The sequence below is a fragment of the Rhinoderma darwinii genome, chromosome 2 (assembly GCF_050947455.1).
Source record: "Rhinoderma darwinii isolate aRhiDar2 chromosome 2, aRhiDar2.hap1, whole genome shotgun sequence".
Lineage (NCBI taxonomy): Eukaryota > Metazoa > Chordata > Amphibia > Anura > Rhinodermatidae > Rhinoderma > Rhinoderma darwinii.
Genome location: NC_134688.1, coordinates 66371824 through 66516002, shown reverse-complemented (window position 1 = coordinate 66516002; position 144179 = coordinate 66371824). Strand labels below are relative to the sequence as shown.

The 144179-nt window shown below is 41.5% G+C and overlaps 2 protein-coding genes across 2 annotated transcripts; one reads left to right on the top strand and one right to left on the bottom strand.

Annotated features, from left to right (window-relative positions):
• Positions 1-55874: 55874 nt before the first annotated feature.
• LOC142741710 (putative tRNA methyltransferase 9B) lies at positions 55875-63556 on the top strand. Its single transcript, XM_075851052.1, has 3 exons — positions 55875-56010; positions 62076-62249; positions 62550-63556. Exons 1-3 carry the CDS (start codon positions 55875-55877, stop codon positions 63515-63517), a joined length of 1278 nt encoding a protein of 425 aa, XP_075707167.1. The 3' UTR covers positions 63518-63556.
• A 1323-nt stretch (positions 63557-64879) lies between these two features.
• On the bottom strand, positions 64880-126041 carry RFC3 (replication factor C subunit 3). The gene is made up of 9 exons (XM_075851712.1): positions 125829-126041; positions 119567-119704; positions 116803-116870; positions 111546-111643; positions 110184-110365; positions 109256-109392; positions 73464-73562; positions 66716-66785; positions 64880-65623 (listed from the first exon to the last, which is right to left on the bottom strand). Exons 1-9 carry the CDS (start codon positions 125913-125915, stop codon positions 65432-65434), a joined length of 1071 nt encoding a protein of 356 aa, XP_075707827.1. The 5' UTR covers positions 125916-126041; the 3' UTR covers positions 64880-65431.
• Positions 126042-144179: the final 18138 nt, after the last annotated feature.

The following is a 144179-nucleotide window of genomic DNA, read 5'->3' as shown; positions in this document are numbered from 1 at the left end:
GTAGTCGAGTATTGAAGAATAAGGACCATATCACCCGCATACAAGCCAACAACACTAGTCCTACCCCCAAGAAATTCCTGTAACCAGGGGGACAGGATCGTAAACCTTATGGCCAATGCTTCAATAGCTATAGCAAAGAGGACTAGGGAAAGAGGACAGCCCTGTCTAGTACCACGGGATAACAAGAAATTAGGTACACTATAAGAGACACCATTAAAGACCACATTGGCTAGAGGGGACTCGTAAATGAGTCATGTCCAAGATTGGAACTTAAGACCAAAACCAAAACATTGGGGGCAGGCCGTCTGGAAAGGCCATTCCACAGAGTCAAAGACTTTCATTATATCAAGGAAAGCCAGGGCGCAGGGCAAGTTCCTAGACCTGCAGTTGTATGACCATTTGAACTTATAGTAGTCGATTTCCCAGGGAATAAACCCTGTCTGGTGTTGATTAATAATAGACAGAATCGCCTTGTTTACCCTAGTCACTAGGACTTTAGTCAAGATTTTGTAATTAACGTTGACCAATGAGATTTGGCGATAGGAACTACACTCAGGGAGATATTTAGATCAAATATCTCCCGTTATTAAATAAATTAGCTAAATTTCAATCGGGAGGTCATTAGGACCAGGGGATTTATTCAGCGACATGTCTCTAATTGCAGCCTGAATCTCCTCCAGAGTAATAGGCACATACAACATATCCAACTGTTCTGTGGAGAGTGTTGGAAAGGTAAGGTCTTGAAGATATCCCAGTCAGTGCCGCACCTGCCATGAGGCGAGGTGAGCCGACAGCCTCAGGCGGCGCCACCTAGCCGAAAATGGGGGGCGGCATCTTGAGCCAGGGACGGACTGGACCGGGTGGAGGGGGAATGCCTTATTTTACTTACCAGACATGCCGCATGATGGGCACATGTGTAAGAACACTCCTCCTTCTCCTCCTCGACGCTGTACGCAGCATGCACCGCCAGAGAGGAGCAGGTCTGTAGGAGGAGCGGACAAGACGTACGAGGTGAGCGGTGGCCTGTATTAAAAACTGAGCGCCACTTACAGCGCTCACGCTCCTGCCTTCACTAAATAAAAAGGTGTCGGTCGGCCGAAGCTGGGGGACCGGGACCCGGCAGTATACGGAAAGTGTGACTGGGTATTTTACTGATGGCCAAAGGCTCTATGGGGTGTATTAATCCACCCATAGATCCCTCACGTCACTATAACGGAAGGATAAGGGGATGCGGTCTGAGCGTCTGACTTACTGCAGAGGGCTCTTTAGGGGTGGTATTTAGCCCCCCATTTAGAGCAGTCAGTCGGATTCTCAGACTTCCCTAACCTTGCAGTATAGTAACTAGTGAGGGCTCTATGGTGGGGATTATTCCCCCCTATAGAGCCCTCTGCTCACAGTAAAACGCCCAGACCCCCCCCCTTGCAGTATACTGCCGGCCCCCCAGTGTCGGCCAACCCATTTTAAATTAGTAGGGGCAGGAAGCTGAGGGCAGTATAATCCTTCCCCATAAACCTGCCCCCACTAATTTAAAAGTGATCGGCCGATGATGAAGGGCGGGGTATTCTACAAGGGGCGGTCAGAGCATCTTACTGATAGCCGATGGCTCTATAGGGGGGAAAAATCTTCCCCATAGAGCCGTCACTAGCTACCATACTGCAAGGTTAGTGGGGTCTGAGCGTCTGACTGACTGCTGAGGTCTCTAAGGGGAATCCACACCCTTAGAGGTCAGTTAGATGCTCAGACCCCTACCTTGCAGTATAGTAATTAGTGAGTGCTCTATGGGGGATTATTCAGCCCCATAGAGCCCTCGGCTGTCAGTAAGATGCTCAGACAACCAACCCCCCATCACATAAATTAGTGGGGGCAGGAAGCTGAGCGCAGTATAGCTTCCCCAACAGCAGTCAGTCAGTACCTCATTGCAGTATAACCCCCCCCCCCATAGCACCATATTCAGTGTGATTGGTGCAACTTTCTAATTACTCTTTATTAAAAATAATTTGTACTTTTTGAGATACAGCTGCTTTGTATCCTGTAAACAGAGCAGCTGTATATAGCGCAGAATCCTGTATCCGTCAGGTAAGCGGGACTGACGGATTCAGTGTCGGCGGTTCCTGCAGAATCGAGCTGTTACGGATCACATCTAAGTTCATAACTTAGATGTGATTGATAATAGGTGACCTAATGGATTCAGGTCTCAGCGCTAGATACAGCTGCTCTGTATATAGGATACAAAGCAGCTGTATCTCAAAAAGTAAAAATTATTTTCAATAAAAAGTAATTAAAACTTGCACCATATATAAAAATAAGTTTAAACTGTAACTAAACTTTTATCATGTCATTACTGACATGTCAGACATTTTCATCGGTGGGGGACCGAGCACGGAGACCCCCACCAATCGCTAAAACGAAGCAGCAGAAGTGCTCGGGTGAGCGCTGTGCCGCTTCATTTATGATCGACTTGCGGCCGAGTGAGAGGTGTACGGTCTCATAGACTTTCTATTTAGACCGTACACTGCTCCAAGGAAAGCCAAACAGAATCGAAGCAGCACACCGCTCACCCAAGCACTACTGCTGCTTCGTTTTAGCGACTAGAGGGGGTCTCAGTGCTCGGACCCCACTGATCAAAACTTCTGACATATCAAAAGTTTTTTAAAAATGATGTTACACTTTAGAGAGAACCTTTCACCTGCTCATACATGTGCAGCTGAGTGCAGCATGTAATTGGCAGGTCTACACAAACTCTGGGGCACTTTAAAAAATTTCCTAGCCTCCTTCGTTATTTAGATATTGTTGCCGTAATATTTGGCGTCCCATATGTGAATAACCCCCCTGAACTGTCAATGGGGCGGTAATTGGCAAGGAGGCGTGTAATATCGCTGTGACACTGCCCAATCAGCTACGGACAGTGTCAACAGCAAGAGCTGGAGAGAGGAGAGACAAGTACAAGACTGTATGATCTCTGGCGAGAGATCAGTCTTGTCGTCCTTGTCTGCCGAGAGCTAAAGAGTGAGAGTTTGCGTGCACAGCTCCGATGCCATGGAACAGAAGAATTCACATTCTGCTCCTCTTCTGTTCCGTAGTGGTGGCGGCGGGGCGGCGGAGCTGCACACTCGCAAGCACACACTCTACTCTCTTCAGCTCTTGCTGTGACACTGTCCGTAGCTGATTGGAAAGTGTCACAGAGATGTTACACGCCCCCTTGCCAATTACCGCCCGCTACCTAACCGTCGTTTCAGATGGTCGGGTACTGGATCGTGCTCAAATCTTCCAGGTATCCCTGGCGGCAGTGGGAACCGACGTTATAAAAGGGGTTAGTGATAGACTATTTACTGGCTAATGCTAAGCCCCAGCCTTAGTAATTGAACGCTGTCAATCAGACAGCAGCCATTATTAAGCCCATAATAAAGTATTTAAAAAAACAGACATAAGAATTATTTTTTTTAATTGAAATCAAAACTCCCCCATGCAAACCTCTTTCACCATTTTTAAATTTATTTTTTTATTTTAAAAAGTACATCATCGAAGTAGTCCAATGAATCTACGACGTAGTCCAAACGGTCCAGCGGAACCTACCAAAAAAAGTTAGCAGTATAAAAATTTTAAAAAACTTAAATTTGCCACAATAAAAACTAGAGGTCAAGGAAAAATAATTCCCCTTCATGTAACTCTACTACCTATCAACTGAAAAGTCATCAGCCAGAGGGAAAAATTTTTGAAGAGTACAAGAAAGTCTAATTGCCAGGTGAGGCTTTTTTTCTACTGGCGGATTTTTCCGTTGACAGGTAGCAGAGTTCTTCCGCAGTGGTGTTAGGGGGCAAACTCACCAATTGCCCAGTGCCCCCAGAAGGGGCCGCTACTCTTGGGGTAGTGCTGTGTGCTTGCCCCCAGACTAAAATTTGCCATTAGCTCCCTGCTCCGCCGTTTGCTCTTGTAGGCCACAGCCTGGTTTAGGCCTGAGGCCTACAAGAGATCAGGAGCACGCTGATGACGTCAACTGCCCAGCACGATGACGTCACTGCTTCATGCCGTCCACACTGGGCCACTGAACTAAAAATCATCAAATCAATTAGGTAATAAAAAGGGGGCATAGAAGATGTGTTAAACCATTTTAAGTGTTAAAGGGAATGGGTCGCTAGAAATTATATAAAAAAAATTTCAGTCAAACAATTAGTATTTTAAGTGATTACACATTAATTTTATTTTTTCACAAGTCAGGAAATATTATAAATTAGATTCTAATTTATAACATTTCCATGTGCTGGCCACTAGAGGGAGCAGTTCCCAAAATTGCAGCATGGTCACTGTGGTAAAGCAACCTCATTGATTTATGCTGCAAATTTGGTGTGGACACACTCTCCTCTAGTGTCCCCACACAATTCCCCCTCCCTTCTTCTGGTTTGTGCCAGGAGAAGGAGGGGTTTGAATGTCTTCATTAGATACAGGGCTCAGCAGACAGTATCACACGAACATACACGAACATAATATACACATCATACACGAACATAAATTACCTGCTCCTGCCGCCGCCTCCGCTGGTCTACGCTCCTCTTCCTTGCGCCTTCGCTTCGTTGAACATATGGCCGGAAGCCGCGGCTGGAAGTCGTCATCTTACTGTCCGGCAGCGGCTTCCGGTCAACATGAAAATGGAGCCGGATTTCGCTCTACGAATGAGCTTAGTTTTGGTCTGTGTTGGAGCGGCGCATGCGCTGTTCCCACACAGACGGCGCATGCTCCTGAGGATGGAACGGCTCCCGTTCGCATTCTCTATTGGGTTGTATGTGCCGTAAGGCATCTCTGTATGTGTCATTAATCGACACATACAGAGATGAAAAAAAAATGGCAGCCCCCATAGAGAAGTAAAAGTATGAACACAGTAAAAAGTAGAAAAGGACAACACAAATAAATGTAAAATTTGGTTTACATTATATTAAAAGAAATATAATAATAATAATAAAAAAAATCATGAAAGCTTCCCTTTAATGCTGCGTTTTTGATCTATCATACTAAAGCAATACAGTAAGAAGAATTCTTTAAATCTTTTCTATACTTCAAACAGGACTTTAACAAATAAACAACAAATGTTTTCATATTTTAAAAAAATTTATATATTGCGTGTTTGTTGTGTAAAGATAATAATGAGAAAACTCGGATAGATTGGGGGGGGGGGCGTCTTTTTATAGTTCGCCTCAGGCAGCAGAGGGGCTAGGTTCACCCCTGATCCCAGTACATTAGCAAAATAACTATCACTAGATGATTCACATAGAGTAGCATAGCATTCCTGAAAGCGGGAAGTAATAGCCTGTGCCACAAGTAATTCGACAACTTAAACGTTTTTTTTATTTTAAGAACTGAATTAGAGGTTTGTTCTTGTCTAATTAAATGAGCTAATAACTGGCTGGACTGGTTACCCATTTCAAAATATTTTTGGCGAGTAAAGAGTAACTTCCTTTTAGACTCAAGGTGAACCTGTTGCTTATATAGACAAGAGAAACCTAGACAGTTGCCTCTGTTCATATTTGCATTCAGCTTCCGATACATGGGACCTAATAACAACTCATTCTAGGCAATAGATTTCTTATTATACAAGATAGATAATGGCAGGCAGCCCCTAAGGTAACATTTAAAAAAAAATCAGACTAAGGCCTCATGCACACGACCGTAGCCATGTGCACGGGTGTGATCTTCGGGTCGACAGGCCGCGGAGTGTAATCCGCGAGCCGCCCGCAAATCGCGGGTCATGCACATGGCCGCGTCCATTATTTTCTATAAGTCTGGACCGCAGACTTATGTCCATTCTTTCTGCGGTCCAGGCTCCTGGGCCATGCACAGACCGTGGAAACCACGGTCGTGTGCATGGGCCCATAGAAATGAATGGGGCCACAATTGTCCCGTGGATTTTCGGGGAAATTGCAGCCGCAAAGCACATTCGTGTGCATGGGGCCTTAGGCTATGAGAAATGCTAGCGTCATTAATCTGGAAGAAGACCTCAATTTGATCCGGGATGCGATCAGTTGAGCCTAATAGTGTCAGCCAAAAGTATGCGGTTTCCTAAGAAGGCTAAGCTAAGCACAATAGGATTATGATCTGAAATACCACGAGTTATCAAATTCACATATATAAATACATTAGGGGAACCAAAGACATTTCAATTCTAGAAAACGCAGAAAAGTGACAAGTATATTCAAGGTTAGCCGAATGGCGAAGTCGCCAAAGATCGACCCAACCCCCTCCACCAATTAGATGTTTTGCAAATAAAATACATAAATAACATATAAATACAATATTGATACATTTTAATTATTGGCATCACGGCTGGATCAAGGATGGTGGAGCACCCTAGGCATAGAATTTAATGGGGTCTGCCCTCCGGTCCTATTGGTGTCATTCAGTAGCAGCCACTGAACATTAAACTCCAATTCCAGCTGCCTGAAATCCTCCACCCCTAGATGAACATTGCCGTCCATGGCTTCTTTATTACATGTCAGCAGCTGACATACTAGCAACTTTTTAATTGGATAAGAAGTCTACCATGTCTGTATGCTGGGAGTATGTCTCTGGGATATGCTAGAAGGGACTGGGCGGTAGAGGCCACTAGATAGTGTAACACCCTGGGCTATTGCCCCTTCTTCCGACCCTATAATCTGGCTCTGTTTTTAGTTATTTTAACCTATAATGTTTGATATCTAATGGATAGGTTTATGACTGTCAGAGGGAAAAGGGGGAGGGGGAAATTCATCCTCTTAGTTCCTATGTTTTTGCATCTTGTGCTGGTAAATTGGGGCACATAATCTGCACCAATGTCACCACTTTGTCACTACAGCGTAAAACTGTGCAACAGGACCTTAGTCCAGATCTATCCATCACACTACAGCAGTCCCACCCACAAACAGATATTTGTCTTCCACTGGATATTTCATAAATGCATGAGAGGTGCAGGTCCCTCACCTATTGGGAGAATAGGGGCCCTATTACCCCCACTCACTCGACTCAGTTCTTTCCGTAACTCCCTTAGACTTTATTGGAGGGGCCTGTGGGCAAGCGTGTTTCCCTCAACATTAACTTCTATAGGGAAAGCGGGCACCCAAATTGGCAAATGGGTTACAATTCTACTGGTAAGTCTGGGTCCCAGACATGTAACCCGCACCTTTCATACATTTATGGCATATCCTTTGGAAAAGTCAAAAATATTTAAGGTAGGAATATCCCTGTGGACAAGAATGTCATAAATTAAATAGAAAAATCGACAACTGATTTCTGCCTTGGTGTATGGCCTGGTTTAGGAACTGTCTTTCGGCATAAATGATTTTCCAAGGACTGCAACCAACAGCCACCAAAAAAATCCAACATGGCAGGTAAACTATTCCACAGATATCCATCTTCGGTTGATGTCTGTCACGCTTCTTCTTGTCCTGAAAAGGCGCCAACAGTCAGCAGATAATTGTCTGAATTGGCCTTTTCAGCTATCCAAGATGTCTTGTTTACAGCAAGCTGAAGCACTGGGATATCATTGTAAAAAACAAACAATAAAAAGATTTAAAACATCATAAGAAAAAAATTCTGGAATAATAATCTCAATCCTATCCTGGGTGGAATCTGCATAATATATACTGGTCAAAAGCTGAATAACAAATGACAACATACTGCCACATCAATGTGAAGTATTGTACACTAACTATAAACAGAGCTGTTAAATAATGTCTCATCAGTTATAGAGGGTGGAAGATGGAGTTTAGATTTTATATTTTAAGTGATGTAAGTCTGTAAATCCTAAATGGATATGTAGTATTAGACATGTGGAAAATACTGACTGATGAAACACACAGTTGCCTAAGTATTAGGAATTAACGGTGACTCAAGTGCAGGCCTGTTTTATGACTGGAATTGTGACCGTTCTCGTAACATTAAAAACTCATGTACAACACAGCAATACCGTGTACACCGACCCCATACAGTGGCACGCACTAAATAGGGATCCAAAGGGATTTCCAGTGGCAGCGTGAGGCACTGTATTTTAGAAGACAATAAATCATAAAATGGCGCATAACCCAACACAGGAAAAAAATTGCCATCTGATATATTTTTACAAACCTATCAGATGTATGAAACAGTTGCAGAAATCTCTGCAGCAATTCTACAATGTGTAAACATCCTAAAAGCGGCACTAAGTAGCCCTCCCTAGATATAATCCACAGCACAAGTATGTAAGGTGCCCTTCTCCTCAACTAACATACAGAGTAAGCTTCTCAGGGTATGTTCACACTGCTTATTTTCGGCCGTTATTTGGGCCGTAAACGGCCGAAAAATCGGTAGCAGAACGCCTCCAAATATCTGCCCATTGATTTCAATGGGGAAAACGGCGTTCTGTTCAGACGGGGCGTTCTGTTATGCGGCCGGTTTGAAAAAACGGTGGGTAAAAAGACGCCCCATAATAAGAAGTGAATGTCACTTCTTGAGACGTTTTCGGACACGTTTTTCATTGACTCTTTAGAAAAACAGCTCCAAAAACGGCTGTGAAAAACACAGCAAAAAACGTGAGTTTGATTAAACAACATCTGAAAATCAGGAGCGATTTCCCTTAAAAACAGCTCCGTATTTTCAGAAGTTTTTTAGTAAACATGTGAACATAGCCTAAGGCTACTCGAACAGAAGAATGTATACACGATATCCAACTTGGCTATTTTAATGTTTTTTTTGTTTTTTTTAAACACAAGTACACTACATGGCCAAAAGTTTGTGGACATCCCTCATAATTATTAAAGGGGTTTTCCCATGAGAGACATTTATGACATATCCACAGGATATGTCATAAATGTCAGATAGATGCGGGACCCACCTCTGGAACCCGCACCTATCTCTAGAACAGGACCCCCTAAACCCTGTTCAGCCGCTCTGTGTTGCGGCTGAATGAGGTGAATTCTGACCATGAAAAAGGTTCTATGATCGTGAGTTATGTAAACAGCGTAGCTCACTGAGCTACGCTGTTTCCGTAAGTCCCATAGAACTGAATGGAAGTTACGGAAACAGTGTGGCTCGCATGCTACGCTGCTTCCATAACTGCCATTTACTACTATGGGATTTATGGAACCAGAGTAGCTCAGCGAGCTACGCTGTTTTCGTAACTCACGACCATGTAACCAGGAAGTTTCCGGGAGTCAGCAAGATAAGACAAAGCTAAAACTGAGTTTAGGGGGCCCAGTTCTAGAGATAGGTGCAGGTTCCAGAGGATATGTCATAAATTCCTTTCATGGGAAATCCCCTTTATGTTCAGGTGTTTTAGCCACCACCATTGGTGCATAAAATAAAGCACACAGGCGTGCAATCTCTATAAATAACAATTGGTAGTAGTATTGATCATACTGAAGACCCGAGGGATTTTAATCATGGCACTATCATATGATGCCACATCTGACACATGATTTCCATGGTTGAGCAGCTGCACACAAACCTAAGCATGTGCATGGCCAAGCATCAGTTGGAATGGTGTAAAGTACGCTGCCACTCGACTCTGAAGCAGTGGAAACGTGTTTTCTGTAATGATGAATCATGTTTCACCATCTGGAAGTCTATGCAGCACTAAAGTGTTTAATGAAAGTGCCATGGACTGCAGGGGTATTTTTTCTGGTCTAGAGAGAGGCAGTAGTAGCAGGAGCAAGTAGTTTTGGAGGGAGGGTTTAAGAAAACGTTAAATGACTTGTGTTCCGAAAAGCAGGTCTCTGGTGTTCCAAGAAGCAGGTCTCTTTAACCTCCTACAGCAGTTAAGAAGTTGGCCCGTTTCTGTGAGAAGTCTGTGGATTTATCCGTTTTCTTCTTTCGTAATAGCTGATGACCTTGAAAGGCTCTGGAGAAGGAGGCTCTCTAAGGGGATTCATGGCTGAGAGGTATGTTGGAGAAGTGTACCAATAAGGCCAATAATTTAGCTCCAGAGCTTTCTCCATCACCTGTGTAAAGGTTAGGCCTAATAGATCCAAACGCCCGCCTTCTCATCTGAGCCTTAGCCTCTGATGGAGGTTCTGGCAGAACGATTTCCCTGTCTTTTTTGTCTGATTCAAGTCATTGTGGGAGACAAAGAAGGAATAGAGGGAAAAGGAGTGGTCGTCAGCGTGACGGAAATGCCATCACAAAATTTAGAGCGGTATGGTAGCTCCAGGAGTCAGAGTGCCTCCTCTTCAGCATCATCCAGCTTTCCTTCTAGCGAGTTCCAGCACCAAGTCGGATGGTCACTGCAGGTTGGGCTGTCAAGCTTGGCACCATTGTCATTCATCAAGAGGGCCAACATGGAGAACCTCCCCAGGGCTGCAGCCCCATGAGGAACAAGTGCATGCAATAACGGTCCAACAATCCTCAACAGTGGCACCCTCGGACAACATGGGGACACGAAAAAGGGATGAGCCATCTTGCTTGAATGCGTGGTTGGCTGACGTTGTAGGTAATGGTGGTCGTATCTTATGATCATAATTCAGCTATAATGAGCATTTATGAGCACTCAGGACGATCAGAAAGACGGGCTGAAGAGCGAGCCGTCAATGCCCTAAACTGACGGATTTGAACTGGGGAACTGGGCAGAGCAGTCTGCAATATATGTCAATACCTGCGGGCTGCACAAGCAAAACATAACATTTTTATTAAAAAATTATATTCTTTTGTGAAAATAATGTTTCCCCTTTAAAAATCAGTTAAACGAAAAAAACATTCAAAGGTGTCTTTAGCCTTTTAGGCCAACATCTTAAGCAGTTAAAAGATAACCTTAGAAGTGAAGATAATACTGATGAACCCACAGCACTTTACAGGCTGGAGCAATAATATTTCTATCTTTGTTGATAAGCTCATTGTTTCAAACCAAAGGACATCTTTTCCATTGGCTTGCTAGGAGATTTTGGGGCCGTGTAATAGGACCTTTATTCAATTAATGTTCCAATTTAGCATCTTCTCACGTCACATTGTTTGGAGTCTAGGAGCTGGGATTCTTACCAATGTTTTGAATTGGTCATGCTTGTGAATTCATTAGAGAGATTCACTGCCAATTCTCCAATTATCACAGTCTGAGTTAAAACTCGCTTGTTTCTGTAACTTGTATTAGTTGTTCAGCAGGAAAACGGCCAATCATATGTCTTTTTTCTTTTAAAGGCTCTCAGGTACATCCAGTGTAGGGGTTAATAATAGGGCCTATAGGTCAGTTTTTAGAGCGGGGAGTAATTTTCATGGGCTTCCAGAAGCGGTGTAGGGGAGGACACAGGGGAGTTACTGAGGGGCAACCATCCTTAGATTCCTGACGCAGCTCTCCTTCCCTTTTGGTGGTGGGTTGTTGTGTATGTTACGTGCGTGTTTTTAATTGTCATAGTGGGCAGGGTTGCATTAAATAAAATAAAAAAAGCAGGAGCCAAGAAGCGCCACTTCATCACAAAAAGACGTCCTACACAAACAAACACTCACAAAATGTGTGCATATACTTTCAAATATATATATATATATATATATATATATATATATATACACATATACATACACACATACACAGGGCCCACCAAAAGTTCCAGAACACCCTCATAACTTTTGAACGGCTAGAGGTAGAGGGTTGAAATTTGGTGGGATTTAGTGGGGTAATAAAATCTACCAGTTAACGGCAAAAAAAAAAACACCCTCATCCCCGTGGGGGCAATGGGGTGGGCGGGAGCAGCAAAATCTTAAATGGCACGGGGTCGAGTGGGCTCATTTGAAAGCTCTTTTCAATACGATTTGTTTTCGCTGGGATATTGTTAGGGATCTGCCAGGTACTACGTCTAGGTATACTCCTGGGATTAATCAATCCACACCTGAGGCCAGACCTGTTCGACTGACACCATGTCCCACCAACCAGGTTGGCAGGCTCAGGAGTGGGAGAGCCTATCGCAGCCTGGTCAGTCGGAGTTAGCTCCGCCCCCTGTCCTTTATTACCTGCCGTGTTCTCCTCCTCTGTGCTTGTAATTCTTCTGGATTCCTGGCCCCACTGCTGCTTGCTCCAGCCTGCTTCTGCCTTGCTGCAGTTCCGCTTAACCTGCTTTGCTTTGCCTCTGGCTTGCTTCCTCCTCCGTGCTCTCTTGGGTATCCCCCACTTCATCCTGGTCCGGACTACTCATTCACCGCTCCGTTTCCTCGCGGCGTTCCGTGGGCTACCGCCCCTTCCCTTGCGTGTTCCCTGTTTGTTCTCCCGTGCACTTAGACAGCGTAGGGACCGCCGCCCAGTTGTACCCCGTCGCCTAGGGCGGGTCGTTGCAAGTAGGCAGGGACAGGGCGGTGGGTAGATTAGGGCTCACTTTCCCTTCATCTCCTTCCTGCCATTACATAATTACAAGCCCATACCTAGTCTACCATTTCTCCTACGCTGACGCTATCATGGACCCCCTTGAGACCGTGACCCAGCAGATGCAGGGCCTCTCCCTACAGGTCCAGGCCCTGGCCCAGAGGGTCAACCAGGGTGACGCTGCCTTAGTAGTTCCCCTCACCTCACCTCTAGAACCCGACCTCAAGTTACCTGACCGGTTCTCAGGGGACCGTAAGACGTTTCTCTCCTTCCGGGAGAGTTGCAGACTGTATTTCCGCCTAAAACCCCACTCCTCAGGTTCCGAGAACCAGCGGGTGGGTATCATCATATCCCGACTCCAGGAAGGGCCCCAAGAGTGGGCCTTCTCCTTGGCTCCTGACGCCCCTGAACTTTCCTCTGTTGATCGTTTTTTCTCTGCCCTCGGACTCATTTACGACGAGACTGACAGGACTGCTTTAGCCGAGAGTCAGCTGGTGACCTTACGTCAGGGTAGGAGACCGGTTGAGGAATACTGTTCTGATTTTAGAAAGTTTTGCGTAGCTTCTCGGTGGAACGATCCGGCCCTAAGGTGCCAGTTTAGGTTAGGATTATCTGACGCCCTGAAGGATCTGCTGGTTAGCTACCCCTCTTCTGACTCCCTTGACCAGGTTATGGCCCTAGCAGTACGACTTGACCGACGTCTCAGGGAACGTCAGCTATTACAGGAGATTTATTGCCAACTTCTCGGTCGTCGCTAAGCCTCTTACGGACCTTACTCGCAAGGGTGCTGATGTCCTCCATTGGCCCCCTGAGGCCGTCCAGGCCTTTGAGACCCTCAAGAAGTGCTTTATCTCGGCCCCCGTGCTGATTCAGCCCAACCAAGAGGAGCCATTTATTGTGGAGGTTGACGCATCCGAGGTGGGAGTGGGGGCCGTGTTGTCCCAGGGTACCAGCTCCCTCACCCATCTCCGCCCCTGTGCTTACTTCTCTAGGAAGTTTTCGCCCACGGAGAGTAACTATGATATTGGCAACCGCGAACTTCTAGCCATTAAATGGGCTTTTGAAGAGTGGCGGCACTTCCTGGAGGGGGCCAGACACCAGGTAACGGTCCTTACGGATCACAAGAATCTGGTTTTCCTAGCATCGGCCCGGAGGCTTAATCCTAGACAAGCTCGGTGGGCACTATTCCTTACCAGATTTAATTTCTTGGTTACCTATAGGGCTGGGTCCAAGAATATTAAGGCTGATGCCCTGTCACGTAGTTTCATGGCCAATCCTCCTTCCGAGAAGGATCCTGCTTGTATTTTACCCCCTGGTATAATCGTTTCTGCCACAGATTCTGATTTAGCTTCTGATATCGCGGCTGATCAGGGTTCAGCTCCCGGGAACGTCCCTGGGGACAAACTGTTTGTTCCCCTGCAATACCGGCTAAGGGTACTCAGGGAAAACCATGACTCCGCTCTATCTGGTCATCCTGGCATCTTGGGCACCAAACACCTCATTACCAGAAACTATTGGTGGCCTGGGTTGCCTAAAGACGTTAGGGCTTACGTCGCCGCTTGTGAGGTTTGCGCTAGGTCCAAAACCCCTAGGTCCCGACCTGCGGGCCTATTACGTTCCTTGCCCATTCCCCAGAGACCTTGGACACATATCTCCATGGATTTTATCACCGATTTGCCTCCATCTCAGGGCAAGTCGGTGGTGTGGGTGGTAGTAGACCGCTTCAGCAAGATGTGCCACTTTGTGCCCCTTAAGAAGCTACCTAACGCCAAGACGTTAGCTTCTTTGTTTGTGAAACACATCCTGCGTCTCCATGGGGCCCCAGTCAATATCGTTTCTGACAGAGGGGTACAATTTGTTTCCTTATTTTGGAGAGCTTTTTGTAAAAAGTTGGAGATTGATCTGTCCTTCTCCTCCGCCTTCCATCCCGAAACTAATGGCCAAACGGAAAGGACTAACCAATCCCTGGAACAATATTTAAGGTGTTTCATCTCTGACTGTCAATTTGATTGGGTCTCATTCCTTCCCCTTGCTGAATTTTCCCTGAATAACCGGGTCAGTAACTCGTATGGGGTCTCCCCGTTTTTCTGTAATTTCGGGTTTAACCCAAGGTTCTCCTCCGTTTCCCCTGGTTGTTCCAATAATCCTGAGGTAGAGGATGTTCATCGGGAACTGTGCACTGTCTGGGCCCAGGTTCAGAAGAACCTAGAGGCGTCCCAGAGCGCACAAAAGATTCAGGCGGATAGTAGACGTTCTGCTAACCCCCGGTTTGTCGTCGGGGATTTGGTCTGGTTGTCGTCCAGGAACTTGCGCCTTAAGGTCCCGTCCAGGAAGTTTGCTCCCCGATTTATTGGACCTTATAAGATCATTGAAGTCCTCAACCCTGTATCCTTCCGTCTGGAGCTGCCCCCATCCTTTCGCATACATGACCTCTTCCATGCCTCCCTCCTTAAACGCTGCTCCCCGTCCTGGTCCCCCTCGAGGAAACCTCCTGTTCCCGTTCTCACCCCTGAGGGGGTGGAATTCGAGGTGGCCAAGATTATGGACAGTAGGATGGTCCAGGGCTCCCTCCAGTACCTGGTCCATTGGAGAGGATACGGGCCGGAGGAGAGGACTTGGGTACCTGCCCGTGATGTTCACGCTGGGGTATTGATCAGGAGGTTCCACCTTCTCTTCCCTACTAAACCGGGTCCTCTTAGTAAGGGTCCGGTGGCCCCTCATAAAAGGGGGAGTACTGTTAGGGATCTGCCAGGTACTACGTCTAGGTATACTCCTGGGATTAATCAATCCACACCTGAGGCCAGACCTGTTCGACTGACACCATCTCCCACCAACCAGGGTGGCAGGCTCAGGAGTGGGAGAGCCTATCGCGGCCTGGTCAGTCGGAGTTAGCTCCGCCCCCTGTCCTTTATTAACTGCCGTGTTCTCCTCCTCTGTGCTTGTAATTCTTCTGGATTCCTGGCCCCACTGCTGCTTGCTCCAGCCTGCTTCTGCCGTGCTTCTGCCTTGCTGCAGTTCCGCTTAACCTGCTTTGCTTTTCCTCTGGCTTGCTTCCTCCTCCGTGCTCTCTTGGGTATCCCCCACTTCATCCTGGTCCGGACTACTCATTCACCGCTCCGTTTCCTCGCGGCGTTCCGTGGGCTACCGCCCCTTCCCTTGCGTGTTCCCTGTTTGTTCTCCCGTGCACTTATACAGCGTAGGGACCGCCGCCCAGTTGTACCCCGTCGCCTAGGGCGGGTCGTTGCAAGTAGGCAGGGACAGGGCGGTGGGTAGATTAGGGCTCACTTTCCCTTCACCTCCTTCCTGCCATTAAAGATATTTAACTTTAAAGTTATCTCCATTATCGGCTAACGCGTGGGTAAAAGCCTAAATATGTGTGGGCGCGTGTGCGTGTGAGCTTGGGAATGTCACATCAAGGTGACTTTAAATTACATATTATTACAATCGGCCTCGGCGATACAAAATAGACCTTGTCTACGATTGTGACATGATTTCATGTGTACACATTTCGGTAGTCGCTTGTGAATTTCAGAGAGCGCTAATTCGGAGAGTCATATTCATTTTGGTACATTTCTATTGTCATATCACAAAATGCATTTGACCGAAACAGAAAGGATCACTTTATTGATGATGAGAGGGTATGGCGAGGAAAAAATAAGATCCTATCGAGAAGTAGCGGCTTTATTCAATGCCACTTATCCTATCCGTGATCCAATTTCATTGTCAACTGTTAAAAGAACTGTTCATGGGGGCGCTCGCAAGCTGCTAACCAAGATGGCCGCATGCTGAGGTAGCTCCGCGACTCCTGGGCACAACAGCTATCAGATGCTAACTTTTGAGGCGAACTATCTTGCCATCGCACCTTTCTTTTTCCCCCAGACGACCCCCTGCTCAGTTTGTTCATGGTCCGGAAGAATTTAGTGGGGCAAAAGGACTTAAAACCACCAGGGTCCTCCGTCCCTGCCCCCACGCCTGAGAACGCAACTTCTCCCGCCATGTCGGCAGTCTCCGAGGATGAGATACAGGCCTCGCCCGAGCTCATTGCAGATTCGCAAGAGGTCGGGTCCCAGCAACCTGAACCACAGTTCACTACCAGAGATGCCTCCCTGCTTCTAAAATGTAAACAGCTTCTACAGCAGGAACTGCAACTTACAGCTTCCAAGCTGTCCAGGGATCTTACTCGGGAGATACGGGAGCTGGGAGCCCGGACAAATGTCCTGGAAACTAAGATGGATAACACCATAGAAGTCTTAAATGTGCACGATGCTGAATTCGATTCCCTGAGGGCAGATTTGGATTCCACTATGCTCCGATTAGAGGATTTTGAAAACCGTGCGCGGCGGGGAAACCTTCGAATTAGGGGTTTGCCTGAAACCTACGAAGACCTTAATTCCTCTGTTACTGCTCTATTTCAGGAGTTGGCGCCAGGCATCCCTATAGATAGATTGGAGATGGATCGTGTCCATAGATCGCTTGGTCCTAAACGTCAGGATGGTAAACCACGGGATATAGTGGTGAAACTTACCTACTATGCTACCAAAGAAACCCTGTCTCAAAAAGCCAGAGCTGCATCATCCCTGCTGTTCCAGGGTCACGAATACCAAATCTTTGCCGACCTTTCTCCAATCACCATTCAAAAGCGGCGGAAACATGAAACCCCTGCTGGCTGTTTTGCAACATCGTCAGATTAGCTACCGCTGGGGATACCCTTTCAAGCTCCAATTTTCTGTGGATAATAAGTTCTACTCCGCCAACTCAGCCGACGACCTCAAGCAACTTTTGGTCACCCTACAACTTTTACCTGCGGAGGCTGACAGACCGAGTCAACTATCTCAAGTGCGCCGTGACAGGCCTCTCCTTCGCCCCATCTGGGAGAAAGTACCTCCACGCAGACCACCTGGGAGATCTGGTGCCATACCTGATGTTCGTGATGACCCCGCCTGATGGATGAGTACTTTCTGCTTGGAATCCTCCTGTGCAGTGGTCTACCCGACCACTTTTTGTTTCCAAAAAACTTGGAATGTTACCTTGCCTCATTTGCAATGGTCTACCTATGATGGGAATTGACCTCTGCAACGGGCAGTTAACCTCATTAGGCAAATTGTCTTGTTGTGTTTGATTTTTCTGCCGTTCAATGCATACAAAGTATTTCTGGCATTGCCTGCACTCATTTCCCTCCCTCCCACTTACACATTTATGGATTCTCCGTCTAGCCTGCTATGCATGTTTTGCCTTACCACTTGGCGGCACTGCATATATGGCCCGCTGGGCACACATTTAAACTGCCACCTATTCTTTATTGGCGCCGAGTATTGCAACATATTTGTCTCGGGCCGTGGTCCGGCCTGCCGGGCGCCCCCTGCCTCACAGTTGGGGGTGGTGGGTGTCGGGCACTCTGTCTCCCGGCTCGAGATGTTACTCCATACACTGTGCTTCAATATGCCGCTTCATAGCAATATTTTTGTTCTTGTGAAATAAGCAATATGGCATACCAAACCTGCCACCGTTCCAATTTGTGTATTATTGGTTAACTCTGCTTTACACTTGCTGTCAATATACTTACGCTTCATTTCCCTTGCTTTACCTCTGCTACACTATTGGGTTCACCCCAACAAATTGTCGTTACCACACCTTTGTGCCCAGGTGCTGGCGACCCCCTGACTCTATAAGTAGTATTACCTGTACTACTGTCCACTTGTCTATGCCGTGTTTCGGGCATTTTCTACTTCTTGATTTCCATGTGCATAATTTTTTCAGTATCACTTTTTATTTAGTCTGTCTCTCCATCCCCTTTCTTACCTTCCCTTCTCTCCTTCTCCCCCCGTCGGTCAGAGCTCTTTGTCGGATCATTAGACCTCTCTTATGGCTCCTCCTGCCTTGAAAATAATCTCTCATAATGTCCAGGGATTCAACTCCCCACATAAACGCTCAAAGGCTTTTCATTTCTACAAAGCTAGCAATGCCGATATTGTTTGCCTTCAGGAAACTAGATTCTCTGTCACTTCTAAACCACAACATCTAAGCGCACACTTCCCCGTTTTCTATTGCGCACACGCTCACGAAAAACGGCGAGGAGTAGTTATTGCCTTCAGAAAGAATCTCCCTTTTATTTGCAACACGGAAATTATTGATCCCACTGGTCGCTATGTGCTTTTAGTGGGCACATTATTTGATGTAGAAGTGACCTTAGTAGGTTACTATGGCCCTAATGATTTTCAAACAGGGTTTTTTTCCCACCTATTTAAGCTGGTTGATGCTAATCGACGGGGTCTCTTGGTGGTTATGGGTGACTCGAATCTGGTAATCGATCCTTCAGTGGATAAATCCCCGGCCCCCAATCCACCCACATCCCACGCATCCTCCTCTGAGTTCAGGGACATGTTACACCTCCACGACCTTCACGATCTCTGGCGTGAACTCCACCCCACCATAAAAGATTTTACTTTCTACTCCTGCCCCCATTGCTCTTTTAGCCGTATTGACCACATATTCACATCTCAAAGATCTCTACCACTTTGCTCCTCAGCTAAGATATTAAGCACACCATGGTCCGACCACAATCCTGTGGAGGTTTCTTTTTCTTCCCTAGTCCCACGGGGGCTCTCCTTTAACTGGCGTCTGAATGACTCCCTTTTGTCCTCTAAAGATACTTTCGCGCAAGTGGAAGTGGCGGTAAAGGACTACTTTGACCTGAATGTGGGTTCCACGTCCTCCCCGATTATATTGTGGGAAGCTCATAAAGCCACATTGCGGGGGGCCCTCATTCGACTAGTCTCCATTAAAAAGAAAAATAGAGAACGGAAAATCGCAGATTTATATCGCATGTTAGAACAAAAGGAACATATTTGGAAATAGAATTCCTCGATTGCTAATAAAACCTCGGTAGATGCCACTAGGTTGGAACTGGACCTTCTGTTGACGGAGCAGGTAGAACGCAAACCCAGATGGTCTAAACAGCGATATTACTCGCAAAGTAATAAACCGGGTAAACTCCTGGCCCGTCAATTGAGGGTCCCTGTGTCGCCAAGAGAGCCTATTCGATTACGAACTGCCACAGGTAATGTAACAGCAGACCCCAATAAAATTACTTCCCTATTTCAAAATTTCCTCTCCAACTTATATTCCTCCCCCCCACTATTTGATTCCTTGAGGGCAGAGGGCTTGTTTGCAGACCTGACTTTCCCAGATATCACTCCTTCCAACCTTGAAGCCTTGGAGGCTGAGATATCCGAAGCAGAGGTTCAGGCGGCCATCAAGGAGTTGAAACCCTCCAAATCACCTGGTCCTGACAGTTTTTCCCCTTTTATATTATAAAAAACTCTCCCCACTACTGGTCCCGTATTTAACCCAACTCTTCAATGTCCTCAGAGCGGGTATAACCCCTCTCCCATCAACCCTTCAAGCCAGTATCGCTATGATCCCCAAACCGCAAAAGGACTCTCTCCAAATTACCAACTACAGACCAATATCCCTCTTGAATACAGATATTAAAATCCTGGCCAAGATCCTGGCGACTAGGATTAACTGCTTCCTTGACGTAATTATCCATGGGGACCAGGCTGGCTTTGTCCCAGGCAGACAGACAAGTGATTGTACCAAGAGAGTTATATCTCTGATTCATGCAGCTCGCAGGAGAAATGTGGCCTCAATGCTTCTCTCACTCGATATTCAAAAAGCCTTCGACACAATATCCTGGTCATACATGGATTTTGCCTTGGGGAAGTGGGGCTTCCAGCGTCACTTTATGTCCTGGGTGCATGCCCTCTATTCCAACCCCACAGCCAAAGTTTGCTATGCTGGATATCAGTCTGCTCCTTTTCCAATTGAACGGGGCACTAGACAAGGATGTCCGTTATCTCCCATTCTATTCATTCTGGCTCTTGAGCCCTTGGCTATGATGATACACCAAAATCAGAACATCAAGGGGTTGGACTTGGCGGGCATGCAACATAAAATGTCCCTTTTTGCTGATGACATGCTACTAATGCTCTCCCAACCCACTGTGTCCCTTCCCAACCTAATGAAAACTTTATCCGATTTTGCCTCAATTTCCGGGCTCGCTATTAACCCCACAAAATCAGTCGCATTAAACATTAATCTCTCCCAGCAAGTCCTGCACTCCATACGTAGCCACTTTCCCTTCCAATGGGCCAGACACTCATTAGATTACCTGGGTATTCACCTGACCCCCTCCTATGATCAGCTATATTCTGCCAACTATCCCTCCCTGATTCGCTCCCTTACCGCTTCTCTGACATCATGGCAACACACCTATCTCTCTTGGGTTGGGCGGATTTCTGCGGTTAAAATGACCATTCTTCCCAGGCTTCTTTACTTGTTTCAAACCCTGCCAATAAAAGTCCCACCGCACATATTACGTCTCCTTCAGAACCGTATATCCTCGTTTGTCTGGCGTGGCGCGCGTCCTAGAATATCCAGGTCTACTCTCTGCTCGCTGAAAACAGATGGGGGACTGGGTGTTCCTAATATCTCTAAATACTATCAAGCAGCTATAATAGCATCCTTACCTAAATTACACGTTTCTGTGAATATGCCTCTATGGGTGTACCTGGATATTCCGGAGGTGTCGCCCACCCCTGTACAATCTCTGCCCTGGCTGCCCCCCTCCTTACGCCCTACCAATCTCTCCCCCTCTCTTACACACATTTTAACGGTCTGGGACTCCATCAAATATTCTAGCAGATTGATTTCTCCACATCTTCCCCTCCTCTCTATATGGCACAACCCTCTGTTCTCTCCGGGCGCAGACAACTATTATGCCTTTAAATGGTGGTGGTCGAATGACATACTTAGAGTTCACCAACTCCTCACGCCCACTCACTCTCGGATTCTCTCGTTCTGTGAACTCCAGACCTCTAAGCAGATCCCCAGTGGCGAGATATTCAGATATCTGCAGCTTAAGAACTGGATTACTTCTCTCCTTAATAACAAAGATACGTCCGACTCTTGCTCACAGTTCGAGAGAATCTGCAACACCTGCCCAACCTCTAGAGGGATTATATCCCTCATACAAATGGCTCCTCAACAGCCCATCCCCCACTCCTCATACATATGTGGACCGATGGCACCGGGACTTGGGGATGACGCTGGAATTGGCTGAGTGGCGCAGTATTTGGAGTACAGTTTCACATTGCTCTATTAATACGAATATCCTAGAATCTGCATACAGTCATGATGCGGTGGTACTTGGTCCCTAGCCGAATTGCACACGCATTCCCCACTTATTCCGCCTCCTGCTTTAGGGGATGCCCCGCGCCCGGTGACATGCTCCACATATGGTGGTCCTGTCCTAAACTCGTTAGATTCTGGAGCAGAGTCTTTGGTCTCGCCCAGAGTCTGTTTGGTATAATTTTACATAAAGACCCCAAGTTAGCTCTCCTACACCTCAAACCCCCTGAACTAACGCATGCACAATTTCAATTGTTCTCTTACATCGTTTGGCCGCTAAAATGACTATTGCCCACTCCTGGAAAAAGCAATCTGTAATTTTTGCAGGTGTCAAAACCAGAATGGACCAAATATTTGTGAATGAAAAACTCACAAGTATTTTACTAGATAGGATTGCCAGATTCGAGTTGCTTTGGCTGCCCTGGATCAATTACATCTACTCTCACTTACCTGCTGCTATGATCACCGCCTTTTGATAATTTGCTAATAACTTTCTTTTTTCTAGATCTCTGACCGACCCCTCCACCTCCTTTACCTTTACCCGTCTTTCTGTGCCCCTTTCTCCATTCCCTCTTTCCACTTCCTAATTTTGTTTTTGTTCCCCCTTCTTTTACGTGCTTTTATCATTACTGCCTTGACTGTTTGACATATTGTCTAGTTCATTACTGTATCAGTTGTTGTATATTATATATTATACACCTCTTTTTTTTTTGTGTTCATGCAATATATTTCCTTACTTTGTTGTAAAAACTCAATAAAATTTGTTGAAAAGAAAAGAACTGTTCATGATTTCGAAATAGCCGATTCAATTAAAGACGCACCAAGATCCGAAAGACCCAAACATGCGAGTAATGATGAAAAAGCTTTAGATGTTCTGCTGACTGTACATGATAATCCTCATACATCTGTCTCGAGTGGAGCACAACTAGCGACTACCGAAATGTGTACACATGAAATCATGTTACAATCATAGACAAGGTCCATTTTGTATCGTCGAGGCCGATTGTAATAATACGTAATTTAAAGTCACCTTGATGTGACATTCCCAAGCTCACACACACACGCGCTGTAAAGGGAAGTGTCCATATATGTGTGTATATATATATATGTATATATATATATATGTATATATATATATATATATGTATATATGTGTGTATATATATAGTATGTATGTATACAGTGTGTGTGTATGTGTATATATACATACACATATATATATAATATATATGTGTATGTATAGTACATATAATGTATCATGAGCCAGGGCTGTAACAACAGCCCTAGTCATGAATACGGTTGGAAGCAAAGCAGGACAATTAGCATGTCCCTGCTTTGTTAGGAAACCATGGAGACAAGGGATAGTTATCCCCTGTCTCCATTTCAAGTCTCCCGCGCGCACGGACTGTCTCGTGCGGGCTCTCATGAGTCGGCTGGTGATACATTATTACCATGCCGACCCATGCTAGCCTGGGGCAAGCGCCACACTCCCCGCTGCGAGCGTACCGACAGGGTTAAATAGCCCTGCTTCGGTACGCTCAGAAGCCGAGCTCAGGAGCCGAAGCTGAAGAAGATCAGCTGTGAGCTGCCTTCACAAACCACCGACGGCTCACCTCTCTCTCTCTCCTCCAAAGACCTGGGTTCCTGCTGCTGCCTCTGCTGCTCCACAAAGTCACGCTAAGTATCAAGTGTAGCAGCAGCTACACTTAACCCTGTCTCTCCCTGTCTCCTCCTGCTGTAACCCTTGCTTCCCTGAGTTAACTCCTTGATCTCCCTGAGTACTGTCCCTGAGTTAACCCTTGCTTCCCTGAGTTAACCCCTTGCTCTTCCTGAGTCCCTACTGTCCCAGAGTTAACCCTTGCTTCCCTGAGTTAACCCCTTGATACTGTCCCTGAGTTAACCCCTTGCGCTCCCTGAGTCCCTACTGTCCCAGAGTTAACCCTTGCTTCCCTGAGTTAACCCCTTGATCTCCCTGATTACTGTCCCTGAGTTAACCCTTGCTGTCCCAGAGTCCCTGAGTTAACCCTTGCTGTCCCAGAGTCCCTGAGTTAACCCTTGCTGTCCCAGAGTCCCTGAGTTAACCCTTGCTGTCCCAGAGTCCCTGAGTTAACCCTTGCTGTCCCAGAGTCCCTGAGTTAACCCTTGCTGTCCCAGAGTCCCTGAGTTAACTCTTGCTGTCCCAGAGTCCCTGAGTTAACCCTTGCTGTCTGTTTTACACAGTAACCCATTCCCCTTGTTCCTCCTTATCCCGTATTAACCCTTAGTGTATAGGGAAAGTTATATTGTGTTGTAACGTAACTGTATTCTGTGTATGTTTATGTAAGTGGGTGGCGGTATAATATCTTGATACCGTGTTTATACTGTACGGTGATTAGTTACTGTATTATACATATGAGAGTGATTACTGTATGTTAATAAATATTACCTTTATTTACTATACGGTCTTATTCCCTTGAGTAGCCGCTAAAGCAATTAGATCGACGTTAGTATAAGGAAAAGGTAGGGGAACTAGGCATAACCCTAGTGACCCTAATTATAAAGGCGGTAGTAATAGTGGGTGCCACTAACCAGTGAATCCCGCTATTACCCCACCCCCTTTAACATTGGCGAGCCAGCCAGGGGGCTATATGTGTGTATATATATATATATATATATATATATATATATATATATATATATATATGTATATATATATATATATATATATATATAATCCCCTTTAACATTGGCGAGCCAGCCCGAACTGTTGTCAATTTATTTCTGTATTTTTGTACAATAAAATTGTGTTAAAACGTGAACTGCAGATAGGCGGTGAGGCGTGGACAGGTAACGTACGTACACGGTGTAGTGTTGTGTTATGCTGTGCGCCTAAACCTTTTTGAAGTTCAGACGAGTAACACAATTTTATTTAAGGCTTGGTACAGGATACAATTGATCAGCGAACCTATTGTTTTTTGTTTTATTTTCTGAGGTATTAACGTCTTTTATTTTGCTTTGCGGCATGCTGCTCTACGGCGACGAATCGTCGGGCGAGCGAGCAACTTATACATAGGTGTTTGCAGAAGTTTTAACGTCGGTGTTCTTCCGGTGAAGTCCAGCTGATCGGGAAAAGGCGTTCCGGAAGAAAAGGACCTTTTTCAAAACAGCGGGTGACAAGGAGGACAACGCAGACGGAGATGACTTCTGGAACAGTGAGTATGGACTTCTCCACACTTAAACACCTCGCCAAAAACAGTAAATTTAAACCAGTAACACCCACGACATACAAGTCAGCAGGAATGCTGTAGTCCACTCTGCTGGACGAGGCTTATGCACATGATAAGTTGTGTATTAGCAAGAGGAGTGTTCTTAACAAAACCTCCAAACGTCTCCACATGCTCGCTAAATTAATCTGTGTGTATGAGGAGACGTGGAAACCTGATCACTCAGAAATGAAGAGTGATTCCCCAAATCTTCACTGCCATTGTTGTGTCAACAATGTGAAGCAGGTTTGTGATTTGCAGACACAACTGGCAGAGAATGCCCAATGTAGAGATCAGCAAATTTGCATGCTGGAATCGCAGGTGATAGATTTGAGAAATCGTGGTGATGATATTGATGCACGGCTGACTGGGTCTTATGCTGTGATCAATGCGTTTAAGGATAAGGCGGCATATACGGATGCGATCATTGCCAAGTTGAATGATGAGCTTGCTACTAGGTCACAATTGGTTGCCAGTATGCAAAACATCATAAAAGATTTCTCAAAAATGTTACCGGCCTTGTCTTTTTCAAGGCCTGATTCCGCTGTAAGTTTGCCCTCTACAGGGCAAAAAGGGGGGAGTAGTAAGAGTGATGGGTCAGATGCCCCAAATCGTGATCCCATCCGGAATCCTGAAGGTAACATTGTTACAAAAGTGTTACGCAGATGTAAGCGTACGATATTTAGAAGTGCGTCCCTAGCCATGCAGAACTTTAAGAGATCATGCACTGCTGACTGCCCTAAGTCCAGCAGAGCATGTACTGTTAAATGTTTTGCATGTGCCGGATCAGGCCACATTGCGAAGTACTGCGAGTCTTTGAGTACTAAGAAATGTGGTCCTGTTAAATGCTTTAAATGTGGTCAGATGGGACATATTGCGAGGAACTGCCACGGCATAAGCAACCATGGAAAGTCCAGTGAAATGGCAATAGAAAATGGCCACGTCACAACAAAACGTGGGTTTAGACAAAATGGCTGTACAAGAGTCTCCTTACAGCCTTATGTGCTCCGCCACGTGCTCAAGGGTCTAAATGACCAACCACAACTAGGGAGGAGTTTAGGAAGTTGGCCATAAATTGCATGTTCAGTCTGGTGTTACGTCTGTAATGGTTGTTTATGGTCAGTTGTGTTTGTCCCCAGTTGTCCGTTTGTTTTCATTTGTGTTTTTTATTTTGTGTTTCTTTCACATATTCTGTTGTGGTATATCCCTGGTTATGAGTAATATGTATTTATACTATATAGGTGTTGCCTGTATTTTTAATGCATAATTAGAATACCACTCCAGGAAAACAACTGGAGAATCAACCATTGGATAGTGGTGCATTTGCGCCCAATATTTTAATTGCTCTCTATTAGGAAAACTTTGAAGTTGTTATTATACTGTGAACTCAGGTTGGGCGGTGCGAACAGGTAACATAAGTTCACGGTGTAGTGTTTTATGTTATTCTGTGCACCTAGACCTGGGGGGGGGGGTTCAGACAGGTAACACAACTTCATCTGAGGCCTAATGCGAGTGCAATTAAATACAGCGAATAACAGTATGGCTGATTCTTTTGTGTTTAACTGGAGTTAGGAAACTTTGGACAAGGGGAGGTAACCCTGGCATTACACCCATATCTTGATTTTAAGATAATGGGTTTGGTAAGACAGGGATATAGTTCTACAAACCTGAGAATTGTGAGGAACCACAAAAACAGTGCTTCATCCACAGCTCCCCTCGGATATCCTGACCTACACCAGTGTTGGGATGACGAGGGGTCCTGTGATATGAAGGCTAATCCAATGCCCTCCTCAAGACATGGGTCAAGGATATTGGTGCTGGTATCTAATGCAGAATGCCACGTGACTAACTGCACCGAAAGAGGCATACTCCTCCCAGGAGCATACTGTACCCTTAATCCCGTACTAGGCGTTGATGTGGCGGATCAGAAGGGAAGAACTCCAGTGACACCTGAAAAAAGGCTCGACATCCGTCCAGACACCCCTGTGAGACTCCAGACGATTCCTCTTGGGTTTGGCATCGAACTCTCCTGCTAGACTTCAATGAGGAAGAGGATATCTTGGAGAAACTGAAAGATTCCCAACACCAAGCCACTATTCAGTTGGAACATGACACTAAAAAGATCACAGGAATTGTGAACAACCTTGACGCGGACGTGGAAGTGTCTTGGTGGGAGAGCTTGTTCGGATATAGTCCTAAGCCACTTCCTTCTTCAAACTTGCTCATCCACCCAGTGATAATCCTTCTCACTCTTGTGGCGATTATGTACGATGGACTGTTCTGCGTGTACCGACGAATGAAAGGACTGGTTGACCAAATACAACGAGGTCAAGCAGAAAGCCACGAATACATTCGTAGATGGGGTCTAAGGACATAGTGATACAGTCCTGCGACCCAGAATTGTTTATTATTGTATGTGTATATATATTTGTAAAGTGTAAATCTTAATCAATGGGTCGTACAAAATTTTCAAGGTGTACATATAGACATTCTAGGTGTTGATATGTGTCCGCAACATAGGCATACTCAGTGAGGACGTGCCCATCCCACAGCGAGTGAGTATGTACAAGGAGGCGGGCATATATTTACAGCCTGTAGTCACCTCATTTGCATGTGTACCTTGCACGTGTTTATGGAGGAGTAGTGTGAGATGCTGTTTGAGCATGAATCTCTATATGTACATATACCGATGGTTGGTGGGGGAATATTTTTGTATGTTTGGTTATTTTTCACTTTGTTTGTATGATTGGGTAGTGTGTAGGTACACTTAGGGACAGGTAAGGTATTCACACACCCTTGTAGGTATTTGCCACCTCAACCTGAGAACTGGTATGGTCAATATGATGATGGATTGAATGTCAGAGGGGAAATGGAAGGCGATGCTCCACCCCACAGTAGATTCCTGGGTACCAAGACCTCACCTCCTCCTCGGGGATGATAACCTGCCATGATGAAGACCTGGATATCGGCCCACAAAGATTGTTTCGTCTTCAATCAAGATGCTGGAAAAAGTTGGAAAAGTAATGGATCACGTACAAAAGGTTGTTGAAAGGCGGACTAAGCCATTCCAAGGCTGACCATATGAGGGCACAAGTAGCCTTACACGGGTCGGCATGCTAAAATTGGATCGGCCACTGGAAAGACCTGCTGACGCCACTTAAGAGGAAGAAACTCCAAGCAAGAAAGAACAAGAAATCTGCGGTTCATGGACTTTGAGATTTTCAAATGAGCTTTGTTCGTTTGATGAGCTTTGAGGCTTCGTTCTATGGACTGTGAGTTTATTTTCAACTTCGTCTGATGAGCTTCGAGGCTTCGTTCTATGGACTATGAAGGTTTCATTTCAACTTCGTCTGATGAGCTTCGAGGCAACTTCGTCTGATGAGCTTCGAGGCTTCGTTCTATGGACTATGAAGGTTTCTTTGTTCTATGGACTATGAAGGTTTCTTCGTTCTATGGACTATGAAGGTTTCTTCGTTCTATGGACTATGAAGGTTTCATTTCAACTTCGTCTGATGAGCTTCGAGGCTTCGTTCTATGGACTATGAGTTTTATCTCAACTTCGTTCTATGGACTAGGAGATTTAATTTCATCTTCATTCTGTGAACTTTAAAGGTTTCGTTTCTTTGGACACTAGACTCCAGAGTCAGAGGACTGGCGGGAAGGTGTCCTTGAGGAGATAGCTGATGTCGCATATCTAGGTCTAATAGTATACTTCCTTCCATCTCAGACCACTACCAGTAACCGGGGAGGTTGAGGGGGTAAATAGAACCCCACAAACACTTCCCCAAATTGCATTGTCGAGTCCCCGACAACAGGGGGATTGTAAAGGGAAGTGTCCATATATGTGTGTATATATATATATATGTATATATATATATATGTATATATGTGTGTATATATATAGTATGTATGTATACATACACATATATATATAATATATATGTGTATGTATAGTACATATAATGTATCATGAGCCAGGGCTGTAACAACACAAACAGAAAAAATGGGACATAAAGATCATCAAAACCACAAAAAAGGCCATACTCACTAGGTAGGTGGGTGGGTGAAAACCCGTTCCCATCAGGACGCAGACGGGTCAAAGAATGCTGCAGAAGGAGTGTGCATTAAATAGTGATAGCCCCTCCCACTAGTCTTGAGGGGAGTGGCGGACTAAGTGCTCAAAGGTGTGCGATAAATGAGTGTCAGTGTAGTGCTAGGGTGTGAATGGATGGTAAAAAATAAATATGTATGTATGAAAGTGTCAGAACTGTGTAATAATGTAATAAAAATAAATAAATAAATAAATAAATAAATAAATGTGATGAATAGGGGTCAGTGCTGTGAATAGTACATGGGGTGTCAGTACTATGTGTAATAGTGATGATCTTTATGTCCCATTTTTTCTGTTTGTGTTTTTAAATTAGGAACGAAAAGTTCTGGTTAGGGACTCGCAAGGCACTGGGGACCCTTGACGTTGGGTTGCGAGCTTTGCGTATTTTGGCCAAAATAACAACTAATACCCCATGTTTCATGGATATTTCTTACTACGTATACTATACTTTTTTTCAGGACGCAGCCGGGTCTTATATGCTGGGAGGGCATGATGTGCTGGCGTTTGGTTTGGAATGCAGAGCAGCCCGCTTTAGCTAACACTAGCGGCGTTACAAATAGGCTGTTATTCGGCAAGATACGCCATGCCTGACGACCAGCACATTATCCCTCCACGTATTACACATAGTACTGACACCCCATGTACTATTCACAGCACTGACCCCTATTCATCACATTTATTTATTTATTTATTTATTTATTTATTTTTATTACATTATTACACAGTTCTGACACTTTCATACATACATATTTATTTTTTACCATCCATTCACACCCTAGCACTACACTGACACTCATTTATCGCACACCTTTGAGCACTTAGTCCGCCACTCCCCTCAAGACTAGTGGGAGGGGCTATCACTATTTAATGCACACTCCTTCTGCAGCATTCTTTGACCCGTCTGCGTCCTGATGGGAACGGGTTTTCACCCACCCACCTACCTAGTGAGTATGGCCTTTTTTGTGGTTTTGAGGGCTGTAACAACAGCCCTAGTCATGAATACGGTTGGAAGCAAAGCAGGACAATTAGCATGTCCCTGCTTTGTTAGGAAACCATGGAGACAAGGGATAGTTATCCCCTGTCTCCATTTCAAGTCTCCCGCGCGCACGGACTGTCTCGTGCGGGCTCTCATGAGTTGGCTGGTGATACATTATTACCATGCCGACCCATGCTAGCCTGGGGCAAGCGCCACACTCCCCGCTGCGAGCGTACCGACAGGGTTAAATAGCCCTGCTTCGGTACGCTCAGAAGCCGAGCTCAGAAGCCGAAGCTGAAGAAGATCAGCTGTGAGCTGCCTTCACAAACCACCGACGGCTCACCTCTCTCTCTCTCCTCCAAAGACCTGGGTTCCTGCTGCTGCCTCTGCTGCTCCACAAAGTCACGCTAAGTATCAAGTGTAGCAGCAGCTACACTTAACCCTGTCTCTCCCTGTCTCCTCCTGCTGTAACCCTTGCTTCCCTGAGTTAACCCCTTGATCTCCCTGAGTACTGTCCCTGAGTTAACCCTTGCTTCCCTGAGTTAACCCCTTGCTCTTCCTGAGTCCCTACTGTCCCAGAGTTAACCCTTGCTTCCCTGAGTTAACCCCTTGATACTGTCCCTGAGTTAACCCCTTGCGCTCCCTGAGTCCCTACTGTCCCAGAGTTAACCCTTGCTTCCCTGAGTTAACCCCTTGATCTCCCTGATTACTGTCCCTGAGTTAACCCTTGCTGTCCCAGAGTCCCTGAGTTAACCCTTGCTGTCCCAGAGTCCCTGAGTTAACCCTTGCTGTCCCAGAGTCCCTGAGTTAACCCTTGCTGTCCCAGAGTCCCTGAGTTAACCCTTGCTGTCCCAGAGTCCCTGAGTTAACCCTTGCTGTCCCAGAGTCCCTGAGTTAACCCTTGCTGTCCCAGAGTCCCTGAGTTAACCCTTGCTGTCTGTTTTACACAGTAACCCATTCCCCTTGTTCCTCCTTATCCCGTATTAACCCTTAGTGTATAGGGAAAGTTATATTAGGAGGGAGTTGGATAGAGAGAGCGTGTGAGAATCACAAGTAACTTATGTTTATTGTGTTGTAACGTAACTGTATTCTGTGTATGTTTATGTAAGTGGGTGGCGGTATAATATCTTGATACCGTGTTTATACTGTACGGTGATTAGTTACTGTATTATACATATGAGAGTGATTACTGTATGTTAATAAATATTACCTTTATTTACTATACGGTCTTATTCCCTTGAGTAGCCGCTAAAGCAATTAGATCGACGTTAGTATAAGGAAAAGGTAGGGGAACTAGGCATAACCCTAGTGACCCTAATTATAAAGGCGGTAGTAATAGTGGGTGCCACTAACCAGTGAATCCCGCTATTACCCCACCCCCTTTAACACGCGCTCACACACATTTAGGATTTTACCTGCGCGGTACATTTTAGGCAATGCTAACACCGGTGGTAGCCGATAATGAAGATGATAACTTTAACGTTAAATATCCTATCTCAAAATCGTTTGCAGCAACATTTTTGTATTGAAAAGAGCTTTCAAATGAGCTCCCACTTGACCTCCCGTGCCATTTAAGATTTTGCTGCCCCCAAGGGGGTGGAGGTGGGTTTTTTTTGGCGTTAACTGGTAGATTTTAAGATCCCATTAAATCCCACCAAATTTCAACCCTCTACCTCGAGCCGTTCAAAAGTTATGAGGGTGTTCTGGAACTTTTGGTGGGCACTGTCTATGGAGCATGTAGTAAAAAAGGGGAAATACCATTAAAATGGGTGGTGAGTAACAAACGGTATGTTGTTTTAATGGTATTTCCCTATGATCCTATGCCTTTTCCCATGCCTCTTCCCTGTCACCTACTACATATAATCAGATGCATATAACACAGGCTCACTTTCACTGCTGGCTCTGTATGACTTTGCATGTATTAAATGCCGCTCCCCTTTCGGATCTACACATTTATATAAATAAATAAATAAATATATATATATATATATATATATATATATATATTTTTTTTTTTCTATTTCCCTGTATTTTTATTCATTATAATTTTTTATTTATTAAACTACTGCTGTAATTTACCATGTACTTTTTATCTAAGCTTTGATTAATCTTAGATTGATATGTGCGCTATATGTATTGTCCTTTTTTTTTTTTAAATGTAAACTGCTTTTTTTCTTGTGTGCATTTGATTGGCTGTTGTGACTGCCATTCATGACCTCATTACAAGTATTTTTGGTGCCTCATGTATATGGTCTGATAAAGACGCCAGTTCGGTGTCGAAACGCGTCACCTTATTAAACCTGATAAAACGGAATTACGCATTACCTACTGGAGGACGTCATTAATTTGTGATGAAGTAGCGCTTTTTGGCTTCCGTTTTTTTCTGGATTTAATGCAAAACTACGCGATGGAACCCTGTTGTCCCACCGGTTAAGAAGCAGATGCAACTATATCAATTAATGCTTTTACTCAGTGTTTTGCCTGGACATCGCACAAACTGCCCAGGTGAGGTTCACTCCTACACCTGTAGTGTGTCTCTTCCAAACTGTATTGGGATTTCTGCACCACAAGGCGCTTTTCTCTTTAATAGTGGGCAGAGTATCCTTGTTGATGGTTAAGCTGTTTACATACCCACTGTTGTCTGTGGCCTGGTATGGGTGGTAGCAAGCAAGTTCAAAATTAAAGCTTCATGTTCATTCAACCAAGGATGCTCTTTCTACAAAATAAATGCTGTGGCTGATCTTAGCATCAGGGACGCTATTGGGATGCAATTATCGCTATCTCATTCAGATGAATGGAACTATCCTTTTAGTCGAAGAAATGTTCTGCAAAAAAATCTGCCATGTGTGATGCACCCTAAGTGCAGTCAATGAGTGGTTTATAACCGCAAAATCGTGGCAAAATACAGCGGTTTTTTGATAATCATGGTACTAAACTAAAATATAGCTACACCTTCTGAATACAGCCTACGGGTGTATTCAGACATTGCAGTTGAGGTGCGGTTCAAACCTTAACAAAAAAACAGCATCCAAAAACTGCATGTGCTGCTATCGCTATTTGATGCGTTTTTCGATGCAGTTGCAGTAAAAAGCATAAGAAAAACTCCCAAAGGCTGGGTTCCCACGGGTCAGATACGCAGTGTAAAAATCACGCAGCGTATTCGACCTGGAACCCGCAGCATCTTCCGTCCCAAAAAAATTTCACTTTTTCTGACGGAATTTCTACTGCGTAAAAAAAAGCGCTCATACTTACCCCCTCCCTCCTTTGACGTCCACTCCGGCCTCCTACGATTACATTGAAGGCCATGCGACGCTGCAGCCTGTGATTGGCGTCAGCAGTCACATGGGATGAAACGTCATCCCAGGAGGCCGAACTGCAGGAAGGAGGAGGGCGTTCTGGGTAAGTATGATTTTTTTTCTCTGGAGTTGCGATTTTTGCAGTGTAATCTCTACGATTACACCGCAAAAGTCGCAACTTTATCTTTCTGTTATGGGTATTGCATTGAATTCAATGGGGAAAACCTGCAATAGAAAATCAATAAAAATGCAGCACAAATTAACACGCTGCGGAATTACATTTCGCACTGGAGATCATTTTTATTAACGTTTACGCTGTGTTTTTTCCACAGCGTGGGCATGAGATTTAATCTCATCCACTTTGCTGCTACTGTAAATGCTGCGGAATTTCAGCACACAATTTCGTTGCGGAAATTCCGCAACGTTTACGCTACGTGGGAACCCAGCCTAAAGGCACAAGTAATTTAGTGGTGGGGTCTAGGTCCGTCAGCAGGCCTGGTAATTGCAACTATTCAGAATACCAATGGAGGTTTCACGCTCCAGCTGTCCCCAACTCATGTGACCTTCTGAGATACTATTGTGGGGATACCCCTTATAATATCAGATCTGTTGTTTGATCAATGTTAAATCTTTATGTCTATGCCCAGAGGCGTAGCTAAACTTTCCTTCAACTGGGGCAAAAGATTCAGTTTGCTGCCAAAGCCCTTTATTTAAATACCCTGGCCAGTGGCTTCTTGACACCCAGGGCACATGCCCCAGCTACGCCTGTCGTTCCTTTATCTATGCTAATATAATGTACAATGACACATTGACCTTTATGTAAACAACCCTTTTGTCTAACATTTCATAATATTCTCCAGTGATAAAAATGCAGATAACATGTTTTAGCTTGTTTATGGAGGAAATACGTTAAGAGGACAAACCGCAAGCACAAGTCCTCGCAGTCCTTTGTCTTACAGTTTGGAGGAGGTGCTGATCAGGTTGCTGAATAATCACAAAGGTCTCTAGTATTTTGTTACGTCCCACATTCACTGCACACCTGCGGACGTCCTCCTCCCCCACAGGCAGGTGAAGAGAAACTTTCATTCTGTAAGAGATTTGTTCCTCTTTGTTCTGCGGTTTTGTCTTTAGCCAGTGCCTGAAACAAGGAAGATGAGTTAATATCTGGAGAAGACTGAGCCATTACAAGAACGATCTCTTCCTGCAGGTAACAAGCATTGAAGCTCCTGTTATTTAATATACATTTGAATTTTGTTGGTTTTTTTCCCCCCGCAGCTACTGTACCTATTTGTGACGTTTCCTGAGACTTGCTGTACAGAGCATTCAATGTTTTTTGGTGTTGTTGCTTTAAGAATGGCATTCAGATGAGAAGCTGCATTAATGTTCCCTGCCTCATCTGCATTCTCAATCACCAATGTTTCATTTCTACTCCTCGATTGCATGGGCGTCTCCGTACAACGGTAAAGTTTTATCAATAATATACTGGTACTATGTAAAAACAGTCATTGGTATGAACTATGTCTGCAATATATCCATTAACCCCTTAGTGACCAGCCCATTTTAGGCCCTAATGACCAAGCTATTTTATTCGTTTTTCTATAGTCGCATTTAAAGAGCTATAACTTTTTTTATTTTTTCGTCTACATAGCTGTATGAGGACTTGTTTTTTGCGGGATTAGTTGTACTTTTTAATAGCACCATTTTTGGGTACATATAATTTTTTTATTAACTTTTTTTGGGGACGATTATAAAAAAAACTGAGATTCCGCCATTGTTCTATGCGTTTTTAAATTGACGCTGTTCACTGTGCGACGTAAATAACACATTACCTTTACTCTATGGGTCGGTACGATTACGGCGATACCACATATGTAGAGTTTGTTTTTTTTATGTTTTACGACTTTTGCACAATAAAAACTCTTTTGAACTAAAATTATTTGTTTTTGCACCGTTGCTTTCCAAGAGCGTAGTTTTGATTGGTACTGTTTTGGGGTGCATGGCACTTATTGATTCATTTTTATTATGACTTTTTTGGGGGGCAATGGAAAAAAATTGCAATTTCGCCATTGTTTTTTGGTTTTTTTTTTTACGGTGTTCACCTTGCGGTTTAAATTACATATTAACTTTATTAATGGAGTCATTATGGTCGCGGCGATACCATATATGTGTACTTTTATTTATTTTTTTACACTTTTACTAAATAAAACCACTTTTTATGGAAAAAACATTTTTATTTATTTTTTTACTGTAATTTTTATTATTAATCTTTATTTCACATTTATTATTTATTTCACTAGTCCCACTAGGGGACTTTACTGTGCGATCTTCAGATCGCTGCTATAATGCTCTGGTATACTTCGTATACCAGAGCATTATTGCCTGTCAGTGTAAGGGTATGTGCACACACACTAATTACGTCCGTAATTGACGGACGTATTTCGGCCGCAAGTACCGGACCGAACACAGTGCAAAGAGCCGGGCTCCTAGCATCATACTTATGTACGATGCTAGGAGTCCCTGCCTCGCTGCAGGACAACTGTCCCATACTGAAAACATGATTACAGTAGGGGATAGTTGTCCTGCAGCGAGGCAGGGACTCCTAGCGTCCTAACAGGCATATGTCCAGGGAAGACCTGAGGGCTTTTATCAAGCCCCCGGCTGCCATGACACCCCATCGGAGACCCGCAATTGCATTTGTGGGCCGCCGATGGGTGACAGAGGGAGCTCACTCCCTCTGTAAACAAAGTTAAATGCCGCGGTCGCTATCGATTGCGGGCGTTGGAGCAGGAGCTCAGCTGTCATAAGACAGCTGAGCCCCGGCTCCAGCCTGCACGGGAGACCCGTGCAGGACTTAGACTAGGCTCACGTGAAAAGGCGTCAGCCTAGCCTAAGGCCCCTTAGTGACCAACGTGAAAAGGTGTATTGGTTGTCACTAAGGGGTTAAAGTGTCTCATGATAAATGTCTCTAAGGCAGAATTCAGATACTTGAAGGTTGGCGTCAGACGCAACGTTATCAGCAAAAATTCAACCGGTGCGATCAGATGTTCGTTTGAAGTCAATAGGGAGTTTTTAGGCCTTATTCACTCAAATGTGTCCTATCTGCGCCCGCAGAAAAACTGCCTGTATTTCATGCATATGACTGTCCGTGTTGCGTCAGTGCGGTGTCCGGGTGTCACCTGTTTTTCCCATCCATGTTTTACTTCTGCCAGCTTTTCCTGGTTTTACTTTTTTATTTTCCCCGAGTTTCTTTAGCAACTGATGAATGAAAAACGGACCACACTGATGTCGTCTTCTGCGCTGTACGCTCTTTTGCGCATCCATAGACTTCAATGGACGAGCTTGATCCGGAAAAGCGTACCAGAATAGGAAATGCGGTGTTTCACGCAACGGACACGTGCTCTGTGAAAAAAACTGATGCGTGTATAGCCCTATTGAATTTCATTAATTAGTGTACTCCGTTATTTAAACGGACAGCACACGGATGTGAAATACATTTGTGTGAATAAGGCTTTAGGGTGAAGTCATCTGTGGTATATTTTCCTCATGTTTCCGCAGCGTAGACTTTTATATTGGGAAAAATATAACGCAGCAGATTTCTCAGTTAATTTTGTTGGAGAATATTTTTTGTATAGCAGTACACTGTAAAGTTTTCCGCAACGTCTTTTTACGCTGTGGAAATGTGATGCAAACACGCCACTTGTGACTGCCCCCGTAAATGCACTACAACCAGTGTGTTTTCTTTTATTGTCGCAGCAAGCCTGGCTTTGTTTTTTTCCTCCCATAGACATACATAAGAGATTTTTGCCTCTACTAAAAACGCATGTGTCAATGTGTGTGACGTATTTTAATAGGTGTCATTTTTTTTTTCAGAAAAAAAATCGTGTGTTGCAAAGCGAAATCCTTGCATTACATGATCTCTTAATCATTTGATTTGCAATATAAAAAACAGCAACTAAAAAAACCACACAATACCTGGAACTTCCAGAGTTGCTTTTCTGGACTTAGATCTAGGTCGGGTTCAGTAGAACCGCAGAAGGCATTGCGGTCATAATACGGATGCTATAATGTGCCCGTGTTACAGTCGTCTGAAAGCCATGGCTGCATGTTGCCAACCCATCTTTAGATCACTATAGGGTTCTATAATAATGTAAGTTCAGGTTCAGTAGAGCCACTAGTGGCTCAGCTAATTCAGACGGGGAAATGTGGCTGTATTACGTCCATGTGAAATTTTGTTGAACTATTGTGTCTTACTGCACCTCTGATTTTATACAGACAGTTTTTTTTTTTTCATGGATTCTGTGTAATTTGCAAGAAAAAAAAGTTTAACCGGTCAAAGACTAGGCTGTTTTACAGCTTATAATGTGGTGACAGAGCCTCTAAGTGCCCTATCTCTTACATAATGTGATCGGCGCTGTAATGTAGTAATGTAATGCAGTGGTTTTTATTTCGAAACACGATCAATTTTGACGGAGTTATGACCTATTTTAGATTTATGCTAATGACTTTCTTAATAGACAACTGGGCGTTTTTTTACTCTATGACCAATTGGGCATTGTAAAGAGAAGTGTACTCAGACATCGTGATATTGCGAGATCATGATGTGCTGTCACTTACTCACACATTAACGTTACTGAAGTGTCTTGAGAGTGAATAGACATCACCTCCAGCCAGGACGTGATGTCTATTCACAATCCCGACACCGGTAACGTTTGTGTGGGACTTAATGACAGCACATCGAGTTCATGCTGTGCTGTTATTAATTCCCACACAAACGTTACCGAAGTGTCAGGATTGTGAATAGACATCGTGTTGGGGGAACGGGAGTGATAAAATGTTTTTCAGTCAAACGTTTGACATCCTCAGACTGGGGGCATTCTCTGGTGTACTGAACGTCAAATATGAGGCCTTCAATAATTTTGTCCTGGAAATCCAGATATGTGTCTCTGCTTCTGTTTTTTTTGTAGAGCACAAATGAATTGTGGATTGCCACTTGTAACAGATAAATGGGCATTTTTTTTGTACCAGGCTATAGGTTTCCGTTTCACTAAATAGGGCTGTAAAACCTGGTTGCTTAAATCCACCCCCCATGTACTTATTATATTCGGGTACGCTCAATGGTTTGTGCTTGTCCGATGATGCCCCCCTTTCCCTCACTGCCACTGTTCCTGCGGTATGAATCGTGCTTAGCAAATATACATCTTTGTATCCCTGTACTTGACTGCCAGCAATTCCTCCGATGATTAAAAGCACAGGAGTCCCCCTTTACCATGCACTTCCCCACTAACTGCTACGGAAAACTAATTCGGTTTTTGTGCATGATTTCACACACCACAGTCCTTGTACCCCTTGTGAAGCAGAGGCTGCATTATCTCCCACACAATTTTTCTGCTGGTGCAAAGATCAGGGGGGCGTCCAGAAACCATTATTGAGAGGTCCAGCCCTTCATAAATTCTGAAGGCGGTGGTATATCCTGACCCGCTTTCACACAATTTATAAAGCTGAACGCCATATCTTGCCTTTTTGGAGGGTAGATATTGGCGAAAGCTAAGCCTTCCATGAAAGTTGAGGAGGGATTCGTCCACACTTATGTTCTGCTCTGGGGTGTAAAAATGCAGAAATAAATTGTTTAGGCAATTCATCAGTGGTCTTAATTTGAACAACCGATCACGATTTGCATCGGTACTTGGGGGGGGGGGCCTTGTGCATTGTCATTGAAGTGGAGGAACCTCTATCATTTCATTACGAGACCTGGGCATTACTGCAGAATACACTGGGGTGGCTTGGGCGGGTCTTATTGACTAGTAATCTTATGGAGGGCTTTTTTACAATACCCATATTTAGGGTGAGCGCCAATTTTTTTTTTAAATTCTGTAAAATTGGTGGGCGTTCAATCTCTGGCATGGGTGGATGACGTTTTCTGCCTTATATACAGAGTAGCATATAAATTGGTTTGGTGGACGCTCATATTTAGGAGGTAGTCAGTAATAAATGGAAGTAATCCATTGGGGCAAAATTTGCATTGTCCAAATTTATGGCAGGAGTGGCAGAAAATCAGTGAATTCTAGGCCCAAAAGATGGAGCAGGTGCCCATACGAGAGCCTGAACTGGAGGGACCAAGCTGTCCTGTGCTACTAGGCCCTGCGCTTCCAGATTCTGCAGTTTCAACTGCGTCAGGGATAACGTCCCCTGAAACTGAAGTGACACCATCATCGTCGCAGCCTAAAACAGGTTCCATTTCTGACGCCATCTATGATACTGTCCCAGAGTCTGCCAACAGCATGGCGTATGCTTCCTCAGCACTAAACAACTTCCTTGATATAATGTAACTAACGCCAACTAACCATCAATTTCTTATTTTTTTCTATATATATGTGTGTGTGTGTATATGTATGTGTGTGTGTGTGTATATATATATATATATATATATATATATATATACACACACACATCTATAGACAAGCGAACAGATATATAATTATGTATGATCGAACAGATTATGTATCTACACTAGCGCTAACAAAAAAATAACCCACTATTGAGATTATATATATATATATATATACACACACACACACACACACACACACACACACACTAGTCCTTCTCAATGAATTACAATATCATCAAAAAGTTAATTTCTTTAAGTAATTCAATGCCCCGGAGGGAGCCAGAAGGGCGAAACCCAGGGTCGGGCGAGAGTGTTTGGCATGCCGCCTAGGAATTTTTATGATTTTACCTAATTTGATGCTTTTATTCCTTGTTACTTCTAGATATAGGATCTTTTTCCTACCAGGAGCTTTTTGAACGTCGAGAGACGATACGGAGCTCTGTGGGACTACATGAATAAGAATTACCATCTATACCATCACTGGATTGCAGATGGTCTACTGCATTTTTCTGAGAGAGAGTGTCCATACCGATTTCATATTTGACTGTAACCAGTGCAGTCTGAGCAGTAAACTTTGCTGTACTTGATTTAGGTTATCTAGGGTATTTTTTGGATCATACCCGATTTTTAATTTTACCTGCTCCGGTCTGAGTTATGTACTGTGGGTATTCAAGCCAGGAGAAACTACTGCATTTGTCAAATATTATATACAGTTATTACACACAGAGTGATCCATTTCCAGCATTTTTTTTCTTTTAATGTTGACAATTATGGTAACCGTTAACCCCTTAAGGACGCAGCCTAGTTTTGGCCTTAAGGCTCAGAGCCCATTTTTCAAATCTGACATATTTCACTTTATGTGGTAATAACGTCGGAATGCTTAAACCTACCCAAGCGATTCTGAGATTGTTTTCTCGTGACACATTGGGCTTCATGTTCGTGGTAAAATTTGGTCGATATATTCAGTGTTTATTGGTGAAAAATTGCAAAATGTAGAGAAAATTTTGAAAAAATTGCATTTTTCTGAATTTAAATGCATCTGCTTGTAAAACAGACGGTTATACCACCCAAAATAGTTACTAGTTCACATTTCCCATATGTCTACTTTAGATTGGCATCGTTTTTTGAACATTTTTTTATTTTTCTTGGACGTTACAAGGCTTAGAACATAAACAGCAATTTCTCATATTTTTAAGAAAATTTCAAAAGCCTTTTTTTTAAGGTACCTCTTGAGTTCTGAAGTGGCTTTGTGGGGCCTATGTATTAGAAACCCTGATAAAACACCCCATTTTAAAAACTAGACCCCTCAAAGTATTCAAAACAGCAGTTAGAAAGTTTTTTAACCCTTCAGGCATTTCACAGGAATTAAAGCAAAGTGGAGGTGAAATTTGCAAATTTCATTTTTCTTGCTGAATTTCAATTTTATTCATTTTTTTTTCTGTAACACAGAAGGTTTTACCAGAGAAACACTACTAAATATGTATTCTCCAGATTCTGCAGTTTTTAGAAATGTCCCACATGTGGCCCTACTGCGCTCGTGGACTAAAACACAAGCCCTAGAAGCAAAGAAGCACCTAGTGCATTTTGAGGCCCCTTTTTTATTAGAATATATTTTAGGCAGCATGCCAGGTTTGAAGAGGTGTTGAGGTGTCAAAACAGTAGGAATCCCCCAATAGTGACCCCATTTTGGAAACTACACCCCTCAAGGAATTAATTTAGGGTTGTTGTTACCATTTTGACCGCACAGTTTTTTCACAGCACGTATTTGAATTGGGCTCTGAAATGAAAAAAATGTCATTTTTTCCAATAAAATGTCATTTGTGATCAAAATTTCTTATTTTCACAAGGAACAAAATACCCCATTTTGTTGCCCAATTTGTCCTTAGTGTGGCAATACCCCATTTGTGGTGATAAACTGCCGTTTGGGCCCATGGGAGGGCTCAGAAGGAAAGGAGCGCTATATGTTTGTTGGAGTCCAGATTTTGTTGGATTGGTTTTCGGGTGCCATGTCGCATTTGCAGAGCCTCAGAGGTATCAAAGCAATGGAAACCCACCAAAAGTGACCCCATTTTGGAAACTACACCCCTCAAGGAATTCATTTATGGTTGTTGTTAGCATTTTGACCACACAGTTTTTTCACAGCATCTATTTCAATTGGGCTGTGACATTAAAAAAATGACATTTTTTCCAATAAGATGTAATTTTTTACCAAAATTTCTTATTTTCACAGGGAACAAAATACTCAATTTTGTTGCCCAATTTCTCCTGAGTGCATCAATACCCCATTTGTGGCAATAAACTGCCGTTTGGGCCCATGGGAGGCCTCAGAAGGGAAGGAGCGCTGTGTGTTCTTTGGAGTACAGATTTTGCTGGTTTGGTTTTCGGGTGCCATGTCGCATTTGCAGAGCCCCAGAGGTATCAAAGCAATGGAAACCCACCAGAAGTGAACCCATTTTGGAAACTACACCCCTCAAGGAATTCATTTATGGGTAATGTGACCATTTAGACTCCATAGTTTCTTCACAGAACTAATTTGAATTGGGCTGGGAATTAAAAAAATATATATTTTTTCCAATAATATGTCATTTTAGCTCAAAAATTCTTATTTTCACAAGAAATAAAATACTCCATTCTGTTGCCCAATTTGTCCTGAGTGCGGCAATACCCCATTTGTGGTGATAAACTGCCGTTTGGGCCCATGGGAGGGCTCAGAAGGAAAGGAGCGCTGTGTGTTCTTTGGAGTCCAGATTTTGCTGGATTGGTTTTCGGGTGCCATGTCGCATTTGCAGAGCCCCAGAGGTATCAAAGCAATAGAAACCAACCACAAATGACCCCATTTTGGAAACTACACCCCTCAAGGACTTCATTTATGGGTGTTGTGACCATTTTGACCCCATAGTTTTTTCACAGAACTTATTTGAATTGGGCTGGGAATGAAAACAAAATTTTTTCAAATAATATGTAGTTTTGGCTGAAAATTTCTTATTTTCACAAGAAACAAAATACCCCATTCTGTTGCGCAATTTGTTCTGAGGGCCGCAATACCCCATTTGTTGTGATAAACTGCCATTTGGGCCCATGGGAGGGCTCAGAAGGAAAGGACCACCATTTGGCCTGCGAAGTCATGTATGCAGAAGCCCCTGAGGTACCAGAACAGTTGAAACCCCCAAGAAGTGACCCCGTTTTAAAAACTACACCCTTAAGGCATTCATCTACATGTGTAGTGAGCATTTTGACCGGAGACCTACACCCCATAAACTGTAATGTGGGTTCTCCCGGGTATGGCAATACCCTACATGTGGCTGTTATCAGCTGCCTGGACACACAGCAGGGATCAGAGGGGAAAGACGAGGGGGGATAAGCTGTGTGGAGTGCATCAGGGTAAGTAAAATTAGGGTAAATTATAAACCAAGGGATGTATGATAAATTTTAAAACACTTTCATACAGAGCTCTGGTTATTCGGGACACGTGTCACATTGATATATTGTGTCCTCCCTTACCCCCTCTTATAGCAGACTTTGCACCTCTTTTGACTTTTTCCCTTCTTGCCAGTTTGGGGAACTTCTCCTGGAAAGTGTTGCCCTGGTACGATGCGTGTGGGCTCGCTTCCAGAAGTACTGGGTGCCCCCCCCTTCTTGGTCCCTAAAGATTAGGTTCTTGATAATCACCTCTTGAAATTCCAGGAAAGTTCCCGTCTGGCCTGCACATCGACGTAGCATGTACGCATTGTACAATGCCATCTGTATGATGTGCCCGGCCAGCTTCTTATACCACACCGCATGGCGCTGTAGGGCTTCAGGGCTTGATCTTACAAGTCCATCCCTCCCATGTACCTATTGTAGTCCAGGATGCAGTCTGGTTTGGGGGTGGCCTTTCCTTCATATATCCTAAACCTGTAGGTATACCCTGATGCACTCTCACAGCTTATACATCTTCACGCCATACCTTGCCCTCTTACCCGGCAGGTACTCGCGGAATTGAACCCTCCCTTTAAAATGTACCAGGGACTCATCAATAGAAATACACTTCTCAGGGGTGTATGCTTGGGAAAACCGGGCACTGGAACGGTCTAATAGGGGTCTCCGTTTATACAAACGGTCAAAACTGGGGTCATCTCGGGGTGGGCACGGCTCATTATCAGTATAATGTAAGAAGCGAAGTATTGCCTCATTTATTTATTTTTTTAGGTTCCAGTTCAGTTCTGAAGTTGCTTTGAGGGGCCCATATATTAGAAACCCCTATCAAACACCCCATTTTAGAAACTAGACCCCTCAAAGTATCCACAACAGCATTTAGAAAGTTTATGAACCCTTTAGGTGTTTCACGGGAATTTAGAGCAAAGTAGAGGTGAAATTTACATTTTTTTTTTTGTCAGAAAATCCTCTTTATACCATTTTTTTTATAACACAAAAGGATTTATCAGAGAAACGCAACTTAATACTTATTGCCCAGATTCTGCAGTTTTGAGAAATATCCCACATGTGGCCCTCGTGCGGTAATGGGCTGAAGCACCGGCCTCAGAAGCAAAGGAGCACCTAGTGGATTTTGAAGCATCTTTTTTATTAGGCACCATGTCCGGTTTGAAGAGGTCTTGTGGTGCCAAAACATTGGGAACCCCCCAAAAGTGACCCCAATTTGGAAACTAGACCCCTTGAGGAATCCATTGTAGTTTTCTTGGGGTGCATGCGGCTTTTTGATCAGTTTTTATTCTATTTTTAGGTGGCGTGGTGACTAAAAAACAGCAATTGTACGATTGTTTTTTTTTTCGTTTTTTTTTTACAGCGTTCACCGTGCGCTATAAATGACATATTCACTTTATTCTGCGGGGCGATACGATTACGGCGATACCAGATGTTTATAGGTTTTTTTTATGTCTTATGGCGTTTGCACAATAAAATAAGTTTTGTAAACAATCATTCACTTTTTGTGTTACCTTATTCTAAGAGCCATAAAGTTTTTATTTTTCAATCAATAAAGCCGTGCGAGGACTTATTTTTTGCGTAACGAACTGTAGTTTCCATCAGTACCATTTTTAGGTACATGCGACTTTTTGATCTCTTTTTATTCCATTTTTTGGGAGGTGAAGTGACCAAACAATTGTGATTGTGGTTCGGTTTATTATTTTTTTTTTTTACGGCGTTCACCGTGCGGGATAAATAATGAAATAATTTTGTAGTTCAGGCCGTTACGGACGCGGCGATACCAATTATGTATAGTTTATTTGTTTGTTTATATATTTTTATTAATAATAAAGGACTGATAAGGGAAAAAGGGGGATTTTTACTTTTAATACTTTTAAATCTTTTATTTTCTTATTTTTACACAACTTTTTTTAACTTTTTTTTTACTTTATTACTTTGTCCCACTAGGGGACATGAGGGCAGGAGGCCCTGATCGCTATTCTAATACACTGCACTACATGCGTAGTGCAGTGTATTAGAACTGTCAGCTACTCACTGACAGCAAGCATAGTGGGTCCTGACGTTGTCAGGACCCACTAGGCTTCCGTCTATGGCATCGCCGGACGCCATTGTTTGGTGTCCGGTTGCCATAGTCACCATCGCCGGCCGCTATCGCGTAGCAGGCCGGCGATGGCAGCTTAACCCCTAAAAAGCCGCGATCTCTATAGAACGCGGCTTTTAAGGGGTTAATCAGCGGGGACACAGCGATCGGTCCCCGCTGTAGGAGCTGTGACAGCTGCTGAACAAGACAGCAGCGTCACAGCTCCTGTATGTGTCGGGAGGACGGCCGAAACGGCCGTTACTCCCGTGACGTACTATTACGTCATGGAGCGCGAACGATACAGCTGCCATGACGTAATAGTACGTCAAGGAGCGGGAAGGGGTTAATGAAAACCCCAAATTTTGTGTCTCAGAAAATTAGAATATTATATGAGCCCAATTTAAAAAAATATTTTTAATACCGAAATGTAGGCCTACTGAAAAGTATGTACAGTATATGCCCTCAATACTTGGTCGGGGCTCAGACTCTGCATGAATTACTGCATCAATGCGGCGTGGCATGGAGATGATCAGCCTGTGGCACTGCTGAGGTGTTATCAATGTGGCGTGGCATGGAGGCGATCAGCCTGTGGCACTGCTGAGGTGTTATGGAAGCCCAGGTTGCTTTGATAGCGGCCTTCAGCTCGTCTGCATTGTTGGGTCTGGTGTCTCATCTTCTTCTTGACAATACCCCATAGATTCTCTGGGGTGTAGGTCAGGCGAGTTTGCTGGCCAATCCAGCACAGTGATACTGTGGTTATTAAACCAGGTATTGGTACTTTTGGCAGTGTGGACAGGTGCCAAGTCCTGCTGAAAAATAAAATCAGCATCTCCATAAAGCTTGTCAGCAGAGGGAAGCATGAAGTCTTCTGAAATTTCCTGGTAGACAGCTGCGTTGACTCTGGACTTGATATAACACAGGGGACAAAAATCCTGTTCTCAGACGAAAGTAAATTCTGCATTTCATTTGGAAATAAAGGTCCCAGTGTCCAGAGGAAGAGTGGAGAGGCGTCAATCCAAGTTGCTTGTGGTCCAGTGTGAAGTTTCCAGTCAGTGATGGTTTGGGGAGTCTTGTCATCCGCTGGTGTTGGTCCACTGTGTTATATCAAGTCCAGAGTCAGAGCCGCCGTCTACCAAGAAACCAGCCATAAATGATACATAATGTGTTTTAACCCCTTCCCTCTTTAGCCACTTTTGACCTTCCTGACAGAGCCTCATTTTTCAAATCTGACATGTGTCACTTTATGTGGTAATAACTCCGGAATGCTTTCACCTATCCAAGCGATTCTGAGATTGTTTTCTCGTGACACATTGGACTTTATGTTACTGGCAAAATTTGCTCGATATGTTCAGTATTTAATTGTGAAAAACACCAAAATTTAGCGAAAAATTGCAAAAATTAGCATTTTTCTCAATTTAAATGTATCTGCTTGTAAGACAGGCAGTTATAATACACAAAATTGTTGCTAATTAACATCCCCCATATGTCTACTTTAGATTGGCATCGTTTTTTGAACATCCTTTTATTTTTCTATGACCTCACAAGGCTTAGAACTTTAGCAGCAATTTCTCACATTTTCAAGAAAATTTCAAAAGGCTATTTTTACAGGGGCCAGTTCAGTTGTGAAGTGGTTTTGAGGGCCTTATATATTAGAAACCCCAAAAAAGTCACCCCATTTTAAAAACTTCACCCCTCAAAGTATTCAAAACAGCATTTAGAAAATGTCTTAACCCTTTAAACATTTCACAGGAATTAAAGCAAAGTAGAGGTGAAATTTACAAATTTCATATTTTTCTGCAGAAATACATTTTTAATACAATTTTTTTTATAACACAGAAGGTTTTACCAGAGAAATGCAACTCAATATTTGTTGCCCAGTTTTTGCAGTTTTAGGAAATATCCCACATGTGGCCGTAGCGTGCTACTGGACTGAAACACCGGCCTCAGAAGCAAAGGAGCACCTAGTGGATTTTGGGGCCTTATTTTTGTTAGAATATATTTTAGGCACCATGTCAGGTTTGAAGGGCTCTTGCGGTGCCAAAACAGTCAAAATCCCCCAAAAGTGACCCCATCTGGGAAACTAGACACCTCAAGGAAATTATCTAGGGGTGTAGTGAGCATTTTCACCGCACAGGTTTTTTACAGAAATTATTGGAAGTAGGCCGTGAAAATTAAAATCAACATTTTTTCAAATAAAATGTAGGTTTAGCTAATTTTTTTCTCATTTCCACAAGGACTAAAGGAGAAAAAGCACCATAAAATTTGTAAAGAAATTTCTCCCGAGTAAAACAGTACCCCACATGTGGTAATAAACGGCTGTTTGGACACACGGCGAGGCTGAGAAGGGAAAGAGCGCCATTTGGCTTTTGGAACTCAAATTTAGCAGGAATGGTTTGCGGAGGCCATGTTACATTTACAAAGCCCCTGAGGGGACAAAACAGTGGAAACCCCCCACAAGTGACCCCATTTTGGAAACAACACCCATTGAGGAAATTATCTAGGGGTATAGTGAGCGATTTGACACCACAGTTTTTTTGCAGAAATTATTGGAAGTAGGCCCTGAAAATAATAATCTACATTTTTTCAAAGAAAATGTAGGTTTAGCTAATTTTTTCTCATTTCCAGAAGGACTAAAGGAGAAAAAGCACCACAAAATTTGTAAAGCAATTTCTCCCGAGTAAAACAATACCCCACATGTGGTAATAAACGGCTGTTTGGACACACGGCAGGGCTTAGAAGGGAAAGAGCACTATTTGACTTTTTGAGATCACATTTAGCAGGAATGATTTGCGGAGGCCAGGTCACATTTGCAAAGCCCCTGAGGGGACAAAACAATGAAAACGCCCAAAAAGGGACTCCATTTAGGAAACTACACCTCTTGAAGAATGCATCTAGGGGTGTAGTGAGCATTTTGACCCCACAGATGTTTCATAGAATTTATTAGAATTAGGCAGTGAAAATAAAAACAGTCCTTTTTCTTCAATAAGACGTAGCTTTAGCGCAAATTTTTTCATTTTCTCAACAAATAAAGGAAAAAAAGAACCCAACATTTGTAAAGCTATTTCTCCCGAGTACGGCAATACCCCATATGTGGTCATAAACTGCTGTTTGGGCAAACGGCAGGGCTCAGAAGGGAAGGACCGCCATTTGGAGTGCAGATGTTGCTGGATTGGTTTCTGGGCACCTGTGGGCCCAAAACAGTGGAAACCCCCCAGAAGTGACCCCATTTTGTAAACTACACCCCTCAATGCATTTACCAAGGGGTGTAGTAAGCATTTTAACCCTGCAGGTGTTTTGTAGAAATTAGTGTGCGCTCAATGTTGCAGAGTGAAAATGGGATTTTTTTCCATAGATATGCCAATATGTGGTGCCCGGCTTGTGCCACCATAACAAGACAGCTCTCTAATTATTATGCGGTGTTTCCCGGTTTTAGAAACACCCTACATGTGGCCCTAATCTTTTGTCTGGACATATGACAGGGCTCAGAAGTGAAGAGTACCATGCGGAGTGGAGGCCTAATTTGGCGATTTACAAAGTATTGGTTCACAACTGCAGAGGCTCAGATGTGAAATAATAAAAAGAAACCCCTGATAAGTGACCCCATTATGGAACTGCACCCCTCAAGGCATTTATTAAGGGGTGTAGTGAGCATTTTCACCCCACAGGTCTTTTCCATAAATGAATGCGCTGCGGATGGTGCAAATTAAAAATTTATATTTTTCCCTAGATATGCCATTCAGTGGCAAATATGTCATGCCCAGCTTATGACGCTGGAGACACACACCACAAAAATTGTTAAAAGGGTTCTCACGGGTATGACGATGCCATATATGTTGAAGGAAACTGCTGTTTGGGCACGCTGTAGGGTTCAGGGCCGAGGGAGCACCATTTGGCTTTTGGAGAGCGGATTTTGCTTGGTACTATATTTGTTTGAGTATTGCTGGTGTTTTATAATGTGGGGGTACATGTAAGCGGGGCGGAGTATATAAGGGGCATAGTCAGGTGGTATAAAAAAATAAAAATAATCCATAGATGTGTGTTACGCTGTGAAGCAATCCTTTCTGCACAGGCCGGTGTCGCACTGATAAATGGTGTCATTTCTTATCCCCCTTTTGGTCCACACTCCGCGCCTTTGTAGTTTGGGGAATTTTGCTGGGAAAGTATTATCCTGGTATAATACGGGCACCGTCGCTTCCATCGGATATGATTGGGCCCTCCCTTCCTGGTTCCCTAATTTTAGGTCCTTGATAAATCGCCTCTTGAAACAGAAGAAATGTTCTCCTCGGGCACAACTGCATATTTTTTTATTTCCTGACTTATTGGAGCCATAACTAATTTTATTTTTCATAGACGTAGCGGTATGAGGGCTGGTTTGTTGCGGGACGAGCTGTAGTTATTATTGGTACCATTTTGGGGTACATGTGACTTTTTGATCACCTTTTATCCTATTTTTTGGGATGCCAGGTAAACCAAAAAACGCAATTCTGGCACAGCTTTTTTTGGTTTTTTTTTATACAGAGTTCACCATGCATTATAAACTACATGTTACCTTTATTCTGCGGGTCAGTACGATTCCGGCGATACCTCATTTATAGAACTTTTTTATGTTTTACAACTTTTTGCACAATAAAATTACTTTTGTAAAAAGAATGTATTTTTTCTGTCGCCAAGTTGTGAGAACCATAACGTTTTAATTTTTTTGTCGACGGAGTTGTATGAGGGCTTGTTTTTTGCGGGACGAGCTATAGTTTTTATAGGTACCATTTTTGGATACGTGCGACTTTTTGATCACTTTTTATTGTAATATTTGTAGGGCAAAGTGACTAAAAAACAGAAACTCTGGTAACGTTTTTTACGGTTTTTTTTTACGCTGTTCACCGCGTGCAATAAATAATATAATATTTTGATACCTCCGGTCGTTACGGTCGTGGCGATACCAAATACATATGGTTTATTATTATTTTTCAATAATAAAGGACTTGATAAGAGTAAAAGGGGGATTGTGTGTTATTTGATTACTTGAAACTTTTATTGTTTTCAAACTTTTATTTTTTGCACTTTTTTTTACACTTTTTTATACTTTTTTTACACTTTTTCTCAAGTCCCACTAGGGGACTTGAAGGTCCAACGGTCAGATTTTTTTTTTTCTAATACATTGCACTACCTATGTAGTGCAATGTATTAGATCTGTCAGTCATTCACTGACAGCAAGCCGTTTAGGCTTCGCCTCCCGGCGGGGCCTAAATCGGCTTCCGTAATGGCAGAGCAGGAGACCATTGTGTCTCCTGTTGCCATAACAGCAGTCGCCAGTCCCGATTGCCTGTCAGGGCTGGCGATCTGCTTGTAACCGCTACGATGCAGCAATCGCTTTCGATTGCTGCATCGAAGGGGTTAATGGCAGGGATCGGAGCTAGCTCCGGTTCCTGCCGTTACAGGTGGATGTCAGCTGTACAGTACAGCTGACTTCCACCGCTGATGACGCCGGATCAGCTCCTGACCCGGCGCCATCTTGCCGGCAGCTACGGAAGCCGATCAGGCTCCGCCGCCGGGCGGATCTTGACCGGCTTCGGTGCTAGGCAGACCGGGAGGCCAGTATTAGGCCTCCGGTTGCCATTGCAGCCACCGGAACCCCGGCAATTTCATTACTGGGGTTCCGATGAGCTGCAAACACCTTAAGTGCAGCGATCGCGTTTGAGCGCTGCACTTAAGGGGTTAATGGCGGGGATCGAAGCTAATTTCGGTCCCCGCCGTTACAGTCGGATGTCAGCTGTAAGATACAGCTGAGATCCGGTGATGATGGGACCGGCTCAGCTTCTGAGCCGGTGCCAAACGTTTGACGTACATGTACGGCAAGATGCGGGAAGTCAGTACTTTCCATGACGTACATGTACGTCAAATGTCGGGAAGGGGTTAAGTGTCGTAATCTATCTCTAGAACGGGGCCCCATAAAGCCCGTTCTATCTTACCCGGCTCCGCTGTCTTCCGGCCACTTCCTGGTTACATGGTCGAGTTGCGGAAACAGCGTAACTTGCTGAGCTACGCAGTTTCCGTAACTCCCATAGAACTGAATTGTACTTACAGAAACGGCGTAGCATTCTACGCTGCTTCCGTAACTGCCATTCACTACTATGGGAGTTACGGAAACAGCGTAGCTCAGCGAGTTATGCTTTTTCCGTAACTCATCCATGTATTGCAGTGTATTGTACCAGCGATCTAATGATCGCTGGTTCAAGTCCCCTAGGGGAACTAATAAAATGTGTGTAAAAAAAAAAGTTAGATACATTTTCAGGGGTGTAAAAAATGTTTAAAAGTAAAAAAAAAACAAAAAACCTTTTCCCATTTTTCCCCACGCACAATGTAAAAACAAATCGCTGTGGTATCGCTGTGTCCGTAAAGGTTCGAAACTATTACAATATAGCATTATTTGACTCACACCGTGAACGACGTAAAAAAAAATAATTTGAAACCCCAGAATCGTTGTCTTTTGACCACCATAGCGCTAAAAATAATGAAATAAAAAGTGATTAAAAAATCATATGTACCAAAAAAATGGTGCTAATAAAAACGACAGCTTGTTCCGCAAAAAATAAGCCCTCCCACCGCTCAAACGATGGAAAAATGTAAGTTATGGCTCTCAGAATGTGGTGAAACTGAACATATTTTTTTTAACCAATAGTTTTTTTTTCTTTGTAAAAGTAAAATATGCAATTTTTTCCTATTTTCTGTAGTCTAAAACCAGGGTGCGTCTTATAGTCCGAAAAATACAGTAAGTGGTTTAGGCCAGATTCCCACAGTGCAGCTTTTTAAACCAAATCAAGGAGGGGATACAAAAAGGTGAAGTATAAATATTTAGTTTCGGCCTCATGCATACGACAGAGCTATTAGCAGGATAGACCCTTGCACTTGGGAGACATAGGCACTGTGTGTGTCACTAGTGCCATATTATGAGGTTTTTCTCCACAGGAATCAATGCTTCCAGGGAAGAATAACTGTAATATGGTTTCAGGATGGCGCATGCCACAATAATTTTTTTTAATCTAAAATCAGAGGCATACGGAGGTACAGTAGGGCCCTATGGGAAATGTATGGTGCCACAATACAGCTAGGCACATAAAGCCCTACGGTGATTCCTTTTTTTTGCTCTGCATCAGATTACTGTAGTGTTTGTTGTAAAGTGGACACTTCCCAAAATGCAAATCACCAGAGCAAGTGTTGTGTAGACATTAAGCCAGCAAGGGATGCCAGGAGACATTAGCTATAAAGCCAGCAGAATTGAGAATTCAACTCTGGACTGTATTAGGGTATGTTCACACGACAGCGTCCGTAACGGCTGAAATTACGGGGATGTTTTCAGGAGAAAACATCCCCGTAATTTCAGCCGTAACGGCATGTGCAGGCGCTTGAACGTCGCGTCCATTACGGACGTAATTGGCGCTGCTTTTCATTAGAGTCAATGAATAACGGCTCCAATTACGCCCCAAGAAGTGACAGGTCACTTCTTTGACGCGGGCGTCTATTTACGAGCCGTCATTTGACAGCGGCGCGTAAATATACGCCTCGTGTGAACAGACAAACGTCAGCCCATTGCTTTCAATGGGCAGATGTTTGCATTGTGAGAAACTAGACATGGACCGCACAATCCACAGTATATACGTTGATCTGAGCCGCTAGGCATAATTTAGAAACATGAACATGAGGTTCTTTGTAAACATTTTGATCAAACTGTATAAGCCCACTTGCCACTTCACGGCGACCTCTTTAAAGTGGGTCCCTACTCTAGCGGTTGCAGCACCGCATGGCGGCTACCGCCACCACAGCACCGCTCCTGCAGAGGGAGCAACCCAGGGGCCCAAAAGCACCCATGCCTTCAGACCGTGCCAAGCCTCCTTGGCTCTGGGCCACGTCCCCCCACAAGTGCAGCACTACAGCAACAGACACCACCATACAGCACCACAACATGTGAACAGATGGAATGCGCTCACCTTGCCATGCGCCCCCAGTGGCCAACTGAGAGCACAAGCAAGAGCAGGAACACTTATGAGGTCATTCTGGAATTAAAATCAGCTGGGTATTTTTTCAAATGCGTGGAGTGCTGGTACCAAGTAAAACAAAGGAAATGAGGAGGATAGACTATACAATATCAGCATTGTGAGAAACTAGACATGGACCGCACAATCCACAGTATATACGTTGATCTGAGCCGCTAGGCATAATTTAGAAACATGAACATGAGGTTCTTTGGGCAGATGTTTGTCAACGCTTTCAAGCCGCATTTTTCAGACGTAATTCGGGACAAAAACGCCCGAATTACGTCCGTAATTAGTGTGTGTGAACAAACCCTTACAGACTGGATTGGTACAAGATAACTAATGCATTTGTACAGTTACTAAACTTTTTTTGTTTTGTAGACCAGTTATTTTTCTAGCGTGTGGTAAATGTGGACAATTTAGTACAAATGAAAATGTTTTGAAATGATGTGGTTACGGTTATTAGAAAAAAAAAAAAAAGCCACTTGCTCAATGTGATATTGTGAATTGAAAGGTGTTGTGTAGGACATAAGGCCTCATGTACATGGCAGTGTCCAGGAGGCTTTGCAGTGTCAGGCAGAGGCTCCTGCAATTCCATATTACGTGTGCTGCTATCCCATGCTCTGCCGGGGAGTTTACATGACAAAATCTCTTAACATGTTTGATCTGATAGAGCAGGTCATGTTTTGTTTTTTCTCTGTCGGAACAGATGATCAAATTTATGGTATTTAGCCAGTAGCACGGGGACCAACTGAGGTACCTAACCGATTTGGCATTAGTGCCCTACGATCTTTCCTGTTGGCTCTAAAAATTAGAAGTCCAGGATCAAGTTTTGGCTATATCTGACATTTTTCAGTTTCCTTATACAAACAGTATGTAGTAGGCATAGGGCGGCTGTGTGATAAGGATGTTCGCTTGTGAGTCCAACTAGAGACAGGGACTGATTTGTGTGATTTCATCTTGTAAATAATGCGGTGGAATATGTAGGACCTACAGTATATAATAAGAATTAAACAGGATTCAGAAATATAGATGAACTACTACTAAATTAAGCTTGAACAAGAGCTAAGCAAATGTAAGTAAATAAGTTCTGTAAGATTATTATTTATGGTAACTTCTTATTCTTTGGTGCATTGAGAGCCATGAATTTATAATTGAAAACATGAAGATTGTTAGGCTGGGTTCACACGACCTATTTTCAGACGTAAACGAGGCGTATTATGCCTCGTTTTACGCCTGAAAATAGGGCTACAATACGTCGGCAAACATCTGCCCATTCATTTGAATGGGTTTGCCGACGTACTGTGCCGACGACCTGTCATTTACGCGTCGTCGTTTGACAGCTGTCAAACGACGACACGTAAATGGACTGCCTCGGCAAAGAAGTGCAGGGCACTTCTTTGCCACGTAATTTGAGCTGTTCTTCATTGAACTCAATGAAGCACAGCTCAAGATTTACGAGCGTCACAGACGGCTCGCAAAATGCGAGGAGCATTTACGTGTGAAACGAGGCAGCTGTTAACAGTCTGTCTTTTCACACGTAAATGCCTCTCGTGTGAACATACCCTTAATATGTAAAAGATGGGGACGTATGGGCATCACTATGTATGAAAAATCTATATGGGGTGCTGCAGTAACATGCAAAAAATATGCATACTAGGAGAGAGGAAAAGTCACACGTGCAAAATTGCGCACACCAAAAATAATAAAGGGATACGAAAAACCGGGAATGAAAAGACCAAACTTTATTATACACTACATACAAAATCATTTAAAAAAAATGACGAAGCTGCACCTAGAGGGATACACGTGGGACTATCTGTCCTTATTCCACAGCTTATTTGGGTCATGTATCCATTTATCTTTAGATCCAATAGCATCCGCATTTTGTGCCTAGGCCAGTACTGCTTGTGACGACGAGTGGTTAGTGCTGTACCCGCCTCTTGCAGATAGGTTCACCAAGCAAATTATATATATATATATATTTTTTTTTTTAATTTCATTTTTCATATTTATATGGCTAGTTTCCCCTTATTGGGGTATAGATATTATCTTGCACTTTATATTCTTGTGTGGTTCAGCATGTGGTTACCTTCCAGGTTTACTAGTTGAACATAATAAATTTTTTCTGTCTGTGGTTTGCTTCCCGTTTACATTTTTACATGTTTGCGGATTCTTTCTGTTTTTTAAATGGTTTTATACTTTGTATGTAGTGTATAATAAAGTTTGGTCTTTCCATTCCCGTTTTATCGTATCCCTTATTTTGGGTGTGCGCTATTTTGTACATGTGCCTTTTCCTCTCTCCTAGATTGTTAAGATCTGTCCTAATATCTGCTGTGTATGTGCCTGGCTTGATTTCAGATAAATAGAATACTATGTGGCTTTAAGGAACGTCAAATGTTCAATGACATAGTAAGACAGGCAATGGAAAAGGAGGCAAGCCGTTTAGAAAGACAACATAATAATAATAATAATAATAATCTTCATTTATATAGCGCCAACATATTACGCAGCACTTTACAATTTAGAGGGAACATGAAACAAACAATATCAGACATTACATAGTGACAAAGTTCATTTACAATTCAAACCTGGGGAGTGAGGACCCTGCTCGCAAGAGCTTACAATCTATGAGGACATAAGGGAGACACAAAGTGTAACAGTGTTTGTTCTGTACAATAGTCCGGCCATTTTTATACACATGCGGTGGTAACATAAAGCTGCATGAGCCGTTCACCAGCCGGTATCCGTGTATGACGGACATGAAGAGAAGGAGTGTGAGGGAATCTTATTCTGATGACTAATCTAAATGGAGGGCCATGGAAAGGAGTCAGATTAGGGAATGTTATAGGCCTGTCTAAATAGATGTGTTTTCAGGGCACGTTTAAAACTGTGTATGAGAAGATCGCACCATACTTCAATGACAAGCGTTACAAAGCCTGGCCAAAAGTCCAAGAGTTCCTGCTAGCTCAGGAGCCAGGAGGTCTCATTGCTGATATAGGTAAGTTCTTTAATTAAAAGATTTGTGCTCGATTTACCGAATTTCTGGGGATTTGAAATCGCTGTCTGGTTTAGAAAACCTATTCATTAAATACTTGATACTGGATTTCCACAGTTTACAGATGATAGCAGGGGATCCCAGCGGTGGGACACCATTTGATCAGCTTATCATTGGGAGAGCCTAACAAAAAATTATATATATATATATATATATATATATTTATTTTGAGTGGACAATCCCTTTAACCCTTTCCTGACATTTGACGCATTCATACGCCAAAGTCGGGTAGGGGAAGTATGGAGCGGGCTCACGGAGTGAACCCGCTCCATATGATGCGGGTGTCGCTGTTTGTTACAGCCGAGACCTCAGAGTAACGAAGTTTAATGCTGCAGTCAATAGCGACCGCAGTATTTAAATCGTTAGAAAGTGGGGGGCGACCCCCGCAAAGCAATCACGGGGGGGGGGGGGGGGGCGGCGGCGGCAATGGTTGCTATGGCTGCCTGGGGCCTAATGAAGGCCCCCAGGTACTGCCATCTTTGTGCACCTATTAAGCCATTAGTATTGCACAGCATATCGTGCAAGCGATCGCTGGTTGAAGTCCCATAGGGGGACTAATAAAAAAGTAAAAAATGTAAAGTTAAAAAAAAAAAAATTTTCCTACTAGAGCATAGTAAAAAAATAAACATAATTGGTATAGCCGCGTCCGTAAAGGTCTGAACTATTACAATATATCATTATTTAACCTGCACGGTGTACGCCGTAAAAAAAACAAACTGTAAACGCCAGAATGTCTCTTTTTTTTGGTCACCTAATCTCCCACAAAAAATGAAATAAAAAGTGATCAAACCGTCACATGTAAACGAAAATGGTATTATTAAAAACGACAGCTTATCCTGCAAAAAAATCCCTCATACCACTTAATCGACGGAAAATTAAAAAAAGTTATGGCTCTCGGAATTTGGCGAGACAAAATAAATTTTTTACACTTAGGTTTTTACTTGTAAAATATAGAAAAAACTATATATATATTTGGTATCACCGTAAACGTATTGACCCACAGAATAAAGTTAACATGTTGTTTTAATTGCACAATGAATTCCGTAAAAGTGGCGCGCAAAAAACCATGGAGGAATCGCTGTATTTTTAATTTTCTACCCCACAAATAATTTTTTCCCCGTTTTAGTACATTATCTGGCAAAATAAATGGTGCTACGAAAAACTACAACTCGTCCCACAAAAATCAAGCCCTCATAGTACTATATCGACGGAAAAATAAAGAAGTTATGGCTTTTGGAAGGTGGGGAGGAAAAACCGAAAATGAAAATCTGAAAAAGGGCTGCGGCGGGAAGGGGTTAATGACTACAAAATATCGGGGGAGGGGAGAATTTAGTCAATCAACCATAATATTAAACACCTGCCTGATATTGTGTAGTTCCCCCCTAGTGCAGCTAGAACAGCTCTGACCCATCAAAGCATGAACTCTGAAGATATCCTGTGGTATCTGACACCAAGACGTTGGCAAAAGATAATTTTAGTCCTATAAATTATGAGGTGGGGTCTCCATGGATTGCACTTGTTTTTCCAGCACATCTCAGATTCGTGATTGGATTGAGATCTGGGAAATTTAGAGGCCGTCAACAGCATGAACTCTTTGTCATGTTCCTCAAACCATTCCTGAACAATTTTTGCAGTGTTGCAGGGCACATTATCGTGTTGAAAAATGCCTTTGCCATTTGGAAATATGGTTGCCATGATGGGATGTACTTGGTATGTAACAATGTTAAGGTAGGTGGTACATTTCAAAGTAACATCCACATGAATGCTAGGACCCATGTCTCCCAGGAGAACATTGCCCAGAGAATCACACTGCCTTTTTCAGCTTCCCTTCTTTCCATAGTTAAATTGGTGCCATCTGATAGCCAGTTATGCGACGCACATGCACCCGGCCGTCCACATGACGTAAAAGAAAAATGTGATTCAACAGACCAGGCCCCCTTCTTCCATTGCTATAGTTTGGATCGGATGCTCAGGTTCTGGGTGTAGGCACTTTGGTGGTGCCACTGTTGTTGCTTCACTGGTTTGTCCTTTTTTTGACCACTTTTGGTAGGTATTAACCACTGCATACTGGTAACACTCTACAAGACCTGCCGTTTTGGATATGCCCTGACCCAGTTATCTAGTCATCACAAAGTCGCTCAGATCCTTACACTTGCCCATTTTTCCTGCTTCCAAAACATCTATTGCAAGGAACAATGTTCACTTGCTGCATAATATATGGTCAGATTTCACAGCAGCCTTGACCTGGAGTCAAATGTGCATCAAAAGCTGCACGTGTATGGTACGAATCTTTGATGCAGACTTCTTTCTGGATTTCTTCCACACAGCGAATCTGCTCTGTGCAAAGTCTTGCAAGCAGCCACTTTGAACACGTGTGCGCCGTCCGCGATCCGGGGAAAGATAGGACATGTCCTATCTTCTGTCGGATCAGAGACTCGGACCATTTTTCACAGACCCGATTCACCCGCTAAAGTGAATGGGTCGTGAAGACTATCAGGTGCCACTCGGATGCTGTCAAAAACGGCCCTAGTGGCACAACGGTCGTGTGCAAGAGACCTTAGGTGTTGTCCATCTGGGTGCTCTAATAGGGGAACTACTGTAGAGGTCCTAGCTGTAGACCTTCCTGGCTAGAATCCGCTTTAGGCCTCATGCACACAAGCACAAGTGAGATCCGTGTAACACAAATCCTGAATGCAGGGTTTCTGAATTTCAATGGGGCAATGAATACTATTGTATACGATATAATGGTAAACTCAAGCAGAGTCGGCATAAAACACCCAAAACACGAAGCGTGCTTCAGTGCTTTCAAAGGAATACTTGATCCATGAAATGTAACCTCACTTAATCATTTGCAGGTTTGTTTTGGAAATAAATTTCTCACTTGAGATGAAAATAGAAAATATTTGCCCAAGGCAAGTCTGGCCCTTTTCACATAACGTTTACCACCTTCCATCAGAGCTATATGACAGGAGAACGCCTGACGTACTTGTATACATCCGAAAAGCCGGGAATGTCACCTGAACCCCCCCCCCCCCCAGGCAGAGCACCGCCCGAATTGCTGTGACCGGAAGCTCTTGATGTCACGGTCCATATATGGACCGTGACATTAGGAACTTTGCGATGCCGGAATCCCTGCCCAGGGCATCGGCAACTCCCTTGCCGGGGTTTCTACCCCTAAAGTCACTGTGGACAGTGATGTCAGAGGCTTTCAACTACAAAGTCCCCAGCCAGAGCATTGCAAGATTCCACCCCTGGAGAAGCCCCTGAGCTCTTCCGATGCTCTGGCCAGGGACTCCATAGTTGAAAGCCAGTGACATCACTTTCCATATATAAAGAGTGACATCAGGGGCTTCCCTAGGTCCGCAATCCCCAGCACATGCTTTTCTCAGGGACACTAGCCCTGGATAATCCCCCTGATGTAAGCAAGGTTACTGAATTCAAATATTGTTTTAGGCTGAACTATGGAAATTATATTATGAACTCCTTTCAGTAACCACAGAATATTTCTGAAACTTTAACATAATGGATGTACCATCATCTGCACAAGGTACTGCTGCTTCCTACTGTAGAGCTGCATGACCTCTGTGTGCTGCCATATGGTGCCCACATACAATGCCCTATTATGGAGGTATTCTTCTGTAGAAGCACTGCTCCACAATATAGTATCCCATGCTGCATAGTATAATTTATTTTCTGTTATATTCATATGTGGACGGTGACGTCAAGTGCTTCTCCAGTCCCTGCCAGAGCGCTTATGATGCTGTTGGTGGGGATTCCGTAGTCAAAAGCCCCTGACATCTATGTCCACATATAAGCAGTGACGTCGGGGGCTTTCCAAGGGCCGGAATCTCAAGGATGAGCGCTACCTGATGCTCTTCTCAGGGACTTTGGCCTTGGGAAATCTCCCTGAGCCAAACAGTGGCAACCATTAACTATAGGCTTCTATGTCAAGAAAAAAACATATACCGCACTGTACAGATGTTTGTTTTTAGCTTTGCGGGATCCCTCAGGATGAAATAGCGTCGTCTGCTATGCTATTCCATCTTAAAAAAAGGTATACCAGCCCGATGGAGATAGACTAGCATTGGTTCTAGAGAGCTTGACAAAGGCTGCATTGAGCAGCTGAAATGTTACACAGGTTTTTGCACTGATGGGAGAATAAATCTACCTTTTTTTAACATGCCCTTGGAGTGCTGCCTCTTTTTTTACTTCTCGTTTGGACATTGTGGGATCTACAAGTCTGTTACCTGGAGTCTGGCACCAATTTGGGCCCTGGAGGTTTGCCTTGTTCTGCCCATACTCTCTACCTTTTGTATTTCAATAATATGGCGTTGTGTAGTGGGCACCATATGGCCGCACATGGAGGACCTACAGTAGGGAGCAGCAACACCTCTGTGCAAGTGACTGGTACGTGCATTAGGTCAAAGTTTCAGAAATATTCTGTGGTTGCTGAAAGGAGTTCACAATCTAATTTTCACAGTTCATCCTAAAACAATATATGAATTCAGGACCTTGCTTACATCCTCACCCACCATCTCTGATGGCTGTTGACCACAGTAATTAGATGTAAAAGTATAGCAGCTTCAATGAATGGTTTCTCTCTATGTTTTAAATTTATCAGAAAAGATCTTCAACAATATTATGCAGAGCCTGGTAAAAGCAATTTAAGCCCAAATCAGGAGACAACAATTGTGACTAACAATTACCTTTAATGGCTCATTTAAATACATGGCCTTTTAATTTTCCTTCTGCTAAAGAAACAGAAGAGAGAAATTAGAGGCATGTAATTATTCTGGTAATACAAGAAAGATTGCATTAGATAAGTGTTTGGGAGTTTGTGTAACTGGTTTGCATAATTACTTTAGAGATAAACAGTTTTTTAAACTATCCCGGTAGATGTCTGTCACCACGGGTAGTCTTCCTTTTTAGGACTTCAACTTGTTTTTCTTAGAAATATAAAAGGGGTTATCCAGTAGGACAAAAGGGTCTGTCTTGTTTCCAGAACGGCTGCCACTCCTGTCCATGGACCAGAATGGTGTACAACGTATCCACACAGTGCCCAACGGACCACATTGTCTTATATTTGATCAGTTGAGGTTTACATCATTTTGTTGCCAACTATATTGTCTCAATGGATCCCCCCACCAAACGCAGATGTGAACAGAGCCCAAGATCAGCTCCTTACAACATAATTGTGCAGAATGTATTACTATGAGTATTGCAGATTCTCAATGCATTCACTTGTACTGCCTAGGAATGAAATTCCACATAACCTTCATTCTGATAACCGGGATGAGTAAAATGACATTGTGATCTCTTAATCTTTTCCATAAGCCATTATCCTACACTCCCCTCTCGCAGAATCGTTTATTTTCTACTTACTTTTTCCATGTATTTTCATTTTAAATAAATAACCTATGGACCTACTTTTTTTTTTTTTTTTTAAAGTTAGGAAACTGTTACAGCGATTCCCAAATACCGTAAAATTCCTTTAATCTGATAATCCAACACTTCCACCACAGAAATGCAATATAATGTGGACACCAAAGACTAAGCCGAGAAAACCAAGTGATAGCAGGAGATTGTGATAACATTTTATTTTGGGCCCTGGTCTCCCTAAAGGTTCTATGGCCATCTGATAAATCTATCTGGTAACTGTCCAGTCCCACTGCGCTGAATTAAAGAAATTTAGATTTTCCATGTTTGCCCTGCAGACCCATTAGCAGGACACAAGTCACATTGTGATACCTCAAAGCATTATACAACATAGCCCACCGCCAAGAAACAAAAGTGTGGCAATGGTCGACTGAGGTGGGCAACATGGCGGCTATAATAAAAATTATGCTGAGCCAAGTCAGATTAATTTTGCAGAGACTTACAGATGTGCACTGGAGCTTGATGTGTTTCTATGGGCAACTGCTCCAATTTTAACCTTTGCACTAGTTTAGAGAAGTTTCTCCTCGCTACTTTTATCTTTAACCATATCATGCATTTCAATACGATTCTAGGTTGTGGGAATGGAAAATATCTGCATATCAACAGTCAAACCTTTAAAGTGGGATGTGATTATTGTTCGCCCTTAGTGGGAGCTGCAAGAAATCGAGGCTATGAAGTAATGGTGTGTGATGGACTGCGGCTCCCGTACCGTGATGGCTGTTTTGATGCCGTCCTATCCATAGCTGGTGAGTTTTCTCTCTTAATAGAGTGCTGGATATCCAGGTCAGATTTTTCAGCCTCAAATAACAGTTGTGTGAACTTATAATTAGGGATTAAAACCATATAGTTGTACTGAATCAGAACAGGTGTTTATCCTCTGGATGTGATCAAAGTTTACGTTCACTGAGAGCAAGCAGGTTTTTTTTAAATGGTGAAGAATTGAACCACAAAGCTCATTAGAAAGTTGCCAAACCTTTCAATGAAGGGCTGCCATTGTACATTAAAAACTGGAAAATCACCCCAACCTATTTGTTGTCTCTCTACAGTGATCCACCACTTTTCAACCAAGGAACGTCGTGTTCTGGCCATTAAAGAGATGACTCGTATATTGAAAGTGGGTGGACAGATGATGATTTATGTATGGGCAATGGAGCAAAAAAGAAGGAAGTTTGAGAAGCAAGATTTACTAATACCTTGGAAAATAGAGCCAAGTCCACAAAACCCCCCTGACCAACTGCAGAACGCTTGGAAACCAGAATACAAGACCATCTCACTACACCAGCACTTCAACAAGGTCCATCCTTCCACAACGCAAAGGACTACAAGTTCTTTATTTCTAGATGACCAGTCTTCACTATATCAGAATAAACTTCATTCATCCAAGTTCTTAGCACGCTCCCTAGATTCAGGATTGAATGATGCTGATGACTTTGCGGACAGTGAGCAAAATCATGAAAGTATATTCTGTAGATTGTATAATCTCTGCCTTGATATTAAGAGAGGCCGAAATACAATCTCCTCCAAGCCTTTGCATTTCTTCAGAAACATTGGAGATTTTGTTCCAAAACATGTTCAAAACCTTGAGAAAAATACCAACAAGATTACGCAGTTGTTGATCTCACCGATCACGAACGGGACTTTTTGGAAGTCTCCCAATGCAGATTTTGGCAAGGAAATAATTAACGATTTCAATGTAATTCCTCTACCAAATCTATGTTCTAAAAACAGGGAGTCAACAGATCCGAAACCCGATTTAACTATGAATTATGCAGATCCGTGTGAAAAGACCAGAAACAGGAGAGACAAAACCCTAAACAGCTGTAACTACGATCATGAGATCGTTTCATCAGATCATCAGCTCCTGCAAGGTGTAAATAATGGCTGTCTACGTTACTATCACATTTTTAAGAGAGGCGAGCTCAGTGATCTAATAGAACAATGCATTCCCGAGCTTCGTGTTGTAGAAACTTTCTTTGATCATTCCAACTGGTGTGTTATTGCTGAAAAGATGTAAGGTAGAGCTGATAATGGTTAAACTACTTCAGTGGTATGAGCTGCGGTTGAGCATCATTTTTTTTTTTTAGTCATTTTATTATGCATATTTTATATTACATGTTATAACCGCTGATTTGTATTTATAGCTTATTTATTGGTTTTATTAAATAACGTTTTAAATAAACATCTCCATCTGACAACGGCTAGTATGATTGTGAAACTGTGAAGCCTATGGACAATGGTCTAATAGATCTATAATCTGTACTCAATGTAAAGGGGGTTTTACACAGGACGATTATCGGGCAGACGAGTGTTCATATAACACTCGTTGCCGATAATTGCCCTGTGCAGACAGACGGACTTGTAGCAAAATAGGACAGTTCCACATTTAACGTCACGTGATTTGATGCGCCTGTTGAAATAGGGGTGGCTGAGACACCTGGGCTCAATTAGGAGGGACGTCCACATAATTTTGGCCATCTAGTGTCGTTGACCAGAGCCTAATGGCTATAGGGAATCTGAGCAAAAGTCCAATACCAGCTGTAGTGTCTGTGTAGCTCCACTTATTTGGATAAACACATTCTACAGAGATATTTCAGGCAAATCAATGGAACATTTCTGAAAAAAATCCATAACAAAATATGCATGTGTTATATGTGGATGTCATTCATTTAATCGCAAAAGCTGAAATCTGCTGTGAATTCTGCTACAAATATGCTGAGTTAACATATCCTAAATCTTACCTTCATACCTTTTCTCCCTTCCAGATCCTAATGCAGTCCAATATTTGAAACCTGACCTTAGGCATCGTTAACATTTGCAAACAAAATTTGCCTCTGTTCACGTCTGAGTTGTTAAATTTCCATCTTTCTGCGATCGTCGGAGCAGAACAAAAATTACGGGTGTGATGAATAAATCACAACAGACACAAATGGCGATAGACAGACCCCATTGACTATAAAAGGGTTCTTGGGGTTTCCATCGTGGATTTCATTTTAAAGCAGAAAATAGCGCTTCATTCTGTTTCTATGAATAACTTTGTAGAATAACCTTTGGGACCTAATGTTTATGGATAGAATCAGCATTCCAAGTACATGTGTAAGTGAAGCCTACTCCGCGTATCATGCTCTGAATTCAAGATTTTGTTTTTTTCCTAATGCTCAGATTGTTTTCTGGCCGCGCCAGAACTGGCTCCTAAAATCGACATAATTTGGACTGTATAACAGCAATGTTAGTTTTGTTGCAGCAGTCCACAATTATATGTATATCCATACGGTCAGGCTCTGTTCACACAGAAGTCAAGGTTTCTGTTTTTACAGGATGTGTAAGATAGAACTTGAGAAACATAATAAGTGGTGGGGAAAGAGACCAAGACACGCCACACAGTGAGCTGTATATTTTGGATATTATATACACAAAAGTATAGTATAACATGTCATATACATGATTCCGCTTATGTTCTTATATCAATAATGACAGAGTAGTTTTCCACAAACAAATTGTGGGCTTTCCATGGGAACTCGGACAAGAAAAATACACCTAATATAGTCCCTTGTCAGTCAGAGGTACCGGCTGAAAAGACACTGCACAAATGTTTGTTGTTTGACAAAACCGTGACAGCGGATCATATTCACGAGCCCACATCTCAAAGATGAAGTCTTCTAAAGAGGACGTCTAATGCATTTCTGCAAAACAAACACAGTGACAGCCAGCTGGTCATCAGCTTGAAGGGACTATAGAGGTGTTTTATTAGAAAATACCATTCACGGAGATTCAGGAAAAAACACCTTGTAATGAGCAAGTATTTTTTTTTAGAGCTCACCAGAGCAGTATCTGCCATAACCCGAACTTCTGGATTATGGAAATGTATGCAAAAAGCTGGAAACTAGGAAACAGTCCAAAAACAAGACCACTATAAAGAGTGGAAATGAAACTAGAACATCATGGCTTCAAGTCCATCCTCCATGAATCTCTTATAAATGGCCATAAATTTTGCAACAAATGCCTCCAAATGATAGATGGCTTTGCTGCCAAGCTGCAGCCGATGCTCATAGTAAGCCGCCATCTGCGCTACATCACCTTTCAGCTGTCCGTCACAGTTATTGAGCAGCTCCGATAATAGAGACTGAAATGAAAATACAACATTTATTTAATCTGCAGATTCTAAGGCTTAAGAGACATTTTTCATTCTTCTCACTCAAGGTATAGCAGGAATGGGCTTACAGAATATAACAATAGCATTCCCTCTTAGTACTAAATTTGAGATTCTTATTGAACTGGTTAAATATGAATTGTGCTTTTGATTATGAAAATGTCCCCACTTCCATAACTTAACCTAGTCCAATGACTGTTTCTAGACTACCAAGGTCAGTATGTAGACATACTGGGTGCCTGGGCCAGAACACATTAAAATACTGGCGTGTAGACTTACCAATGTATTTACGTTCGTTTTCTGGCCTAAACCTGCTGGCCGGTTTCTTTTCAAGAAAACATTTTTGTGGTCACACGACCCCGCCAATATTTTTTATTTTAAGAATTTAAAAAAAAAAAAAAAAAATCAACTAATTTACCTGAATTACTCTGGTTTATATGGTCCTGTGTTCGAATAAGATTACCCTACTTTAGCATTAAAATATTTAGTGAAAAAAAAAAATTCAGACACTGAAATTTAAAAAGATGTACAAAACAAGGGTAAGAGCAATTGTCCATGCACAAAAGAAAAAGGAAAGAAGACCATAGAAAAATCAAAACGCTCTGTGCTGGTGGTTTTCGCTCCCCAGTTGATGTGATTTTTGCCCATCCCGTAAACAGAGTATAATTTTATTTATTATACTGGATTACCTAGAACAGCCTTTCTTTGACTATCCCACTCCTCCTTTTAATAGTCTCTATGGATTCGGTGGGAATTTTGCACCCAGCTTGCTCTGCCGGACCCGGCTCTGCTCGTGGAATGACGATTCTTGCGGTTTTAAACGGTTTAAAAACCCATTTCATAACCGATCTAGTCGCACATTATACGGCTTAATGTATTGACCTGATGTTATTCCTCATTATTCCGTTTATCTTTGTTTATTTCAGTATTTGTTTCGATGGCGTGCTTTGCATGCATTGTGATTGATACCCTGCGTGTTGTCTACCTACATGATTTCTTACTTAATTCTGTCTATTGGAAAACATTTACTAAACAGAGACTTGCCAAAAAAGGAACTCCACATACCTTCATTATAATCTCAGGTGGAATACAGTGAGTTAAGAGTTCATAAAGTCTTCCACGGACCTCAAGCAATCTATGGAAATGAGAATACACAGTGATGGTAAGCTACATAGTCAAAGTGCAGAGTAATAACGAAGATGATCAATATGGATTTGAAGAAGACTTTTCAAAACACAAATTCTGTCAGCCGTGTGCCATTATTTCAAACTTGTAAAGATCAAGGTCCCCTACAAAGCTTCATGGCATGCCGTAATATTGAAGATCACCCGGCTACTGATCTTTATAAAGGGGAGTTCACCTTGTAAACCAGGATTATAGCAATAGTCACAGATCCTCATAGTTCACTAAAACGGTTGTAAAACCAAATATTTAAATTAGGAAAATCACTGAAAGTCTACATAGAAGAAACAAATGTCAAAAAATGAACTTCCCAAATATTTGTTTAGTGACTGATGGACCGTCATTCTACACATTCATGCACAATTCACTTTATTTGTTCTTCAACAGACTTTTCCTGTGACTAAGTGTTGATGATTGGATATACAGAAATCCTGACACGTTATATAAGGAAACACATTTAAGTGAAGAACTGGTATGCCCCTAATATAACAAGATTTTTGGATTTACCATAAAATCTATTTCTTGTTGAATTCATTGGTGGACACGGCACAATGGGTACAGGCCTCTACCACTAGGAAGGAAAGATTTCTGGCTTCGCCCCGGCAGGATATACCCTTCCTAGAGACACTGGCTAATTCAGTTTGTACAGAAGCAGCAGGAAAAAAAACAAAAAACCCATGTACAGTGTCCCGGGAAATAACTTAACCAAACAGTCAGAACAAGAAGTCCCATGCATAAAACAAACAGAAGTAAGAGGTCGGAATCTGTTTCCACGAATGATGGTGGGTATAATCTGCAGGAGAAGGCACAATTTTTAATGTCAAGCCTCCTAGTGGCAACAGCATATAACTACGGTCTGTGTCCAACAATGTAACGAACGAGAAAGCTAAAATTATTAATGAAAGTGATGAAATAATATACATGCAGTGGTGCAAGGAATTCAAAATTCCCTGCTGTTGCCCTGTGAATCAGTCAGCAGACAATGGGGATAGTTTACAGACGTTTGTATAATGCCTATGAAGCAACATGTACAAGCAAACAGACGGTCTGCTGCTCTATTACTAGATGGACTCTGCTTGTAAACAAAGTGACTGATCATCAGAGAACTGACAATATTGTAACTCTCCATTTAGAAAAGTAGGTTCACAATATAATTTGATTAGCTACAATATATTGACTAGTTTTATAACGGATTGAAACCCACAAAACAGTTTAAATGGGTTTTCCAGGGAGACACAATTTTTTGCGGCTGGCATTGCACAAGCACGGAGTTATCTGAAAGGACACACAGAAAATGGGGCGAGCATTGAAGCATAATCAAAGAATGAACAAAGCTGGCATTGAGGAGGCTGTGGACCAATAGGATGCATCAAACCCGGGTCTACAGCAGAAGTCCCGGTTTTGAGAAATCCTATTGGATAACAGCCTCCTGAACGCCAGCACCATTCATTCTCTGCTTATTCTGCAATGCCGGCAACATTTACTTTGTTTTCATGCTATTCCTAAGTACTCTAGCGCTGCCCGCCCTGAAAAGGGCGCGCAGAGCACTGAGGAACAGCATGAAAGCGAAGTAAATGGTGTCAGCATTGAAATATAAGTAGAGAATGAATTGAGGAGGCTGTGGACCAATAAGATACCTCAAACCCAGGTCTACGTCAGAAGTCCCAGGGTTGAGGCATTCTATTGGATTACCGCCTCCTCAATGCCCGCGCCTCCTCAATTTATATTAGGAAGTTAATTTAATTTAGACATAGTATAAATACAAAAACTTATTCCTGGAAAACCCCTTTAACCCATTGGTGTCTAAGCCTGTTTTGTCCTTCAGGACAAAGCAGATTTTTGCAAATCTGACATGTGTCCCTTTATGTGGTAATAACTCCGGAATGCTTTTGCCTAGCCAAGCGATTCGGAGATTTTCTCGTGACATATTGTACTTTATGAGACTGAAAAAATGTGGTCGTTAAATTCAATATTTATTTGTAAAAAACACCAAAATTTTGAGAAAATTTGCAAAAATCTTTTTCTAAATTGTAATGTATCTGCTTGTAAAACAGACAATAATACCACACAAAATATTTACTAGTTAACATCCCCCATATGTCTACTTTAGTTTAGCATCGTTTTTTGAACATTCTTTTATTTTTCTAGGACGTTACAAGGCTTAGAACTTTAGCAGCAATTTCTCACATTTTCAAGAAAATTTCAAAAGGCCATTTTTTCAGGGACCAGTTCAGATCTGAAGTGGCTTTGAGGGCCTTATATATTAGAAAGTCCCCATAATTCACCCCATTTTAAAAACTGCACCCCTCAAAGTATTCAAAACAGCATTCAGAATTTTTTTTTAACCCTTTAGACGTTTCACAGGAAATAAAGCAAATTAGAGGTGAAATTTACAAATTTCTATTTTTTTTTAGGAAATTTATTTGTAATACAATTTTTTCTGTAACACAGAAGGTTTCACGAGAGAAACGCAACTCAATATTTATTACCCAGATTGTGCAGTTTTTAGAAATATCCCACATGTGGCCCTAGTGTGGTAATGGACTGAAACACAGTGGATTTTGGGGCCTCTATTTTAATAGAATATATTTTAGGCACCATGTCAGGTTTGAAGAGGTCTTGTGGTGCCAAAACAGTGAAAACCCCCAAAAGTGACGCACGCCATTTTGGAAACTACACCCCTCAAGGAATTTTTTAAGAGGTATAGTTAACATTTTGAGTGCACAGGTTTTTTTGCTAAATTTATTGGAACTAGTCTGTGAAAATGATTATCTACTTTTTTTCTGAAAAAACATATGATGTATTCGTTTTTACAAGGAATAAAGGAGAAAAAGCACCCCAACATTTGTAAAGCAATTTCTCCCCATTACAGCAATACCCCATATGTGGTAATAAACTGCTGTTTGGACCCACGGCGGGGCTCAGAAGGGAACGAGGGCTATTTGGATTTTGGAGCGCAGATTTTGCTGGCATAGTTTTCGGTGCTATGTCGGGTTTGCAAAGTCATGGAGAGACCCTAACAGTGGAAACTCCCCAAAAGTGACCCCATTTTGGAAACTAGACCCCTTAAGGAATTTTTCTAGGGGTATAGTTAGCATTTTGACCCCACACGGTTTTTGCAGAATTTATGGGAATTATGCCGTGAAATTGAAAATCCAAATTTTTTCTAATAAAATATAGTTTTAGCTCAGATTTTTTTTTATTTTTACAATAGATAAAGGAGAAAAAACACCCCAACATTTGTAAAGCAAACTCTTCTAAGCACAGCAATACCCCATATGTGGTAATAAACTGCTGTTTGGACACATGGCGGAAGTTAGAATGGACGGAGCGCCATTTGACTTTTGGAGCTCAAGTTTTGCTGGAATGGTTTGCGGCCCCATGTCACATTTGCAAAGCCACTGAGGGGCCAAAATAGTGCAAACCCGGCAGAAGTGACCCCATTTGGGAAACTACACACCTCGTGGAATTTATCGAGCGGTATAGTGAGCATTTTGAGCCCACTGTTTTTTTGCTGAATTATTGGAATTATGCAGTGAAAATGAAAATCTACATTCTTTCCACTAAAATGTTGAATTTTTTTTCATTTTCACAAGGAATAGAGAAAAAGCGCCCCAACAATTGTAAAGCAATTTCTCCCGAGTACGGCAATACCCCATATGTGGTCATAAACTGCTGCTTGGATACACCGCAGGGCTCAGAATGGCAGGAGTGCTATTTGGCATGTAGATTTTGGTTGATTGTTTTTTGGGCGCCATGTCACATTTGCAGAGCCCCTGAAGTACCAGTACAGTAGAAACCCCTGAGAAGTGACTCCATTTTGGAAACCATACCCCTCAGGGTAATCATCTAGGGGTGTACTGAGCATTTTGATCCCACAGGTGTTTCATAGATTGGATTAGAATGAGGCAGTGAAAATTAAAAAACATTTTTTTTCCCAAATATATGTAGTTTTGCAGCCAAATTTTTTTCCCACAAGGGGTAATAGGAGAAAAAACACCACATCATTTGTTACCCAATTTCTCCCGAGTATGGCAATACCCCATGTGTGGCCCTAAACTGCTGTTTGGGCACATGGCAGCGCTCAAAATGGAAGGAGCGCCATTTGGCTTTTAGAGCGCAGATTTTGCTGGACGCCATGTCGCATTTGCAGAGCTCCCTGAGGTACCAGAGTAGAGTGTAAAACCCTGAAAAGTGACCCCATTTTGTAAAATACACGCCTCAAGGCATTTATCATTTGCCTGGACATATGACAGGGCTTAGGAGTGAAAGGCGCATGTGAGGCCTATTTTGGTGATTTTCGCAGCATTAGCCCATAATGGCAGAGCTCTGGGGTCAATTAGTAAAACAAACCCCCAAGTAGTGACCCCCATTTTGGAAACTGCACCCCTGAAGGCATTTTATTAAAGGGGTGTAGTGAGCATTTTGACCATACAGGGTTTTTTTCTATTAGAAATGAACGCTCAGTGCAAAGTGAAAATTGCAAATTTCCACAGGTATGTGCCATTTTAGTGCACAATATTTTGTGCCCAGTTCGTGCCACTGAAAACAAATACCACAAACTGTTAAGCGGGTTCTCCCGGGTATGGCGATGCCATATATGTGGACGTAAACTGCTGCTTGGGCAAGCTGCAGGGCTCAGAAGGGAGGGAGCGCCATTTTGCTTTTGGAGCGCAGATTTTGCTTAGCAATAGTTTTGTTTGGGGTTTTGCTGGTATTTCAGTTTATAATGTGGGGGCACATGTAATCTGTGCGGAGAACATCAGGGCATAATAAGAGGGTATAATAATGGGGTAAATAAATAATATTTCATAGATGTGTGGCCGGTGTCGCACTGATAAATGGTGCCACATGTTATCCGCTTTTGGACACTGCACATATTGCGTTGCTATATTCTGAGAGTCAGAACTTCTTTATTTTTTCTCCACCGGAGCTGGGTGAAGGCTTATTTGTTGCGGGACAATCTGTAGTTTTCATTGGTACCATTTTGGGGTACATGCGATTTTTTGATCACTTTGTATTTAATTTTTTTGGCAAGCAAGGTGACCAAAACCATCAATTCTGATGTTTTTTATAAAAAAATTTTTTTACGGTGTTCGCCATGCGCTGTGACAATTTTACTTTATTCTGCGGGTCGGTACGATTACGGAGATTACCAGATGTATATCGTTTTTCTTATGCTTTGCAGCGTCTGCATGATAAAATCACTTTTGTTTCAAAGAATTTATTTTTTGTGTCACCATATTCGGAGAGCCATAACTTTTTTATTTTTCCGTCAAAAAGGCTGCGGGAGGGCTTGTTTTTTGCGGGACGGGCTGCAGTTTTTAATGGTATAATTTTGGGGTACATGCAACTTTTAGATCCCTTTTTTTATTCTGTTTTGCGAGGGGTAGTGACTAACAAACAGCAATTCTGGAATCGGTTTTTATTAAAAAATTTGACGGTGTTCACCGTGCGGGTAAAATAGCGTGATATTTTTATAGTTTGGGTCTTTACGGAGGCAGGGATACCACATATGTGTACTTTTTTTTAAATGTTTTTTGGTTTTTCCTATAATAAAAGACTTATTATAGGAAAAAAGGCTGTTCTAGTGTTTTTACAGAACTTATTTTTTTTTACATTTTTATTAACTTGTTTTAACTTTTTTTTTGTCCCACTAGGGGACTTGAAGGCATGAAGCCCTGATCGCTATTCTAATACACTGCACTACCTACATAGTGCAGTGTATTAGAGCTGTCAGCTATTCACTGACAGCAAGCCTATTAGGCTTCCATACTAGGAAGCGATTGTTAGTCTACAGTTGCCATAGCAACCAACGGAACACCTGCGGGTGCTGATGGTTCTCATTAGTAACCATAGGGTGCGATCTAATCACTTAGATGCAGCGATAGCCTAGATCCGGTTCGGACCATTAGAGCACGATGTCAGCTGTGACAAACAGCTGACACCCGCGCCACTGGCAACCATCATGGTTGCAGTCAGGCTAGAAGACACTTCAATGCAGCGATCACGTTGATGGATGCATCTAAGGAGTTAATCGGCCTGATCGGAGCCTAGCTCCGGTCCTGGCCGTTGCAGCGGGGTATTGGATAGCTGATAACCAGCGGTGATAGCGCTGGCTCAGCTTCTGAGCCAGCGCCATCACATACACCTTCTCAGGGAGCTGTGATCTGTCAGTCTACTGTGACTGACCAATCACAGCAATCGCCGGCCGGGGACCGCTGTGATTGGTCCCCTGCCGTCTTACTGTGCCGATCAACTGTCAAACAGTTGACGGCACAGTTCTGTCACCTTGTCCTTTGACAGGGTGACCGTTTTTAGCAAGGACGCACCGGTACATCCCGGTGCCTTAAAGCACTGCAATAAAGGATGTACCGGTGCGTCCTGGTGCGGTAAGGGGTTAAAAGGGGTTGTACAAGAGTAGAAGAAGAAAAACCCCACGGCTGCTGTCTTCTGAAAAGGCGTCCCACATGTCCAGAGGCTGTGTGTTTATTGCAGCTCAGCCTCTCTTTAATGGAGCTGAGCTGCAATACCAAATAGATGCAGGTGTGACGCTGGTTCTGGAAGAAAACAGCCATGTTTTTATAATCCTATACAAACCCTTTAATGCCTCTATATAAAAGTATCTAACCTTTGTGGAGTTTGTTGGCTGACAATGGCATTTGCAGTCTCCTTCACATAAACCTCCCAATCTGTCTCTGGCAAGTCTTGATCTGAACTGAAGGGATATCTGTAAATCAAGAAAAAAAACAAAAAAAAAAAACATTACAAAAACTATAAAATCGTACAAAAAATAAGACTTAGTCATACCGGTCAAAGATTTCCATGAGTCCACCATGACTGCACACTAGGAGGATGATGCCTTGACCTCTGTAGGGACAGGAACTAAGAGAGAGGTTAAAAGGCTCCACCCTCAGCCTCCCACCATTGTGTACCATATCACTACACCGGAAGGAACTAATAACTTTTATTTGTATGTTAACGTTACATACCACTGAGAAGGTAGGTGGGTAAATATATGCCGTCATGGTGGACACATGGAAACAGAGTTACCGGTAAGACATTCTTATTTTCCACCTCATCCACCATGAAGGCACACTAGGAGAATACCAAAAGAGATGGTTAAGGATGGAATTACCGCTTGGAGTACTTTACAGCCAAGTCTCTACTAGATGAAAGATCTAAGGGAACCCCCCCCCCCCCTTTCTGCCCGTGATGAAGCTGTGAACCTGGTGGAGTGAGCTTTGTTGTTTATTGGTACTGATTTTACCTCAAGAGTATAACAGTTTTTTTCAATTTTTGTTTTAATCCATCCAGTTATGGTAGCTTTTGGGGTTTTCTGGCCTTTATTTTTTCCCCCAAATTGGACTAGGAGGTTGGAATCTTTACACCAATTCTGCAGTAACCTGTAACTATTGTAAGACTGGTCTTCTAACATCAAGACAATGAAGTTCTTTTTCTTTTTGTGTCTTTGGATTCTGGCAAAATGATGGAAGAACAATTTCCTGATTTCTATGAAAGTCTGAGACCACTTTCGGGAGAAAATCAGGATCTAGTTTTAATACAATTCTATCATCGGTTCTCCTCAGATATGGTTCGTTTTTGGATAGTGCTTGTATTTCACAGAGCTTCCTTGTTGTGGTTATGGTTAATAAAAAGGCTATGTGTTTGATGTCTATGGAAGATAAAGAAAATGGATCCAGCGCTGAGTCCTCTGAAGTCTTTTTGTTAAAAGGAAACTATTTCCAAGTTTTATTGTAGAATTATCAAAAAATTAAAAACAATAGCATGATAGGAAAATATTCTCAGATAGAATGAGGATTTATGGCAGTGTAAGCGGTGCCTACGCGTTTCTGACGCTTGCAGCGTCCTTAGTCATGGCTTTTACAAAATCGCTTAGTCAGTCTAGGATTTTATAGCCAGTCTATTTTTAGCAATGGTTAATTGCGGGTCAAAGTAGGGAACTCCCTGGTATACCTTGGAACGCAAATCACTTCCTGACAGGAAGGAATGGAATAAAGCTAAACATGAAAAAACAATAAATTACTTGTCGAGTGTTTTCCATATTATTCCACAATTACAACAAGAATTTATGAAAGATTAGCTGTTTGTAAGGTATGACTATATGTACTGGTTTTTATGAAAAGATATATAGTGTACTTTCCTTGCGGGGTTTTCCTACGAGAGATTTTTTATTTTTTAACTATAAACAAACTGACTGAGAATATGTTAGTATGAGAATAAAGAGTAAAAAGGTTAAAAGATGTTAATCAAAATTGAAGGAGACTTATTTGAAGACTGAAAAATATTGATCAGATTGATTATTAAACAACGTAATTAGAATTAATTAGTATGTGAGAAATCTATGTGATATGATTCGTTATGTCACAAAGAGTAAGTATTAAATAAATTTGGTTGGGCATATTATTGTATGTAGAGAGATTCGTTATGTTTCGTAATTATAACGGCTATCTCGTTGGCCGGAGAAATACAATGCTCCGCTTTGACTCAAACTAGCTAGTGTACTTGAAACGTAAATCTGATGATTTTATTTGGATTATTCTAAAAAGTCAAGGTGTATTTTCACCAAAAAGATTAACATTTTGTATACATAAATGGAGTCTCAAATTAATATTATATGTAGATTATTGAGTGTGTGGTGAAACCACTACGTCATAGGTCCATTTAATATGTTAAATTAATAGGGAGGAGGGCTGTCAGATACCTCAAAACATTATCACGTTTCACGAAAAGAAGCTAAAATGACATGATGTATGTGTGACCGGCATCAGGCCACCCAGAAATATGTCTTAGTCCCCTAAATCAACAGGACCAAAACCATGTCCCTCAAAGAGAAAAACCCAGGGACAGCTCTCTAAGACAACTCTCGCAATATAAGTATGGATTAATTTTGTATTATATTGAGCAAAGAAAGATATACTGTACTGATTATTTATTGAAATTATATCGGCTGTCTCTTTGTCCGAAGAAATACAAGATTCTGCTATGACTAAAACGAATTTATCGAGATATTTTTATCAATAACCCTAAAAGAATTGGGTATTTGATCTAAGTGATGTATGTATTTACGGTCTGAGTAAATATCTTAGGAATGAAAACGTGTATTGTTACCAGTGATATTAAAAATACTACGTACATAAATGGGGTCTCGTATTGATATTCTTTATAGATTATTATATATATCGATGTTAATTTGTCCGTGGTAAAACCACTACGTAATAGGTCCAATTTAATTTTATTGTATTAGTGGGGGGGGAAGATTTGTCAGAATATCCCAGATCATTGTCACTCTATACAGAGAGAAGCTAAAGTGACATCACACGTATGTAACCCGCTACTAGGCCAATCGGAAATATGTCATGTTCCCCTGAATCAACAAGTCCATGTCAGAGTTCCTCCCAGAAAAACCCGGGGATGGCTATCGGGAACCAATCGCGCGATGTAAATATAAATAATTTTTTAATATTTGGGCGAAGGGAAATATACTATACTGGTTATTAATTTTGTATGAAGGGAGTTTGATATTGGAGAATATTTATACTTTGTTGAAAATATAAACTAGAGGTTTAAATATAAAGTTTGAAGTTTATAGTGAAGTTCCCGTTTGTTACTACTTGTTTAATTACTGATTGGTGGATAATTATTTCGTCAGTATGTATTTGTAGCAAAAATTTGCAAAGACTAATATCTTTTATTTTAAAAGAGAAAGTTGTTGATTTACTATAATTTGGGTCAGAAAATAAGTGTTGGTCAATAGTGGAACATCAAATCTCTCCTTAGATTAAGACCATTGGGTGTTCGCGTTTGTAACCTGTATATCCAGAAGGCCTCTCTAGTATGTGTCTTGTATTTAATGTCCCCTCCTCTTCTAGGTGTGTGAATTTTCTCAATACCATAACATATAAAGTAGTTAATTGATCTGTTATGATGTTCCACAAAATGCTTCGCTGCATTCGATATATTTAATATATTTGGGTTGCGGATATAGCCTAAATGTTCGAGTATTCTAGTTTTAAGTTTTCGATTGGTACATCCAATGTATTTGAGATTGCATTGTGTGCATTCTACGATGTAGATGACTGATTCCGAATTGCAATTTATATAATTTTTGATGGTGAAAGTGTTAGAGTTTGTGGAGTTCCTAAATACTTTGGTCGGAAATGCATACTGACAAACTTTGCAAATTTTTTGACCACATTTATAAAACCCTTTTTGTTCAAGCCACGTGGACCTGGGTGAGTTGGAACTGAAAAATGAAGGGGATAAAGAACTGCTGAGGGAGGGGGCTTTGCGTGCCACCACTCTGTAACCCTCTCTTAGAATATCTGCCAGTATCTCATCCTCCATTAACATAGGGAGACGTTTAGTAACTATCTTCTTAATGTCGTTGAATTGGTTACTTTGGCCCAGGACCAGGGTCGGTTTGTTTGGTTCTGGAATGGAATATGCTTGTTTGTGTGATAGAAGAACTTCTCTAGTTTTTTTGGAGGTAATGTTGGTTGCTCTCTCAAGTGACCACTGTGGGTATCCTCTTCTATGCAATCTACTGATGATTTGTTGCTGTTCCAATTTGAATTGGGTGTCAGAACTGCAATTGCGTTTTGCTCTATGAAATTCTCCTACTGGAATGGAAGTGATGGTTGATTTAGCGTGATTACTGTGAGCATGTAAGATTGTATTACCCGCTGTGGGTTTCCTAAAAGTTTTGGATTGTATTGGTGCATGATTGATGCCTGTTAGTTCTAGATCTAGAAAAGTTATGGTATTGCTATTGTGAGAAAATGTAAACCTTAAATTGGAGGAATTGGAATTTAAATACTCAACAAAATCCGGTATGGCAGATACAGTCCCCTTCCAAATGAAGAGGAGATCATCTATGTATCTGCCATACCAGTGGATGCTGTCACCGAATGGATTTGACATGGAAAAAATTGTGGTCTCCTCCCACCACGCCATCACAAGGTTGGCTAGTGAGGGGGAGAATTTGGCACCCATGGAGACTCCCCTTAACTGCAAATAAAAAGTGCCGTCAAAATGAAAATAGTTGTGGGTCATCAAAAAAGATAATACTTGTAAGATGAAAATCTGAAGCTGGTCGCTATAGTCACTATGCATATTCAAGTGATGTTTAACTGATATATAGGCGATGTGATGTGGGATGCTGGTGTATAGTGATGTCACGTCGCATGTTAACCATGTATAATTTTCAGACCATGTTTCATTGTGAAAGGCACGAAGTACGTCCGCTGTGTCCTTGAGGTAACCTGGTGTATGTTGTGATATGGGCTGTAACAGGGAATCAAGCCACTCGGATGTTTTTTCCAAGAGGGAGCCTATGCCTGACACAATAGGTCTCATTGGTGGAGGGAAAACATTTTTGTGAGTTTTGGGGAGTGCGTGCATGATAGGTGTAATTGGATGATTAACATACATATACTCAGATTGTTTTAATGTTAATGAACCAGTTTGGAGTCCTGTATCTAATAGATGTTTAATTTCTTTTTGGAATTTTGATGTAGGATTGTCCTTCAAAACTTCATAGGTACCAAGATCTGCCAATAGTTCTTTAATTTGGGTTTTATAATCGTCCTTATTCATGATGGTGATGCTCCCGCCTTTATCAGACATTTTGATAACAATGTCCTTGTTTTCTTGAAGGGTTTTGATTGCCTTTTTGAGGTTATTGGATATATTCTTAGGTTCTTTTGACTTGTCCTGGGTATCTAGTAGATGTTGTAAGTCCTTTTCTACAATTGCTTGGAAGCGGTCCATATTGTCAGTCCTTGAAGTAGTGGGATAGAATTTAGTGTTTGGCGTCTTGAAATTGTTTGAAATGTAAGTATCCCTGGGTTGTGATTCTGTATTCAAGTTTTCCAAGCAAATGAGGGTCCTGGATTCTTCAAATGAGAGGGTATGATGGATAGGTATATCCTTTATTCCTTCGATATTTTGTACTGTCGTGGATGTCTCTTCTGTTGTGGTGATCACATCCTCTTGCTTAATTACATGTGTCTTAGAGTCTTCCATATAAAAATGCCTTTTGACAGTCAAGTTTCTGACAAATTTATTAATGTCCATTAGGGTTCCAAAGAGGTCAAAGTTTAGGCTGGGAGCAAAATTTAAACCGAGGGATAATACCTCTGCTTGCTCTTTGGTGAGTACTGTGTTGGAGAGGTTAATGATACTCAAATCGGATACAGGTTCTTGCGAGATCGGAGGCGACGGCTCTGTTCTTGATCCGTGTTTATGTTTACGGCCGCCCCTCCTTCCCCGTTTTTTGGTGTATATTTATTTTTTTTAAAAATATGCCTAGGTTTGTATCCTCTAGTGTTTTCGGTGTCAGATCCATCATTGTCGCCCTCAGCTGAGTCAAATTCAGTGGAACTGAAACTCACGCGATGTTGGTAGTTTCCATAATTTTTGCGGCGTTGTCGTTGTTTCAGAATAGGTTTTGTTTTGTTGTATATTTTCGTACGATTCTTCCACTCATATACTTGATTGTTGGCATAATCGTGTAAGTCCCGCTGGAATTTGGTTCTTTTAATTTCAGCTATGGACTTATCCACCTTGTCTATGTTTTGCGTAGTACGTGTTTCCAGTGCGACAAATTCAGGTGAGCTGGGGAATGAATCCAGTTTTGTTTTGGATCTGGAAATTTCCTCTTTTAATTCCACAAGCTTGAACTCTTCCTGTTGTATAATAAGTTCCATCAATTTTAGGGAACAATTTGTGAGGGTCTGATTCCACTCTTTGCAAAAATCATCAGAGTAATTGAATGATGGAGTTTTTTTCAGACGTAGGCCTCTGGGTATCATTTCTTTTGTGCAATAATTTTTAAGGGTTGTTAAGTCCCACCATATTTTCGCCTCTTGTATCATAGATTTCTCTAATGAATGGAACATATCTTTCATTTCAAAATCTGTTTCACCACTGTTAGTTGTATTGCCGAACACTCTGGCAGCCATTTCAGATCGAGTTTGATATGTATCAGAAGCCATGGTATAACAAGAATAATAGTTACTCGTTGGAAAATGATTTATATACAGTTATTTCAAAAGTCTTCACTTCAAAAATAGAGAGTGCAACCGCACTATGGTTTAAAAACAAAGAAAATAGGCCACTGAGCTAGGTATAATCTGGCAGTATATTGAGAATGAAAACAACTTTACTTCTTTAATCTCTTATTGTGTAAGTAAGACTGCCGTCATAAACCCCATGAAGATCAACAACGTTTGACATCACAATGTGTGGGAATATCTGTAAATTCCTATTCGATAGGAGCACGCAAGGAAAAACCGAAGTAGATAGAAAAAATGTTTGGGAGGGTTCCTCCAGCTCACCTTATCACATCAATGGACTTGCGCACGGGTCCTCGTGTCGGCACACGTATGGAGTAGAAGGAAGATAAAGAAAATGGATCCAGCGCTGAGTCCTCTGAAGTCTTTTTGTTAAAAGGAAACTATTTCCAAGTTTTATTGTAGAATTATCAAAAAATTAAAAACAATAGCATGATAGGAAAATATTCTCAGATAGAATGAGGATTTATGGCAGTGTAAGCGGTGCCTACGCGTTTCTGACGCTTGCAGCGTCCTTAGTCATGGCTTTTACAAAATCGCTTAGTCAGTCTAGGATTTTATAGCCAGTCTATTTTTAGCAATGGTTAATTGCGGGTCAAAGTAGGGAACTCCCTGGTATACCTTGGAACGCAAATCACTTCCTGACAGGAAGGAATGGAATAAAGCTAAACATGAAAAAACAATAAATTACTTGTCGAGTGTTTTCCATATTATTCCACAATTACAACAAGAATTTATGAAAGATTAGCTGTTTGTAAGGTATGACTATATGTACTGGTTTTTATGAAAAGATATATAGTGTACTTTCCTTGCGGGGTTTTCCTACGAGAGATTTTTTATTTTTTAACTATAAACAAACTGACTGAGAATATGTTAGTATGAGAATAAAGAGTAAAAAGGTTAAAAGATGTTAATCAAAATTGAAGGAGACTTATTTGAAGACTGAAAAATATTGATCAGATTGATTATTAAACAACGTAATTAGAATTAATTAGTATGTGAGAAATCTATGTGATATGATTCGTCATGTCACAAAGAGTAAGTATTAAATAAATTTGGTTGGGCATATTATTGTATGTAGAGAGATTCGTTATGTTTCGTAATTATAACGGCTATCTCGTTGGCCGGAGAAATACAATGCTCCGCTTTGACTCAAACTAGCTAGTGTACTTGAAACGTAAATCTGATGATTTTATTTGGATTATTCTAAAAAGTCAAGGTGTATTTTCACCAAAAAGATTAACATTTTGTATACATAAATGGAGTCTCAAATTAATATTATATGTAGATTATTGAGTGTGTGGTGAAACCACTACGTCATAGGTCCATTTAATATGTTAAATTAATAGGGAGGAGGGCTGTCAGATACCTCAAAACATTATCACGTTTCACGAAAAGAAGCTAAAATGACATGATGTATGTGTGACCGGCATCAGGCCACCCAGAAATATGTCTTAGTCCCCTAAATCAACAGGACCAAAACCATGTCCCTCAAAGAGAAAAACCCAGGGACAGCTCTCTAAGACAACTCTCGCAATATAAGTATGGATTAATTTTGTATTATATTGAGCAAAGAAAGATATACTGTACTGATTATTTATTGAAATTATATCGGCTGTCTCTTTGTCCGAAGAAATACAAGATTCTGCTATGACTAAAACTAATTTATCGAGATATTTTTATCAATAACCCTAAAAGAATTGGGTATTTGATCTAAGTGATGTATGTATTTACGGTGTGAGTAAATATCTTAGGAATGAAAACGTGTATTGTTACCAGTGATATTAAAAATACTACGTACATAAATGGGGTCTCGTATTGATATTCTTTATAGATTATTATATATATCGATGTTAATTTGTCCGTGGTAAAACCACTACGTAATAGGTCCAATTTAATTTTATTGTATTAGTGGGGGGGGGAAGATTTGTCAGAATATCCCAGATCATTGTCACTCTATACAGAGAGAAGCTAAAGTGACATCACACGTATGTAACCCGCTACTAGGCCAATCGGAAATATGTCATGTTCCCCTGAATCAACAAGTCCATGTCAGAGTTCCTCCCAGAAAAACCCGGGGATGGCTATCGGGAACCAATCGCGCGATGTAAATATAAATAATTTTTTAATATTTGGGCGAAGGGAAATATACTATACTGGTTATTAATTTTGTATGAAGGGAGTTTGATATTGGAGAATATTTATACTTTGTTGAAAATATAAACTAGAGGTTTAAATATAAAGTTTGAAGTTTATAGTGAAGTTCCCGTTTGTTACTACTTGTTTAATTACTGATTGGTGGATAATTATTTCGTCAGTATGTATTTGTAGCAAAAATTTGCAAAGACTAATATCTTTTATTTTAAAAGAGAAAGTTGTTGATTTACTATAATTTGGGTCAGAAAATAAGTGTTGGTCAATAGTGGAACATCAAATCTCTCCTTAGATTAAGACCATTGGGTGTTCGCGTTTGTAACCTGTATATCCAGAAGGCCTCTCTAGTATGTGTCTTGTATTTAATGTCCCCTCCTCTTCTAGGTGTGTGAATTTTCTCAATACCATAACATATAAAGTAGTTAATTGATCTGTTATGATGTTCCACAAAATGCTTCGCTGCATTCGATATATTTAATATATTTGGGTTGCGGATATAGCCTAAATGTTCGAGTATTCTAGTTTTAAGTTTTCGATTGGTACATCCAATGTATTTGAGATTGCATTGTGTGCATTCTACGATGTAGATGACTGATTCCGAATTGCAATTTATATAATTTTTGATGGTGAAAGTGTTAGAGTTTGTGGAGTTCCTAAATACTTTGGTCGGAAATGCATACTGACAAACTTTGCAAATTTTTTGACCACATTTATAAAACCCTTTTTGTTCAAGCCACGTGGACCTGGGTGAGTTGGAACTGAAAAATGAAGGGGATAAAGAACTGCTGAGGGAGGGGGCTTTGCGTGCCACCACTCTGTAACCCTCTCTTAGAATATCTGCCAGTATCTCATCCTCCATTAACATAGGGAGACGTTTAGTAACTATCTTCTTAATGTCGTTGAATTGGTTACTTTGGCCCAGGACCAGGGTCGGTTTGTTTGGTTCTGGAATGGAATATGCTTGTTTGTGTGATAGAAGAACTTCTCTAGTTTTTTTGGAGGTAATGTTGGTTGCTCTCTCAAGTGACCACTGTGGGTATCCTCTTCTATGCAATCTACTGATGATTTGTTGCTGTTCCAATTTGAATTGGGTGTCAGAACTGCAATTGCGTTTTGCTCTATGAAATTCTCCTACTGGAATGGAAGTGATGGTTGATTTAGCGTGATTACTGTGAGCATGTAAGATTGTATTACCCGCTGTGGGTTTCCTAAAAGTTTTGGATTGTATTGGTGCATGATTGATGCCTGTTAGTTCTAGATCTAGAAAAGTTATGGTATTGCTATTGTGAGAAAATGTAAACCTTAAATTGGAGGAATTGGAATTTAAATACTCAACAAAATCCGGTATGGCAGATACAGTCCCCTTCCAAATGAAGAGGAGATCATCTATGTATCTGCCATACCAGTGGATGCTGTCACCGAATGGATTTGACATGGAAAAAATTGTGGTCTCCTCCCACCACGCCATCACAAGGTTGGCTAGTGAGGGGGAGAATTTGGCACCCATGGAGACTCCCCTTAACTGCAAATAAAAAGTGCCGTCAAAATGAAAATAGTTGTGGGTCATCAAAAAAGATAATACTTGTAAGATGAAAATCTGAAGCTGGTCGCTATAGTCACTATGCATATTCAAGTGATGTTTAACTGATATATAGGCGATGTGATGTGGGATGCTGGTGTATAGTGATGTCACGTCGCATGTTAACCATGTATAATTTTCAGACCATGTTTCATTGTGAAAGGCACGAAGTACGTCCGCTGTGTCCTTGAGGTAACCTGGTGTATGTTGTGATATGGGCTGTAACAGGGAATCAAGCCACTCGGATGTTTTTTCCAAGAGGGAGCCTATGCCTGACACAATAGGTCTCATTGGTGGAGGGAAAACATTTTTGTGAGTTTTGGGGAGTGCGTGCATGATAGGTGTAATTGGATGATTAACATACATATACTCAGATTGTTTTAATGTTAATGAACCAGTTTGGAGTCCTGTATCTAATAGATGTTTAATTTCTTTTTGGAATTTTGATGTAGGATTGTCCTTCAAAACTTCATAGGTACCAAGATCTGCCAATAGTTCTTTAATTTGGGTTTTATAATCGTCCTTATTCATGATGGTGATGCTCCCGCCTTTATCAGACATTTTGATAACAATGTCCTTGTTTTCTTGAAGGGTTTTGATTGCCTTTTTGAGGTTATTGGATATATTCTTAGGTTCTTTTGACTTGTCCTGGGTATCTAGTAGATGTTGTAAGTCCTTTTCTACAATTGCTTGGAAGCGGTCCATATTGTCAGTCCTTGAAGTAGTGGGATAGAATTTAGTGTTTGGCGTCTTGAAATTGTTTGAAATGTAAGTATCCCTGGGTTGTGATTCTGTATTCAAGTTTTCCAAGCAAATGAGGGTCCTGGATTCTTCAAATGAGAGGGTATGATGGATAGGTATATCCTTTATTCCTTCGATATTTTGTACTGTCGTGGATGTCTCTTCTGTTGTGGTGATCACATCCTCTTGCTTAATTACATGTGTCTTAGAGTCTTCCATATAAAAATGCCTTTTGACAGTCAAGTTTCTGACAAATTTATTAATGTCCATTAGGGTTCCAAAGAGGTCAAAGTTTAGGCTGGGAGCAAAATTTAAACCGAGGGATAATACCTCTGCTTGCTCTTTGGTGAGTACTGTGTTGGAGAGGTTAATGATACTCAAATCGGATACAGGTTCTTGCGAGATCGGAGGCGACGGCTCTGTTCTTGATCCGTGTTTATGTTTACGGCCGCCCCTCCTTCCCCGTTTTTTGGTGTATATTTATTTTTTTTAAAAATATGCCTAGGTTTGTATCCTCTAGTGTTTTCGGTGTCAGATCCATCATTGTCGCCCTCAGCTGAGTCAAATTCAGTGGAACTGAAACTCACGCGATGTTGGTAGTTTCCATAATTTTTGCGGCGTTGTCGTTGTTTCAGAATAGGTTTTGTTTTGTTGTATATTTTCGTACGATTCTTCCACTCATATACTTGATTGTTGGCATAATCGTGTAAGTCCCGCTGGAATTTGGTTCTTTTAATTTCAGCTATGGACTTATCCACCTTGTCTATGTTTTGCGTAGTACGTGTTTCCAGTGCGACAAATTCAGGTGAGCTGGGGAATGAATCCAGTTTTGTTTTGGATCTGGAAATTTCCTCTTTTAATTCCACAAGCTTGAACTCTTCCTGTTGTATAATAAGTTCCATCAATTTTAGGGAACAATTTGTGAGGGTCTGATTCCACTCTTTGCAAAAATCATCAGAGTAATTGAATGATGGAGTTTTTTTCAGACGTAGGCCTCTGGGTATCATTTCTTTTGTGCAATAATTTTTAAGGGTTGTTAAGTCCCACCATATTTTCGCCTCTTGTATCATAGATTTCTCTAATGAATGGAACATATCTTTCATTTCAAAATCTGTTTCACCACTGTTAGTTGTATTGCCGAACACTCTGGCAGCCATTTCAGATCGAGTTTGATATGTATCAGAAGCCATGGTATAACAAGAATAATAGTTACTCGTTGGAAAATGATTTATATACAGTTATTTCAAAAGTCTTCACTTCAAAAATAGAGAGTGCAACCGCACTATGGTTTAAAAACAAAGAAAATAGGCCACTGAGCTAGGTATAATCTGGCAGTATATTGAGAATGAAAACAACTTTACTTCTTTAATCTCTTATTGTGTAAGTAAGACTGCCGTCATAAACCCCATGAAGATCAACAACGTTTGACATCACAATGTGTGGGAATATCTGTAAATTCCTATTCGATAGGAGCACGCAAGGAAAAACCGAAGTAGATAGAAAAAATGTTTGGGAGGGTTCCTCCAGCTCACCTTATCACATCAATGGACTTGCGCACGGGTCCTCGTGTCGGCACACGTATGGAGTAGAAGGAAGATAAAGAAAATGGATCCAGCGCTGAGTCCTCTGAAGTCTTTTTGTTAAAAGGAAACTATTTCCAAGTTTTATTGTAGAATTATCAAAAAATTAAAAACAATAGCATGATAGGAAAATATTCTCAGATAGAATGAGGATTTATGGCAGTGTAAGCGGTGCCTACGCGTTTCTGACGCTTGCAGCGTCCTTAGTCATGGCTTTTACAAAATCGCTTAGTCAGTCTAGGATTTTATAGCCAGTCTATTTTTAGCAATGGTTAATTGCGGGTCAAAGTAGGGAACTCCCTGGTATACCTTGGAACGCAAATCACTTCCTGACAGGAAGGAATGGAATAAAGCTAAACATGAAAAAACAATAAATTACTTGTCGAGTGTTTTCCATATTATTCCACAATTACAACAAGAATTTATGAAAGATTAGCTGTTTGTAAGGTATGACTATATGTACTGGTTTTTATGAAAAGATATATAGTGTACTTTCCTTGCGGGGTTTTCCTACGAGAGATTTTTTATTTTTTAACTATAAACAAACTGACTGAGAATATGTTAGTATGAGAATAAAGAGTAAAAAGGTTAAAAGATGTTAATCAAAATTGAAGGAGACTTATTTGAAGACTGAAAAATATTGATCAGATTGATTATTAAACAACGTAATTAGAATTAATTAGTATGTGAGAAATCTATGTGATATGATTCGTCATGTCACAAAGAGTAAGTATTAAATAAATTTGGTTGGGCATATTATTGTATGTAGAGAGATTCGTTATGTTTCGTAATTATAACGGCTATCTCGTTGGCCGGAGAAATACAATGCTCCGCTTTGACTCAAACTAGCTAGTGTACTTGAAACGTAAATCTGATGATTTTATTTGGATTATTCTAAAAAGTCAAGGTGTATTTTCACCAAAAAGATTAACATTTTGTATACATAAATGGAGTCTCAAATTAATATTATATGTAGATTATTGAGTGTGTGGTGAAACCACTACGTCATAGGTCCATTTAATATGTTAAATTAATAGGGAGGAGGGCTGTCAGATACCTCAAAACATTATCACGTTTCACGAAAAGAAGCTAAAATGACATGATGTATGTGTGACCGGCATCAGGCCACCCAGAAATATGTCTTAGTCCCCTAAATCAACAGGACCAAAACCATGTCCCTCAAAGAGAAAAACCCAGGGACAGCTCTCTAAGACAACTCTCGCAATATAAGTATGGATTAATTTTGTATTATATTGAGCAAAGAAAGATATACTGTACTGATTATTTATTGAAATTATATCGGCTGTCTCTTTGTCCGAAGAAATACAAGATTCTGCTATGACTAAAACTAATTTATCGAGATATTTTTATCAATAACCCTAAAAGAATTGGGTATTTGATCTAAGTGATGTATGTATTTACGGTGTGAGTAAATATCTTAGGAATGAAAACGTGTATTGTTACCAGTGATATTAAAAATACTACGTACATAAATGGGGTCTCGTATTGATATTCTTTATAGATTATTATATATATCGATGTTAATTTGTCCGTGGTAAAACCACTACGTAATAGGTCCAATTTAATTTTATTGTATTAGTGGGGGGGGGAAGATTTGTCAGAATATCCCAGATCATTGTCACTCTATACAGAGAGAAGCTAAAGTGACATCACACGTATGTAACCCGCTACTAGGCCAATCGGAAATATGTCATGTTCCCCTGAATCAACAAGTCCATGTCAGAGTTCCTCCCAGAAAAACCCGGGGATGGCTATCGGGAACCAATCGCGCGATGTAAATATAAATAATTTTTTAATATTTGGGCGAAGGGAAATATACTATACTGGTTATTAATTTTGTATGAAGGGAGTTTGATATTGGAGAATATTTATACTTTGTTGAAAATATAAACTAGAGGTTTAAATATAAAGTTTGAAGTTTATAGTGAAGTTCCCGTTTGTTACTACTTGTTTAATTACTGATTGGTGGATAATTATTTCGTCAGTATGTATTTGTAGCAAAAATTTGCAAAGACTAATATCTTTTATTTTAAAAGAGAAAGTTGTTGATTTACTATAATTTGGGTCAGAAAATAAGTGTTGGTCAATAGTGGAACATCAAATCTCTCCTTAGATTAAGACCATTGGGTGTTCGCGTTTGTAACCTGTATATCCAGAAGGCCTCTCTAGTATGTGTCTTGTATTTAATGTCCCCTCCTCTTCTAGGTGTGTGAATTTTCTCAATACCATAACATATAAAGTAGTTAATTGATCTGTTATGATGTTCCACAAAATGCTTCGCTGCATTCGATATATTTAATATATTTGGGTTGCGGATATAGCCTAAATGTTCGAGTATTCTAGTTTTAAGTTTTCGATTGGTACATCCAATGTATTTGAGATTGCATTGTGTGCATTCTACGATGTAGATGACTGATTCCGAATTGCAATTTATATAATTTTTGATGGTGAAAGTGTTAGAGTTTGTGGAGTTCCTAAATACTTTGGTCGGAAATGCATACTGACAAACTTTGCAAATTTTTTGACCACATTTATAAAACCCTTTTTGTTCAAGCCACGTGGACCTGGGTGAGTTGGAACTGAAAAATGAAGGGGATAAAGAACTGCTGAGGGAGGGGGCTTTGCGTGCCACCACTCTGTAACCCTCTCTTAGAATATCTGCCAGTATCTCATCCTCCATTAACATAGGGAGACGTTTAGTAACTATCTTCTTAATGTCGTTGAATTGGTTACTTTGGCCCAGGACCAGGGTCGGTTTGTTTGGTTCTGGAATGGAATATGCTTGTTTGTGTGATAGAAGAACTTCTCTAGTTTTTTTGGAGGTAATGTTGGTTGCTCTCTCAAGTGACCACTGTGGGTATCCTCTTCTATGCAATCTACTGATGATTTGTTGCTGTTCCAATTTGAATTGGGTGTCAGAACTGCAATTGCGTTTTGCTCTATGAAATTCTCCTACTGGAATGGAAGTGATGGTTGATTTAGCGTGATTACTGTGAGCATGTAAGATTGTATTACCCGCTGTGGGTTTCCTAAAAGTTTTGGATTGTATTGGTGCATGATTGATGCCTGTTAGTTCTAGATCTAGAAAAGTTATGGTATTGCTATTGTGAGAAAATGTAAACCTTAAATTGGAGGAATTGGAATTTAAATACTCAACAAAATCCGGTATGGCAGATACAGTCCCCTTCCAAATGAAGAGGAGATCATCTATGTATCTGCCATACCAGTGGATGCTGTCACCGAATGGATTTGACATGGAAAAAATTGTGGTCTCCTCCCACCACGCCATCACAAGGTTGGCTAGTGAGGGGGAGAATTTGGCACCCATGGAGACTCCCCTTAACTGCAAATAAAAAGTGCCGTCAAAATGAAAATAGTTGTGGGTCATCAAAAAAGATAATACTTGTAAGATGAAAATCTGAAGCTGGTCGCTATAGTCACTATGCATATTCAAGTGATGTTTAACTGATATATAGGCGATGTGATGTGGGATGCTGGTGTATAGTGATGTCACGTCGCATGTTAACCATGTATAATTTTCAGACCATGTTTCATTGTGAAAGGCACGAAGTACGTCCGCTGTGTCCTTGAGGTAACCTGGTGTATGTTGTGATATGGGCTGTAACAGGGAATCAAGCCACTCGGATGTTTTTTCCAAGAGGGAGCCTATGCCTGACACAATAGGTCTCATTGGTGGAGGGAAAACATTTTTGTGAGTTTTGGGGAGTGTGTGCATGATAGGTGTAATTGGATGATTAACATACATATACTCAGATTGTTTTAATGTTAATGAACCAGTTTGGAGTCCTGTATCTAATAGATGTTTAATTTCTTTTTGGAATTTTGATGTAGGATTGTCCTTCAAAACTTCATAGGTACCAAGATCTGCCAATAGTTCTTTAATTTGGGTTTTTGATAATGTCTGATAAAGGCGGGAGCATCACCATCATGAATAAGGACGATTATAAAACCCAAATTAAAGAACTATTGGCAGATCTTGGTACCTATGAAGTTTTGAAGGACAATCCTACATCAAAATTCCAAAAAGAAATTAAACATCTATTAGATACAGGACTCCAAACTGGTTCATTAACATTAAAACAATCTGAGTATATGTATGTTAATCATCCAATTACACCTATCATGCACGCACTCCCCAAAACTCACAAAAATGTTTTCCCTCCACCAATGAGACCTATTGTGTCAGGCATAGGCTCCCTCTTGGAAAAAACATCCGAGTGGCTTGATTCCCTGTTACAGCCCATATCACAACATACACCAGGTTACCTCAAGGACACAGCGGACGTACTTCGTGCCTTTCACAATGAAACATGGTCTGAAAATTATACATGGTTAACATGCGACGTGACATCACTATACACCAGCATCCCACATCACATCGCCTATATATCAGTTAAACATCACTTGAATATGCATAGTGACTATAGCGACCAGCTTCAGATTTTCATCTTACAAGTATTATCTTTTTTGATGACCCACAACTATTTTCATTTTGACGGCACTTTTTATTTGCAGTTAAGGGGAGTCTCCATGGGTGCCAAATTCTCCCCCTCACTAGCCAACCTTGTGATGGCGTGGTGGGAGGAGACCACAATTTTTTCCATGTCAAATCCATTCGGTGACAGCATCCACTGGTATGGCAGATACATAGATGATCTCCTCTTCATTTGGAAGGGGACTGTATCTGCCATACCGGATTTTGTTGAGTATTTAAATTCCAATTCCTCCAATTTAAGGTTTACATTTTCTCACAATAGCAATACCATAACTTTTCTAGATCTAGAACTAACAGGCATCAATCATGCACCAATACAATCCAAAACTTTTAGGAAACCCACAGCGGGTAATACAATCTTACATGCTCACAGTAATCACGCTAAATCAACCATCACTTCCATTCCAGTAGGAGAATTTCATAGAGCAAAACGCAATTGCAGTTCTGACACCCAATTCAAATTGGAACAGCAACAAATCATCAGTAGATTGCATAGAAGAGGATACCCACAGTGGTCACTTGAGAGAGCAACCAACATTACCTCCAAAAAAACTAGAGAAGTTCTTCTATCACACAAACAAGCATATTCCATTCCAGAACCAAACAAACCGACCCTGGTCCTGGGCCAAAGTAACCAATTCAACGACATTAAGAAGATAGTTACTAAACGTCTCCCTATGTTAATGGAGGATGAGATACTGGCAGATATTCTAAGAGAGGGTTACAGAGTGGTGGCACGCAAAGCCCCCTCCCTCAGCAGTTCTTTATCCCCTTCATTTTTCAGTTCCAACTCACCCAGGTCCACGTGGCTTGAACAAAAAGGGTTTTATAAATGTGGTCAAAAAATTTGCAAAGTTTGTCAGTATGCATTTCCGACCAAAGTATTTAGGAACTCCACAAACTCTAACACTTTCACCATCAAAAATTATATAAATTGCAATTCGGAATCAGTCATCTACATCGTAGAATGCACACAATGCAATCTCAAATACATTGGATGTACCAATCGAAAACTTAAAACTAGAATACTCGAACATTTAGGCTATATCCGCAACCCAAATATATTAAATATATCGAATGCAGCGAAGCATTTTGTGGAACATCATAACAGATCAATTAACTACTTTATATGTTATGGTATTGAGAAAATTCACACACCTAGAAGAGGAGGGGACATTAAATACAAGACACATACTAGAGAGGCCTTCTGGATATACAGGTTACAAACGCGAACACCCAATGGTCTTAATCTAAGGAGAGATTTGATGTTCCACTATTGACCAACACTTATTTTCTGACCCAAATTATAGTAAATCAACAACTTTCTCTTTTAAAATAAAAGATATTAGTCTTTGCAAATTTTTGCTACAAATACATACTGACGAAATAATTATCCACCAATCAGTAATTAAACAAGTAGTAACAAACGGGAACTTCACTATAAACTTCAAACTTTATATTTAAACCTCTAGTTTATATTTTCAACAAAGTATAAATATTCTCCAATATCAAACTCCCTTCATACAAAATTAATAACCAGTATAGTATATTTCCCTTCGCCCAAATATTAAAAAATTATTTATATTTACATCGCGCGATTGGTTCCCGATAGCCATCCCCGTGTTTTTCTGGGAGGAACTCTGACATGGACTTGTTGATTCAGGGGAACATGACATATTTCCGATTGGCCTAGTAGCGGGTTACATACGTGTGATGTCACTTTAGCTTCTCTCTGTATAGAGTGACAATGATCTGGGATATTCTGACAAATCTTCCCCCCCCACTAATACAATAAAATTAAATTGGACCTATTACGTAGTGGTTTTACCACGGACAAATTAACATCGATATATATAATAATCTATAAAGAATATCAATACGAGACCCCATTTATGTACGTAGTATTTTTAATATCACTGGTAACAATACACGTTTTCATTCCTAAGATATTTACTCACACCGTAAATACATACATCACTTAGATCAAATACCCAATTCTTTTAGGGTTATTGATAAAAATATCTCGATAAATTAGTTTTAGTCATAGCAGAATCTTGTATTTCTTCGGACAAAGAGACAGCCGATATAATTTCAATAAATAATCAGTACAGTATATCTTTCTTTGCTCAATATAATACAAAATTAATCCATACTTATATTGCGAGAGTTGTCTTAGAGAGCTGTCCCTGGGTTTTTCTCTTTGAGGGACATGGTTTTGGTCCTGTTGATTTAGGGGACTAAGACATATTTCTGGGTGGCCTGATGCCGGTCACACATACATCATGTCATTTTAGCTTCTTTTCGTGAAACGTGATAATGTTTTGAGGTATCTGACAGCCCTCCTCCCTATTAATTTAACATATTAAATGGACCGATGACGTAGTGGTTTCACCACACACTCAATAATCTACATATAATATTAATTTGAGACTCCATTTATGTATACAAAATGTTAATCTTTTTGGTGAAAATACACCTTGACTTTTTAGAATAATCCAAATAAAATCATCAGATTTACGTTTCAAGTACACTAGCTAGTTTGAGTCAAAGCGGAGCATTGTATTTCTCCGGCCAACGAGATAGCCGTTATAATTACGAAACATAACGAATCTCTCTACATACAATAATATGCCCAACCAAATTTATTTAATACTTACTCTTTGTGACATAACGAATCATATCACATAGATTTCTCACATACTAATTAATTCTAATTACGTTGTTTAATAATCAATCTGATCAATATTTTTCAGTCTTCAAATAAGTCTCCTTCAATTTTGATTAACATCTTTTAACCTTTTTACTCTTTATTCTCATACTAACATATTCTCAGTCAGTTTGTTTATAGTTAAAAAATAAAAAATCTCTCGTAGGAAAACCCCGCAAGGAAAGTACACTATATATCTTTTCATAAAAACCAGTACATATAGTCATACCTTACAAACAGCTAATCTTTCATAAATTCTTGTTGTAATTGTGGAATAATATGGAAAACACTCGACAAGTAATTTATTGTTTTTTCATGTTTAGCTTTATTCCATTCCTTCCTGTCAGGAAGTGATTTGCGTTCCAAGGTATACCAGGGAGTTCCCTACTTTGACCCGCAATTAACCATTGCTAAAAATAGACTGGCTATAAAATCCTAGACTGACTAAGCGATTTTGTAAAAGCCATGACTAAGGACGCTGCAAGCGTCAGAAACGCGTAGGCACCGCTTACACTGCCATAAATCCTCATTCTATCTGAGAATATTTTCCTATCATGCTATTGTTTTTAATTTTTTGATAATTCTACAATAAAACTTGGAAATAGTTTCCTTTTAACAAAAAGACTTCAGAGGACTCAGCGCTGGATCCATTTTCTTTATCTTCCTTCTACTCCATACGTGTGCCGACACGAGGACCCGTGCGCAAGTCCATTGATGTGATAAGGTGAGCTGGAGGAACCCTCCCAAACATTTTTTCTATCTACTTCGGTTTTTCCTTGCGTGCTCCTATCGAATAGGAATTTACAGATATTCCCACACATTGTGATGTCAAACGTTGTTGATCTTCATGGGGTTTATGACGGCAGTCTTACTTACACAATAAGAGATTAAAGAAGTAAAGTTGTTTTCATTCTCAATATACTGCCAGATTATACCTAGCTCAGTGGCCTATTTTCTTTGTTTTTAAACCATAGTGCGGTTGCACTCTCTATTTTTGAAGTGAAGACTTTTGAAATAACTGTATATAAATCATTTTCCAACGAGTAACTATTATTCTTGTTATACCATGGCTTCTGATACATATCAAACTCGATCTGAAATGGCTGCCAGAGTGTTCGGCAATACAACTAACAGTGGTGAAACAGATTTTGAAATGAAAGATATGTTCCATTCATTAGAGAAATCTATGATACAAGAGGCGAAAATATGGTGGGACTTAACAACCCTTAAAAATTATTGCACAAAAGAAATGATACCCAGAGGCCTACGTCTGAAAAAAACTCCATCATTCAATTACTCTGATGATTTTTGCAAAGAGTGGAATCAGACCCTCACAAACTGTTCCCTAAAATTGATGGAACTTATTATACAACAGGAAGAGTTCAAGCTTGTGGAATTAAAAGAGGAAATTTCCAGATCCAAAACAAAACTGGATTCATTCCCCAGCTCACCTGAATTTGTCGCACTGGAAACACGTACTACGCAAAACATAGACAAGGTGGATAAGTCCATAGCTGAAATTAAAAGAACCAAATTCCAGCGGGACTTACACGATTATGCCAACAATCAAGTATATGAGTGGAAGAATCGTACGAAAATATACAACAAAACAAAACCTATTCTGAAACAACGACAACGCCGCAAAAATTATGGAAACTACCAACATCGCGTGAGTTTCAGTTCCACTGAATTTGACTCAGCTGAGGGCGACAATGATGGATCTGACACCGAAAACACTAGAGGATACAAACCTAGGCATATTTTTGAAAAAAATAAATATACACCAAAAAACGGGGAAGGAGGGGCGGCCGTAAACATAAACACGGATCAAGAACAGAGCCGTCGCCTCCGATCTCGCAAGAACCTGTATCCGATTTGAGTATCATTAACCTCTCCAACACAGTACTCACCAAAGAGCAAGCAGAGGTATTATCCCTCGGTTTAAATTTTGCTCCCAGCCTAAACTTTGACCTCTTTGGAACCCTAATGGACATTAATAAATTTGTCAGAAACTTGACTGTCAAAAGGCATTTTTATATGGAAGACTCTAAGACACATGTAATTAAGCAAGAGGATGTGATCACCACAACAGAAGAGACATCCACGACAGTACAAAATATCGAAGGAATAAAGGATATACCTATCCATCATACCCTCTCATTTGAAGAATCCAGGACCCTCATTTGCTTGGAAAACTTGAATACAGAATCACAACCCAGGGATACTTACATTTCAAACAATTTCAAGACGCCAAACACTAAATTCTATCCCACTACTTCAAGGACTGACAATATGGACCGCTTCCAAGCAATTGTAGAAAAGGACTTACAACATCTACTAGATACCCAGGACAAGTCAAAAGAACCTAAGAATATATCCAATAACCTCAAAAAGGCAATCAAAACCCTTCAAGAAAACAAGGACATTGTTATCAAAATGTCTGATAAAGGCGGGAGCATCACCATCATGAATAAGGACGATTATAAAACCCAAATTAAAGAACTATTGGCAGATCTTGGTACCTATGAAGTTTTGAAGGACAATCCTACATCAAAATTCCAAAAAGAAATTAAACATCTATTAGATACAGGACTCCAAACTGGTTCATTAACATTAAAACAATCTGAGTATATGTATGTTAATCATCCAATTACACCTATCATGCACGCACTCCCCAAAACTCACAAAAATGTTTTCCCTCCACCAATGAGACCTATTGTGTCAGGCATAGGCTCCCTCTTGGAAAAAACATCCGAGTGGCTTGATTCCCTGTTACAGCCCATATCACAACATACACCAGGTTACCTCAAGGACACAGCGGACGTACTTCGTGCCTTTCACAATGAAACATGGTCTGAAAATTATACATGGTTAACATGCGACGTGACATCACTATACACCAGCATCCCACATCACATCGCCTATATATCAGTTAAACATCACTTGAATATGCATAGTGACTATAGCGACCAGCTTCAGATTTTCATCTTACAAGTATTATCTTTTTTGATGACCCACAACTATTTTCATTTTGACGGCACTTTTTATTTGCAGTTAAGGGGAGTCTCCATGGGTGCCAAATTCTCCCCCTCACTAGCCAACCTTGTGATGGCGTGGTGGGAGGAGACCACAATTTTTTCCATGTCAAATCCATTCGGTGACAGCATCCACTGGTATGGCAGATACATAGATGATCTCCTCTTCATTTGGAAGGGGACTGTATCTGCCATACCGGATTTTGTTGAGTATTTAAATTCCAATTCCTCCAATTTAAGGTTTACATTTTCTCACAATAGCAATACCATAACTTTTCTAGATCTAGAACTAACAGGCATCAATCATGCACCAATACAATCCAAAACTTTTAGGAAACCCACAGCGGGTAATACAATCTTACATGCTCACAGTAATCACGCTAAATCAACCATCACTTCCATTCCAGTAGGAGAATTTCATAGAGCAAAACGCAATTGCAGTTCTGACACCCAATTCAAATTGGAACAGCAACAAATCATCAGTAGATTGCATAGAAGAGGATACCCACAGTGGTCACTTGAGAGAGCAACCAACATTACCTCCAAAAAAACTAGAGAAGTTCTTCTATCACACAAACAAGCATATTCCATTCCAGAACCAAACAAACCGACCCTGGTCCTGGGCCAAAGTAACCAATTCAACAACATTAAGAAGATAGTTACTAAACGTCTCCCTATGTTAATGGAGGATGAGATACTGGCAGATATTCTAAGAGAGGGTTACAGAGTGGTGGCACGCAAAGCCCCCTCCCTCAGCAGTTCTTTATCCCCTTCATTTTTCAGTTCCAACTCACCCAGGTCCACGTGGCTTGAACAAAAAGGGTTTTATAAATGTGGTCAAAAAATTTGCAAAGTTTGTCAGTATGCATTTCCGACCAAAGTATTTAGGAACTCCACAAACTCTAACACTTTCACCATCAAAAATTATATAAATTGCAATTCGGAATCAGTCATCTACATCGTAGAATGCACACAATGCAATCTCAAATACATTGGATGTACCAATCGAAAACTTAAAACTAGAATACTCGAACATTTAGGCTATATCCGCAACCCAAATATATTAAATATATCGAATGCAGCGAAGCATTTTGTGGAACATCATAACAGATCAATTAACTACTTTATATGTTATGGTATTGAGAAAATTCACACACCTAGAAGAGGAGGGGACATTAAATACAAGACACATACTAGAGAGGCCTTCTGGATATACAGGTTACAAACGCGAACACCCAATGGTCTTAATCTAAGGAGAGATTTGATGTTCCACTATTGACCAACACTTATTTTCTGACCCAAATTATAGTAAATCAACAACTTTCTCTTTTAAAATAAAAGATATTAGTCTTTGCAAATTTTTGCTACAAATACATACTGACGAAATAATTATCCACCAATCAGTAATTAAACAAGTAGTAACAAACGGGAACTTCACTATAAACTTCAAACTTTATATTTAAACCTCTAGTTTATATTTTCAACAAAGTATAAATATTCTCCAATATCAAACTCCCTTCATACAAAATTAATAACCAGTATAGTATATTTCCCTTCGCCCAAATATTAAAAAATTATTTATATTTACATCGCGCGATTGGTTCCCGATAGCCATCCCCGGGTTTTTCTGGGAGGAACTCTGACATGGACTTGTTGATTCAGGGGAACATGACATATTTCCGATTGGCCTAGTAGCGGGTTACATACGTGTGATGTCACTTTAGCTTCTCTCTGTATAGAGTGACAATGATCTGGGATATTCTGACAAATCTTCCCCCCCCACTAATACAATAAAATTAAATTGGACCTATTACGTAGTGGTTTTACCACGGACAAATTAACATCGATATATATAATAATCTATAAAGAATATCAATACGAGACCCCATTTATGTACGTAGTATTTTTAATATCACTGGTAACAATACACGTTTTCATTCCTAAGATATTTACTCACACCGTAAATACATACATCACTTAGATCAAATACCCAATTCTTTTAGGGTTATTGATAAAAATATCTCGATAAATTAGTTTTAGTCATAGCAGAATCTTGTATTTCTTCGGACAAAGAGACAGCCGATATAATTTCAATAAATAATCAGTACAGTATATCTTTCTTTGCTCAATATAATACAAAATTAATCCATACTTATATTGCGAGAGTTGTCTTAGAGAGCTGTCCCTGGGTTTTTCTCTTTGAGGGACATGGTTTTGGTCCTGTTGATTTAGGGGACTAAGACATATTTCTGGGTGGCCTGATGCCGGTCACACATACATCATGTCATTTTAGCTTCTTTTCGTGAAACGTGATAATGTTTTGAGGTATCTGACAGCCCTCCTCCCTATTAATTTAACATATTAAATGGACCGATGACGTAGTGGTTTCACCACACACTCAATAATCTACATATAATATTAATTTGAGACTCCATTTATGTATACAAAATGTTAATCTTTTTGGTGAAAATACACCTTGACTTTTTAGAATAATCCAAATAAAATCATCAGATTTACGTTTCAAGTACACTAGCTAGTTTGAGTCAAAGCGGAGCATTGTATTTCTCCGGCCAACGAGATAGCCGTTATAATTACGAAACATAACGAATCTCTCTACATACAATAATATGCCCAACCAAATTTATTTAATACTTACTCTTTGTGACATGACGAATCATATCACATAGATTTCTCACATACTAATTAATTCTAATTACGTTGTTTAATAATCAATCTGATCAATATTTTTCAGTCTTCAAATAAGTCTCCTTCAATTTTGATTAACATCTTTTAACCTTTTTACTCTTTATTCTCATACTAACATATTCTCAGTCAGTTTGTTTATAGTTAAAAAATAAAAAATCTCTCGTAGGAAAACCCCGCAAGGAAAGTACACTATATATCTTTTCATAAAAACCAGTACATATAGTCATACCTTACAAACAGCTAATCTTTCATAAATTCTTGTTGTAATTGTGGAATAATATGGAAAACACTCGACAAGTAATTTATTGTTTTTTCATGTTTAGCTTTATTCCATTCCTTCCTGTCAGGAAGTGATTTGCGTTCCAAGGTATACCAGGGAGTTCCCTACTTTGACCCGCAATTAACCATTGCTAAAAATAGACTGGCTATAAAATCCTAGACTGACTAAGCGATTTTGTAAAAGCCATGACTAAGGACGCTGCAAGCGTCAGAAACGCGTAGGCACCGCTTACACTGCCATAAATCCTCATTCTATCTGAGAATATTTTCCTATCATGCTATTGTTTTTAATTTTTTGATAATTCTACAATAAAACTTGGAAATAGTTTCCTTTTAACAAAAAGACTTCAGAGGACTCAGCGCTGGATCCATTTTCTTTATCTTCCTTCTACTCCATACGTGTGCCGACACGAGGACCCGTGCGCAAGTCCATTGATGTGATAAGGTGAGCTGGAGGAACCCTCCCAAACATTTTTTCTGTTTGATGTCTATGATAGCTATTGGTTCGAAGGGAGATCTGGTTAGAGCCCTGAGGAAAATGCCAAGCTCCCATTGTGGAGATGTTGGTCTAATAGTTGGTCCCAGTCTTGAGGCTGCAGTCGTGAATCTTTTCACCCACTTGTGTTCTTGAGTTGGATGTCAAAGCATGTACTCAAGGCGGAGACTTGAACTCTGAGGGTACTAGGTCTAAGACCTAGATCCAGTCCCTGTTGTAAAAAGTACAGAATCTGCTGTATGGCAGGATGACTTTGGTCCGGGGGTTGGTCTCCACACCAATAGGAAAAACGCTTAATTTTTTTTTAGGTAAACCCTTTGAGGGTTATTACTTTGAGAGATAGGCCTTTGGCCCCAAGTAGTGTCCCTTCAGGATCCATTCAGATAATTGAAGGTTCTGGAGATTGTGTCGTAGCAGCCCCTGTAATAGAAGATCTTGTCTTAAACAAAGTTTTATAGGTTCTTCCAGTGCTAATTCTTTTAGAATCGAGAACCAAGCATTTTTTTTGGCCAGAACGTGACGATCAGAATTAGTTTCAGATCTTCCCTGTAGACTCTTTGAAGGACTCTTGATATGAATGGGAACGGTGGAAAGACATAAGCTAGATCCATGTCCCAAGGTTGGGACAGAGAATCTATACCTAGAGAAACATCCTGAGGGTTTAAGGAGAAGAACAAATTTGTTTTGGAATTTAGTCTGTTCGCGAAAAGGTCTACCTGAGGATATCCCCATTGGTACGTGATCTGGAGAAAGACCTCTTGGTTTAGAGACCATTCACCCTGATCTAGGTTTTTTCTGCTGGGAAAATCTGCCTCCATGTTTTCTGAACCCTTCAGGTCAATGGCTGAAAGAGAATATTCCATTCTGCGCAACAAAATATTATTTGAGATAAAGCCAGCATCGTGGGAGACCTGGTACCCCCGTAGTGCCGAAGAAAGGCCACGGTCGTCATGTTGTCGGACAGTATCTTAACACTGTTATTTTGAAGAGGAAGAGACACAGTTTTTAGTGTCTCCCAGACTGCTCTGAGTTCTGTGAGACACTAGTCTGAGAAGATGAAAACCACCTTTTTTTCTGTGGAAAAATAGAATTTTTTCATTTTTACAAGGAATAAAGGAGGAAAAGGCACCCCAACATTTGTAAAGCAATTGTTCCTGATTATGGCAATACCCCATGTGTGGTAATAAACTGCTGTTTGGTCCCACTGCATGGCTCAGAAGGGAAGGAGCGCAGATTTTGCTGGATGGGTTTCAGTGCCATGTCGGGTTTGCAATGCCCTAGAGGGGCCAAAACAGTGGAAACCCCCCCAAAAGTGACCTTATTTTGGAAACTACACCCCTCAAGGAATTTTTCTAGGGGTATAGTGAGCATCTTGACCCCACAGGTATTTTGTAGAATTTAGTGGAATTAGGTAGTGAAAATTAATATCATTTTTGTCCACTAAAACGTTGACATTTTTTAATTTTCACAAGGGATAAAAAAGAGGAAAAGAATTTGTAAAGAAACTTCTCCCGATTACGGCAATACCCCATAGGTGGTCATACATGGTATTTTTATTAGAAATTACTCAACCCTTTCAGGACATATCAATTTTTGCTTTTTCATTTTTCACTCCCCGCCTTCTAAGAGCCATAACTTTTTTATTTTTCCATCAATAGTGATCTGAAGGTTATTTTTTGCAGGAAGAGTTGTAATTTCTATTAACACCATTTAAAGTACCTTATAATGTACTGGGAAACTGAAAAAAAAATAATTTGCGGGCTGAAATTGGAAAAAACTGATTCCTCCATTATTTTTGGGGTTTTGTTTTTAAAGGGAATGTGTCGCGAATAAGGCCCCATGCACACGAACTTAAAAACGCCCGTAATTCAGCACGTTTTTACGGGCCCATGGACTTCTATTGGCCACGGGTACCTCCCCGTATGCTTACAAGAAGGTGCCCGTGCCGTTGAAAAATATAGAACATGTCCTATTTCAGGCTGTAATAACGGCACGGGCAGGCCCATAGCACCCTGGACAAAAACTACCGATCACAATATAGATCAACCTGTGAAAAAAAATAAAAAAAATAAAAAGACGTTCATACTTACCCAGAACTCCCTGCTTCTTCCTCCAGTCCGGCCTCCCGGAATGACGTTTCAGCCCATGCGACCGCTGCAGCCAATCACAGGCTGCAGCAGTCACATGGACTGACGCGTCATCCAGGGAGGTCGGGCTGGATGTCAAGAGGAACGCGTCACCAAGGCAACGGCCGGGTAAGTATGAATTTCTTTTACTTTTACCTCGGAAAGGGCTGCCCCTTCTCTCTATCCTGCAATGATAGAGAGAAGGGGCTGCCGATTAGTGCAGTGCAATTTTGCAGCGAAAACGTGCCCGTAAATACTGGTGCAATACGGGTCGAATACGTGTGACCAAGGACCCGTATTTACGCCAGTATTTACGGGAGGGAAAAAATACGTTCGTGTGCATGAGGCATTAAACCTTTTTTTTTTAAGTAAGTTACTTACTTCTATTATATTTTTACGTTTTTTGCAGCATTTTTTGTTTTCTTCCACATGGTGGAAATTAAAAATTAAATAATAATTTTACATGTTTTCCAATGTTGGCCACCAGAGGGAGCACTTCCCAGAATTACAGCAAGGTGAATAAGGCAAAGCAGCCTGACTCACAGCTGCCGTAAATGTGGGAGGGAATCGCACCACTCCTCCTACAAGCCAGGAAAAGGTGTCTTCAAATTGCTAAGCAGTGTCCGGCTGCCATTTTGGGTATGATTGTACAAATGCAGAAGCTATAGGATACACCAAAAGACTAAGGGTATGTTCACTCACTTACTAGACAAAGGGAAAACGGCTCCTGATTTTCAGCCATTTTTTAAATCAAACTCGCGTTTTTTGCAGCGTTGTTTGAGCCGTTTTTCTATAAAGTTAATGAAAAACTGCTCCAAAAACATCCCAACGTGCCGTTTTTGGAAAACACCGCGTCGGAACAGAACGCCGGATTTCCCATTGAACACAGAGGGCAGATGTTTGTAGGCGTTCTGATTCCGATTTTTCAGGATGTTTACGGCCCGAAAAACGTCTGAAACCATTGCGTGTGAACATACCCTTAAAATAATGAAAGTGAAGTGAATGACTTTTCAGTTGACAGGTCACACGGCGTGTATTTGACACGTTTTTTTGTGCGCATTTTACGTGCCTAAAACCACATAAAAAAAACAGCTTGATTACGCGTTTTATTTACATAATTGGTAAAATGCGCTGCTAGTACATACAACGCGTTGGGTAAATAAAGAAATGTTGAGTCAATGGGAAAGCGAGCCGTTCGTTTTTTAAGCAAGCGTTATTAAAAAGTGTGTTGCCTAAAAAAAAGAAGGTTGTGTGGGGCGTAGTTGCATGTTTAGGGGGAAGTGTGTGTGTGTGTATGGGGTGGTGCTCGCCGCCGATCTTCAAAACAGCTGATAAGCGGCTATGAAGGATCAGCGGCGCCCATGCATAAGCCACATGTGCTACACAGACACACACACACTCAGCTCTCCTACACAGACACACACACACTCAGCTCTCCTACACAGACACACACACACTCAGCTCTCCTACACACACACACACACACACTCAGCTCTCCTACACACACACACTCAGCTCTCCTACACAGACACACTCAGCTCTCCTACACAGACACACTCAGCTCTCCTACACAGACACACTCAGCTCTCCTACACAGACACACTCAGCTCTCCTACAGACACACTCAGCTCGGCTACAGACACACTCAGCTCGGCTACAGACACACTCAGCTCGGCTACAGACACACTCAGCTCGGCTACAGACACACTCAGCTCGGCTACAGACACACTCAGCTCGGCTACAGACACACTCAGCTCTGCTACAGACACACACACTCAGCTCTGCTACAGACACACACACACAGCTCTGCTACAGACACACACACAGCTCTGCTACAGACACACACACAGCTCTGCTACAGACACACAGCTCTGCTACAGACACACAGCTCTGCTACAGACACACAGCTCTGCTACAGACACACAGCTCTGCTACAGACACACAGCTCTGCTACAGACACACAGCTCTGCTACAGACACACAGCTCTGCTACAGACACACAGCTCTGCTACAGACACACAGCTCTGCTACAGACACACAGCTCTGCTACAGACACACAGCTCTGCTACAGACACACAGCTCTGCTACAGACACACACACAGCTCTGCTACAGACACACACACACAGCTCTGCTACAGACACATACACCGCTCTGCTACACAGACACACACTCAGCGCTGCTACAAAGACACACACTCAGCGCTGCTACACAGACACACACACTCAGCTCTGCTACACAGACACACACACTCAGCTCTGCTACAGATAGATACACACACACACACACACACGCACACACGCACACACGCACGCTCTGCGACGCACCATTCAAGAGAATGGAAATTTATTGTAGTTAAATGAATTACATAATTTTTTATTTTCAACTTTCTACATCTGCTATATAAATCAGAAATGTGTGGTTAGTCTAAGTTCCCCCCAAAAAAGTAAGAATTAGTCTTAACGGTAATTCGGTTTCCTTGAGTCCCCCATGACGGTACACTAAGAGGATGATCCCTTAACCTATGCAGGGACAGGAACAGAGAGAGTTTAAAAGGGCCCCACCCTCAGACTCCCACCAGTGTGTACCATATCAAACACCGGAAGGAAACTAGCTAATCCTAACTCTGTTAACTTCACGTACCACTAAGAAGGTAGGGTGGGTAAATATATGCCGTCATGGAAGACTCAAGGAAACGGAATTACCGGTAAGACATTCTTACTTTCCATTTCGTCCCCCATGATAGCACACTAGGGGAATACCAAATTAGATGGTTTTGGGTGGGACTACCGACTGGAGTACTTTGCGGCCGAAGGCTAAGTCTCTACTGGATGAAAGGTCTAGCCTATAATGTTTTGCAAAGGTAAGAGAGTTAGCCCAAGTAGCTGCCATACAAATCTGGTCTAGCAAAGCTCCTCCCCTTTCTACCCATGATGAAGCTGTGGATCTGGTGGAATGGGCCCTGATGTTTACAGGAACTGACTTTCCCTAGAGAATAACAAATTTTAATTGTGGTCTTTATCCATCTAGCAATAGTAGCTTTTGAGGTTTTCTGTCCTTTCTTCCCCCAAAATTGGACCAAGAGGTTGGAGTCTTTCCGCCAATCTGCAGTAACTTGTAAATATTGTAAGACTTCCCTTCTAAATTATTCTTGTTTTTGAGTCCTGGGGTTCTGACAAAATGAAGGAAGGACAATCTCCTGATTTCAATGAAAAACAGATACGACCTTTGGAAGGAAATTAGGATCCAGTTTTAGTACTATATTGTCGTCCGTTATCCTAAGGTACGGTTCGTCTGTGGACAGCGCCTGTATTTTCCCCAGTCTCTTTGCTGTGCTTATTGCTATTAGAAAGGCAACTTTAAGGGACAAGTGTTTAATGTCTATGTCTTCGATTGGTTCAAAGGAGGGTTTGATTAGGGCCCTGAGGACAACGAAGAGCTCCCATTGCGGGGATGACTGTCTAATGGTCAGCCTTAATCTTGAGGCTGCAGACATGAGCCTTTTCACACACCTGTGTTCTGACAGTTGGAGGTCAAAAAATTTACTAAGGGCTGAGCCCTGTACTTGGAGGGTGCTTGGTCTAAGACCTAGATCCAACCCCTGCTGTAAAAAGTCCAAAATTTGCTGGATGACAGGATGATTCTTTTCCGGGGGTTGGTCTCCACACCAGGAGGTAGATTTTTCCAAACCTTTAGGTAAGTTGCAGACGTAACCGGTTTATGACTAGCTTTTAGGGTTATTACCTTCTGGCATAAACCCCTTTCTTTGAGCAGTGCCCCTTCAGGATCCAGGCTACTAAACAAAGGTTCTGTAGATTTTGGTGTCGTAATGGTCCTTGTACTAAGAGATCTGGTTATAAAGGAAGTTCTATAGGATCTTCCAGTGCCAATTCCCTCAGAATTCGAAACCAGGCCTTTTTTGGCCAGAATGGAACAATCAAAATGAGTTCCAGATCTTCCTTGAAAAGCTTTTTGAAGAACCCTTGATATCAGCGGAAGTGGTGGAAAGGCGTATGCTAGATCCATGTCCCAAGGCTGGGATAGAGCATCTATGACTAGGGGACGATCCTGTGCGTTTAGAGAAAAGAAAAGATTTTGTTTTGCAATTCAATTTGTTTGAAAACAGGTCCACTTGAGGAAACCCCCATAGCCGTGTAATCTGAAGAAAGACTTCCTGATTTAGCGACCATTCGCTCGGATCTAGGTTTTTTCGGCTGAGAAAATCTGCCTCCGTATTCGCCAACCCCTTTAGGTGGACAGCTGATAGAGAACGCAGGTTTTCCTCTGCCCAAAAGAATATTCTTTGAGATAGTGAGAACAGAGTGGGAGATCTGGTATCCCCCTGGTGTCTCAGAAAAGATACTGTCGTCATGTTGTCGGATAGTATTCGGACATGGTTGTTTTGAAAGGTGATGGAACTTTATTTCATTGTTTCCCAGACTGCTCGCAGTTCTCGGTAATTTGAGGATCGAGCAGCTATGGTCCCCTGAATATACTTGTCTGGGAGTTTGGCTCCCCAAACTTCTTTGCTTACATCTGTCAGACCTAGGATTGAGGAGACTGATGCCAAATTACACCCCTCCTGAGATTTGAGTGCTTTGTTCACCAATATAGGGAAGTTTTAATCTTCTGAGGTATCTTTATCTTCCGATCTAGGGACAACTGCTTTTTGTCCCATGAGGAAAGTATCCACTTCTGGAGTAGACAGGAATGGTTTTGGCTCCAGGCCACCGACTGAATGCAGGCTGTCCTCTGACCTAGTATACTCATTGCCGCTCTTATTTTGTAAGAGGTGGCTTTTTGAAATTCCTGATATTGGAGACTATATACCTTTTTTCTCCTTGTAACAAGGACGTCTGTAGGGTAGAGTCCAGTATGACCAATAGAAATTTCATCCGAGTGTCTGAAATCAAGTTTAATTTTTGATTTATGATCCAACCTAGTTCTGCTAGTTGGCTTGTCACTAGCTTTACCTGAGTGGAAAGAATCTCCTGAGTCTCTGCTGTAATTAGGCAGTCGTCCATATAGGGGACTATAACAACTCCCTTTCTGCGAAATGAAGCTATCACTTCTATCGTAACTTTTGTGAATACCCTTGGGGCAGATGAAATTCTGAAGGGGAGAGCTGTAAATTGGTAATGGACCATTTGGCCTGTCGAGTCCATTACTGCAAACCTCAGGAATCTCTGCGAGGAGGGATGAATTGGGACGTGGTAGTAAGAGTCCTTTAGATCTAGGGTGCAAATGTAAGCCCCTTTCTTTATTAAGGGAGTGGTGGATGCTACTGATTCCATCTTGAACCTCCTGTAAACTATCCAGTTGTTGAGAGGTTGAACTGTCTGGCTTATGTCTAGGACCCATTTGTTCTGGGTGATATTGTTCCATAGACTGTAGAATTTTAACAACCTACCTCCGACCTGGACCGTTTTCTTGTCTATTTGGATTGAGCAAGAATCCTCTACCCCTCCCCCCTCTTGGATAATTCCAGCGACCGGTCTTTCCTTTCGCTCTATGGTTCTCACTCTGGGGTCTTTGGGGATGAAAGGGAAACTTCCTTCTAGTTAGTTTAACCTCTGGAAATCCCTTTTTCCTATCTGCCGCCTTCTCTAGGATCTTGTCTAGGTCTGAGCCGAAAACGTATTCCCCCCTAAAAGGGATGTTACAAAGCCTATTTTTTGAACGGGTATCTCCCCTTTGCCATTATCTTAACCACAGAGATCTTCTTGCGGCGTTGGTGAGGGACCCTTCCTTGGCTGCAAACCTGATGCATTCCGTTGAGGCATCTGCTAGAAAACCTGTAGCTGCTTTTAGGCGAGGAATTGACTCCGCTAATTGGTCCCTGCGTGGCTTTACCTTGAGGTTATTCTCTAGCTCACCCAGCCAAACAAATAGGGTTCTAGCTACTGAAGCGGTTGCTATCTTAGCCTTCATGCTAAACATTGCTGTTTACCAGGCCTTTTTTAGGAGACAATCAGACTTGGCAAGGATGTTTGTTTAACCACCTTTGCCATCTGAATATCTACTTTAGGGATCTCGTCCCAGATGCCTGTATCCTCTTGATCAAAAAGGAGGTGATTCCTAAATTCACGGGAGACTCCAAACCTTCTTTCTGGGTCCTTCCATTCCTCATTTATTAACTCTTAATTTTCATTACATTTAGTCGTTTTTTTGATTTGCAACCCCCTCGATATTCATTGTACCCGATTGCCTTTAGTAAATCATTCATATCCTCAGGGGAAAAATAATATTTCTTCTCATCGCCCTGATCCACTTCAGGATCTAGTGACCCCAATTTGTCTATGTCCTCTGGATTCTTAAAAGAGCAAGAGGGCCCCATCAGTGTCTGAATCAGATGGGGCTTCGTTCACTAACATTGCCTTTTTTATACAGGGGAGGAGTGGCCGCGTATTGAGGCTGTATAGATGATAGGGAGGACTGTACTTCCTCTTTAATCATGAAACCTAAGTCATTCATGGGGGAAGGTTGTTCATCTTTGATTAGTTTATTAATGCATGATGAACATAGCTGTGTTTTGTATGCGTCTGCCAGCTTCTTCGAGCACGTAGCACACTTTTTGGATCTTCTAAGCTCTCCATGCTTCGGTTTTTGGAATCCCTCTCTTTCTCCACCTAATAAATGAGAGAGGGAGACCCAGCTAGTATAGATTACATTAACATGGCAGGTATTATCCCAATGGGGAAACTCACAGTAAATGGGCAGGAGACCTCAGAATCTGTAAACTGGGACCCCACCAAATCGGTGCCAGGAACAGACATGCTGGGAAACACAGGCCTCAAGAGCAGTATGCACGTGGCAATCTGTACTGAACAAGACGGTCATTTACCTGCTCCGCGTTACAATGCAGTCCCCGCCTGCGACGTCACTTCCATCCCCGCGGTCGTCTGACGCCACTTCCACCGGATGTTGGCCGCCTGGCTGAAACCCCACGTGGGTAGGAATGCCGGCGGAAGTGCTTCACTCCCTCCAGCGTTAGTCTCACGTCACCGCAGGCGGACGGGTGGTATCTTCGACAAGGGGGAGGGGAACCCTTAGGCACACTGCCCCCAAGTAGAATCTCAGTAGGAAGGAGGAGACCCCCGATCCTGAACTCCACGTCTAAGGTTAGAGCCTGCGTTCGATCCCCCCCCCCTTAGGGATAGAGGATCCTCTCTTCATCCTGACTCCTGTACGGACAGGAAATACACTGGTGGGGTGTGGCCCTTTTAACCTCAATCGGTTCCTGAACCTGCAGAGGTCAAGCAATCATCCTCCTAGTGTGCCGTCATGGGAGACTAAATGGAAACACTCAATATGACTGCAAATAGATATCGATACATACAGAAGTTAAATGGTGAGACTTCCTGCCTATAAAAAAAATTATATACATACTGTTGAACACGACAAGCCTCACACATGAGAATGGCTTTTCGAAGGTTCCTGCCAGATTTCTCTGCAATCTTACGAGCAAGTTCTTGTGGTAGAGAAAGTCCTTCTTTCCTGCACACATTAAATAGAACTGTGCATATCTGCAAAGAAATGCTATGATAAATTCCAAATTGAATTTTTTTTTACATTAATTCAAATATCCAGATGTGGTTTTTAACATTGTATTCAAGTCCCTACCTTTGGGTAATGCATAACTGGTAACTGCCTTCAGTTTTGGCTACTGTTTAGTACTGGCACTATTAGGGCACAGCTATACTCAGTGACTGCAGTTTGCCTTAAAGGGGTGGTCTACTTTAAAAAAAATATATATATAATAATTCATATACAGTTTTAGGGTATTCTGAGTTACTAAAGGGCAGTCCACTATTCGAGATTCTCATCTCTTGGCCAGAATGAAAAGCAGTAACTTAGAGCATCTCTCGCTCTGGAGGACCTGTCATGTATTACACATTAATATGAATAGGCACTGCAGGGAAATCGAACACTTACAGCCAGGTTTCCCCACAGATTGCAGCTGATCAACTGTGGGACACAGCAATGGAGCACTTTGTGCTCAGCTTATGGTCATGGGACACTTAACATGTAGGAAATATCCAAAGCAACAACCCCTTAAGTGTCTAACTACAACCTGCGGTAGTCTGGAAACACTTTTCTTACCAGACGCTCAAGCTTCAGGTCTCTGTCACCCCCTGCTTTACACCATAGTTCTGCTTGCTCAGATTTACAGCAGTACACAAACCATCATGTGGACAGTACATGAAAGCAACAAAGGAGGTGTTTCAAAACAAAAAGTGGCCACTGAGTGTAAAGATATAGCACACGCTTTTGAATGTAAAAAACAATAACACTTTTTAGGCAGGATCAATCTTACCTCTTCGAGACTTGGTGCCGGCACACGAATTGCTAAACATCTGCTTCTTATAGGAGCGATTACTTTTGATGTGGAATTACAACATAAAATAAGTCGACAAGTAGACATATACTTCTCCATGGTTCTTCTCAAAGCATGCTGAGCATCTTTAGTAAGTTTATCCACTTCGGTTAGTAGGACAACTGCACAGAGTAAAATAAAACGTGTAAGTGATGACACTTTACCAGCAATTAGTTCTATTTTATGGTCCAGTAGTAAGCCCTGGGTATTGCATGGTGAACAAGCGTTGGCTATCTATGATCCAGGGTCCTAGAAGGTCATCTCACTGATTGAAGTGTCATGCAGCTGGACAACCATCTACAATATCTCAACATGATAGAAGAAAAAAAATAAAAATAACCCTCTTGATGTTTAATTACATTAATTACATACTCTCTGATTGCCCAGCCACAACAATAAAAAAATGAAATGTCCCGTAGTATTGTAATCTACACTAGGATGGTGTTTCTTTATATTTCTCAAGTCATGAAACAAACCAAAATAATACGGGAGCTGCAATGACTTGCGGGTGAATTGCGGCCGCAAAAATACGTTCATGAACATGGGGACATTTTAAGGACTCAAAGATTCAGGTACCTTCTGTTTTATCAAACAACTTCTTCAGTGGAAGTAGTATACATAAGATTAGGCCTCATGCACACCGCCGTAAGGGTTTTTACTGTCCGCAAATACGGATCTGACGGCTACATATAGACGAGTCCGTGCCGCAATTGCGGATAAGATTTGTACATGTTCTATATTTTGTGGATCATTTCTATGGCACAGACATACATCCGTAAATTAGTCTGTCGTCCTTTCCGTTTGTCTCAGTCCGCTAGATTTCCGTTTTTTGTTCATGGAAACAAAAAGTTCTGCAGGCTGCACTTTTGCTTTAGTCAAAAACAAACAATGGAAACCAAGTGAACGGAGACAAACGGAAAGCAACTGAAACAAGAATTACCATTAAAATCAATACTAATTCTAACGGAACCGCTGCTTTCCGTTTGATCTTTTGATCCTCTCCTTCTGACAGAAGAAAGGTAAACGTATACTAAGGGTGGTGTGAAAGAAGCCGAAGGAAACTGGGTCCATGAATTCACGGGCAGGAATCACACAGCCGCCTATTCACGTATCAAGGAAATTATAAGCAAACACCAGCAGTGAAAGGGATAGAAGGGAAGTTATGTTGTAGCAGTCGATTACTTGATACTGTTCTTCAAGCATATCCTGACCTGCAATGTTTCAAAGGGAAAGGCTCGAACATTCATGGATATAAATACATAGGTACAAATCAAACTTTACTTAAATTTAGATAATATTTACCTTTAAAATCCCTTTGAGTGCTTGTCTCAAGTTGCTGTGATGAGGCGAGTGTCTTCAATAACTCTTGGATCACAACACGATCACTATTACCAGCGTCACTGGAAAATATACAACAACATTAAAACAAACATCACGCTAAGGAGATGTTATATAAAGTAGGATTAAAGCATCGCTCTCGTTGGGGGACAACATTAAAGGAGCTGTGAGGTCTTATATAAAGATTCATCGTTGTAGAATGAAAAGTTATGCAATTTTTTTTAATATACTTTGAGGGCTTTGCCAGTGATTAACAGAAATCCTGTCTACATTTGGAGGCTACGGCCTGCCTCACACGGCCGTGTTCTATCCGTGAGATACGGACCGTATGTCGGACAAATTTCCCGGACCCCTAGTATCATAATTATCTATGATGCTAGGAGTCCCTGCCTCCCCGCCCTGACATTATAATCTTACTAACAGTTGTACATGACTAGGTTAACCCCTTAATGACCAGGCGTTTTTTGGCCTTCATGACCAAGGATTATTTTTTGTTTTTTCACTGTCACATTCCAAGATTCATAACTTTTTTCTTATTCCGCACAAGGGCTTGTTTTTTGCGGGACGAGTTGTATTTTTCAATTGCACCATTTTTGGATGCGTATAATATATTAACTTTATTTTAGGAGAAAATTGAAAATAAACCGCTACTTCAGCATTGTTTTTCGCGTTATAAATTTACGCCGTTCACTATGCGGCATAAATAACATGTTACCTTTATTCTATGGGTCGGACCAATTACAGGGATACCAAATATGTAAAAGGTTTTATGTTTTCCTACGTGTGCACAATAAAACCCTTTTTAGGCTGCATGTCCGAGATGCGGTTTGGAGCCTGCCGACTCTCCCAAAGGTTCAGGAGTTTGTGGACAGAGTGAACCAGTTGCTCATTAACCCCTTAAGGACGAAGCCTAGTTTGGGCCTTAAGGCTCAGAGCCCATTTTTCAAATCTGACATATTTCAATTTATGTGGTAATAACGTCGGAATGCTTAAACCTATCCAAGCGATTCTGGTAAAATTTGCACGATATATTCAGTGTTTATTGGTGAAAATTGCAACATTTAGAGGAAATTTATAAAAAAAAAATAGAATTTTTCATAATTTAAGCCCTTCCCGCTCCTGGACGTACTATTAGGTCATGGTAACCATAGCGTTCGCACTCCATGACCTAATAGTACGTCTCAGGAGTAACGGCCATTTCGGCCGTCCTCCTGACACATACAGGAGCTGTGACAGCTGCTGTCTCGTACAGCAGCTGTCACAGCTCCTACAGCGGGGACCGATCGCTGTGTCCCCACTGATTAACCCCTGAAAAACCGTGTTCAATAGCGATCACCGCTTTTTAGGGGTTAAGCTACAATCGCCAGCCTGCTATACGATAACGGCTGGCGATGGTGACTATGGCAATCGGACACCAAACAGTGGCGTCCGGCTATGCCATCGACGGAAGCCTAGTGGGTCCTGACGAAGTCAGGACCCACTATGATTGCTGTCAGTGAGTAGCTGACAGCTCTAATACACTGCACTACGCATGTAGTGCAGTGTATTAGAATAGCGATCAGAGCCTCCTGCCCTCATGTCCCCTAGTGGGACAAAGTAATACAGTAAAAAAAAAAAGATGTGTAAAAATAAGAAAATAAAAGATTTAAAACTAATAAACGTAAAAATCCCCCTTTTTTCCCTTATCAGTCGTTTATTATCAATAAAAATATATAAATAAACAAATAAACTATACATAATTGGTTTCGCCGCGTCCGTAACGGCCTGAACTACAAAATTTGTTTGTTATTTATCCCGCACGGTGAACGCCGTAAAAGAAAATAATAATAAACCGTACCAGAATCACAATTGTTTGGTCACTTCACCTCCCAAAAAATGGAATAAAAAGAGATCAAAAAGTCGCATGTACCTAAAAATGGTACTGATGGAAACTACAGTTCGTTACGCAAAAAATAAGTCCTCGCACGGCTTTATTGATTGAAAAATAAAAAAAGTTCTGGCACGTAGAATAAGGTAACACAAAAAGTAAATTATACTTTACAAAATGTATTTTATTGTGCAAACGCCATAAGACATAAAACAACTATAAACATCTGGTATCGCCGTAATCGTATCGCCCCGCAGAATAAAGTGAATATGTCATTTATAGCGCACGGTGAACGCTGTAAAAAAAATAGAATAAAAGAACAATAGTAGAATTGCTGTTTTTTAGTCACCGCGCCACTTAAAAATAGAATAAAAACTGATCAAAAAGTTGCATGCACCCCAAGAAAACTACAATGGATTCCTCAATGTCTCTAGTTTCCAAAATGGGGTCACTTTTGAGGGGTTTCCACTGTTTTGGCACCACAAGACCTCTTCAAACCGGACATGGTGCCTAATAAAAAGGAGGCCTCATAATCCACTAGCTTCGGTGCTTCAGTCCATTACCGCACTAGGGCCACAAGTCGGATATTTCTCAAAACTGCAGAATTTGGGCAATAAGTATTGAGTTGGGTTTCTCTGGTAAAACCTTTTGTTATAAAAAAGTATGGTATAAAAAGGATTTTCTGACATTTCACCACTACTTTGCTCTAATTTCCCGTGAAACACCTAAAGGGTTAATAAACTTTCTAAATGCGGTTGTGAATACTTTGAGGGGTCTAGTTTCTAAAATGGGGTGTTTGATAGGGGTTTCTAATATATAGGCCCCTCAAAGCAACTTCAGAACTGAACTGGAACCTAAAAAAATAAATAAATGAGGCAATACTTCGCTTCTTACATTATACTGATAATGAGCCGTGCCCACCCCGAGATGACCCCAGTTTTGACCATTTGTATAAATGGAGACCCCTATTAGACCATTTCAGTGCCCGGTTTTCCCAAGCATACACCCCCGAGAAGTGTATTTCTATTGATGAGTCCCTGGTACATTTTAAAGGGAGGCTTCAATTCCGCCAGTACCTGCCAGGTAAGAGGGCAAGGTATGGCGTAAAGATGTATAAGCTGTGCGAGAGTGCATCAGGGTATACCTACAAATTTAGGATGTATGAAGGGAAGAACAGCAGTATTCAGCCCCCAGAATGCCCCCCCTTACTGGGAGTTACCAGTACAGTTGAAACCCCCAAGAAGTGACCCCGTTTTAAAAACTACACCCCTTAAGGCATTCATCTAGAGGTGTAGTGAGCATTTTGACCGGAGACCTACACCCCATAAACTGTAATGTGGGTTCTCCTGGGTACGGCAATACCCTACATGTGGCTGTTATCAGCTGCCTGGACACACAGCAGGGCTCAGACGGGAAAGACGAGGGGGGATAAGCTGTGTGGAGTGTATCAGGGTAAGTAAAACTGGGGTAGATTAAAAATCAAGGGATGTATGATACATTTTGAAGCACTCTTTCATACGGAGCCTTCGTTTTTCGGGACACGTGTCACATTGATATATTGTGTCCTCCCTTATCCCCCTCTTATAGCAGACTTTGCACCTCTTTTGACTTTTTCCTTTCTTGCCAGTTTGGGGAACTTCTCCTGGAAAGTGTTGCCCTGGTACGATGCGTGTGGCCTCGCTTCCAGAAGTCCTGGGTGCCCCCCCTTCTTGGTCCCTAAAAATTAGTTTCCTGATAACCACCTCTTGAAATTCCAGGAAAGTTCCCCTCTGGCCTGCACATCTACGTAGCACATACGCATTGTACAATGCCATCTGTATGATGTGCACGGCCAGCTTCTTATACCACACCCTCGATTTCCGCATGGCGCTGTAGGGCTTCAGGACTTGATCTGACAAGTCAACCCCTCCCATGTACCTATTGTAGTCCAGCATGCAGTCTGGTTTGGGGGTCTCTATACTGGTACCTCGTACAGGTACATGGGTACTGGTGTGGCCATGTATTGTTGTTAATACAAGGATATCTCTCTTGTCCTTGTACTTGACACACAATATGTTGCTGCTAGATTGTGCCCTGCTCTCACCCCTTCTGAGTGTTTGCCCAAGCAGAGTCTTAGGGAGGCCTCTCAGATTTTTTCTAGCAGTGCCGCATGCCGCAGGACTTCTGGAAGCGAGGCACTTGAAGAGTGGGACGCTGGTATAAAAATTATCCAAGTAGAGGTGGTAACCCTGGTCCAGCAGTGGGTGCACCAAATCCCACACAATTTTTGCATTAATTCCCAGTAAGGGGGGGCATTCTGGGGGCTGAATACTGATGTCCTTCCCTTCATACATCCTAAATTTGTAGGTATACCCTGATGCACTCTCGCACAGCTTATAGATCTTCACGCCATACCTTGCCCTCTTACCCGGCAGGTACTGGCGGACTTGAAGCCTCCCTTTAAAATGTACCAGGGACTCATCAATAGAAATACACTTCTCGGGGGTGTATGCTTGGGCAAACCGAGCACTGAAATGGTCTAATAGGGGTCTCAGTTTATACAAACGGTCAAAACTGGGGTCATCTCGGAGTAGGCAATGCTCATTAGGAGAAGCGAAGTATTGCCTCATTTTTATTTTAGGTTCCAGTTAAATTCTGAAGTTGCTTTGAGGGGCCTATATATTAGACACCCCTATGAAATACCCCATACTTGCTGTCAGTGAGTAGCTGACAGCTCTAATACACTGCACTACGCATGTAGTGCAGTGTATTAGAATAGCGATCAGGGCCTCCTGCCCTCAAATCCCCTAGTGGGACAAAGTAATAAAGATGTGTAAAAATAAGAAAATACAAGTTTTTTTTATTTTTTATTCAGAATTTATTTAACGGTTTTAATTTTTTTGTCCCACTAGGGGACTTCACTTTGCAATCTTCTGATCATAGCTATAATGCTTTGGCATGGCCTAATAGGCAGATGCTGAAGGCAGACATGGGGGCCCCTGGCTAGGCTTGTTAAGCCCCCTGCTGCCATGGAAAACCATCGGTGCCCAGTGATCTCATCGCGGGTGTGCCGATGGGGTGACAGAGGGAGCTCCCTTAGTTTGTCAAAAACAGATGCCGCGGTCGCTATTGACAGCGGCATCTAAGGGGTTAAACTGCCAGAATCGGAGAGCTCTTCAATTCCGTCAGCTGCCTGGTTGTATAGAACAGCCGTGCTAATGCCGCTGATCTCGTGGATACCGTGGCAGTACCCACGAGATCAGAGTGACGGATATATCCGTCTCTATGCAGGAACTAGCTCCTGCTTGTTATGGATATATCAGTCACTAGTCGTTACGGGGTTAATAGAGATTCACTGGTCTCTCTGCAGCATACCTTGGATTCACCTCCAGATGATAGTTGCTTGCAATTGTGCTAATCTCGATTTTCTTCTTTGATGGAGCCTGAAGATATAATACAGGATCAAATTAGAATACAACTAAGTGCAATCTTCTTTACTACATTCCTTCTTAATGTTACTGCAATACTGGAAAAACTTAAAGAACTTCTTTTGCTGGAAAGGACTCTACATCCAAATTCTACATCACTGTGTCTAGCCTTGTTTTCACGTCAGAAAGTATGACAAGTACTTCCAGACACTGTCACACAGTTCAGAAGTTGGGAGTATTAAGCAGTGTGAGAACAGCACAAAATATCTGACAAGAAGTCCACACAGGATGGCATTAAGGATTTTCCATGCAGGAAATCCACAGCTGTTTACAGTCTAAACCACGTGGATGAGATATGAAGAAATCTCACCCACATACTGCTGAACATTTTCTAGACAGAAATCAGACCATGCTCATTCTGTTCTGGATCTTCACTACTTAGAATTAAGGAAAAATAATAAACTATCTAGAACCCATAACTTTACCCCTTCCCGCACCACCCTGTAGTATTACAATATGGGATGGTTGCGGGAAGAAGCAGTGCCCACGCCATCAGCAGTGGGTGTGAGCTTTAACCCCTTCCCGCTGCAGCCACTTTTGACCTTCCCGACAGCCTTATTTTTCAAATCGGACGTGTCCATTTATGTGGTAATAACTTTTGAATGCTTTTACTTATCCAAGCTACTCCGAGATGGTTTTCTCATGACACATTGTACTTTAAGTTAGTGGTAAAACTTGATCGATACATTCGTATTTAATTGTGAAAAACACCAAAATTTGGCGAGAAATTGTAATATATATATATATAATTTTTCTAAATGTTTCTGCTTGTAAAACAGATAGTAATACCTCACAAAATAGTTGCAAATTAACATTTCCCACGCGTCTACTATAGATCGGCATAGTTTCTTGAACATCCTTTAATTTTTCTAGGACGCTACAAGGATTAGAACTTTAGCGGAAATTTGTCACATTTTCAAGAAAATTTTAAAAGCCTATTTTTAAAAGGACCAGTTCAGTTGTGAACTTGACTGAGAAAAAAAAAAAGTCAATAAAAAAAAAAAAAAAAAAAGCACATACATAAATTGTGCCATTAATAAATACAACTCATTCTGCAAAAACAAGCCCTTACACGGCTACATTGATAAAAAAAAATGTACTTACGTTATAGCGGGGAAAAAAAATTCAATAGTGCCCTAAAGGAGCAGCATGAGCTGCGGTTCTTAAGGTGTAACCCAACTAGGAAAACCTACTTTCTTCACACAGGGCCCATCAATTACCAGAAGCGGTCGGATCTTCCACATTTCTACTCAATCATAAATGAAGAATTAAAAATGGCATCCATTGGTCGTGCCGATTCCACCAGAGCAAAAGGCACGGTTTTCAGGAACCCCTCTATTAGCCAAAGTAGAGAGACACTCAATGATTCAATGCTGTTGGCTTGTAAGGGTATGTTACGCAAAAGTGGACTTAAAGGGTAACTAAATGTTCGACAAACTTCTGACATATCACAGTGACATGTCAGAAGTTTGGATTGGTGGGGGTCCGAGCACCGAGACCCCCACCAAATCGCTAAAACGAAGCAGCTGAAGCGCTCGTGTGAGCACTCAGCCGCTTCGCGTCTGTTCGTTTTTTTCCGGAAATCAAGGTATTGGAGTACGGGCTCAATAGAAAGTCTATGAGCCCGTACTCCGATACATCGCTTTTCCGGAAAAAGCCAAATAGAAACGAAGCAGCTGAGCGCTCACACGAACGCTTCTGCAGCTTCGTTTTAGCGATTGGTGGGGGTCTCAGCGCTCAGACCCCCCACCAACCAAAACTTCTGACATGTCACTGTGACATGTCAGAAGTTTGTCGAACGTTTTGTTACACTTTCAGCCTGGACTAGGACCCCTTACACTACAGCGTACTCGAACTGTCCTTTGCAGTGAACAGTATATACCTCAGTGACGTTAACTGGACATTCTCGTAGTGTTGTGCGTTATACCTTGATGTTGCTAAACTGCTTTTATTCACAGGTCGAGTGTCTTTAAGGAATTTTGCAGTTGTGTTTATATTGTTTTGAGGGCTGGGAGGTCTCTAGTCATGTGTGCAGATTCCTAGGGATTCTACTGGCAGAAACTATTACTATTGTATACTATAGCGAGCACCTTATCTTATAAGCGCCAAGTTGCAGTCGAAAGTAAACATTGGTGCCTAGAAGCTCTAGGAAAGCAGCAGATGTTTCCAGAACATTAATATGGAGATACAGCCATAAAAGAAAATTCCCCTATGGATAAACTATTTATTTAGCAGCAGGAATGGTCTACATGTTACAAAGCCAAATGACACAAACGGATAGTGAGCTAGTTATAGATAGCTATAAACACCTCAGATGAATGATAGGAAAACTTGTGGGGGGGGGGGGGGTAATCCATCCTAAGCTTCAAAGAAATTATGCCATTTTCTGCCATAACTTATGAAGCCTCCAACCAAAACTATTAATTATATACAATTGTTCACATACACAACATTAAAGTTGTGAGGACTAACTTTTTACATTTTTCACTTGCTCCGTTTATCTACACTTGATCTGCTGTTTTTTTCTTAGTATTTATTATATCCTATATGCAAATGTCCCTCTAGAAGAGCTGCCCGGATGACAAAATAATGACATAAAAACAAGTGTGTAAACCCTCAGTAATGCCACCGCATAGTGGAACAGGCCATACCGTTATTGACTGATGTTCAATCCTCAGTTTCTCTACTCCGGCACCATACAGCTCTCTGAGCAGACACATTATTCTGGTCTTCTTTCCAGCTCCGGATGGTCCAAACACCAGGAGATGAGGAAAGTCGCCACATTGCACCTGCAAACCGGAAGAGAATTTTATCAGCATAAAAAAAGACAAGAAATACCGTTCTCTCTTTCCAGTGTAACAAAACAATAGCTTACTGACCAAAACATACTTAAGGCTCTGTTCACATCAGCGTAATTACCACTGGTGCCCAACTGACCCCAATGACTTATAACGGGGACTGTCATTTTAACAGGAAGAACAACTCTGCATGCTGCGCTATTCTTCCTATCAAATCACATGGATTCTACCCTGACGCAGATGTGAACACAACCTAACTGTTAAAGTGTATCTAAACTGTTAAAAAACGTTTGACATGTCATAGTGGTATGTCAGAGGTTTTGATTGGTGAGGGTCTGAGCACTGACACCCCCACTGATCGCTAAAACTAAGTGGCATTAGCAATCTGGTGAGCGCCGTGCCGCTTCTTTTCTCGGAGCAGGGTGTATGGTTCAATAGAAAGTCTATGAGTCCATACACCGCTCACTCGGCTTTCCAAGGAAAGTCGATCAGAAACCAAGCAGAAGAGCGCTAACCAGAGCAATTCTGCCGCTTAATTTTGGTGATCGGTGGGATTTAGTTACCCTATAAGGACTGTACAAAAGGTTTTCTTGGCAGACAATTATAGTTTAACCGGAACAACATAAACGATAAACAGACAATTTCACATGCAACCAATTTTAACCCCTTAATGACCGCCGATAAGCCTTTTCACAGTGGTCATTACTGGGCTTTATTTTACAGCGCCGCTATTCCACGGCGCTGCATTAGAATAAAGTAAACTGAGCAGGGAGCCGTGAAATCTCCCTGCTCTCAGCTGCCAGAGGTAGCTGAGGGCGTCCCTGCTCTGCCGTGTGAAATCGATATAAGTATCGATCTCACCCGTTTAACCCCTCAGATGCGGTGCACAATAGCGAGCACCGCATCTGAGTGGTTTTGGAGAGAGGGAGGGAGCTCCCTCTCTCCCCCACCGACACCCGGCGATACGGTCGCCGAGTGTCTGTGTCTCCGATGGCAGCCGGGGGCCTAATAAAGGCCCCCAGGTCTGCCTGTAATGAATGCCTGCTAGGTCATGCCGCAGGCATGACCTAGCAGATGCCTGTCCGTTTTAAACGGACAGGCAATAATACACTGCAATACAAAAGTGTTGCAGTGTATTATAATGAGGATCGCATAGTGAAGTCCCCTAGTGGGACTAGTATAAAAGTAAAAAAAAGTTGAATAAAGGTAATAAAAAAAAAACGTGAAAAAAAAAAAATGAAAAACCCACTTTTTCCCCTTACAAACTGCTTTACTATAAAAAAACAAAAACACAATAAAGCAAAAAAGTTACAATTATTTGGTATCGCAGCGTCCGTAACGACCCCAACTATAAATCGATTACATTATTTAACCCGCACGGTGAACGCCGTAAAAAATGTAATAAAAAACTATGGAAGAATTGCTGTTTTCTGTTAATCCTGACTTTAAAAAAAGTGATCAAAAAGTCGCATCTTCTCCAAAATGGTACCAATAAAAACTACAAGACGTGTCGCAAAAAACAAGACCTTAAACAGCTATGTCGACGCAAAAATAAAAAAGTTATAGATCTTCGAATGTGACAATGGAAAAATTTAGAAAATGGCTTGGTCATTATGGCCCAGAATGCAAGCAGGGGGAAGGGGTTAAAGCAGATCTGTCGCTTCTTTAAGTTGCCCCAGTCTGAGGGCAGCATAAAGAAGAGGCAGGCACGCTGATTTCAGCCTGCTATCCCTTGTTTAGTATAGGGTTGCACAATGCATCAAAACTTCGATACTGTTTCGATACTGTGCACCCTGAAAAAGTTTGATACCGTTATTTCAAGCTAAAAAAAAACAAAAAACACCTCCACCTCCCATTGAAGTCAATTTCGGCCGGATCTTCTCGCAGTTTCCGCAGCAAAAACCTTTGTGTGAACAGGACCTTTAAGCTTCAGCGTAATTCTCCAGCTGCAGGATTGCCCTCATTCATAAAGTAGCATTCATGCCCAGTAACTTGCCCATCAGGGGTTTTAAAATGGGGAATTTTTTAAACTTTTCTACGCCAGTTATCTGCCAGGGAAATGCCGCAAAAGGACAAAGTCGCATGGTTAAATTACGACTTTTGGGCATTTTGCACTGTCCTGGCTTTTAAAAAGAGGCGTGGCTTAACAAAAGTGGCACAAATGATAGTGGAAAACTATGCTGGCACCTAGCTGTCAAATATTTCACTCTGTGGGGCCAAGCAAGGTACAAGCCTGTGCCGGGCCCCATACATTGCCCCTAACGCACAATAAAAACGAATTTTTAAATTATGTCCTCACCTCACCACATTTAACCGCGCATCAACCTCAAATCTGAATTGATTGAGCTTAGATGTGCCTTCACAAAAAGAGAAGGGCTGGAGATCGAGCAGCCAGGGAGCCGACTATCAGGATTAAGACTGAACGGAATCAAGCGTTTTGTAGTGTATTGTAATACATGCAAACGTAAGAAAACTATTTTTAATTAAAGGGGTATTCCCACCTCAGACATTCATGTAATATCCACAGGATATCACTAGAACGGGGCCCCCTCAACCCTAACCTACCGTGTCCTACATTCGCTGCTCTCCTACCAGTGATTTATAAAGTGGCCAGGAGTGCGAAAACAGCCAAGCACGCGGAGCTACCCTGTTTCCGTAACACCCATAGAAGTGAATAGGAGTTACGGAAACCGTATAGCTCGTCTCATTACGTACTCCCGATCACCTTGTAAATCAGTGGGCGGCGAGAAGTCAAAGCGGGAAAACGTCTGAGAAAGGAATACCCCTTTAAAACCAATTGCAAAATGTTTTATTCCACATAAAACATACAAAGCACTTAAAAAAAAAAAAAGAAAAAGAATGCAATGGTGTCCATATCCTTTAACTGCTTGCCGACACAGGACGAGAATGCTCGTCCTGAGCGGCGAGTACTTGGCGCTTTAGGACGAGCATTCTCGTCCTGTGTGACAGCCGTCTGTGCGCGCGATCGAGAGCGGAGTGTAATACACAGCCACGGCCCCGCTCTGACAGCGGAGAGGAGAGAAACATCCTCTCTCCGCCGTTAACCCTTTGAATGCCGCAATGAAAGCTGATCGTGGCGTTCAAGGAGGGGGGACTGCACTTTGATCGCGTCACAGAAGATAACCGTGACGCAATCAAAGCCCACAACTCGTATGGCCAGACAGCCCAGGGTCCATTGAAGGACCCCAGGGCTGTCAGAACATATTTCCTGTTAGGACATACTGAGGTATCCCCTAACAACTGCCTGTGTACACTCAGTACACAGGCTTATGTACTAGCATATAGATCTATGCCAGTACATTAGTTACAAAATAAAAATGATAAATCCCTTTATGGGATTAAAAAAAATAAAAAAAGTTAAATGAATGTAAATTTTTTTTATGAAAAATAAATAAATAAAAAGTTACAAAAAATACACAGAAACACATTTTTTTATAATAAATAAACTTTTTAAAATAGAAGTCCCAAAACATGAAATAATAGACATATTTGGTATCGCCCCGACCGTAACAACCTAAACAACAAATGTATAACTTTATTTCTGATTATCGGTGTATGGTGTAAAAAAAAAAAAATATTAAAACTGCTGCGGAACTGCTTTTTTTCTGCATTTTCCACAAAATAAAAATGTATAGAAATTAAACGATAATGTATTTGTACCAAAAAAATGGTACCGACATAAAGTACAACCCGTCCTGCAAAAAAACAAAGTCTCATACAACTACGTCGCACAAAAAAAAAATAAAAGCGTTATGAGCGTCGGGGTGCAAAGAGGGAAATCTAAAAAAATTGTTCTGTCCTCAAGGCCAAAATTGGCCGTGTCCTTAAGGGGTTAAGCTGCGCCTACCCTTTAAGGGCTTGTCCACACGTAGCAGAATTGCTGCATATTTTTCTGCCCGGAATTGCGGACGGAAAATACAGTAGCAGCAAAGTGGGTGAGATTTAACAAATCCTATCCCCACGCTGAGTAAAATTTGACCAGAAAGTGACGTGTGGTGCGTATGTTTTGCACCGCAGCCTGGCAATTCCTGCTACGGAAAGTGGACTGAATTGCTGCGTTTTTTCAGATGTTACCATCTCCCAGCACTGAGAAAAATGCAGCAAAACCTGCACCGTTTTTTGCAGTAAAAAAAATAAAAAAATAAAAAAGGGGAAATGGTGCGGTTTTCCCACAGCAGAAATCCTGTTAGTTTCTGCAGCAATTCCGTTACATGTGGACAAGCCCTCAAGGCCATGTACACCTTTGAAATCATTTTTTTTTTATTCTAAAAATGTTTATCAGTGTGATTGGTGCAACTTTCAATATACTTTTTATTAAAAATTATTTTTACTTTGAGATACAGCAGATTTGTGTTCTGTATACAGAACAGCTATATCGTGCGCTAAAACCTGAATAGTCAGGCCCGCGGGACTGACTGATTTAGTGACAGCGGGTCCTGCGTGTCTATGACACGCAGGATCCACCTGTAATCGATCACATCCAAGGCCCCGTGAACACGACCGTGCCCCTAATCATGGTTCGTAATTACAGGCATGGCCGGCGACAGTCGCCCGCATTTGCGGGCCATACTCCCCTTATAAAGTACTGAAGCACGGTCCGTTAAAAAAAAAAAAAAACAAAACAAAAGGGGGTCACATACCATTTTTTACAGAAGGTTTTTATGGCCCGGACACATTCCCGTAAATAAACGGGAAGATGTCATTGGGCCATAGAAATGAATGGGTCCGTAATTAAAGACTTAATCCACGGTCATGCGCACAGGCCTAAGTTATGAACGTAGATGTGATTGATGGCCGCTTGATCCTGCGTGCCTCGACCTGCTGTCACTGAACGCATCAGTCCGGCGGACCTGACGGATTCAGGTCTTAGCACACGATACAGCTGCTCTGTATACAGGATACAAAGCAGCTTCATCTCAAAAAGTAAAAATACATTTTTATCAAAAAGTATTTTGAAAGCTGCACCAAAACACAAAAAAAAAAATAATGACTTCAAAAAGGCGACATAGCCTCTAAACACTTTTTAGTAAGGGACAAGATTATTCTGCAGGAAGAATACCTCCTTCATCCAACTCTCCGCGGCTGACGGGCCATCCATAGACATATCTAGCGGTCACGTCACTGAATCATCCTGTACCTTTATACTACAGTGGCACCAATACTGTATGTATACAAGTTATATAAAAGGTGTTTTTTTTGGGATAGGTTTACATCACATGGTACAGGCGCTACATGACCTCATACTGCGTAATACATAGGTGCTGCGGTATCACAGATGTGGCCCGCGTGAAACCTGCACACACACCTAGAATTCATGCCAGATGTCTGCAAGTTGTATAGGTTACCAGGGATGAGGACATAGAGCTTTCAAAAAAACTTTATTTATAAAAACGAGTATCCATGTGTAAATACATAGGAAGTAATAGATCAAAACTACCGCAAAGGAAAAGTGGAGTAGTTGCCCATAGCAACCAATCAGGCTGCTGTTTTTATTTTCCAAAAGGAAAACTTAGGCTATGTTCACACGGGGTCTTTTGCCGAGTTTTTTGACGCGGAAACCGCGTCGCAAAACTCGGCAGAAACGGCCCGAGAACGCCTCCCATTGATTTCAATGGGAGGCGTCGGCGTCTTTTTCCCGCGAGCAGTAAAACTGCCTCGCGGGAAAAAGAAGCGACATGCCCTATCTTCTGGCGCTTCCGCCTCCGACCTCCCATTGACTTCAATGGGAGGCAGGAGAAAGCGTATATCTCGCTGTTTTATGCCCGCGGTGCTCAATGGCCGCGGGCGAAAAACGGTGCGATAATTGCTGTTCACACAGAGTATTTTGGGGGAGAAATATCTGCCTCAAAATTCCGTTTGGAACTTTGAGGCAGATATTCCTCCCCCAAAATACTCCGTGTGAACATAGCCTTAGGCGGAATCTGATTGGCTGCCATCGGCAACTACTCCACTTTTCCTTTGCACTATTTTTGATAGATCTACCCCATAGAGCCTGCCTATGACCAGGTGTAAGTACATGCAGGCTGACTATGATGAATGTACATCTGAACGGGGGCCCCGGTCCAACACAGCGCATGCCAGCCGGCTACCTTACCAAATTCCGCAGCTGAACCGCCTGCTCCTTATGATAGTCCAGTTTGGACAGGGAGGTAGGCCGGTATTTATCCACCCACAGACTCATTACAGCACGGAGGAGACGAAGAGCGCTCACAGATCTGGAAGTGACACCACACAGCGCTGCTCAAATCAGCCCGCGAAAAAACAGCATTCCTACAGCCTCTATCGCGCGCGTAAACAAGAACGCTACTGCGCATGCGTCCTGAACACGCCACTTTCGTTCCATACGACGCTTGAAGGATCATGTGACAGCCTGCTATTGTGGTTCACTGTCTTCTAGCGCGGAGACATTTTGAGGGAGCCATTTACGGTTCGCGTTATATACTGTTGGTCTTCTAGAACATGGTTGTCATAAAAGCGCTATTATATAGGGCTGCATTAGTATTTAGGAGCACCATTAAAAAATGTGGTAAAATGCTAGCTAATAAATTATTAAGCACAATATGGGTAGCATGAGTGTTTGAATAGTACCGTAGTTTTGAACAGTTTTTTTTATTTCTCGGTGTTCCTAATCTCTTGAGTTTTTTGTAGCATACTCAGACACAATAATGTGATGTACTACACATAGTCAATGTGCTTTAAAAATATATTTGTAGATTTTTACAAAGATTCATGCTCTTTGTACGTTGTCTCCTGGTTCTTGTAGACGGCTGATAGGTGGACAGTTACTATAGTAACAGCGCCAAAACGTGTCACGTCATCACGTGGTAGGCGCAGTAACATAGCGCCGTATCGTGTGTGCCCTGACTGGAAACGCGCATGACCTACATGTTGGCTAGCTAGGGGAATATAGATAAATAGAGGCACGCCACGCAAATACTATGGGGTCTGAGGTGCAAGGGTTTTCTTGTTCATCGACCCATGTGGATTTACACAGCTTCTGCAATGCGCTCCCCCTAGTGGTGGCAGCAGGCAAACGCTAAGACTGTCGGGAGCCAGGAGAAACATTTTTGAATAGGTAGAATGACGTCCTATTTGCCATCAGAAAAATCCCATATAAATTAATGAAGACACCAACAGAAATGTTTTTCTCCCTTTTTTTTCCTATAAAGTGGTGGAACTGACTAATGTAGAGCCAAACGATAGTGTCTGTCAAACGCTCTAACTTAGAATAGGGAACATAGTGAATAACCTACATTTCTTCTATCACTGGAATTCTTGTGTATTCTCATAATGATGGTTATTTTCTTATATGTAAACGAACATTGGCCTTAACCCCTTAGTGACGACCAATACGCCTTTTCACGGCGGTCACTAAGGGGCCTTAGGCTAGGCCGTCGCTTATCACGGCGGCCCAGTCTAAGTCCTGCACGTTCGTGCTCCAGCGGCCGCATTCGAAATTTACTTAGACTGCGGCCGTTTAACCTGTTAAATGCTGCGGTCAATAGCGACCACAGCATTTAACTTGTTTACAGAGGGAGGGAGCTCTCTTTCTACCCATCGGCCGGCCGCAAATGCAATTGTGGGCCTCCGATGGGGTGCCATGGCAACTGGGGGCCTGATAAAAGCCCCCAGGTCTGCCCTGGACATATGCCTATTAGGATGCGCCTGAGGCACGTCCTTATAGATTGCCTGTCAGATTTACACTGACAGGCAATAATGCTTTATATACTAAGTATACCAAAGCATTATATCAGCGATCTAAAGATCGCATAGTAAAGTCCCCTAGTGGGGCTAAAAAAATAAGTAATGTGAAATTGTAATTCTAAATAAAAATTACAGTAAAAAACAAATCAAACCATTTTTTGCATAAACAGTGGTTTTATTTAGTAAAAGTGTAAAAAAAATTAATAATAGTACACATATGTGGTATCGCCGTGACCGTAATGACTCAAACAATAAAGTTAATATGTAATTTAAACCGCAAGGTGAACACCGTAAAAAAAACGCAAAAAACAATGGCGAAATTTCCATTGCCCCCCCAAAAAGTCATAATAAAAGTTAATCAATAAGTCCCATGTACCCCAAAACAGTACCAATCACAACTACGTCTCGTCCCGCAAAAAAACAAGTGGACGGAAAAATAAAAACATTATGGCTCTTGGAAAGCGACGATGCAAAACCAAATAATTTTAGTTCAAAAGTGTTTTTATTGTGCAAAAGTCGTAAAATATACAAAACCTATACATATGTGGTATCGTCGTAATCGTACCGACCCATAGAATAAAGGTAATGTGTTATTTACGCCGCATAGTGAACAGCATCAATTTGAAACGCATAGGACAATGGCGGAATTTCAGTTTTTTTACTTCCCCCCCCAAAAAAGTTAATAAAAATTAATAAAAAAATAATATGTACCCCAAAATGGTACCATTAAAAAGTACAACTAACCCTGCAAATAACAAGTCCTCAAACAGCTATGTCGACGGAAAAATAAAAGAGTCACAGCTCTTCGAATGAGACTATAGAAAAACGAAAAAAAATAGCTTTGTCATTAGGGCCTAAAATAGGCTGGTCACTAAAGGGGTATTATCATCTCAGACATATACGGCATATCCACAAGATATGCATACGTGTTCGATAGATGCGGGTCCCAGAGAGGGGGACCAGCACCTCTCCCTTGAACGGGGCCCCCTGCTGTTACTACTCTCTGGACACTTTGTTACGAGGTGGTCGGGATTCTGGAAACAGCCAAACTGGTTGAGCTACGCTGTTTCCATAATTCCTGTAGAAGATAATTCCTGTCACAGATCTCAGTGCTGAAGACCTGGCCACTTTGTTTAAAGTTAAAATTGACAACATCCGGCATGATATTATCTCCCAGTCCCCTAGTAACATCGATCCCCTTCCCTCCCGCACTCCCTCTTCTTCACTTTCAGAATTTGACCCAATAACAGAAGAAGTCTCTAGGCTCCTCTCTTCTTCTCGTCCTACTACCTGCTCTAGTGATCCTACTCCCTCACACCTCGTCCAGTCCCTCTCCCCCTCTCCCCGGCTGTCACTAATCACCTGGCTAAAATATTTAACCTCTCTCTTTCTTCTGGGATCTTTACCTCCTATTTCAAACATGCTGTTATAACCCCATTACTGAAAAAAACAACTGTTGACCCGTCCCGCACTGATAACTACTGTCCGGTCCCTAATTTGCCCTTCATCTCCAAACTCCTGGAACGCTTGATCTACTCTCGCCTTATCCGCTATCTCTCTGCTAATTCCATTCTTGACTCGTTACAATCTGGTTTCCGCACTCTACTCTCCACAGAAACTGCCCTTACTAAAGTTTCAAACAATCTCTTGGCGGCTAAATCTAACGGAAAATACTCTACTGATTCTTCTGGATCCCTCTGCAGCATTTGACACTAGACCACCAACTCCTACTTAACATGCTCCACTCTATTGGCCTTAAAGACACTGCTCTCTCTTGGTTTTCCTCCTATCTCTCTGACCGCTCATTCAGTGTGTCATTTGCTAGTTCCACTTCTTCTCCTCTTCCCCTTGCGATCGGGGTTCCTCAGGGATCAGTCCTAGGCCCGCTTCTCTTTTCTCCCTACACAGCCCCTATTGGACAAACCATCATCAGATTTGGCTTCCAGTACCATCTCTACGCTGATGACACCAAATTATATGCCTTTTCAAATGACATCCACCCCTCTCTAATACAGAACAGCAGTGATTGTCTGTCCGCTGTCTCTAACATCATGTCCTCTATTTATCTGAAACTGAATCTTTCTAAAACTGAGCTCCTTGTGTTCCCACCATCTACTAACCTCCCTAAACCTGATGTCTCCTTCTCGGTGTGTGGCACTATCATAACTCCTAAGCAGCACGCCCGCTGTCTTGGGGTTATTTTTGACTCAGATCTTTCCTTTATTTTGCACATTCAATCAGTTACCCGCTTCTATCAATTTCGCCTCAAAAACATCTCTGCCTTTTCTTACTGTGGAAACAGCCCAAACTCTCAATGTTGCTCTGATTCACTCTCGTCTTGTCTACTGTAACTCATTACTGATCGGTCTTCCATTCACTAAACTCTCCCCTCTCCAATCTATCCTTAATGCAGCAGCCGGGCTCATCTTTCTGACCAGCCGCTACACCAACGCCTCCACCCTGTGCCAATCACTACACTGGTTGCCCATACCATTCAGAATTAAATTCAAACTTATTAACTCTCAACCACAAAGCTCTCCACAGTGCTGCACCTCCTTACATCCCCTCCCTCATCTCTGTCTACCAGCCTACTCGGGCTCTCCGTTCTGCCAACAACCTCAGATTAACATCCGCCATAATCCGAACCTCCCACTCCCATCCAAGATTTTTCTCATGCTGCACCAGTTCTCTGGAGTGCGCTACCCCAGACAATCAAATTAACCCCTCCCGGGTCTGGTACGTCGGCATAACAAGGAGCTTCCCGCAATTTGACGTACCAGATCCATCATGAAGATGAAGCGGGCACAGGACCTGTGCTCACTTCATTTTCAGCGGGTGTCAGATGTAATATACAGCTGACATCCCGTTGCACTGGAGTATTTTTATTGTAGGAAAGTAGTTTAACGTAAAAAAACAATATAAATTTGGTGCCGCTGTAATAGTATTGACCCGCAGAATGAAGTCAACATGTTGTTTATACTGCACGGTGAACGCTGTAAAAAAGAAAAAAACAAAACAGAGCTAAAATTTCTGTTTTTTGGTTTCCTCGTCTCCCAAAAAATTGAATAAATATTCATTCTTCCTTTATTAATTCGCTCCATAGATAGAGTAACATATGGGTCTATCACTATTTCTGATCATGCCCCACTTATACTTACCCGAGCACTTTCAAAAATTCAAGGTAAACAACAATTCAATTGGAAACTTAACGATAGTCTCCTCACAAACAAGAAGGATAAAGCACATATTCTTTCTTGCATCCAAAATTATTTCCAGGACAATTGCCCTAATGATAATTGTAGTGCAAACATTTGGGAAGCGCAGAAAGCAGTAATGAGAGGACATTTGATTAAATTTGGTCTCTAGAAAAAAAAAGGAGAGAAACAAAGCAATTACAATACTACTAGAACAAATTAAGAAACTAGAACTTCAGCACATAAAATCGGTATGCATGACGTTAGAGAATAAACTGTTCAATCTTAGACTTGAACTAAAGAACGTTTTGAATTACAACACAGAAAAAGTTTTCTATTTTGCTAAATTCAAATCATACTTACAAGCTGACCAATGCGGGAAAAAGTTATCATCTCCCATAAAGAAAACACACTCTCTGACTTATATACCCGAAATAAAGGATATTAAGACACTAAAGGTAGAATTAAACATGAAAATAAGGAAATAGCAGATGTATTCTGCTCATTTTATACAGAGCTATACAATTTTTTAAAAATATCCTATACTGAGGGTGAAAAAACACATATTACTAAGGGAGTTTTAGAGAGACTAGATCTTCCCTGCATCAATGAAGAACAGAGCCTAACCTTACTTTTACCCTTCTCTGGTAAAGAGGTTTAAGACGCCAATTTTGTCCAGCCCAAAAGGCAAGAGCCCTGACCTGACGGCTTCTCAATGGCCTAATAGAAATCTTTTAGGGAAACATTAACACCGTTTTTGACTCAATACTTCAATACCATTGACTCATCCAATCACTTTAGAATAGAATGATTAACAGCACATATAACCTTAATGCCGAAGAAAGGGAAAGACCCAACCATTTGTGGAAACTATAAATGCGAGAGAAAGAGAAAAGACCACGGCGCCACATAGTGCAGATCAGTAGGGTAAGCTGATCAAGGAATGAGAAAACCATGCTCACCATATAGCCATAGGTATTGCACAAAATAAATCCACGAGTGCTGCTGCCAGATCCGGACCGGTTTCCAAGGGTAACCGCTGGTGTGTAATAGGTGGATGTAGAAAAAAAGGGTCTATAACGGCGCTGCTGCGTGGTCCAAGTCGGTGGAGAAACAAGGGGTCTCTTCTATATTATAAGAATATTTATTGTGGTAGGTAGCAACGCGTTTCGACGCCGAACTGGCGTCTTCATCAGGCATAAAATATCTTAAAACAGGCTTGTATATATACACAACACTGGGTATTGATTGGCCCAGTTCAGATGGAGCAAAAATGGCAAAGAAACCGCCAAAAAATGGCGGGTCAAAGTTCATAATAAAACCATGTAAAATAACAGCATTATACAATTTGTAGTACACTTGGACATTCAAAATAGAGACATGTAGTCGGGTGCAGTATTAAAATTCAGAACAGGGGATATTAGGAGATGATACGTGTCAGGTATGGGGTTGTAACAGGTACGAGTGCGCAAACGTTTTGATACATAGAAAGTTGTACTCGCGGTGCGGGCGACAAGGATTTATTCCCCCGTCTGTTAGTGGTGACATTATCGTAACAGTGTTTTGTATGTTCAATGTGTCAGTGGGTTGATTGATACAGTAGATACGGCTCTATTAGTAAACACGGGCCGTAGTCAAGGAGATCCTCTCAACTACGGAGGCCGAGGAGGGCCAAAGCAAGGCGGTGGAACGCATGGTGGCACGCAAACCGCGAGGGCTCGCGTGATTCGTCACTGAAGCGGAGGATGAGCAAACCAGCTGCTGAGGACATGTAAGTAAGAATAAAACATTTTTTGATGTGTATATAGGAAATGATTACATTAAAAGAAGTTTACATTTAAAATATTTACATACAAGTAAGAATTGGGTTAATGTAAAAAGGATAGGGTGATATCTTTACGGTGTCTTAAATAAAAACTGTAAAAGGTTTATTTATTGACAATAAGTATTGGTATTAATATTGGCATTGAAAAGTTTGAGAAACGACCTTTTTGTGGAAAGAGGTCCTTAATATGGAGATCTCTGTAGGACCATAAGGTGGAAAATTGCGGGTGAACTTATACTGGGGGACTATTCATAGGAGTGTTGGTTACTGGATCTCCGGGTACCAGCGTCTAAAGAAGACAACTTCACATAGGTGGGTGGCCGTCGTATATATATATTTTGTCCTTGTAATATGTTTGCTCAATAGATCTCAATAGGAATACCATATAATTCTCTAGAGGTGTGTATTTACGTCTAGTGTGTTGTGTTGACTAGAAGGACAGGATAAAGAAAACTTTAAAGGATTGATTGATAGTAATATGATTAATCCAAGGAGGACTCTGAGATGTCGTTCAGGCCTCCTGGATGTAGTGTATTCATTTTGAATATCCCAAAATTTTCTCTTTATTTCAACTTATTGAACCTGTTTGGAACATCTGGATGGATGTGTTCAATTGGAGTGATTCTAATTTAATTAAATTGACATTTGTGTATCTGGGCGAAGTGGCGGGATACACTATGTTTCAGAAAGCCAGTATTGACGTTGAAACGATGGTTGTTGACACGGGTTCGTAGGCATTGGGTAGTCCTGCCTATATATTGCAGTTGGCATGGGCATTCAATTAAATAGACGACATATGAACTGCCGCAATTGAGAAATGTTCTGATTGGAAACGTTTCATTGGTGACTGAGGATGTATATGTATGTTTTTTATGGTTAATAATGTTACAACATAGGCACCGTGGGCGACCACATTTATAGGACCCTTTCAGGTCTGAGAGGAAATTTGTGTTGGGTGTTATATTTCTTGATTCTGCTAGGGGCTAGAATATTTTTGAGGGTTAAAGACCGCCTAAAGGTGATACTAGGTTTTGCTGGAACCAGGTCTTTCAAGTATGGGTCGTTCTTTATGATGTGCCAGTGTTTGCCTAGGATAGCTCTAATTGTTTTGTTTCCCTTGTTGTAGGTAGTGATAAAATTAGTATTATAGTCCAGAATCTTTGAGGGGCGGGTTTAGGCAGGAATTTTGTGATAATTCAGTAGCCTTGTGTCTTGCACCTTTTATTAGTTTTAGAGGAAAGTGTTTATCTTTAAACCTTTTCTCAAGGACATTGCACTCTTTTTGATAATGAGTGTCTGTGCTACAGTTCTTTCTGATTCTCCTAAACTGCCCGAAAGGTATATTTTTAAGCCAAGGGCGGTAGTGAGCGCTTCTAAAGTCGATATAACTATTGACATCTACTAGTTTAAAGTGTGTTCGGGTGAGAAATTTGTTGCAATCGCTATCGTGGCTAATTGTAAGGTCCAGGAAGTCAATGGAGATGGGAGAGAAAGTATGTGTGAATGTTAATTCATAGTTGTTATTATTTAGAGTCTCAATGAACTGAGAGGCTTCTTCCTTATTACCTCTCCATACTAAAAATAAGTCGTCAATATAGCGTTTGTACAGCAGTATATTGTTTTTGAATGGATGTGTGCCATGAATGTATGTGTTTTCAAAGGCTCCCATATAAAGGTTTGCATATGCTGGTGCAAACTGGGTGCCCATGGCGCATCCTTTGACTTGGTTGTAGAAATTGTCATTGAAGCTAAACGTATTATGGTGAAGGATGAATTTGATGCAATTAATTAGAAAGTGGACCTGTAGTTCGGGAATTGAGGTGTTAGATGACAAAAACGAATGGGCTATTTCTATGCCTTTGTTATGAGGAATATTGCTGTACAATGCGGTTACGTCTGCTGTCAGAAAGCAAATTTGGGATGTAGAGGGGTCAATATTTAGGTTGTTTAAATCTCTGATTAATTGTGTGGAGTCTTTTAAATATGATGGTAGGGTAAGTACAAGGGGTTGAAGGTGAAGGTCCACAAAATGGGACAGGTTACTGGTAAGTGAGCCTATCCCAGAGATGATCGGACGTCCTGGGGGGTCTATGAGTGATTTATGTATTTTTGGTAAGTGGTATATGAAGGGCATGTTCGGAAATGGGACAGACAGGAAACGTTTTTCTTTTTTGGTAATTAATCCTTCACATAAATCACTCACAGACCCCCCGGGACGTCCGATATTTTATGCCTGATGAAGACGCCAGTTCGGCGTCGAAACGCGTTGCTACCTACCACAATAAATATTCTTATAATATAGAAGAGACCCCTTGTTTCTCCACCGACTTGGACCACGCAGCAGCGCCGTTATAGATCCTTTTTTTCTACATCCACCTATTGGAAACTATAAATAAAATAAATAGTGATTTCTCAGGCCCTTTTGAGATTCAAAATGGAACTAGACAGGGATGTCCCATATCTCCCATTTTATTCGTCTTGACTATGGAAGTTCTTGCTCAGATCATAAGGGAAAATATCTTAATAAAAGGTTTAAATTGTAACCCTGTGCTGTGTGAGTAAGTCCCACAACAACTTTACCAAAGTGTCGGGAATGTGAATAGACATCGAGTCCTGGCCGGAGGTGATGTCTATTCACTCTCAAGACACTTTAGTAAAGTTAATGTGGGTGTATGTGACAGAACAGCACTATGCTGAGTACAAATGGATATGAATGGAGAGAAGTGTATGACGCTGATTGGTCAGCATCATACACTTCTCTTTACAACGCCCACTTGGTAAAAAGGTAAAAAAACGCCCAGTTGTCTACTAAGAAACTAATTAGCATAATCTAAAATTGTTCATAACTTGCTCAAATAAAAACCACTGTTGTTATTTACATTACAGCGCCGATCAGATTAGGTAGGGGATAGGGCACTTATAATCTGGTGACAGAGCCTCTTTAAATACTCTGACATTGTGAACCCGCTAACTAACTTATCTATTAGAATTTGGCATAAATTACATAAAAAACAAAACATTTGTCACGTTGGGTATGTGGACCCACTGGGCCCTACCGCCTTGACGGTATGGCAGCTGGCCAACAGGACACATGTCACAGTCTATAGTTCGTATAGTGTATCTGTGGTAGCTCAGACAGTAGCAAGACAGGCTCGGCTGGGACTAGGCAGCAGGCAGGCGCCAGGCATAGCAGGACAGGCGTGATACACAGCACAGCACGACTTCAGCTCAACACGGCACTTGAACAGGATAGCACGGGATACAGGTTACAGGTAGCAGGAACGAGGAAAACTGGGAACAGAAAAACACTTAGGAGACCATTTGCATAGACATACTAGGATAACGGCAACAAGGCATTGTAGGGAGGGGCACAGCCTTTATAGTCCAGGGGGGAGCAATCAGCTCAATCTCCCACCTGTGTGTGACCTGGCTCCTTGTCTGGACTGAGCTCACGAGCGCTCCCTGGTGGTCACTGTGGAACAGGACGGCCGCATGTGCAGACATCTCTGGATGGAAGGGCGTCGACCGGATGGAAGGAGTTCTTGGTCAGTGACCACAGACGTTACAACATTATTCCGTATATTTGCAAATATACCCCATTTTATCTCTTAATTCCTAACAAACTCAGGACACTTAAAACATTTTTGGCTACACAGGAACCTAAATACTTACACATACAGGTTAAACATTTTTAACACAAACAGGTATTGATCTAACTCGATAAGGCAAATGATTTATTCCCTAATACCAACATTGATGAGCAGAAATTTGCTTTGATTAAAGAGGCACACAAAGTCTTTGAACCAGACATTTTAGGTACTCTCAACAACAACTTTATTGGGGAATCAATATCTTCAAAAAAAGTACATACGAAATCTCTCTCAAATATATATCAATTTCTGATGGCCAACTCTGAAACACCATCATATATAGGGAAATGGGAAAAATAACTAAACGTACAATTTCCTAAGGAAACAATTAACACTATTCTTAGAAATGCTCAATCAGACTCTTGTTCAATACGAATACAAGAACTAAATTACAAAATAATATCTCGATGGTACAAGACTCCAGACCTACTAAATAGAATAGATCCCAAATACTCTCCCAAATGCTGGCCCTGCAAAAAAGAGATAGGAACCACTTCACACATTTGGTTCACATGTAATCTAATTCAACCCTTCTGGACTAAAATCCAGAAAATATTATATAAATTGTTAGAAGGTGAAATTACTCTATCCTTGGAATTGGTACTTCTGAATGTAGACACATCACATAAAGTTCTCAATAAAAACTCTTCTGCCTCATTCCTCATAAATGCTGCAAAAAACAATTATCGCAAGGAACTGGAGAGAGTCGGACACCCCTTCAATATCGGAATGGAGAAAGGAAATTTGTTTCATCCAAACATTAGAAAAATCAAGATGGTCAATAGACCATAACTTCTGGCATCCGTGGGTGAATTTACATGCCTCACAATATTTAGACTCCCTTTAATGGGAAAAATTAATAAAAAAAATTTGGGGTTGCCGACTCCTTCCAAGATTCACATTTAATCTATAATGTGTGATTCGTATCGTAGTGATTTAAGATAAGGCGATTATTGAAGTCTAAATAACCTTGTTCAGCTTGACAATATTGGATTGGAGGTAATAGCAGAGACAACTGCTCATGTTCTTGTTTATTCCCTTGTTTGTACTCCCCAAATTAACCTCTTCCCTAACCCAACCTTCCTTATTTTTTGTACCCTACTCCCTCACTTTTTTCCCTCTAAAAATCTACAAATAAAGAATTTACAAAAAACAAAATCGAATGTACCCCGAAATGGAACCACAAAAAATTACAGCTCGTTCCACGAAAAACAAGCCGTCACACAGCTCCGTCAACGGAAAAATAACACGTTATGACTGTCAAAATGCAATGATGGTAAATGACGGCCCAGACTAATTTTTTAGATCCAGTAGTTTTTCACTAATAACCCCACATCGTCATTTGCTGAACCCCACAGGTGGACCCAGAAGATGCAGCGGAAATTAGGGCACTTTAGGGCCTTGTGCTGCTTATAGGGCGAGTGAAGAAGTCAAAGATTAGGCAATACTGGGGCGCAGATATTTTGTACAATACCCCAAAAAACCCGGCCTGTGTATAAAGGATTGGTTCAAAGCGTACCACACCAATCCATGGATTATTAATTATTATTCATTCACCCCATTATTACATCCTCCTATTATACCCTGATGTACTCCGCCCAGCCTACATATACCCTGTTGTACTCAGCACAGATTACATATACCCTGATGTACTTTGCCCAGCCTACATATACCCTGATGAACTCTGCATAGATTACATATACCCTGATGTACTCCGCCCAGCCTAGATATACCCTGATGTACTCAGCACAGATTACATATACCCTGATGTACTCCTCACAGCTTACGTATACCCTGATGTACTCCGCACAGCTTACATATACCCTGATGTACTCCGCACAGCTTACATATACTCTGATGTACTCCGCACAGCTTACATATACCCTGATGTACTCCGCCCAGCTTACATATACCCTCCGCACAGCTTACATATACTCTGATGTACTCCACACAGCTTACGTATACCCTGATGTACTCCGCACAGCTTACGTATACCCTGATGTACTCCGCACAGATTACATATACCCTGATGTACTCCTCACATATTACATATACCCTGATGTACTCCGCAAAGATGACATATGCCCCCACATTATAAGCTGAAATACCAGTAAACCCCCAAACAAAACGACTACCAAGCAAAATCTATGCTCCAAAAGCCAAATGGTACTCCTTCTGAGCCTGATAGTGTGCCCAAACAGAGCTTTTTATCACTACATATGGGGTATTACTGTACTCTGGAGAACCCGCTTAACAATTTATGTGGTGTGTGTCTCCAGTGGCACAAGCTGGGCACAACATATTGGTCACAGATGTCAAATGGCAATTTTCAATCTGCAACATCCACTGTGCACTAATTTCTGCAAAACACTTGTGGGGTCAAACTGCTCACAATACCTCTAGATAAATTTCTTCAGGGATGTATTTTCCAAAATGGGGTAATTTTTCAGGGCTTTCCACTGTACCTTAGCTCAATGCAACATGGTGTCCGAAAACAAATTTTTCTAAAATCTCCACTCCAAAAACCAAATTGCACTCCTTCCCTTTAGAGCCTTGCTTTGTGTCCAAACAGCAGTTTATGACCACATGTTGTACTCGGGAGAAATTGCTTTACAAATGTTGGGCAGCGTTTTCTCCTTTATCCCTTGTGAAAATGAAAAAATTTAACTTTTTAGTGGAAAAAAATGTATATTAATTTTTACGGCCTAATTCCAATAAATTCTGCAAAAGACCTGCGGGGTCTTAATGCTCCCTATAACCACTAGATAGATTCCTTAAGGTGTGTAGTTTCCCAAATGGGGTCACTTTTGGGGGGGTCCTACAGTTTTGGCCCCACTGGGGCTTTTGAAATGTGACATGGCACCTGAAAACCATTCCAGCTAAATTTAAGCTCCAAATGGTGCTCTTTCCCTTCTGAGCCATGCCGTGGGTCCAAACAGTAGTGCATGACCACTTATGGGGTATTGCCGTAATGGGGAGAAATTTCTTTTCAAATCTTGGGGTGCTTTTTCTCCTTTATTCCTTGTGAATATTGAAAATGTGCATGTTTTATCTGAAAAAATGTAGCTTTTCAATTTCATTGCCTAATTTCACGAAATTTGGCAAAAAAACCTGTGGGTCAAAATGCTCCCTATACCCCTAGATAAATTCCTTCAGGAGTGTAGTTTCCCAAATGGGGTCACTTTTGGGGGTTTTTACTGATTTGGTCCCGCAGGGGCTTTGCAAATGTGACATGGTGCCGCAAACCATTCCAGCAAAATTTGAGCTCTGCCATGGGTCCAAACAGCAGTTTATTGCCACATATGGGTTATTGCTATGCTCAAAAGAGGTTGCTTTACAAATTTGGGGTGCTTTTTCTCCTTTATTTCGAAAATTGAAAAATCTGAGCTAAAACGACATTGTATTAGAAAAAAACGTAGATTTTCATTTTCACTGCGTAATTCCACTAAAGAAGGATTGTGACACGTGCGTTGGAGGGTGCGGTGAGAGGACACGGCAGGAGGATTGTCTGTAGTATGACCAATTCTGGTCCGTAATGATTGTATTCTACATTGTTATGTTTTTGAAACTTTGGACTAATATCATTCTTTCTCTATATGGGACTACAAATATATGGGATTATCAGCAATATTTTTGGCTTGGTCATCTATACTGATATGTATTGTGTTACTTTTTTCAAAATGATTGACTGAACTGGAGGAGTGTCAGTATTTACTGCTCATTTGTATTATACTCCTCTATACTATACTGTCTACATGCATTACTATGTCTCCCATTTGTAGTCTCTTTGTACTTTCTGTAGATATTGCAACCTGCTGTGTCCTCCCCTGCTCTACCACACTCTGATTTTATCATTTTATACGTCTATTGTGTATATGTTGTATGTTTGCAGTTGTGGTCAACTGTTATCTGTCTAATATGTATTAATAAAGTAATTTTTGTACTGTTACTTCATGGATATTTAATTTTTTTGAGACTGTGGCTTTTGGTTTTGGTTTCATAATTGATTAGTGCCTGCTTTTTTTCTGTTAATTTAGTTAGTATTTCAGGGGATGTATCTTCATATATTTATAGGTTGTCTCTAATTCGACTAAAGTTAGCAAAAAAAAAAACTGTGGAGTCAAAATGCTTACTATACCCCTCGATAAATTCCTTGAGGGGTGTAGTTTCCCAAATGGGGTCACTTTTGGGGGTTTTCCACTGTTTTGGTCCCTCAGGGGCTTTGCAAATGCGACATAACACCCAAAAACAATTCCAGCTAAACGAGCTCCAAAAGCCAAATGGCGCTCCTTCCCTTCTGAGCTTTGCCGTGTGTCCAAGCAGCAGTTTATTACCACATATGGGGTATTGCCGTAATCGGGAGAAATTATTTTCAAATGTTGAGGTGTTTTTTGTCCTTTATGCAATGCAAAAATTGAATATTTCTACGTTTTATTGGAAAAAATGTAGATCTTCATTTTCACAGCCTCATTCCACTAAATTTTTTTTAAAAAACCTGTGGGGTCAAAATGCTCACTATACCCCGTGATAAATTCCTTGAGAGTTTTAGTTTGCTAAATTGTGTATTTTTAGGAGTGTTTCCACTGTTTTGGCCCCACAAGACCTCTTCAAACCTGACATGGTGCCTAAAATATATTCTAATATAAGGAAGTGCCCAAAATCCTCTAGGTGATCTTTTGCTTCTGAGGTCTGTGTTTTAGTCCAAAAGCACACTAGGGCCACATGTGGGATATTTCTAAAAACTGCAGATTCTCGGCAATAAATATTGGGTTGCGTTTCTCTGGTAAAACCTTCTGTGTTACAGAGAAAAAAGGGTTAAATATGAATTTCTGCAAAAAAAAAAAAAAATGACATTTGTAAATGTCACCCCTACTTTGCTTTAATTCTTGTGAAACACCTAAAGGGTTAAGAAACTTTCTGAATGCTGTTTTGAATACTTTGAGGGGTGCAGTTTTTAACATGCGGTGATTTATGGGGGTTTGTATTGTATGGACACCTCAATGCCACTTCATAACTGAAATGGTCCCTAAAAAATGGCCTTTTGAAATTTTCTTGAAAATGTGAGAAATTGCTGCTAAAGTTCTAAGCCTTGTAACGTCCTAGAAAAATAAAAGAACGTTCAAAACAATGAGGCCAACATAAAGTAGACATATGAGATATGTGAAATAGTAACTATTTTGTGAAGTATTACGATCTGTTTTACAAGCAGATACATTTAAATTTAGAAAAGCGCTAATTTTTATACATTTTCTCTAAATTTGTTCATTACTCGCTCAAAAATGATTGTTTTTCAAAATAAAAACCACTGCTGTTATCTACATTACAGCGCCGATCAGATTAGGTAGGGGATAGGGCATTTATAATCTCTTTAACAAGCACTTTTTTACATTTTGTGTCTCCCTTATTTCCTCATAGATTGTAAGCTCTTGCGAGCAGGGTCCTCAATCCTCTTGTTTAAATTGCAAATTAGTTTTGTCAATATGTAATGTCTGATATTGTCTGCTCAAGTTCCCTCTGAATTGTAAAGTGCTGCGGAATATGTTGGTGCTATATAAATAAAGGTTATTATTAGAAGTGAATGGGAGTTACGGAAACAGCGTAGAACAGCGAGCTACGCTGTTTGCCGAACTCGGGAGCTACGTTAGCAGTGTGGCTCGCTGTGCTATGCTGTTTATGTAACTCCAATTCACTTCTATGGGCGTTACGTGAACCGCATAACTCAGTGGGCTCGGCTGCTCCCGTACACCCGGCCTCCTTCTAACTCATGAGCTGGAGAGCATCAAAAGCAGAATAAAGTCGGATGGAGGTCACTGGGCCCCGTTTTAGAGATAGCTGCGAGTTGATTTGTCAAAATGTGTAATTGTAGACCTAACATATACATGCTTTCCAAGCGTCCTGATTTCATAAAGTTCAGGATTTCCATCACTGTACCGGGATGCCATGTTTCTGTCCCAGCAGACGTGAGCCCACAGATATTCGCTTCTACAGAGCAGTCTTCTTTAACAGATTTACCTTTATAGGGTAGAGCAGCGCAGGAACAAAGATAAGATGAATATTTTGATGTGACTAGCTTTTTTATGGTGGTGATATAAATGGGTCTCTTATTTTGGGGCACACTGTTTTGGAGGCACCGTGGCATCTGCAATATTTCAAGAGATCCGCATAGACCATCATACATTCCTGTCCCTCCCATCTCTAAAAATGTAACATGGATATACGTATTATTTACTGCGTGGGTATAATTTTTGTGCTGTTTTGTTTTTTGCTGCATAGCAAATTTCAATGTTGCCACTAGATGTCACTGTTTCACTTACTCAGCACTTACACTTATGTAATAAGAAGAATCTCTTAACTGTTTTATCTGAATTAGGCTTTACATGCTTTGTAAATCGTACTATTCTTCTACTTTTGACTAATTTCAATAATGGATTACTATCGATTTAAGCTATAAAGTGTTGCAGGTGACAACTAGATAGTTAAAATTGTGATGGCAAATCTTCAGAGTGCAATCAATTTTGATCGGAAGATCAGTTGTGTGTAAACAAATTTTCTCAATGGTTTTGCAATTGAAAAGGGTGTTGCCATTCAAAACCACCCAGTAGCGTGCCCAATAATGATTGTGACTATTATTTAAACTTCTTTACATCATAAAATAATCGCCACATGTAAAGACGCATTGTATATTTCCATCATGGTCATGAGCCATGGTCAAAAAAGTGTTTGAATAGTAAAATTGTAAGTAAAGCCACCCTTAGTAATTTGCGCTTTCTTGATAATAAAAATCAAAACACCTATAATCCTATAAATATACACTTCAACCACATCTTTATTGCTTTGTGGTGATGTATAGAGGCTAAATTATGAAAATTGTTTCACTGACCTAATACTGTATATTGTTTATTGACTCATTGGCCTTAGACATTGGTTATTTGTCAGTCGATCCTGCTTATTATAACGGGAGCTACCTATAATCTACCGCAGTGGTGGACGGTCAACCAACCACATAATGGGGGCCTCAGAAATGGCCCTTGACTTTAGCTGAGTACTGTACATTCCATTCTCGTGCCCCCTGTTTGCAGTGGCAGATTAAGTAGACCATAGGCCCTGGGCTGTTCCCCAAACTTGGGCCCCCCTTCCCCACTCTTCGGTGTCTATAGTGAACACCACCTTTTTGTGCGAGCATTGCCAAATGGGTGTTACGATTCCCCTTGTCAAAGGGCTGTGTCCCTACATACTGACAGTCTCCAACCATCGCTGACAGTATAACACTGTACACTTTCTTTTGACAATGGGAATGGTAACACACATTTGTCTATTAGTCCTGGGTACACAAAGATATGTAGAATAAAAGGATTTCCTACAACAGACATGTCAGGAGAGGGGACAGATCCTCTATAGATCCAGTGACTCACAGGTGATGTCTTCTCTGATGGGAGTAATTTTCTTTTCTTCTCCATCTGACGCAGACCGTTATGGCGACTTCTCCGTATGAGACATCTTTGCCCATCACTTCTGCAGCCATTTCCAGCCTCTATAGAAACACACAAATTTAGACACCAAGGCCCAGAACCATACATTAAAGGGGTTGTCCGGGCACAGACCATTTTTTATACTGATAACCTAAGGACAACCCGTTTTACTCAGACTAATAAATTTGGACCCCAGACTAGATACAGACCCAGACCTTCTAAACTATTACAGTCCCCAGACCAGACCCCCTAAACAAATACAGACCCCAGAACAAGCACCCTAAATAAATACAGAGCACAGACAGTACCCCTAAATACAGACCCGACCCTCTACACGAATAATGACCCCAAACCTGACTCCCTGAATACAGACCCCAGACCAGAGCCCCTAAACTAATACAGACCCCTAAATAAAGACCCCTAAACTAATACAGACCCCAGACCAGGCCCCCTAAATACAGACCCCATAAACTAATCCAGACCCCTAAATACAGACCCCCTAAATACAGACCACAGACCTCAAACTAATAAAGACCCCCTAAATACAGACCCCTACACTAATAATGACCCCAGACCTCACTCCTTTAAGTAATACAGACCCCA

Coding starts and splice junctions, on each gene's coding strand:
- LOC142741710 (XM_075851052.1), top strand. CDS start 55,875: ATGTGTTTTCAGGGCACGTTTAAAACTGTGTATGAGAAGATCGCACCA. Junction 56,011..62,075: donor AGGTCTCATTGCTGATATAG/GTAAGTTCTTTA, acceptor ATACGATTCTAG/GTTGTGGGAATGGAAAATAT. Junction 62,250..62,549: donor TGCCGTCCTATCCATAGCTG/GTGAGTTTTCTC, acceptor GTCTCTCTACAG/TGATCCACCACTTTTCAACC.
- RFC3 (XM_075851712.1), bottom strand. CDS start 125,915: ATGAGTCTGTGGGTGGATAAATACCGGCCTACCTCCCTGTCCAAACTG. Junction 116,871..119,566: donor TTGAACATCAGTCAATAACG/GTATGGCCTGTT, acceptor TTATATCTTCAG/GCTCCATCAAAGAAGAAAAT. Junction 65,624..66,715: donor CACCTGAGATTATAATGAAG/GTATGTGGAGTT, acceptor TTTTCATTTCAG/TCTCTATTATCGGAGCTGCT.